General features: G+C 39.7%; 2 protein-coding genes across 8 annotated transcripts; one reads left to right on the forward strand and one right to left on the reverse strand.

The window, feature by feature from the left end:
- Positions 1-1,808: 1,808 nt before the first annotated feature.
- efcab7 (EF-hand calcium binding domain 7) lies at positions 1,809-65,986 on the reverse strand. 6 transcript variants are annotated; one of them, XM_072273898.1, is made up of 16 exons: positions 65,191-65,986; positions 63,969-64,144; positions 62,794-63,005; positions 58,312-58,398; positions 52,266-52,455; positions 51,471-51,595; positions 39,271-39,412; positions 35,532-35,641; positions 32,583-32,737; positions 31,686-31,819; positions 21,176-21,324; positions 19,145-19,354; positions 17,757-17,864; positions 16,607-16,703; positions 10,817-10,880; positions 6,156-6,242 (listed from the first exon to the last, which is right to left on the reverse strand). In XM_072273898.1, the coding sequence occupies exons 2-15, from the start codon at positions 64,141-64,143 to the stop codon at positions 10,828-10,830; spliced, it is 1,947 nt and encodes a 648-aa protein (XP_072129999.1). In that variant the 5' UTR covers position 64,144; positions 65,191-65,986; the 3' UTR covers positions 6,156-6,242; positions 10,817-10,827. The 6 variants fall into 6 exon arrangements, with proteins under 6 accessions (XP_072130003.1, XP_072130002.1, XP_072129999.1 ...); XM_072273902.1 differs by lacking the exons at positions 10,817-10,880; positions 16,607-16,703 and adding an exon at positions 1,809-4,196 and having other exon boundaries at positions 6,160-6,242; positions 65,191-65,983; XM_072273903.1 differs by lacking the exon at positions 16,607-16,703 and having other exon boundaries at positions 10,817-10,883; positions 65,191-65,984.
- Positions 65,848-82,322, forward strand: itgb3bp (integrin subunit beta 3 binding protein). Of its 2 annotated transcripts, XM_072273908.1 has the most exons (8): positions 65,848-65,893; positions 69,292-69,322; positions 69,418-69,541; positions 73,868-73,937; positions 74,391-74,469; positions 75,521-75,614; positions 77,042-77,095; positions 77,369-82,322. In XM_072273908.1, the coding sequence occupies exons 1-7, from the start codon at positions 65,850-65,852 to the stop codon at positions 77,089-77,091; spliced, it is 492 nt and encodes a 163-aa protein (XP_072130009.1). In that variant the 5' UTR covers positions 65,848-65,849; the 3' UTR covers positions 77,092-77,095; positions 77,369-82,322. The 2 variants fall into 2 exon arrangements, with proteins under 2 accessions (XP_072130009.1, XP_072130007.1); XM_072273906.1 differs by lacking the exon at positions 77,369-82,322 and having other exon boundaries at positions 77,042-77,245.
- The last annotated feature ends 48,273 nt before the right edge of the window (positions 82,323-130,595 follow it).

Raw genomic sequence — 130,595 nt, forward strand, 5'->3', positions numbered from 1 at the left:
GGCTGGGGGAAGCCCAAAAGGATGTTTTGGGAGACAAAATGACAAATTAAAGAATTTCAAAGGGAATTGGATGTTGGAATGGAAGTAGTAGTTGAAAGGATAACAAAATCTTTTTTGAAGATAGGAAAGTGCGTGTACGCTGCTCATCAACTAATTTTACTATAGTATCACTGATGGTGTAACCATAGCACCCTCTTGTGATCTGAACCTGTTACGTCTGCCAGAACATTTCTTCATTCTTTTTCTAGGGTGGAATGAAACACTACAGAATGAGGCCAAGCTCAAATCATTTAAATTGTTGTATCTCAGAGGAAACATTATCTTTCATTAACTAATATGCACATTTGTAATTAGTTCTCACCTTGATTCACCTCAGTATGAACAAGGAAACAACTGCAATTATGTTAACGTAGCCATCCTTTTAGATTCTCCCACTAGTGAAAGTGCAGAATTAAGCAGATCATATTCAGTTATTTCTGAAAATAGGGGCAAAATTGTAACAGACATTAGATAAGACAAATAACTCACTGCAGTTTGTAAGTGCGAGATTTAATTATCCTAGTAATTTGGATTTAACACAAATCTTCAAAACTTAGTGCAGTAGTAATGAAATTATGTTCGTGTTTAATCCTTTTTTAAGTGCCCATGGGCCTCAACTTTTGCAGCAAAAAAAATACCAAGCTCACATACATGTATTCACTTGCTGAGATGTCTGGGATCTTAAGGTCACAGTAACAAACTAAAGGATCATCCATTCAGAATTCACTACCTCAAATGGCAGTGAATCTTTCGAATCCTATATCCAAAAGGGCTATGGAGATGAACAGATTGAGAGATTTTTGAATATTTAAGTACTTGAGTAATGTAAGATTAGTGAATGAAAGTGGGACTGAAACACAAGATCGGCCTTGATCTGATTGAGTGCAGCACAAGCACAAAGGCCAGACTTTTACTATTTCTTAGGCATTGTTCACAATTCCTTTTCCTTCAGACAAAAAAAAAGTCAAAACTCAAATAGTGATTAAAATAAAAATATAATGTAGTCAGAGGATGAAACGACATATAATAGACAATAGACAATAGGTCCAGGAGTAGGCTATTCGGCCCTTCAAGCCAGCACCGCCATTCACTGTGATCATGGCTGATCATCCACAATCAGTACCCCGTTCCTGCGTTCTCCCCATATCCCTTGACTCCACTATCTTTAAGAGCTCTATCTAATGACAGCACGCGCAGCCTCTCCGGTGATGAATATCTGTTATCTGTCAAGTAGGGAATCGTGCACAATCCTGATTTGATGGAGACGGACGTGAATGCATAGGGGAACATCTGGAAAACTTCTGAAATGTCTGCTTTGCTACCGCTGCTACTGTGTGGTAACCGGAATCTCTGGAGCTGAAGGCCTCAAAATCCTCGGCTTTGTGTGTTTCAGCAGCCAGGGAGAGGTCAAAGGCGGTCGGCAGAGGATGGTGCTCAGGACGCTGTTTCGGAGAGGCTGCTCGGAAGCTCAGAGTTTTCAGATGGATGGACTCAGAATCCGCTGCTTCCAAGGTATCGGCAAGTTGATGGTGCCTGGAGGTTTATGGCAGGGAGTTTCTCCCTTTTGCCGCCGCTATCGGGGACTCAGGAGCCGATCGACTCGGGACTTTGAGACTATTTTTTTTACTATGCTTATGGACTGTTCTTCATCAAATTATGGCATTACTTTGCACTGCTGTAACTATATGGTATAATTATGTGGTTTTGTCAGTGTTAGTCTTTGGTCTGTCTTGTTTTCTGTGATATCACGCCGGAGAAACATTGTATCATTTCTTAATGCACGTATGCATTTCTAAATGACAATAAAAGAGGACTGAGCGTTCTCATAATCTAATCCAACTCTTCCTTGAAAGCATCCAGAGAATTGGCCTCCACTGCCTTCTGAGGCAGAGTATTCCACAGATCCACAACTCTCTGGGTGAAAAAGTTTTTCCTCAGCTCCATTCTAAAAGGCCTACCACTTATGCTTCAACTGTGGCCTCTGGTTCTGGACTCCCCCAACATCGGGAACATGTTTCCTACTTTTAGCGTGTCCAAACCCTTAATAATCTTATATGTTTCAATCAGATCCCCTCTCATCCTTCTAAATTCCAGTGTATGCAAGCCCAGTCGCTCCAATCTTTCAACATATGACAGTCCCACCATCCCGGGAATTAACCTCGTGAATCTACACTGCACTCCCTCAATAGCAAGAATGTCCTTCCTCAAATTTGGAGACCAAAACTGCACACAGTACTTCAGGTGTGGTCTCAGCAGGGCCCTGTACAACTGCAGAAGGACCTCTTTGCTCCTATACTCAACTCCCCTTGTTATGAAGGCCAACATGCCATTAGCTATCTCCACTGCCTGCTGTACCTGCATGCTTACTTTCAGTGACTGATGAACAAGGACACCTAGATCTCATTTTACTTCACCTTTTCCTAACTTGACACCATTCAGATAGTAATCTGCCTTCCTGTTCTTGCCACCAAAGTGGATAACCTCACATTTATCCACATTAAACTGCATCTGCCCACTCACCCAACCTGTCCAAGTTACCCTGCATTCTCATAACATCCTCCTCATATTTCACACTGCCACCCAGCTTTGTGTCATCTGCAAATTTGCTAATGTTACTTTTAATCCCTTCATCTAAATCATTAATGTATATTGCAAATAGCTGCAGTCCCAGCACCAAGCCTTGCAGTACCCCACTAGTCACTGCCTGCCATTCTGAAGGGGACCCGTTAATCCCTACTCTTTGGTTCCTGTCTGCCAACCAATTTTCTATCCGTGTCAGTACCCTACCCCCAATACCATGTGCTCTAATTTTGCCCACTAATCTCCTATGTGGGACCTTATCAAAGGCTTTCAGAAAGTCCAGGTACACTACATCCACTGGCTCTCCCTTGTCCATCTTCATAGTTACATCCTCAAAAAAATTCCAGAAGATTATTCAAGCATGATCTCCCCTTCATAAATCCATGCCGACTCGGACCAATCCTGTTACTGCTATCCAATTGTGCTGCTATTTCATCTTTTATAATTGACTCCAGCATCTTCCCCACCACTGATTCCAGGCTAATGCAGAGATGGGTGGGCAGATAATGAATTTGAGCAGGGATACAGATTGCAGAATTTACAGAATGGGTGATTTTGAGGTAGAATAGTAGCTGGTGAAGTCAAAGATTACAGGGAGCTGAGGTGTAGTATGAAGTCACACAGAATACAGAGATTGGGGCAAGAAATATGATGGAATACCAGTAATAAACTAGATATGGTGCATAAATAGGTTGGCAAGTTTTTAAAAGATTGCTCCAAGTAGCAGAAAAGATTGGAAAGTGCCAGAGAATTATTTGAGAGGCCGAAATGCAATTCATAAGAAACATGCCAACTTCATGTTATTTTCAACAGTACAATTAGCAGACACAGAAAGTAGTCAGTAAACAGAGAAGTCTCTGCCAAAACACACCAAAACCTCAATGAATCACAGATTTTGGAAAAGCTTTATTCATGAATTACAATATGTTCACAGATGGTATACAACATCGATCCTCCAGAGCAACAGAAAAAGTGAATGAAATGGGTAAAAAGTTGGGTGAGAGTACCTTGAGTATTTAGTGTTGAGTGTAAATTGATTTTTTCCACTGATATAAAAAATACCAAAACCAATGTTATTTTTGAAAATAGAATAAAAATTGCCACAATATCCAATAGCTAAATTTCTGGTATGTTAAAAATAAAGCATGTGATGTAGAATTTGTCTGATATGTGTACTTTTGTTTAGCAAGATGAAGGACATTATGATGATTATGAAGACACGTAGTCCTCTCTTATTGTCATTTAGTAATGCATGCATTAAGAAATGATACATTATTTCCTCCGGTGTGATATCACAAAACACAGGACAAACCAAGACTGAAAAAACTGACAAAACCACATAATTTCCGAAAACGTCGCGCTCTGATCAGCTCTCCGACACTCGAATCTGTCCAAACAATTCGACCTCCTTCTCGGTTGCCAAAAGCAGGCAAGGCCAGGGATTTTGAGGCCTACCCTCTGAAAGATTCCCGACAACACAGTAACGACAGCAGTGAACGGGCATTTCAGAAATTTCTCCAGATGTTCCTCTGTGCTTTCACTTCTATTCTCTATCAAATCAGAATTGTCCACGGCCCCTATTTAACAGATACAATATCATTTTTCACCAGAGGGCTGTGCACACGCAGGCGCGCCACCATCTTCTCCTCCCGCTCCATTAGAATTAGGCATTGGGAGCAGATTCTGTCTTAAAGGACGTGTCTCAGTATCGCATACACTAGACTTAAGTATGACAAGATTAGGTGTTTTCATGCAGCCTTGCAAAGGTGTCTGTTACTTGGTCAGTCTGATACTTTTGCACCACTCATACCAGCCAGGTGGTCTCTTAGACAGACACAGCCAATTTACATATGGTAAGTTGCAGTTAGCCAATGTCTGAGGAAATTTTCTAAATTTTTTATCCTTGTTACACAAACTGTCTAATAATCAGGAGGCTGCCTGGGGAGCAAGACTCTGGCAGTTAAACCAAATTGTACTTGTAAATGAAATCCTTCTGAGAAAGCCCAATTGCAATGATGTAAAACTCTAACAATCCAACACCCATTGGACTTTGCTGCTGGCAATTCAATAAAGGGAACATGGAAACCTAGCCCTAGTGAGTTTAAGAGGAACGTGGGAACCAGGACTTTATGTTATAAAGGGAGATAGTAACCAGAGCCTGTTATGTTGAAGAGAAAGCGAGAAGTCATTTATACTACTCCAAAAAAGATATTTCCATAAATGTTTTTTGCACTGGTCAGTCGATATTATGTCACATCTAAAATTACATCAGTTCTTTTGTACAGATTAAGAACCAGAATTCTGTGTCATTAATTTAGTAATGTAAGATGGTGCTGATTTTATCATATGCACACTTTAGTTCCAGTTTCTTTAATCTCTCCACATTACTGTTCATTGTGCCTTTTAAAGTCCAACATCTATTACACTGTTACTTGCACCTTCAGCTCTTTTTCCTCTCAGATTAAAAAGCACACTAGCTAGGTGTTATAGCCAGGGTCATTGAACGGTACCGTATGGAAACTGGTCCTTTGGCCCACCAAGTTGACACTGACCATCAACCATCCACTTATATTAATCCCATTTTAATCTTCCAACATTCCTATCGACTCTCTCAGATTTTACCATTCACCTACATTTTAGGGGCAATTTATACCCATGTAGTCACAGGGAGAAAGGGTAAACTCCACATAGAAGTCAGGATTGGGCCTGGATCTCATGTTGGGAAGCAGCAGCTCTACTAGCTGAGGTATTGTAACATTCCAATAGTCTCAGAATTTCATACCATAACTATTTAAGTCATTGAGTCATACAGCACTGATAAAGGCCTTTCAGCTCTACTCATCCATGTTGACCAAGATGCCAAGTCCCATTTGCCTGTGTTTGGTCCATATCCCTCTAAACTTTTCCTATCCATACACTTGTTTAAATGGTTTTATTTAAAACGCTGTTTGCCTTGACCACTTGCATCTTCAAGGGAACCATGTCATGTGGCATAATGGAATATCAGCTTCAGTTTTGGTATGGCAAGTGCCACTCAAACACAAGATACTGCATCTGGTAGCCTGGCCAAAAGCCCTATAAAACACATTTTAGTAGAAGCAGATGGACTGGATTGATGGATGGCCAGCAGACCATCTGCTTGCGAGATATGCTCCAATATCTATGCTTTTAGGCTACTAAGCACTGATTTTTTAAAAATCTTGTGCTGTTGTAATTAAAGTAGTGCTTACAAACACATATAATGAAAATAATGTATCATATGAAATTATTCCCCATCCACTCTCAAAAGAAGTTTTCTTGCATAGCGTGACTTCACAAATCAACATCAATAATTTCCCTTGACTAGTAAATGGATATTCCATAGAACCATGATTATACAAAACATTTAGCCAGCGAATAAATTAGATCAATTAAAAATACATTAGAAGGCACAAAGTAGTGTCAATTTAACGTGCACAATTTGCACAAAGGAACATTGTCACCCAGATGCGTTATAATGCAGCTTAATAATGGAGCTCAATAATACAGCTCCTTTCCTACATTGCATTTCAAGTCACAATGCTTTCTGTGCAGCAGTAAATCCATTCTCGCCTCTCATCTACAGGCATCACATGTTGGCAGACCTACAAACAAGAGAAATATTAAAATTAATATTTTTATGTTATACTTTTGTGGCAAATTTGAGGCTGACATAGAAGGGATAATAATTTCTACATAATCCTTTTTCCAATTTTAATCATTCCATGCTCCATGGCATATTGGCTGATTTCAGCTAGGATATCATTTTAAAAAATTGAAATTACTCTCTTCATTGTATATGAGCAAGGGAGAGGAAAATTATATCAGTTTCTTACTGATCAATATGCAATAATCTGTTTGAAATGTTCTTTTAGAGATACTTACATGGCAAAATTTGAAATGACTGAGAAGGGATTATTTATACATATAGATCCTTGGTTTCATCCAAAACAGTTTACAACCAATGCTCCTCATGAATAATAGCTCACCAAAGCTCAGTTTCAGCCCACAGCAAATACAGCGCAATAATTCTGACCAGATGCAAAGATTTAGGAGTAGGTCAGGGATTCTTTGCTGAAAAACATGACCTACTTTGATGGGGCAAGTTCAAAGATCAAAGTAAATTTATTATCAAAGTACATATATGTCATCATATACAACGCTGAGATTCATTTTCTTGAGGGAAACACCACAGAATCAATGAAAAACTGAACACAGGATGGACAAACAACCAATGTGCAAAAGACAACTGTGCAAAAAGAAAAGAGCAATAACTATCATGAATATGAGATGAAGAATGTGTCAAAGTGAGTCTATAGGGTATGGAAACAGATCAGTAGTGGGATAAGTGAAGTTGAGTGAAGTTATCCCCTCTGGTTCAAGAACCTAATGGTTGAGGGGTAATAACTATTCCTGAAGCTGTTGGTGTGGGTCCTGAGGCTTCTGTATCTCCTTCATTATGGCTGCAGCGAGAACAGAGCATGGGCTGATTGGTGGGAGTCCTTGATGATGATCTGCTTTCCAGCGACAATGCTTCTTGTAGAGGTGCTCAATGGCTGGGAGGGCTTTACCACTGGTGGACTAGGATATACCCACTACTTTTCCATTCAACGGCATTGGTGCTTCCATACCAGGATACTCTCCACCGCACATCTATAGAAGTTTGTCAAAGCTTTAGATGACATACCAAATATTCGCAAACTTCTATGAAAGAAGGCACGTTAACATAATGGTTAGCACAACGCTTTACAGTACCAGCAACCCAGGTTCAAATCCCACTGCTGCCTGTAAGGAGTTTGTATGTTCTCCCCATGACCAAGTGGGTTTCCTCCGGGTGCTCCAGTTTCTTTCCACAGTCCAAAGACATGCCAGTTAGTAGGTTAATTCGTCATTCTAAGTTATCCCATGATTAGACTAGGGTTAAATCAAGGGTTGCTGGGTGGCGTGCCTATTCCATGCTGTATCTCAATAAAAAGTAAAATAAAATAAAAGTAGAGGCACTGCCGTGCTTCCTTCATTATTGCACTTATGTGTTGGACCCAGGACAGATACTCTGGAATGAGAACACTAAGGAATTTAAAGTTGCTGACCTTCTCCACCTCTGATCCCCCAATGAGACTGGCTCACGGAGCTCTGGTTTCCTCCTCATGAAGTCAATAATCAATCCTTTGTCTTGCTGACAGTGAGCGAAAGTTCTTGTTGTGGCATCACTCAGTCAAATTTTCATTCACCCTCCTTTATGCTGATTCATCACCACCTTTGATTGGACCAACAACAGTGGTGTCATCAGCAAACTTAGCAGGCATTGGAGCTGTGCTAAGCCTCACAAACGTAAGTATAAAGCGAGTAGAGCAGGGGCTAAACACACAGTCTTATGATGCACCTGTGCTGATGGTGATTATGGAGGAGATGTTGTTGCAATCTGAATTGACTGGGGTCTGCAAGTGAGGAAATCGAGGACCCAGTTGCACAAGGAGGTACTGAGGCCAAGCTACTGGAGCTTATTGGTTAGTTTTGAGGGGATGACAGTATTGAATGTAGGGCTGTTGTCAATGAAGAACATCCTGACGGATGCATCTTTACTATCCAGATTTCCAGGGTTCAGTAAAGAGCCAATGAAATGGCATCTAGTGTTGACCTGTTGTGACAGTAGACAAACTAGAAGAGATCCAAGTTGATCCTCAGGCAGGAGTTGATATGTTTCATCACAAACCTCTCAAAGCACTTAATTACAGTGGTTGTAAGTGCTACTGGATGATAGAAGGCAGGTTACCACATTCTTCTTAGGCACTGGTATAACTGAAGCTTGAATGAAGCAGGCGAGTACTTCAGACTACCAAAATGAGAGGTTAAAGATCTCAGTGAATACTCTAGCCAGTTGATCAGCACAGGTTTTCAGTACTCGGCCAGGTACCCCGTCTGGGCCAGATGCTTTCCATGGGTTCACCATCCTAAAGGATGCTCTCATGTTGGCATCAAAGACTGAAGGTCTGTGGAAAATTGTGAAGGCGCTTCCAGGTTTTGTCAGTCAAAGCAAGCATAAAAGGCACTGATCTCATCTTGGAGCAAAGCTTTGTTCCACATATGTCGCTTGGTTTTACTTTGTAGGAGGTGAGACCATTCAAGTCCTGCTACAGCCGTCAAACATTCTTCTGAGATTCCAGTTTGGACTGGAATTACCACTTTGCATTTGAAACAGCTTTCCAGTGATTGAACCCAGATCTCCTGTACTTTACAGACCTGAATTCCATTGATCTGACCCTCAGAAGATTGCAAATCGTTTGGTTCAACCAGGGCTTCTGGCTGGGGAAGACTCTAAGTGATTTTGTGGGGACACACTCGTCCATGACAACTGTGGCATATTTGTTCTTAGGATACTGTAAAATCGTTAGTTCGTTAAGACGGTTTAATAGTACGCCACTCAAAGGGGAAAAATCAGACTGCGGATTGCAGTGATAGTAGTTGAGAAGCAGTATATTTAGAAGTTTTGTGTGCAGTCTGCAACGCATCACCGTTGGTCATCAGTGCTATTTTGATCAATAGCAAGATAGATGAGCAGCAACACCACTAATTAAAAAATATACTCCAATTGTCTCTTCACTGTTAGAAAGAAATCTTTTTATTAATGTACCAGTAACTATAGCTATCAGCGATGGTTTATAAGGATGATTCAAAATCACAGATAGATAAAAGGATAAATGATAACTAGAATACCAACAAGACTTCTGTTTATTGAAGATTAATCCTTACTTCCTGGGGTAATTCATACCACTTATTCTCAATTTTATATCCACGATGTGCATGGAATTTGCAACTTGGTGGTAGTTTTGTATTAGAGCTAGCTGCTTGGAAATAATCATCATTTATTTGTAATCTGGACATCTATGGTATAGGAGCATAACACTTGCCACATAACCTGTATATTACAACAGCTGTGAATTTGATTTGACTAACACAAGTATTCGTTTGCCCAGCCATCTGTAGAGCATTCTGTAAATACAAAAACACTGGCATAAATATCTTGTTAAAATTTAAATTATGTAATCACCATCACCAATAATTTTCAGAGAAAACGTGAAATAATACGCTTATGGTGAGCTGGGAAATTAATCAGCTTGTCACATGCACTCTTATTTATGCAAAATCAATAAATAAAAAATGTCACCTGAAAAGTAGAATATTGGAGGAATAATAACCCATTGGAACTGACATGCTGTGTGTGTGGGATTTGAAATATTTTGCCTGTGACCACTAGGGTTTCTTTCAGATGCCCCAGTTTTTCCCACAGCTCAAAGATGTGCAGGATCGTAGGTTAATTGGACATTGTAAATTGTTCCCACAGTAAGCAGTTGATTTGTGGGGTGGGAGTTGACAGAAATGTGGAAAAAATAAAAATGGGATTAATATTGGATCAATGTAAAATTAGTGCTGATGGGCAGCACAGACTTCATGGATTGAAGGGCCTGTTTCCATGTAGCACCTCTCTAAAACTAATTTCCACCTTCAATTCCTTCAACAACCCAAGATATATTCCAAACACACCTAGTGACTAATCTACATCAAGTTACCCAATCTTTCCTACATCTCCTCAAGTCAATACTTAGACTACCAAGCTATCAACTACTTTGAGACTTTGCAGCTATTCTAACAGATCGATGTAGTCCCCAACATATCGATGTAGTCATAAAGAAGGCAAGACAGCGGCTATACTCTATTAGGAGTTTGAAGAGATTTGGCATGTCAACAAATACACTCAAAAACTTCTACAGTTGTACTGTGGACAGCAGTCTGACAGGCTGCATCACTGTCTGGTATGGAGGGACTACTGCACAGGACCGAAAGAAGCTGCAGAAGGTTGTAAATCTAGTCAGCGCCATCTTGGGCACTAGCCTACAAAGTACCCAGGACATCTTTAGGGAGCGGTGTCTCAGGAAGGCAGCGTCCATTATTAAAGACCTCCAGCTCCCAAGGAATGCCCTTTTTTCACTGTTACCATCAGGTAGGAGATACAGAAGCCTGAAGGCACATACTCAGCGATTCAGGAACAGCTTCTTCCCCTCTGCCATCTGATTCCTAAATGGACATTGAAGCTTTGGACACTACCTCACTTTTTTTAATATACAGTATTTCTGATTTTGCACATTAAAATCTATTCAATATATGTAATTGATTTACTTACTTATTATTGTTTTATTTTACTCCTCTCTCTCTGTCTCCCTCCCTCTCTCTCCTAGATTGAACTGCTGCTGCAAAGTTAACAAATATCACGTCACATGCCGGTGATAATAAACCTAATTCTGATTCTTTGGTAATCACAAATATGTACACATTCAGAATCATTACTACCTGCATCCATATTTAATATCTATTTGGTTACTAATTAATGATGCACTCTTGTCCACCACCTCTTAATACCCATTTATCTACCTCTGAAAGAGTCAGCCATACAGCTGAAAACCAGGGCCTTCTTCCCACCATATCTATATACTAACTAGTAGTATCAATCCATTCTCATCCAATTTTCAGGCCTGTGATGCTGCTGTAAACATGTTTTTCATTGTACTTGTACCCCACCCTACTTTGTACATTTAACAATAAACCCAGGCTTAGATTTTCTCTTGTTTTTGACAAATTCTCTCTGCCATTGCCCTGCCCAACCTACTAACTGATGACATCATTCTGTGGCAAAACTTACCCTTCTCATCATCAGTCCTTCACATTTTCAACAAACACCTCTGATCCCAGAATTAAGCCCCGCGGTACACCACTGGTCACAGATTTCCAATCACAAAGGTAACCCTCCAGATTCACCCAGTCTCCTATTATCAAACCAATTTTGGATCCAATTTACCAATCTGCCTTGGTCACATGAGCTCTAAGTTTTGGACCTGCCTTCTATGTGAGACCTTCTCACAGGCTTTACAGAAGTCTACATACATAAACTACCACATTGCCTTCATCAATATCTTTATTTACTTCTTTAAAAAACTCAGTCTGACAGGATCTCACATCAACAAAACCATGGTCACTACGTCTGATCAATTCTTACCTTTCTTATTGTAAGACAGGAAAGAAAAGGAGGTGGGGTAACATTGCTGGTTAGAGAGGAGATTAACGCAATAGAAAGGAAGGACATTAGCCTGGAGGATGTGGAATCGATATGGGTAGAGCTGCATAACACTAAGTGGCAGAAAACGCTGGTGGGAGTTGTGTACAGGCCACCTGTAGTAGTGAGGTTGGGGATGGCATTAAACAGGAAATTAGAAATGCGTGCAATAAAGGAACAGCAGCTATAATGGGTGACTTCAATCTACATATAGATTGAGTGAACCAAATTGGTAAGGGTGCTGAGGAAGAGGATTTCTTGGAATGTATGCGGGATGGTTTTCTGAACCAACATGTCGAGGAACCAACTAGAGAGCAGGCCATTCTAGACTGGGTATTGAGCAATGAGGAAGGGTTAGTTAGCAATCTTGTCACTAAGGAGGACATAAAAAATCTTCTGGAAATACGAACGTAGTAGGGGATCGAGGGTCTAGTGAGATGGAGAAACTGAGGGAAATACATGTTAGTAGGGAAGTGGTGTTAGGTAAATTGAAGGAATTAAAGGCAGATAAATCCCCAGGGCCAGATGGTCTGCATCCCAGAGTGCTTAAGGAAGTAGTCCAAGAAAATAGTGGATGTATTAGTGATAATTTTTCAAAACCCTTTAGATTCTGGATTAGTTCCTGAGGATTGGAGGGTGGCTAATGTAACCCCGCTTTTTAAAAAAGGAGGGAGAGAGAAACCGGGGAATTATAGACCGGTTAGCCTGACATCGGTGGTGGGGAAAATGCTAGAGTCAGTTATCAAAGATGTGATAACAGCACATTTGGAAAGCGGTCAAATCATTGGACAAAGTCAACATGGATTTGTGAAAGGAAAATCATGTCTGACGAATCTTATAGAATTTTTTGAGGATGTAACTAGTAGAGTGGATAGGGGAGAACCAGTGGATGTGGTATATTTGGATTTTCAAAAGGCTTTTGACAAGGTCCCATACAGGAGATTAGTGTGCAAACTTAAAGCACATGGTATTGGGGCTATGGTATTGATGTGGATAGAGAATTGGTTGGCAGACAGGAAGAGTGGGAATAAACGGGACCTTTTCAGAATGGCAGGCAGTGACTAGTGGGATACCGCAAGGCTCAGTGCTGGGACCCCAGTTGTTTACAATATATATTAATGACTTAGATGAGGGAATTAAATGCAGCATCTCCAAGTTTGCAGATGACACGAAGCTGGGTGGCAGTGTTAGCTGTGAGGAAGATGCTAAGAGGATGCAGGATGACTTGGATAGGTTAGGTGAGTGGGCGAATTCATGGCAGATGCAATTTAATGTGGATAAATGTGAGGTTATCCACTTTGGTGGCAAGAACAGGAAAACAGATTGTTATCTGAATGGTGGCCGATTAGGAAAAGGGGAGGTGCAACGAGACTTGGGTGTCATTGTACACCAGTCATTGAAAGTGGGCATGCAGGTACAACAGGCGGTGAAAAAGGCGAATGGTATGTTGGCATACATAGCAAGAGGATTCGAGTACAGGAGCAGGGAGGTACTACTGCAGTTGTACAAGGCCTTGGTCAGATCACACCTGGAGTATTGTGTGCAGTTTTGGTCCCCTAATCTGAGGAAGGACATTCTTGCCATAGAGGGAGTACAAAGAAGGTTCACCAGATTGATTCCTGGGATGGCAGGACTTTCATATGAAGAAAGACTGGATCGACTAGGCTTATACTCGCTGGAATTTGGAAGACTGAGGGGGATCTTACTGAAACATATAAAATTCTAAAGGGATTGGACAGGCTAGATGCAGGAAGATTATTCCCGATGTTGGGGAAGTCCAGAACGAGGGGTCACAGTTTAAAGATAAAGGGGAAGCCTTTCAGGATCGAGATGAGGAAAAACTTCTTCACACAGGGAGTGGTAAATCTGTGGAATTCTCTGCCACAGGAAACAGTTGAGGCCAGTTCATTGGCTATATTTAAGAGTGAGTTAGATATGGCCCTTGTGACTAAAGGGATCAGGGGGTATGGAGAGAAAGCAGGTACAGGGTTCTGAGTTGGATGATCAGCCATGATCATACTGAATGGTGGTGCAGGCTCCAAGGGCCGAATGGCCTACTCCTGCACCTATTTTCTATGTTTCTATGATAATCCAGTAGATTGAGACTTTAGAGTTCCCTTTTACATTAGCTGCTAATCTGCCATCAGACAATGTCTCTGCTCCTCTTATTTCCTTTTTCAATTTCCTCCAGATATTTCTAATTTTGACCTGGTTCTCCTTTGCCCAATACATATTTTACTCACATTCTCTTAATATCATTCTCTAATTTTATCTTACTTTCTCTCACAGGCAGCTGTAAGGGGAGGGAGGATGGGACGGTAGTGGCATTCCAATTTTCAACATCAATTAGCAGCTTAAGATGCATAAATGCAAAAATAGATTTGTTTAAAATTTCCTTCCAGGGCCGGCTAGTGGCGCAATGACATCGGTGCCGGACCCAGGAGCAGAGGTTCCCGGGTTCGAAACTAGTCGGGCCCACCCCCAAGTATACTTTCCATCCGTACCGGGTTGAATGTCGAGATCTCAACTCAACCTTGTAAAACAAAAAAGGGAAAATACTGCGAAAATGTCTGTGTGAGGAGTGGCGCGCCACACAGTCTCTCTCTTGCTCAGTGCCTTGTAAAAGCCATGAAAAAGACATCATCACGGACGCACACACGGACACGCACAGACACGCACGCACACGCAGACGCACAGACTCGCAAGCCCGCAGGCACACGCCAAAAAAATAAAATAAAATAAAATTTCCTTCCAAAAGTCATTACAATCACGTTCTATACATGCCCCTTCTGTCTTTCTCTCACACCATCCAGGGAGTACTGCATTTGTTGCCCTCCCTTTCACATCGTAATAATGTATCTGAACATTACTCAAGCTCTTTTTTCTTTAAATGTCTGATCTTTCAATAAACATTGTATTTGTCAATCTTTGATTCCAATTTCATACTGCTTGCAATTTTTTCCCCTGAATTTTGTATTGTTCCTTATGCTTTTCCTTAGCTACTGAAACCGTCCTTCTGAGATGTTCCACAGTGATATTTGTTCCATTTGATGCAGCATATTTTTAGAACAAAAACCAGCAATAATTTCCTTCTCATTGAACCAGTAATCTATTAACTAAGTATATTCTTCTGAATATTCCTGAAATGTTGTTTCTTCTCTTTTGTCCTTTGCAGTTTTACTACCAAGTTTATAATAGGAAATTTGGAGTTCCTCATTATCACTTCTCCATAGTTCTTAGTCCTCCCTTTAATTTCTCCCAAAATATACTGTTCTGTTGGTTAACAACCAATAACAAAAATGCAGTAGTATTGACACTTCTATTGTTTCTTAGTTCAAACGCCGTGAATTCAGTACTTGACTCCTCAGGGAATTTGTTTGGGGGTACTGAAATATTCTTTCTGATCAATTTACCAGACATTAATCTTTCTTTTCTTCCTTACCTTGCAAATCTCAAATATAAGACTGCCTTTTATTGATGAAATAAATTAGATATGACCATAATTAATTTGACAATATCAATCTTGCATAAATTAATAACAGACATACAGTGTTATTTGAAGTATAATGTAATATTAAACTCACAATATAAGTGTATGATTAACCGACCCATTCAAAGAAAGGACTGATATGGGAAACAAATAAATGAAATTAATAAAGTGCCTCAAGATGGTCTAAAGTTTAGAGGAACCAATTTGTAGAGAGATTGCAGACACTTGCAAGAAACAAAGTTGTAACAGTAGGTGACTTTAACATTACACATATTGACTAAGACTTCCACATGCAATGGCTGGATAGGATGGAGTTTGTCAAATATGTTCAGGAAAACTTCTTTAATCAATATAAAGAGGTCCCAATTAGAGAGAGTGCGATGCTCGGTCCCCTATTAGTAAATTGGTTTTGACATTGGCTTTATGGGAGAAACGTTCCCTCTTACCGAACACAGGGATTGCCCCTCTGACTGGAAGCTTGTGACTAGTGGTGTGCCATCGGAATTGGTGCTGGGTCCATAATAACAAAGATCATGATGATAATGTGGTAAACTAGATCAGCAAATTTGCGAATGACACCAAGATTGCAGGCATAGTGGACAGCAAGGAAGGCTATCAATGCTTGCAGTGGGATCTGGACCAGCTGGAAGAATGGGCTGAAAATGGCAGATTGAATTTAATGCAGACAAGTGGGACATGTTGCACTTTGGGAGGACAAACCAAGGTAGGTCTTACACAGTGAATGGTAAGGCATTAAGGAGTGCAGTAGAACAGAGGGATCTGGGAATACAGATCCATAATTTCTTAAAAGTAGTGTCACAGATAGGCAGGGCTTTAAAGAGAGCTTTCGGTACATTGGCCTTCATAAATCAAAATATTGAGTACAGGAGTTGGGATGTTATGTTGAAGTGGTACAAGACATTGGTGAGGCCTAATTTGGAGTATTATGTACAATTCTTATCAACTACCATACCTACAGGAACGATAAAAGTAAGATTGAAAGAGTAGAGAAAATTTACAACAATGTTGCTGGGACCTGAGTTCCAGGGAAAGGTTGAATAGGCTTGGACTTTATTCCCTGGAGTGTAGGAGAATGAGGGGAGATATGATAGAGAAATACAAAATTATAATGGTATAGATAGGGGAAATGCAGGTAGGCTTTGTCAACTGAGGTTGGGTGAGACTAGAACTGGAGAACATAAGTTAAAGTGAAAGGTAAAATGTTTAATTAAATTGACTTTATTTCTTATATCCTTCACAAACATGAGAAGTAAAAATCTTTGTTACGTCTCCATCTAAATGTGCCATGTGCAATCATAGTAATTTATAATAAATAGAACAGTCAATGTAATATAGAGTACACTCAAATCAACCTGAGTTCATCAGTCTGATGGGCTGGTGGAAGAAGTTGTCCCAGAGCCTGTTGATCCTGGCTTTTATGCTGTGGTACCGTTTCCCGGATGGTAGCAGCTGGAATAGATTGTGGTTGGGATGACTCGGGTCCCCATTGACCCTTCAGGCCCTCTTTACACACCTGCCCTTGTAAATGTCCTGAATCATGGGAAGTTCACAACTACTGATGCGCTGGGCTGTCCGCACCACTCTCTGCAGAGTCCTGCAATTAAGGGAGGTACAGTTCCCATACCAGGCAGTGATGCAGCCAGTCAGGATGCTCTCAATTATGCCCCTGTAGAAAGTTCTTAAGATTTGGGGGCCCATACCAAACTTCCTCAACCGTCTGAGGTGAAAGAGGCGCTGTTGTGCCTTTTTCACCACACAGCTGGTGTGAAGTCCTCGGTGATGTGGAAGCCGAGGAACTTGAAGCTGTTTACTCTCTCAACCCCAGATCCATTGATGTCAATAGGGGTTAGCCCGTCTCCATTCCTCCTGTAATCCACAATCAGCTCCTTTGTTTTTGCGACATTGAGGAAGAGTTTGTTTTCTTGACACCACTGTCAAGGGGACATGAGGGGGAATTTCACTCAGCTGGAGGTGACAGTGTGGGACAAAAGCTGTGGATATGAGTACTTTCAACATTTGAGAAGTCTGGATAAGTACATGGATGAAAGGGGTATTTACGGCTGTGGTCCAGGGGCAGGTTAAAGGGACTAGGCAGAATATTTCAGCATGGACCGAATGGGCAGAAGGGCCTGTTTCTGTGCTGTAATTGTCTATAACTATAACAGTTCATATCAAATAAATAACTTTCAAAAGCAATCAATATCATTGCGTAGACAACATACCCAACAACATTCACACGAATATCAATTGAAACAATTGATCCTTCTGCATATATTGGTGTTTTCCCAGGTAGAATATTGGTCAGTACTTCCAGAAAAGAACAAGGTGGGTCTCTCTTGTTGGGCCAATTAAAAAACCAAATAATACATAAAACATTATCCCTCATTTTCTATAGTGGTACTAGGAATCAGAGCATCAGACAGTGTTTCATTTGATGGTGCATTACAAAGGATTTGCAAACTTGTATAGTCTCTGCTTCTAAATTCTGCATATTCAACTCACCATAGTTGTCTTTGGTGATACTTCCATTGCAAAAGTATTAAGACCCCGACTACTGACACAGTTCCTACTTTTCTCGTTGTCCACATGAATGATCACTTTGCTTTCAGACTGCAAAAAGGGAACATAGAATCAAAATGTTACCAAAAAAAAAAAAAAATTGTGCAGCAATAAATTCCGTGGATTTATGAAATAAAATGAGAAAATGCTTACTCAACAATCCAATTAACTAGAGCTGATAGAGTAAGGGTGAAAGCTGAAATATTTAAAGGTGGTGCAAGTGTGGAACAAGCTGCTAGCAGAAGTGATGGCTATGAAATAAACAGAGAAAGTGCTTAAAGTACAAAACAATCCAAGTAACTAGAGGTCATAGGTTAAGGGTGAAAGATGAAATATTTAAAGGAAACCCGGGGTGGGGGGGCCTTCTTCAGTCAGAGGGTGGTGCAACTGCGGAATGTGCTACCAGGGGAAGTGGTGTGTGAGTTTGTCTGTAACATTTTAGACAAGTTTGGATATGTACATAAATGGGAGGGGTATGGCAAGCTATGGTCCAGGTGTGGGTCAACCAGACTAGGCAAAATAACAGTTCGAACAAACCAGATGGGTTGAAGAAATTGGATCTATGCTGTAATCCTCTATTACTCTAATGCTAAGGAGGAAGAAGCACCTTCCAATAGTCTGTTGATGACTTGGCATCCACTTATGGGAGGGTAATTGAAAAGATTTGGTTTATGGGAATTAGACAAATAGCTTCTTAAATTGGCCACATCCTTAGTATTTTGACGTGATTACCAAACCAAACAAATCTCCAAAACTTCACTTTGCCTTTTAGCAAAAACCGCATGACTGGTATCTCTGACTTTTCTTCCCAGAACTGCAACTACACCACCATACTCATCCCACACCTCACACCCCTGCACTTCGACAAATTTTCCAATTTGTTGGGATAGCATCATTACTACATCTGTACTTGAGCGGTCTGGTCAAAGCACAGCTAATTCTGAACCACAAGCTTTGAGTGGTATGTTGAGAAGACATTAAACAAAGCCACTGCCTTTACTGGATTCAATGCCTTCTATTGTTTTACAATACTAAGAGTAGATAAGTTTGGAAAATGAGGTGATATAATGCAGCATTCTTCAACCAAAACGTTAAGAGCATACGCTGCAGTCCAGCAAGCTACAAATGATGGTGGATGATTATGCTCCATTAGCCTGTAATTTGGAATTAAGGAGTACCCAGAATTTTACCTTAAACAAACGGGATTTATTCAAAAGCCAACACAGATTTAAAATTCCTATAATTTTAATTTGCATTAAAGATTGCCAAAATGTGCAGGTGCTACAAGTATTACAAAAATCAAATTAAACTAATAAAAAGTTAATACATACTTTATTTTCAATTACTGAAGTGATTATTGTATCAGTCTTGTAAGTGTAAATCACCAATGCATTGTAACCCTTCATGGCTTTTGCTTCTCCTTTACTTATGACATTTTTGCAGATAACTAAATTCAGGAGCCTTCCATCTGCTTCCAGACTGATTGGTGTCAGCTTAATTTTGCTATCTTCTGCATAGATATCAACAACAAATGGACAAGCCTATATGAAAAAAATTCTTTAATGAGAAATTAATAAATAAAAACATCAATGCTCTGAAGTAAATATATAATTTGCATTTATATATTATCTTTTATCTCAGAAACCATCAGAAAGTCTCTACACAGAAGCTTAATTATAGTAATTGAAAGCTTGAAAGAGTAATCAAAAGCTTGGTTAGATCTAGAATTTGAGGAACAACGGAGGGGGAAAGAATGAGTCTTGATGAAGGGAATTAAGGAACCCAGGCCTAACAGACTGAAGGCATAGCTACCAAAAGTTAGAAGAACTTGATGGAATGTAATCTAAAGATACGCAGTGCAATTGCGAATTATTTCTGACGAGGGGCAATGATACTAGTTACAAGCTACGATTATGAAACTTAATTTATTGAATTTCTTAATAACCTAACAAAACAATTATGCAATATGCCTTTCCAGTAGCAGTTGACTCACAATTGGGAGCTCAACATACAGTAAATGTGTCTGCTATTGGTTAATGTTCTAAATTTAAATGCTTAATTAAAAAAGGTACACTAGCACTGTTGCAAAAGCAAAATACTACCAAAAGAAAATTACCTACAAATACTCGGCAGGTCAGGTAGCATTTAGGGACAAACAGGAAGTATCAATGATCATTCAGTACAAGCAAATCTTAACCTGATACACATTATAAACACAAGTTTTCTTCTTATATGTTAAATAAACCTAGCAATAACAATGTTCCAGAATAAATCATAAAATGTATACACCTGAAAGCATGAAAAATTTTAGAATTACATTTCTCTTTTATTGTAAACACAAAATAATCTGCAGATGCTGGGGTCAAAGCAACACTCACAACACGCTGGAGGAACGCAGCAGGTCGGGCAGCATCCGTGGAAACGATGAGTCGACGTTTCAGGCTGGAACCCTTCGTCGGGACTTTCCAATCCCTATACACCTCCATTCCCCATGAAGAAGGCCTCAAAGCCCTCCGCTACTTTCTGGATAATAGACCTCACCAGTTCCTCACCACCACTACCCTCCTCCGGTTGGTGGAACTGGTTCTCACACTCAATAACTTCCCTTTTGGCTCTTCCCACTTTCTTCAGACCAAGGGTGTAGCTATGGGAACTCGCATGGGCCCTAGCTATGCCTGCCTCTTTGTTGGTTTTGTGGAACAGTCTGTGCTCCAAACCTATTCTGGTACTGCTCCCCAACTTTTCCTTCGGTACATTGACGACTACATTGGTGCTGCTTCCTGCCCCCATGCTGAGCTCGTCAATTTCATCAACTTTACTTCTAACTTCCACCCAGCCCTCAAATTCACTTGGTCTATCTCGGACACTTCTCTCCCCTTTCTTGATCTCTCGGTCTCCATCTCTGGAGACAGACTGTCCATTGACATCTTCTACAAGCCCACTGACCCTCATAACTACCTCAACTAAACCTCTTCCCACCCCGCCACATGCAAAAATGCCATTCCCTATTCCCAGTTCCTCCGTCTCCACCGCATCTGCTCCGAGGATGAGGTTTTCTGTTCCAGGACATCTCAAATGTCCTCTTTCTTTAAGGATCGTAGTTTCCCTTCTGCTGTCATCAATGATGCCCTCACCCGCATCTCCTCTATTTCCCGCACTTCAGCCCTCACCCCATCCTCCCGCCACCACAACAGGGACAGAGTTCCCCTTGTCCTCACCTACCACCCCACCAACCTCCGGATCCAACACATTATCCTCCGCAACTTCCGCCACCTTCAACAGGACCCCACCACTAAGCACATCCTTCTCTCTTATTGTAAATTGTCGACAACTTATTGCTTTAAGGCTAAAGGAACACATACCTTTTGTATTTCCAGCGCTCTGTTGTAACCCATTGATTCAAGTGTAATCCAGAGATCTCTTGGATCACCTTCCCGATCATTGGCTTCCATCAGGTTCAATTCCATGAAACCCTGTCGTGTCAGTTGATTTTTCTTTGTGTCAAAGTTTTCTGTGCAGAATGTGGAAGTATGATGTGAAGTGAATATATAATTAAACCCCCTGTACAGATTTGCAAACCACATTCATCTGAGGTTGCTGTAACACAAATTCCAGCAAACAGTTCAAGCAGATATTACCAAAGACACTGGGAACATGTGACCCACCAAACCACTTAAATACAGCTCATATAACCCAGTGTCACTTGCATGTGATCTGGATAGAGGTAGTTATAGAGGAAAAAAAACTTAAAACAAAATCAACATTAAAAATTGTCTTAGCCTTCTCTGGTTCCATTGAAATTGTTTCAGCAATTTCATTTTCTCCTCATAACTTGTTTTCTACCTTGGTACTTTGCGAGTGAATCTGTGAAATGTATGCTATAAGCTCAGGATGGCTTTAATGGTATTCTAATGGTATTTACAAAACAGACAAACTACTTCAGTTGCAATTTAACTGGCGTTCTGTGACTCTATTCTATATTTCCATATTTTTATTTTTAAAACTCAGATTTTATTTCTTAAAATAGCTCTCATTGAAAATGATGGAACACATCAAATATTTTCATTTTAGTCTGCTACAACTGAGAACCATAAATGCATCTATGATGTGTACAGTCAGTGATGAAGTTCTAATGCAATTGAACAATCCATCACTGCTTAAAACCAACGGAAATAGACTGGACTGTGGCCAGCACACCGCCTCTTTAAAAAGCTGCCAGTGAAAGAGGAGTCGATGTGCTGGTCTGAAAGTGAGTTGAAAACCTCATTTTTTTAGACTCCCAATACCAACTATCTTGCTGGCAAACATGCAGTCTCTGGTAAATAAAACTGATGTTCTCAGAGTTAGGCTGCTGTATCAGAGGGACATTAGGAACACGTGCGTCCTTTGTTTTACGGAATCATGGTTAACCCCTTCCGTGCCAGATGCAGCGATTCGGATAGACAGCTTCACAATACATCATCAAGACAGGTTGGTTGAGTCTCTCAAAAGCAGAGTTAGAGGTATATGCCTCATGATCAATTCCTTGTGGTGTACTATCGTGTCAGTAACATCCCAATATTGCTCACCAGACCTGGAATACCTCGCAATTAAGTGCCGGCTATTTTACCTGCAGCAAGAGTTTTCAATGATCTTTTTGGTAGCGGTGTATATTCCACTTCAGGCTAATGTCAGACAGACTCTAGATGAACTGAGTAATGTAATCAACAGGCATGAAACAACACATCCTGATACCTTCTCCATTATCTTGGGGGATTTTAACCAGGCCAGCTTGCGAAAGTCACTAAATAATTATTATCAACAAATCACCTGTATCACCAGAGGAAATACACACTGGACCACTCTTACACTAAGTTCAAGAGTGCCTACCACGCTATTCCACACCCTGCTCACACTTTGGTAAGTCTGATCACCTGGCTGTACTTCTACTCCCCGAGTGTAGGCAGAGACTTAAGACTGCAGTACTAGTAGTGAGGACCAAGAAGGTATGGACCAGGGAAGCACAGAAGCACACGCAAGACTGCTTTGAATCAATTTTCAGGGCATCATCTTCGAGCCTGGATGAAAATGTCACAATTGTTACCGACTACATTAAAACCTATGTGGATGAGCGTGTGCCAACAAAATCTTACTGTACATTCCCAAACCGAAAGCTGTGGGTGATATAGGAGGTTCATAAGTCTGCTCAGGGCTAGATCTGTGGCACTTAAGTCCGGTGATCTAGGTCTGTATAAGAAAACCAGGTATGACTTGTGGAGAGCTATTTCAAGTGCCAAGAAACAATTCAGGGAGAGGTTGGAGGCGACATCAGATGCATGTCAATTCTGGCAGGGTTTGCAGGCCATTACTTCCTACTAAGCAAAACCCAATGGCAGTGATACTTCACTACCAGACGAGCTCAACATCTTTTATGCTTGCTTTAAAAGGGAGAATAAACCCACATTTATGAGGATCCCTGCAACACCTAGTGACCCTCTGATCTCTGTCTCAGAAGCTGATGTCAGGCTGTCTTGCAAGGCAGCAGGGCCTAATGGAGTACCAGGTAAGGCTCTGAAAACCTGTACCAACCAACTGGCGGGAGTATTCAAAGATATTTTAATCTCTCACTGCTACAGTTGGAAATTCCCACCTGCTGCAAAAGAGCAGCAATTATATTAGTGCTCAAGAAGAGCAGTGTGAGCTGCCTCAATGACTATCATCCAGAAGCACTCACATCTAAGGTGATGAAATGCTTTGAGAGGTTGGTCATGGCTAGAATCAACACCTGTCTCAAGGAGGACCTGGACCCACAGCAATTTGACTATTGCTACAATAGGTTACGGCAGACGTGATCTCAAATGGCTCTCCATGTAGCCTTGGATCACCTGGCCAATGCAAATACCTATGTCAGGATGCTGTTTATTGACTATGGCTCAGCATTTATCACCATTATTCCTACAGTCCTGATCAAAAAGCTACAGAACCTAGGCCCTTGTACCTCCTTTGTAACTGGATCCTTGACTTCCTAATCAGAAGACCACAATCAGTCCGGACTGGAAATAACATCTTCACTTTGCTGACAATTAACACTGGCACTCCACAGGGAAGGAGGTACAGAAGCCTGAAGGCACATACTCAGCTTCTTTCCTTCTGCCAAACGATTTCTAAATGGACATTGAACCCATGAACACTACCTTAATACTTTTTTATTTTTGTTATTTTACACTACTTATTTTAACTTAACTGTTTAATAGAGATATATACTTAATGTAACTCAGTTTTTTCTCTATATTTATCATCTATTTCATTGCATTGCTGCTGTAAAGTTAACAAATTTCACGACATATGCCAGTGATATTAAAACTGATTCTGAAAACTCAGGCAACACACATAAAAGTTGCTGGTGAACGCAGCAGGCCAGGCAGCATCTCTAGGAAGAGGTGCAGTCGACGTTTCAGGCCAAGACCCTTCGTCCTGACGAAGGGTCTCGGCCTGAAACGTCAACTGTTCCTCTTCCTAGAGATGCTGCCTGGCCTGCTGCATTCACTAGCAACTTTTAAGTGTGTTGCTTGAATTTCCAGCATCTGCAGAATTCCTGTTGTTTGCGTTTCTGAAAACTCAGATCATTTTTATGTATTTAGACATCTAGAAATGTACTTTTGGGGAAATGCATGTTTCAACAAATAGCTTTGAATGAGTTTCCACTGAGTGTATGCTCATATCCCTTGCTTTCTTTGTCAAAGTGCATCACCTCATAATTAGACCCATAAAACTACACCATTTGTTCTTTCTACTAACTCTGAAAGTCCTACTCACTGTCTCCCTTTGAAGCCATGCCTAGATATGCAGAAAATAAAGGAGCACCGAAACGTGAATGCAGTTCATTTTCTGCTCTCAGCAGCACTCATTTACCATACTTTGTCAACGTGCTCCATTTCTCTCATCTCTAAGAATTTGTACCCTGTAATGTATGCCTGTTGCTAAATTGGGTTTTACTGATTTATTTAATTGGCTTATTCATGATTAAGTGGAGAGGTGCACCACTGTTGACAGGTGGAGGGCAAAGGGGGCAATAGAGACAGGAATCCTACAAATGAACCAAGAAATGTAGACAGATAGATAGATATACTTTATTGATCCCGAGGGAAATTGGGTTTCGTTACAGCTGCACCAACCAAGAATAGAGCATAAATATAGCAATACAAAAACCACAAACAATCAAACAACAATATGCAAACTATGCCAGATGGAAATAAGTCCAGGACCAGCCTATTGGCTCAGGGTGTCTGACCCTCCACGGGAGGAGCTGCAAAGTTCGATGGCCATGTGCATGTGTATGTTGCCACTTCAAAGGCGGTCAGATTTAAATCTTTGCACATGCCCATGTGTCAGATTTGTAGCTGAGCAGTCAATATCCAAGTATGTTTTTTTAATGTTTTATAGTTTTATACTCTACATATGTATATATATATATATATATATATATATATATATACACACAAACATATACATATATATACATATACACATACAGATATTCACATATACACACACACACACACATATATATATATATATATATATATAAAAAAACCCACAGTCATGACACAATAAAGAAACACTGAAGATGTGCTTGAGTACAATAGATTAGCTGGGAATTTGGATTAGCATTCAGAGACAAATAGCTCAGTTTTGCTTGCATGATAACATTCACTTCAAAATATCTCCCTCTGGATTTTTTTAACTAAACATATTATCGAACTGCGCTCATTCTTCTGCATCACTTAAAATCTATTTTCTTTTCCACCTAATCTCTCCAAGATTGTATTTTGGACCCTATGATTATTGGTTCTGTTCAATGTTGTGCATCCACAACTAAGCTATAATTATCCTTTCATATTAATGCTGATATCACTTATGGCTGTGCAATCCAGTTATTTTCAAGATCTCACAAATTCTCCCTTAACTACAAAATTTTCTTGGTTTAATTGATTGTTTTGAAGGTTTAATATACTGCAAATGCAAATATTGTTCATGCTGAATTACTTCTCACACCAGTGGATTCAATAATTTTAAGATATTGACATTGCTGATAAGGCCAACACTTATTTCCCATCCTTAATTTCACTTCAGAAGCTGGCAAACAAGCACTTCCTTTGGCCATCTGATTAAGGAGCTCCCATCATACACAGTCCCAAGATTAGAGTCAGAAACTATGAAGCACCACTGATATTCTTTCAAATTAGAATGATGACCTGGAGGTGCAAGAACTGTCAGAGCAATCTGGGTGAATCATTGGGTTTCACTTCCAATGGGTTACATTTGTTACAATTGCACCATCACCCCAGCTGTTTTCTATATGAAAAAACCCTGAGCCTTTATGCTAAGTTTCAAAATCTTCACGGAACAATTACAACGTAATAAGAAATCCAAAGGCATTGATCTTTCAGACTTTTTTTTTCCTCTGTTTCACACTTAACATCTTAAACTCGTTTTGCTCGACATCACCTACCTTTGTTCATGTAATTTGTTCTAAAAGCACTGCATACTTCTCCAAAGATTTTCAACATTCATTCAACCCTTTATTCTAACACCAGAACATCAACATGACATTTTGGAATTATGATTACAATTGCAAAACAAAATAATGTCAGCAATAGTTTACTTATTTCTACCAACCTCTATACTTTAGCCTCCACTACATCAAAAGACCAAATGTAGATTCACAGGGTACCTGCACCCTGCCCGAGCTCCAGTTGCGTGCCATTTCAACTCACCTCCCCATTTCCATACCAGCCTGACTGTTCTCAGTCTTTTCCACTTAACTGCTAAGATGAGGATTTAACAAAACAACATCTAATATTCCATCTGTGTATTGTATAGCCCAATGGTATTAATACAGAATTTTCCAATTTCATGTAACCCTCATTTCCTGTACTCCATTATCTCCACTCCTTCCAGTTCATCTCTGGTCCTCATATCTTTGTTCCCTTTCCTGAACTCCCCCATTCACCATCATACATTTGCATCTGCCTCCCCTTCCTGGTTCAATCCACCCACTACATACACATTTCACCCACCAGATCCTTTTCCCCATCTGGTTCAACCTGTACTTCGTCCCTCCCCTAATAGTCCCATTTCCACTTTCTATACATCATTCTCCAGCAACTGTCTCCATCTTACCCCTCCCTCTCCCCCACCTGGTTCCTTCTGCCCATCCATTTGCCTGCAGGCTGGTACCATTTGCCAGCATTGCCAAACATAGAATGTTCTGCATTTCAATCTCTGAGCCTAAAAGTTGAAAATCAGCCTAATTGCTCACACTGTCAAACCTACGTAAATATCTGGATTTGCTGATTCACCAAGGATTAGTAATTAATGAAGCTGGAGAGAAAATTATTCTCCTAAATTCAGTATGAGAAAGAAAATTTAGATATTTAAAACAAATGAATGGTGATGATAAAAGTAGCAGCAGACCAATAATGAACTGGAAAACAGATCCCTTGATGCCTGCACCTTAAAGGTTCTTGCACAAATTATTCTACCACTAAATAAGTTTCCATCCAACAACGTAAACACGAGGAATTCTGCAGATGCTGGAAATTCAAGCAACACACATCAAAGTTGCTGGTGAACGCAGCAGGCCAGGCAGCATCTCTAGGAAGAGGTACAGTCGACGTTTCAGGCCGAGACCCTTCGTCAGGACTAACTGAAGAAAGAGCTGGTAAGAGATTTAAAAGTGGGAGGGGGAGGGGGAGATCCAAAATGATAGGAGAAGACAGGAGGGGGAGGAATGGAGCCAAGAGCTGGACAGGTGATTGGCAAAAGGGATATGAGAGGATCATGGGACAGGAGGCCCAGGGAGAAGGAAAAGTGGGGGGGGGGGGAACCCAGAGGATGGGCAAGGGGTATTGACTGAGGGACAGAGGGAGAAAAAGGAGAGTGAGAGAAAGAATGTGTGTATATAAATAACGGATGGGGTACGAGGGGGAGGTGGGGCATTAGCAGAAGTTAGAGAAGTCAATGTTCATGCCATCAAGTTGGAGGCTACCCAGATGGAATATAAGGTGTTGTTCCTCCAACCTGAGTGTGGCTTCATCTTTACAGTAGAGGAGGCCGTGGATAGACATGTCAGAATGGGAATGGGATGTGGAATTAATCCCAGTGGCCACACATTTTGCCCATCCTCTGGGTCCCCCCCACCCCCGCCACCTTGTCTTTCTTCCCGGACCTCCTGTCCCATGATCCTCTCGTCTCCCTTTTGCCAATCACCTGTCTACCTCTTGGCTCTATCCCTCCCCCTCCTGTCTTCTCCTATCATTTTGGATCTCCCCCTCCCCCTCTTAAATCTCTTACTAGCTCTTTCTTCAGTTAGTCCTGACGAAGGGTCTCGGCCCGAAACGTCGACTGTATCTCTTCCTATAGATGCTGCCTGGCCTGCTGTGTTCACCAGCAACTTTGATGTGTGCTGCTTCCATCCAACAACATCATTTTGGGTTTATGTTATTGGCTCTGGATTAGCTTTGTTGTTGCAGGGTTAGGGAAGGGAACCCTTTTGGTATAGTTCTAAACTTATTTAGCCTTGACTTGTTCTATCAACTTCAGGTTTAGCCTTGATTTGTACTATCAACCTCTTGAGTAACCTTGCTCTCTGAAATGATGTGAAAAAACTATACAGCTGCAAATATCCACAAAATCTTGCACAAATACAAGTTATCACTTTGAGAAATTAGAGAGAAAAATTTAAAAAGATTAAATATTTTTTTTTCTTATTTGGATATGCTAAAATGATTTACAATGGGTTTTAAGCCTATTTGTCCTGCTGACAAACAAAAGCCAACTTAAATGATCCTACACTGTATATCCAGCTAGCTCTGGAATGCAGAGCAAACATTCAGACCAGCATCTTAAAATAAAATGCTATGCAATACTGAGTATAGCGCTTTTGACTTCTTGACCCTGTGTGTCTCTTTCAGATGATAAATACTGTCTTCCCCATTTCAAATATTCTGTCTTCCTTTCATTATACAGGCCATGTTTATCTCCTATTTTAAAATACCCATATGTAAGCATTAGAAATATGTTTCTCAAAACAAAGATATTAAAATATTTAGATTAAAAAAAGTTTAAGCTTAAGAAAGGTAAAATGAAAACAGATTCCACCAAATTCAGGACAAATGTCCAAAAAATTGTACTTTACAGAAAAAATGATCACTATATATGAAACAATTTTCCAAGTAGTTAGATGAAAACCTCTTGGGTAGAAATTTGCTCTCTGTTGTATGTACTAACACATGAGCAGAAATGCATACATGTTGAACTTTGCTTCCAAAAGTTAGATCTAGTTACTGAATTTCGGAACCAGACTTCAATGTGTTTACATCACCGCTGTATACATTTAGTGCTTACAACAAAAGAGGAATTTATTTCCCCATAACATTTTAAAACTAATTAACTGCTAAAATACAGAAGAATGACTGAAGGTGGGCTGAATAACCTTCCTCATCGTAACTGTCTTGATTAGCAGATTCCTAGCTCAATACTTAAATCCCTGGTTTTCAATTACTCGTGCTGTTTTAGGTAGTTAACGTCTTTGCTATTCCCTCTGGACTGTGCAATGTGTATTCAATAATATCTTGCATCAATAGATTATGGGAATTGATTTGTTACTACGATGATGCTTGCATATTCACTGCAGTCAAGATTTTTAAACAAAAAATACTCACTAATCAAATCACTCCACCATTAGCTACTCTTCACTGTAAGTGTAAAAATCTCACATGATTTGTCTATGAATGTCATGCCACATTGCCCTAAATATAGACCATAGCATTTGTTCATGAAAGAAAATCTCTTCTACATAGCAGCAGATCTGCCACTTACCTTTGATTAGATCATTTAAAGATATACACTTATTAACAATGGAGATACAAAAGCTGCAAATGCTAGAACCTGAAGTAAAAAAAAATGCTACACAAGCTCAGCAGGTTGAGCATCATCTGTGGGGTTGGGGGGGGAGAAAAGAATTGCTGATGTGCTAATGCAGGGTCCTCATCCAAAGTGCTGACAATTTCTTTGCTCCCATAGATGCGACTTGATGCATTGAGTTTCTCCAGTTGTTTGGTTTTTGTTACTAATTAACCCAACTTATTTGTTGAATTAAACAAAGTAACATTTATCAAAACCACCCACAGCATTTGTAAAATATTCAAAGCAGAAAAATATGTAATGATGATCAATATTTTTCAAACTTTTAGCATATCATTGGCAGAGATAGTTCTGGAATTCATTCAAGGGAGCCTATGATGTACACAAATAAAACTGGGAAGCCTTCCATACTACATTATATTTAAGACCTAAATATACTAAGGGTTTACTATTGTATCCTTAGCAGAGCATCATAAATTTCAATGCAGAATTTGACAACTAAAATCTGGTAAATATGGCAAACATTACTGGCAACTGAGTTTGCTTTTGCAATAACAAGCCTGATTAATATAACTTGAGTATGAAGGAACATTGATTAAATTTTGGCAAATCTGGATTGCTTCATGGAGATATTTTCACACTGTTCTATTGTCACACTCATTCATTTATAATCGTAACTGTTGCAGAGTAGTTAAACACTTTTCCAAGCATGGATCCATTATGTTTTTCCAAAGTTAATGAAAATGTAACTCCCATCCAAATGCCTGAATTTCCATTTTTTCTTGATGAGCAGCAACATGAATCCACTATTACTGCAAGACTCTGGCAATCTCCTATTAGTCTGAGATACATTCAACTTCAACTTATATCTGTTGTGTAATTAAAGATACATTTGCTAGTCATAGCTAATGTATGAGGAAATTATAAGAAATGGAAGTACTCAAAGAAAAATACAGAATATATCACTGCAAGGAAATCTTCACATGGTACTTCATACACCAACAATAACTTCTGAAAAAACAATTTTAAAAATATGTGCTAAGGCCTAAATTTTTGCGTGACCTCAGGCTTGTTCCTTATTCTTTGAATAAATCAATTCCCTAGTTTCTATTTAAATACAAAAATATCACTGTGTACGTATAATAAAATGTATCCTTCTAACTTTTGGTAGCAAGATGAGTGAATACAGAAAAAATATTCCAACTCCCAATCTGAAAATAACTATCTTGTGCTTGACCCAATAAATGGGAGATGTTTGCTTATTTACTGATGTCCCTAAGATACTGAAAATATGCAGCAATTCTTACTGTCCCATTTCTTTCCCAGAAATTTACGCAGGCCATCTACAGGGGTGGGCAAAGGGTCTCAAGTATCTTTAGATGATGCCCTAAAACCACCCATTACAAGGTACAAAAGAATTCCCATTTTAACTCTTCGTAACATCCAAGATATTCATTGCTCCTTTAATGCTTTTGACTGACAGATAGAATGTTGTCCAAAATACACTCATAAGTTTTATAATCTGAGCAGCTGGAAATGAGAACTTAGACCAAACAAGCCATCTTCTTTTCTCACTCTTCCTTCAGTTAGTCCTGACGAAGGGTCTCGGCCTGAAACGTCAACTGTACCACTTCCTAGAGATGCTGCCTGGCCTGCTGCGTTCACCAGCAACTTTGATGTGTGCTGCATCTTCTTTTCTCATTTGTTTTCCTATTTCTTTCAATAACTTCTAATTACATCTTGAATTGCCAGATAAAATACTTCCCTGTAACAATGTATTGTTACTCTCAAAATGAAAATTTCCAGCATTACTTCTATTGTAATTTTACGCTTCCTTTTTTAAAAAAAAACAGGATTTGGTATTTAAACATAACAACAATGAAAAATTGTCCAGATTAAAAATACTTCTGTTTAAAACAGAAAACATGGGAATTACCAAACTGCAAATAATATTGTTCACCTCACCTTGACACAAAACCCAGGCCTCACTGTCACATTTCTCTCCACTGGTTCTCAACTCAAAGAAGTTATATTCGTCAAAGCTTAAAAGCCCATTGCCATCTAAATCGATAACTTCAAAGATGTCTGATAGTGCAGCCCTAAGCAAAGGAAAAGAATCAAATTGGAGAGATTGTATCATCAAAATACAGAATAATCCTTAGGTACTATGGTAATTGCATCTTCGAAAACTCAATAGCATTTTTCTCCTCACGTGCATAATTTTACAATGTTTTTTAAGCCCTTTGTTACTGCATCCCTAAAGGATTGGAATTATCAAAATAATATGAAAGCAGAAAACACTGCAAAAATAAGCACTAAGATAATATTCTAAAGACAAATTTTCTCCCTACTAGTCAGAAGCAACATAACTTGCATCTTATTTTTGTCTAAAACTGGTTAAAAGAATTACAGTATCAACATTTATTTGGAGATACAGCATGGTAACAGGCCCTTCCAGGCCAACATGCCCATGCCACCCATTTGAACAATTAACCTATTAGCCTATTCGTCTAATATGAAATAGTAAAGATTACCAAAAAAATTTACAACATTATCCAATTATTTCAATGTATACAAATAACTAGTTATCAGTTCATCAGAGAAGTATATTTGAACTTCTCCCATTTTCGGTAATACTAATGGGCTTATCTAGCATGAGTGTGGTGTTCTGATAAAGAGGGGTTAAACTGATTTGTTAACTTATTATTTTCTCTTCGATAAGCTGAGAGTCTGCTGTGCATTTCCAAAAATTCTTTTTTTTTTTTTTACCTCTAACACTGATGATTTGTTTATATTCTGCAAATAACATCTTTTTAAAAGTACCTATTATGCACAACATTTATTTAAAATAAACTCTCATACCTGAATTCCTTGGTGAGCATTAAGTCACCATTTTCCCTGTGGACCAGTTTGGCCTCTCGGATCATTGATTTATTCCTCTTCCTTAATCTGCAGCCAGTAGTGAATGGGATTAGATGATAAACTCCTGAATGAAGCTCTCCCTTCCATCCAAATCTCTGTTATAGGAAATTATAATTTAAACAAGCTATCACTGTAAATCAAGAATCAAACATTTTACTTCAATTTGTTAAACAGGTTTTGTTTAAGTGCACAAAAATTGGTGCCACAAACTTTTCTTACACCGATGGGAGTCAAATTCAAATCTAAACTAGTTTGACAGGTTTCCCTGTAACTAGCATAAAGCTTCAAGATAAAAGAATAAGATTTATTCCAATTTTGAATCCAAATCAAGAAAATTGCTCATTTTAACACTCCTGGACAACACAATTGGAAAGAGCTGATGGTATATTGCATTGTTCAGGTGAATTGCTCGAATAGCACAAAGTTACCAAATGCTTATTCTAGGTTTCATACTTAAGGAAATATGAATTTCTACCAAAGCTTGTGTCAGAGTCCTTCCTTGCTAAAACAATTTTCTCTGGCACTTTAGATCATAGGAGCTAAAGACAAAGACAGAATGAATCCATTGTCCTGCTTATCCACAGGAGGCCTTAAGGCTTTGACAGTACAACTGTAAGGAGCATCAACAGGTTGTGATAGACATGATGTGGGACTTAAAAAGTCAATATTTGCTGATACCCACCTCTGCTTTTTGCTTAGGTGGAGCAAAATAGACAACTGTGTAACACTACTGTTGGCATGCAAGAGAAAAGGAGATGAAAAATCCATCTAAGACATTGTTTTCCTTATGTTTCAAACAAATGACCAATGTCTGACACTGCAGGTGATTCTTATGAAGAAATGAGGAAAACAAAGATGGATACTGCAGTTGATCCATGCAGTTTCAAATAGCAAAACTGGGGAAACTTGCCTTCTCCATGACAGGTCCTTTTTTTTTTTTAAAAAGAGAATAGTTGGTTATTGTTGTTCATGCATCAGACTATTGTTGGTTCTCAACTGACACAGACCAAGACTTTTGTTTGATTGACATCGATGTGATAAGATGACAGATATTAAAGCAAAATCTGGTTCTAGAGGGGGCAGATAATCCATTCATCCCTTTCATTATACAAAACACCCATCTGACTGCCATTTGAAGATAAAGCTTCACTCACTCAGTTCATGTAAAAAAAAAAGGATAGTTTCATTGGAAATAAAACTGATTTTGATTCTTAATTTGCTGTTAAACTTCATGTGGGACAATAATTACAAAATTTCACCCTTTAAAGTGTCTAGAGAACTCTATTATGGGTTTGAAGGATGCTCAACTTCCCCTTATACTTAAGTTTACCTGAAATTTTATTAAACCTCTGTGTAACATATCTTTTAATTTTTTTAATACAAGTGTGCTGGAGTAATAAACATAACATTCAATAGTCTGAAAACAAGAATCATACAGAGAAACTGCGCCAAACAAGGCACAGCAAGTCCATGCCTATAAAGCATTCATTTTTACACTAATCCTATACAAACCTAATTTATTCTCCCCAAATTCCAATCTACTTACATGCCAAACCACTGACCCAGCCCAAAGCCATCACTCATCTACATGCAACACACATCAAAGTTGCTGGTGAACGCAGCAGGCCAGGCAGCATCTCTAGGAAGAGGTACAGTCGACGTTTCAGGCCGAGACCCTTCGAAGGCAACCCTTCACCAGCAACATTGATGTGTGTTGCTTGAATTCCCAGCATCTGCAGAATTCCTCGAGTTTGCACTCATCTACATACTAGATACCACTTTCAGTAGCCTATTAGCTAACTAACCTGCAAATATTTGGTATGTAGGAAGAAACCAGAGCATCTGGAGGAAACCCCTGTGGTCATGATCTACCAGGCCAGCACCAGAGTTCCAGGATGCTGTTTTAAAAACTGGGTAGTAGGGACAGAAGGTAAAATAAAACAGGTTCCAACAATGTGGCCTAATCATATTTAAAGTTAAAGTCCGTCCTGAGCCTTGTGGCTCATCAGGCCGGTGCTTATGCCGGTTTCTGTGGCGTGAAGCGACTGAGAGTACGAGACTCCCCCCAGATAGGACGCCAGTCTATCGCGAGGTTAACCCCAGCATTTGCCGGTACCCATTCTCCGCTGGGTGGACCGGGGCAATGTGTGGTTAGGTGCTTTGCCCAAAGACACAACATGCTGCCTTGGCCAAGACTCAAACCCATGACCTTCAGATCGTGAGCCCAACGCCCTAACCACCACACACCTAATCATATTAGCACTAAGAAAAAAAGATCATCTGAAAATGTTAACTTTAATATTAAGTCCTGACAGCTGTAGCATGCCCTGATGAAAGATGAAATACCATTTGAGAGCTTACACCGGGCTCCATTGAATCATTATAAGTGAAAAAGAACAGAGGTGAGAATAGGATACTGGTTGCTATATGGAACATGCTTTCAGAAGTAGTGGTGGAACAAGATACAATTACTACACTTAAGAGTTATTCAGACAGACACTTAAATTGCAGGGCACAGAAGAAAATGGTTCTAATGTGGGGAAATGAGATTAGATAGATGTGCGAAAAGGATGGCCCATAGTGGGCTGAACAGCTCATTTCTGAGTTGTACAGATCAATGACCCGATGACAGAAAATTAAAGTGACAGAAGACTGGAAACTCAGGTTCACTCTTGCAAGTTGAATGGGTGTGTAAAGCAGAGGCAGAGATTGCCCAGAAAGAGATCAATTTGTGAATTAGCTATTGTGCGTTAAGTGATGATACCATATAGATGAATAACAAATTTAGACCATATGCACACTAATCATCAATACTTCATCTCTCCATGTGTCAATTCAATAATCAACAAATCCATATTCAAAGACTTTATTTTTGTTAATAATTCTGACCTCCTTTTCGCGTAATTCTGTCACACACACAACTTCCAGAGCTTCAGGATCACCAACATTCCTCAAAACATATAATCCTGTATCCACATTCATCCAGGGCGATAATTTTTCTGAGCAGTAGAAACAAATGTAAAATTACTGAGACTTAAAGACTAATCCATAGGCAACAAAAAAATGTAGAGTGTATTAAAATGTCTTTATTATTCTGCTGAAGTTTGTGTTGGAAGTATGTCATTTTACAATTGTTAAACGGATAAAGATATATTGTATCGGGGAGAAGTTGTTCAGAATTCAAGTAATACAAGATTACAGCACATTGAATAAAACATTTAAAAATCAATAAGGTGTTCAAAATGGTTGGGGAATCATTTAAACATACTTTACAAGGGAATTATGAGGCAAAATTAGTTTGCTTCCATTTCAGATCATAAATAGTCCTGTCTGAAATTCTGCAATCACACCAGGCTAAATTCATAAAAACCTGATGAAACTACAGAACACACATTTCTCATATTGTGAATGATTGAACTGGCTGATTGATGTGCTGCCATTACCAAGATTTGTGATGTTGCATCTGTCAAACAGGAGGGAACTTCCTTAGGATTAGTAAAATATGTATTAAAAACTCTACATTTTTTAAGGTAACAAAATGTATTGCTCTGCACTTTTTTATGCTATTAAATAATACATACACATTCATTTCATCCATTTTCCAAGTAGAACAGTAAAATGCAAAAAATAAGATAAAATACATATTAGTCAGTGTAACATTGTGCAGGCAATGAACCTAGAGTTAGAAACCTTTTGAAAAAAATAGTTGCAAGTTAGTAATTTGATTTCCTTTTGGCTAGAGCTTGGCATCCATGTCCAACCTCACTTAAACAGCCATTCTTCAAGTTTGATACCTGGACATGAATCGTTTGACTATTTGTGGCATCAAAACCCAGTCTAATCATTGTGTGAAAAGGCATGATTCGTTCTGTGTGCAATATATAGGGAAATCATAACATGAACACATTTATATTTTTACCAGACTCGGTACATTATATCTTTGTGTTCACTGAAGTACATCTGGCATTAGAAGACTGGATAGAAGTTAGAAACATCAATTAAGCTGGTATTTTCCGTCATTAAAGTCAGAGTTATGAGTTTAAAGAAAATGGTGATTACTGTGGAATAAAGTAGCTTTTCTGAATTCTGAACACAGATATAACATATGAAGTAAACAGCACAGGAAATGAGATCTCATTCTTGCATTATGTTCTTTAGAAGGAAGAAGCAAACAGGGAATAAAAGAAATGATAAAAGGTAAGAGAAACACAAATCTTTGAGATACATATATCATCGACGAACTCTCAGAATTTGTATTTTCTTGCAAATAGGGAGACTAACAGAAACACAAAGATCAGTCATGTATTCTTGGCTGATACATAATTACAAGATAATTATAAATTATGAAAACTATCAGTCCACAGGTATTCATCTATCGATCCATACAAACCCAAGTTCATTCTCATTGTTGCATTCAGCATTCATGCAATTCTAGAGATCTTACCCCCATTGCTCTGAATTATGTTTTACTCATTTGAAGCAATTTCCATAAATATTATACCCACAATTAAGCACAGAGAGAAATACTGTCTAATGTTGAGTATTTTGGTTTGTTTTTGCTTGAGGTGTTATCATGAAGACAGCATACAAGACATACTTCCTCTTGTGAATAGTTGTAGAAACTAGCCAAACAGAATATTTAAACTCGTGCTTGCTCACATTTTCAGGTTGATCGTTTTTGTTTCATATCCTTAAATGCATCCTTATTGTTCCACTTCTGAAAGACATTTTACTGTTGTTTAGACAACTGCTATTCTCTCATTATAGTAATCTGAGTATCTCTCTAACTGTGTTCTCCAAGTGTTTATCTTCTGTTTCCTTTTTACTGGATTTGAATAAATTGCATTGGCTGATTAGGGAAACAGGCTAAATAAGTAAGTGGAACTAGCTTAGGTAGACAAATTAGTCAACAAAGATAAGTTGGACCATAGGGCCAGTTTTTGTGCTGTACAACTCCCTAATATTTTACTTCTAATGGGCAGGATTTTGCAGTACAATGCCAGTAGCTACATGTAGAATTGACATAATTTTCTTGTACAAGTGCCAGCTAATTTGGACTTTCCATGTACGTGTCAAGTCCCGAAATGACTGGCAGCTGACATTAGCAATTTCCCACAGCTCCAATGGCATAATTTTCATTTGCGAAGAAGGGGAGTCTATTTGAAGTTGTTTCAAATATTTTCCTCTTTGATTTCAATGGAGGAGAACAGTTTCAAGGTATTAAAGTGCTCATATTTTTAGATTTCATAAATTGAGTTCATTTAAATTGCTTTAAGTAAGTTTAAAAACTCATCAGACATTTACTGTAGAATGTTAATCTACTGTCAGAAACATTATTCTTTCTTGGAGGTGAGACTTCAAGAAAATGTCAGATACGTTTCAGCAATTCTGCATTTGTTTTTGTTATTTGAGTAAGTTTCCATAACTATTATGCCCACAATAAAATACAGGAAGAAATACTATAACTAGTAATAAAAAACTTTATATCAGGACTACTTCTGTCTCACCCAATATAGGATAGACCACAGAGTTGAACATTGTCACTGGGCTTACAGTTGAGACCTTGCAGCAGGTTCTCAATGGAAAATGATACACAAAGTGTTCATAGATAAGCAGTATGTTGGGCAGTTCACTGGTAAAGGGACTGTTAATCTGATTAATACAAAATGCTGGAAGAACTCAGTAGGTCAGGCAGCATCAATGAGTCCCTTTACCAGGAAGTCTGATTTGCATTTTTCTTGTTTAAAAAATACCCACATTTCACTGAACGTGATACTTTTAAGGATATATTCCTAGGTATTTCAAATTCAAGGGTGATTATTTTGCTTCAGGTGCATTTCCTGGGAAAATTACAGATACCTCATCAAGATTCAATATACCTCCATGTTAAGAAGGGGCATAAAAAACTATCTCTATTGCGATTTCTGGAATGCAAAATCCTTTTTTCCCCATTGAATCCCATGTTATAAACAGAGATGCATTCTCAAGGGAAGTTTTTCTCGCGACATTAATGCCACTGTAGATGTACAGTGTACTGACAAAAGATTTCTGATTTTATTGTGGGGGGAGGTCATTGTTTCAAATAACTAGAGAATGGATTTTTATTGGTACTTCATCCAGCAATAGAACAGATTGAATTGTCAGTTTCCAAAGCAAATCCCTGAAGAGGCCCCCCTGCTGTGAACTGGCAGCTTGAGATATTCGTCCTTGATAAACTAATTTAATTATTAAGTATATATTATGCTTTTTATTTTTTCCCCATAAAAACTCTGTAATAATGAACTAACATTACTCCTTCAAATCTTTTGGTGGTGACTTGTGATAAAAGAGTGAATTTTTATTACTGAAATGATTACTGATGAATGTATACCTGCAGGGACACTGTAATCATTGTGGCCTCTTAGTCACTTTGAGCCAAGAAACAATCACACATTATATCTTTGTTTGCAAATCTCATATTAATTTAAAATACCTTTCCTCATCTTACTTACACGAAGCAAATTGTCTTCCTTTTCCAGCAGACCAACTAATCTCGGGGAAATATATTTTTTTTGTTTAAACTGTTTTCAGTATTTAAAATATCAACCCACTGTAGTTTAGTTGCTGCAGAATTCTTGACAAATTATACCTTCAGTTTGGCCAAGGTTTAATGGTCCGATGGTAAGAAAAACATTAGTAGTTTGATGTAATTCCAGTCTATAACGATGACTAACAATTCCATCATTATCTTCAAGGAAAAAGCATCCCTTTGACCAAGCATGTTGCCAATTCTATAATAAAAAGGTATAAATATGAAACATCAAAAGTTGCCTTGTATAAGAAGTGCATGACATGATTTTTATTAATGTTCATTAATGCAGGCAGACATCAAAATAGCATTTCAATTTGAAAAAATAATTAAATATATTAAAAGTGAAATTTTGCACACTTTAGTTATTTGCGAGCTTGGAAATTTGATTAACTTTAAAAAAATCATGTAAGATTCTGGACGTAGAGTGGCCTACAATTTTATGTTAAGGTAGTAGCTTCTAACTCTAGAGTCACAATGTTTTTTTTAAATGGGATCACAAAGACCCTTCACAGTGCAATTGACTCACTTCCAATGCCTTGCATGGTTGCTTTTGGGATAGCCAAGAACTTTGATCATACTAAGGATAAAATTGAGAGATGCTATATTAAAAATTTCTGGGTCAATTTCAAAACAGAGATTTAAAGACTGTAAACTCACATGTAATTTGCACATAAAATCCTTAAAATTAGCCATTAAAATAATTTTATATATTCTTAGGAAATCAATATCTTCTTTATCTTCTAAAAGTTATTGTACACAATTTTAAATTAATTATTCGAGTGTTATCTAGCAATACTCAACACCTTCTCAAGGTAACCTGAGTGAGAATGAGGAATACACAAGACATGAATGCAAAATACTTGGGACATAGAATTGTGGTTTTAAAATTAATAGAAGGGACATTTTGGAAAAAGGCATTTTTTATTTTCTAATATTCCATGACAAATAAATATGTGCTCAAATAAACATATAACCATGCAGCAAGCTTTTTACTGGTAGAGACACTTCCAACTTCCTAGAGTACACTAATAAAAAACCATCTAACCTTCACGGAATCTTATTAATCTACGTCTAATTACACATTAAGAAAAAAAAAACACGAATAACATGGATTATTCCAGGCAACTTAAAAGACTCAATAAAGAGAAACATCTTCAGAAGCATTAATAATAAATTCACTTTGGGAACAGGTTGCATCGAGTGAAGAAAATAATTTCATAGTCCCTTGGTCACAGAATGAGCAGTACTAAACTGGAGCCCAAAATAATAATTTACTCAGAATGAAAGCTCACCTAAATGCTGGACAGTAATCATTTCAATATGCTGTATTCTCTAACCTGCCATCACACTTCTGTTTGCTCTCTTTATATAATGTTGCTAAAATGGTTGCCCCCAACTACTTAATAGCATTCCACTGACTCTTTCAAAATTTTTTTTCAGATTATTTTCTTTGCCACACAAAATATAACAGCTCTGTTAAGGCATGAATCTTGAAAGCCTTGCCTACTTCTTTTCATGTGAGACAGTACTGAACAAGTCTGAGGTGTTCATACCTATGATTACCTGGTTTATTTCCTGCTAAGGCATTTTCAACAGTCATAATTAATCCATCACTCAGTACCATCCATGCAAGTAACACCTTATCAATGCATGTGTGGCCCCCTTATAAAACAAAAATGAACAAAGAACAGTGGAAGTTCTAAGTAAACTGGCAGAACTTGGCTTAGAAGCTTATACTAGGTTTGTTCTGTGATTTTTTTCCTACGAGATAACAATATGCAAAATGTTTAAAAAAGCAATCTGTTTTGTTTGGCTGAACTCATTTAAAATAATTTGTTGTGCTTCATAGTACGCAGTGATATTTTTCATTTTGTTGTCCATTCCAGATTGAGGAAAGAGTGTCAGTATCTTCCAATCCCCAGTCCTGGAAGATCAATAATTCTTCAAATGGATAAGTGGACAGCACCGTAATCTGCAGGTGACCCCCCGCCCCCCCAACCCCAGATTGCAAGGGTTGGGAGGAGGGGTTTGTATCGCAGTTTTCCATTTTGTTAAGCTATGACTTCTATGCATGCATCAAGAAATGTGAGTTGAAAAAATTGTTGTATTTATTTACTTTCACTTAAAATTTCACAAAGCATTCCACTGACATTCTGTTTCTCATAATGCACCAGGTGGCGCTCTAGCCACTTAGATTTTCAGACACACATTCTTCTGACTGGAGTCATGACCTGGGGATGTTTAAATCTCTAAGTTTCAGAATCCCACACGAATACAACTGAATAATTAAGTTTGAGACTTATCCCACTCACTTTCCAGCAACTGAATAGGTCTTGCTAGGGAACACTCCTGTCCAATCATATGCCTGTGTAAGGCTAGAGTTCATATTCAAATGCAGGTGCCCAGTCATGAAATTAGGAGAATTTTTTCTTTAGTTATTTTAATATTTTAATTACTTCTTTGTATTTTAATTAATTTTATTTTAAAATTTTCCTTTGGTAAACTTTTATATTACAGTTCTGGCTTTGACCAGAGATGAATCTACATCAAGTTATCATGGTATTCCAGGGATAGGATCAAAAGACTACACTCCTTAAACCCTCTTGCCTAAAGCTTCATTTATTGCTAAACTAATGTGCAGAGTGTTCATGAGGTCAGCCTATAATAATTCGAACCGGCCAACATGAATAAACAGGAAGCTTGGTCAAGTCAAATGAAATCCAGCTCCGGGTTCTTTCCACTGAAAGATAATGATTTTAATGCAATGTCCTGAAAAAGCTGCTCTGACCTTGTAGGTCTCATGGGTCATTTTACAGGTAACATCAACAATGCACTATCAGGGTAGTAGTGGAAGCAGATTCAACTGCAACATTCAAAAGTGAGTTCAGAATCAGAATTAGATTTATTATCACTGACATACATCAAGAAATTTGTTGTTTTGTGGCAGCCATATAGTGCAAGATATAAAAAGTTACAATATTGGTAAAGCAACTCTACCATTTCATTGTTGATTTCAATCTTATTGCTTGACTTGTTAATCACATCCTTTAACTCTTGACTTCTAGAAACACATAGAATCTTTCACAGGTTTAATAGACGTTCTAGGAAGGTAGTACTTCCTTGATGAATGACATTTCATCTTAAAGCTTCTAACAATTACTTTTTAAACTTGGTCTCTTTAAAATTTGCATACCAACCTGGAGAAGAATTTGCCAGATAATTAAAGTCAACATTTGCAATTTAGTTCATTAATATCATGGCAAAACAAATACGTTCTTAATCTGTTTTCTTTCATTTCACATGTGCATAGCGAAAATTTACGTGGACTCTTACCTTTCTTTTAAACTAAGCATTCAAATCAAAAGATTATAATATCATAAAATCCAGTGGAGTGATTTAAAATATCTGTTTATCTGTGGGCTTGACTCTTATTTTTTAATACAGAGATATACCAGATACCATGGACCCTGAGATACCTCATTTAACACCAAAATAGAGAATACTTCCAGCTTGTTCAAAGGTGAAAGACTTCACAGTATGTGCAGATACTTCTTCCAGCAGGGGTCACTGGAAAACCAATGAACTTTTGGACACTGGATTTTATTTTACTTCTCTAGCCCAGAAATTCTGGATTACATATAGGGTTATTACTGATGAGACTCGTTCATTCAGCATCAACTGGAATTGAATCCATAGTCCCTAGTCTAAATGGCCAGGAAATGCATTAAGCCTTGAACTACTTAGAACCCAAATTAATTTGAAGATAAACAAACCACTTGGGACAACAATATAACCAAGTAATAGAAAAATCTGATTAGTATCAGGATACCCAAGCCAAAATCTTTCTTTCTGATCACCTGTGTAAGAATTCCTGCAACAGTGCATCAGCCATGTGAAATTCTCCACACAGTTAACAGCAATGAGGTGTGATTGATGAAGTCACCACACAACTTTCATCATAATTTACAAGTAAAATGTAATCTGTTTTAACTCTGCTGAACAGATAATATCTTGTAAGATCGATATATTATGAACGTCTTTTGTATTTTAAAAATTTCTGTATCAGGGACAAAAGATTAAAAACAAGACAGACCTACTGATCACAAAGAGCAGACAGAGGCTGGGCTGTAATACATTATAACATCCCTATGCCCCAGGCGTAATATTCAGCTCAGTTTGAAAATGAGAAAAGGATGCACAGATTTTAAATGTAGTTGCAGCTATTTTTAAAAAAAATATATCTCACTTTGCTATTGTGCTAAGATGTTCATTTTTAAAGGAGTTTGTCACCCCCAGCTAGAAGCATCTACAAATGCTGTGTCATTTTAACTAATCTTTGCTTAACAAGGGTAAATGGGAATAGGATTGCATAAACTCAAGAAAGGAATATTCCTGCTTCTGTGGTGCATAACTATTTCTGTTCTTCCCAAAAATGTTTAACTGACCAGGTAATTCATAAGAAATTAACATGCAATCCTTTTAACAAACTCCAATGTATTCTGCAATAAATTTACAACATTCTACCATATTGTTAAACAAAACATGATTTCAAAATAAAATAACACCAGGGCCTTTCTTGCATCAGATGTCTTTTTTTTGGTGGAAGCTATTAATGGGGTGGAATTATCTTCAAAAGAGCCTAAGGGGTATAATTACTTGGAGGGAGTATGTGACATACGGTCCCATTGAGACCCTGCATTCAGACATCTAATATAGAAAGGCATGACGTCTTTTCTATTTCATCATATATTTATGCTGCCTTTGTGTTTTGGGGTTGATAGGTATGGGGGAAAAGGTGTCAAGTGGGATGTGGCTCTGTTGTTTCTCCACACTGCAGCACAAAAATCATCAATGCACAATTTTTACAGAAGGTCTCCAGGCTCTCATTCACAACCAGAGCAGCAGCATTTTCCAATTTTCTCTCCAAGCATTTACAACTGTTATTGTATTGGATGTTGAAAGGAAGATATAACCAAAGTTAAGAGATGAAAGGAGGAAAGAAAACAAAAAAAAATCAACATTAACACTACACAAATATTGACTTTACAAAGTCAATATCATGTTATCTTTACCCCTTAGGAACGGAAATTGAAAGAGGTTGCTTCTAGTTTTGAAGCAAACAACAGTCAGTATTTCTTCTCTATATTTTTTGTTCACATAGTGTAACATAAGGCAAAATTCAAAATTATTAAACCTACAAAATCGGACACTGCTATAATTGGCAGATGCTCAAATTAGATATAAAAATTCAAACTGAACAAACAGATGCAGAACAGTTTAAATAAATACTTCATCAATTGACCCGCAGAAGTCACTTACCTCAATAATAAGTAAATGCTTTGAGAGGCTGGTCAAGAACTACATCTGCAGCTTGCTGCCACCCACACTGGACCCCCTACAATTCGCTTACTGACTCAACTGATCAACAGACAACACAATAGCCACAGCTCCACACACCATTCTTACACATCTGGAGAAGAGGGATGCATATGTGAGAATGCTGCTCTTGGACTTCAGTTCAGCATTCAACGCCATAATTCCCTCCAGGCTTGACAAGAAGCTCAGAGACCTCAGCCTTCACCCTGCCTTGTGTAGCTGGATCCTGGACTTCCTGTCCGATCGCCAGCAGGTGGTAAGAGTGGGCTCCCTCACCTCTGCCCCTCAGCACAGGTGCTCCTCAGGGCTGTATACTAAGCCCTCTCCTTTACTCTCTATGTACCCATGACTTTGTCGACACCCACAGCATCAATCTGCTAATTAAATGTGCTGACAACACTACACTGTTTGACCTAATCTCAAGTAATAATGAGGCAGCCTACAGAGAGGAAGTCATCACCCTGACACAGTGGTGTCAAGAAAACAACCTCTCCCTCAACGTCACGAAAACAAAGGAGCTGGTTGTGGACTACAGGAGGAATGGAGACAGGCTAACCCCTATAGACATCAATGGATCTGGGGCTGAGAAAGTGAACAGTTTTAAGTTCCTCAGCTACATCACTGAGGATCTCAGGTGGTCTGTACATACCAGCTATGTGGTGATAAAGGCACACAGCGCCTCTTTCACCTCAGATAGTTGAAGGAGTTTGGTATGGCCCCGCAGATTCTCAGAACTTTCTATAGGGGCACGATTGAGAGCATCCTGACAGGCTGCATCACTGCCTATTATGGGAACTGCACTTCCCTCAATCGCAGGGTTCTGCTGAGAGTGGTGTGGTCAGCCCAGTGCATCTGTAGATGTGAACTTTCCACTAGTCAGGACATTTACAAAGACAGGTGTGTAAAAAGGTTCCAAAAGATCATTGGAGACCCAAGACATCCCAACCACGACCTGTTCCAGCTGCTACCATCCACGAAACGGTACTGCAGCATAACAGCCAGGACCAACAGGCTCCAGGACAGCTGCTTCCACCAGGCCATCAAACTGCTTAATTCATACTGATGCAATTGTATTTCTATGTTATATTGACTATCCTGTTGTACATAATATTTTTATTACTATAATTGCACATTTGAACAGAGACATAACATAAAGATTTTTACTCCTCATGTATATGAAGGATATAAGTAACAAAGTCAATTCAATATTCCCAAAAACTTACAAAATTACTTTCTCATCCCTTTATTCTGATCACACTTTTGTATTCTATCACATGCCCATCAGTCGATAAATAAGATTTAACTGTATAAAACAGATTAAGTTTTTATTTACATTTGGATATTCTGATTTTTGTCCTCAAAAGATGACATGATAGCATGCAGTTTTAAACATAGGAACCCTTTGCAGAGATCGCTGATGTAATCAGTGAACTGATAAAAAGTCACAGTAAATTCTGTAGATGCTAGAAATCTTGAGGAACACACAAAACACTGGAGTAACTCAGTGGTCAGGTAGCACCTATGAAGGGATATAAATAGTCGATGCTTCGGGCCAAGTCCCTTTATCAGGAGGGAAATAAATATTGACTATTTATTTCCCTTCACAAATTCTACCTGACCTGCTGAGCTCCTAAAGCATTTTGTCTGTGTGTTACAACTGATAAGAAGTGAGATATTTAAGAATCACCCTCACTGTTAAAACAAAATGGAAAATGCTACACCTTATTAAATGTGTATCAAGCTATTTAATAAACACAGGGAAATCCGCAGATGCTGGAAATCCAAGCCACACACAAAATGCTGGGGGATCTCAGCAAGGCCAGGCAGCATCTATGGAAAAGAGTATAGTTGATGTGTTGGGCTAGAGAAAAAAAGACAAGGAGTAGAGTTAAAAGGTGGGGAGATGGGAGGAAGAAGCACAAGATGATAGGAGAAACTGGGACAGGGAAGGGTGAAGTAAAGAACTAAAGAATAGCTGCTATTACATTTAAAATCTCTGCACCCTTTTCTCATTTTCAAACTGAACTAATAGGAGAGGACAGAAAGCCATCGGAGAAAAAAAAAGGGTGGAAGGATATCAGAGGGAGGCGATGGGCAGGCAAGGAGAGAAGGTAAGAAATGGAGGAGATGAGGAATGGTGAAAAGGAGAGGCATTACCGCAAGTTCAAGAAATCGATGTTCATGCCATCAAGTTAGAGGCTACCCAGATGAAATATAAAGGTGTTGTTCCTCCAACCTGAATGTGGCCTCATCGCGACAGTAGAGGAGGGCATGGATAGACATATCGGAATGGGAATGAGAAGTATGAATTAAAATGGGTAGCCACTGGGAGATCCCTTTTTTCCTGCTGGACGGAGCGTAGGTGCTTGGTGAAGTAGTCTCCCAATCTACCTCGAGTCTCACCGATATACAGAAGGCCACACTGGAAGCACCAGAACACAGTATACGACCCCAACAGACTCACAGGTGAAGTGTCGCCTCGTCTGGAAGGACGGTTTGGAGCCCTGAATGGTAGTGACGGAGGAGATGTAGAGGCAAGTGTAGCACTTGTTCCGCTTGCAAGGCTAAGTGTCAGGAAGGGAGGTCAGTGGGGAGGGACGAATGGACAAGGAAGTCGCATAAGGAGCGATCCCTGCAGAAACAGAAAGTGCCAAGTGAGGGAAAGATGTGCTTGGTGGTGGGGTTCCGTTGAAGATGGTGCAAGTTGTGCAGAATTATGTGCTGGACGCAGAGGCTGGTGGGGTGGAAGGTGAGGGTGTGAGGAACTCTTTCCCTGGTAGGGTGGCAGGAAGATGGGGTGAGAGCAGATGTACAATCTTCATGGCCCTTCAAAAGTAAACAACAGTCATTCATTCAGATAATCAAATCAAAATTAAAATTAACTCAATGTGTTAAGTTTATATTTGAGCCTCACACACAAAATGCTGGTGAACCTCAACAGGCCAGGCAGTATTTATGGAAAAAAGTACAATCAAAGTTTCGGGCCGAAATCCTTCTGCAGGACTGCAACGTCGACTGTCATTTTTTTCTATAGATACTACATGGCCTGCCTCTAGCATTTTGTATGTGTTGCTCAGATTTCCAGCATCTGCAGATTTTCATTGTTTATATTGTAGCCTTTTACCTTAATATCACATATGTCCCAGTCTTTTATCTTTGCAACAACAGTATTTACATCTTGATTTGTCCAAGAATCTTTTGCACATAATTGGCTGTTGTTCTTGCTTGATAATGGCATTATTTTTAGACAATAAAGATCCCAAAAGAACATTAAAAAACTTCCATAAAATCATGCTGACCAGATTTAATTATCTTCAGCTTTCTTAAAAGGTTATTTCCTGTTTGATTATTGAGTCAGCCATCTTGTAAAATTAACTGGCCCATAATCTCTTACTAGCTCTTCTTTCAATTAGTCCTGACGAAGGGTCTCGGCCCAAAACGTCGACTGTACCTCTTCCTAGAGATGCTGCCTGGTCTGCTGTGCTCACCAGCAACTTTTATGTGTGCTGCGTGTTGCTTGAAATTCCAGCATCTGCAGATTCCCTCGTGTTGGCCCATAATTCTCTGCTTTTTGTTTTGCTCCCTACTGCAATGGAGTTACAATGGTTATTATCCAATGTAATCACCTAGAATTTAGTGAATTTTCAACTGATAGGTCCACTATCAATGAACCCACCTCTTTAGAATGCTTGGGAGCAGGCCATTGGGTTCCGGTGATTTTTCTGCCTTTATCCCTTGGGATTGGGATTTCTATCAGTTCTTCTGTATTTGAAATTAACCTATGTACTATCTTGGGAGGATGGAAGTTGTCTTCCATGGTGTTGACACATGCAAGACATTGATTTAACTTTGCTGCCTCTTCCTTTTTCCTGTTATTAATCCATTAGCCTTTGGAATGGCCCCAGTAATCCTCAATAGTTTTTATAGATGCACCACAGAAAGTATCCTATCTGGATGCAACCCGTTTTAGTATGGAAACTGCGCTGCCTAAGACCATAGGAAACTAAAGAAAGACTGGGATGCATTCACAACTATTACAATAACTAGCTTTCCCTCCATTAACTCTGTCTATACAATTCTTGCTGCCTCAGGAAAACAGGCAACATAATCAAGGAGCCCTCCCACTCCGGTCAGTCTCTCTCTTCCCCTTCCCATCAAGCAGAAGGTACAGAAGCTTAAGAACATGCACCACCAGGTTCAAAGGCAGTTTCCATTTCACTGTTATGACTACTAATCAGATCTCTCAACAAAATAAATTCTTGATCTCTCAATCTACATTGTCATGGCTCTTGCACTTTATTTATCTAACCTCAGTATACTTTCCCTGAAACAGTAATACTATATTCTGCAAGCAACACACACAAAATGCTGAAGGATCTCAGCAGGCTAGGCAGCATCTAAGGAAAAGAGTACAGTTGACATTTCAGGCTGAGACCCTTCATCAGGATTGGACAAAAAAGAGATGAGGAGTCAGAGTAAGAAAGTGGGGGAGGGAAGGAAGAACCACAGGGTGATAGGTGAAACCAGGAAGGAGGGAGAAAGGAGAAGTAAAGAGCTGGGGAAGTTGATTGGACCCCACCCCCTTTTTTACACTGACTCATCTTTTTTTCCCAATCCTGATGAAGAGTCTCAGCCCGAAACGTCAGCTGTACTCTTTTCCATAGATGCTGCCTAGCCTGCTGATAGCAGAGGACAGAAGGCCACGGAAGAAAGGGGGAGAAGCACCAGAGGAAGGTGATAGGCAGGTAAGGAGATAAGGTGAGAAGTAAATGGAAATGAGGAATAGTGGTGCGGGGAGGGGGAGGGAAATTACCGGAAGTTCGAGAAATCGATGTTCATGCCATTAGGTTGGAGGCTACCCAGACGGAATATAAGGTGTTACTCCTCCAACCTGAGTGTGGCCTCATTGCAATAGTAGAGGTGGTCAAGGACTGACATGTCAAAACGGGAATGGAAAGTGGAATTAAAATGGGCAGCCACTGGGAGCTCCCGCGTTTTCTAGCAGACAGAGTGTAGATGCTTGGTGAAGCGGTCTCCCAAACTCTATCGTGTCTCACTGGTATATAGGAGGCCACACCTGTTTCTATATTCAGTAATCTTTTATGCTACCTTGACCTACTTATGTATGGAATGAACTGTCAGACGGCATGCAAATATCAGCTTTTCATTGTATTTTGATTTATGACACAATAATAAGATAAATTACCAGAGATACACAACTACTTTAGCCACCTTCTTCCTGTTTATATATTCATAGAAACTGTTTGTTTTGATATTACACAAAAAAATCTCTTCTTAGGAGCTTTTTAAATCTTCCATTGTTGATGCTTGACAAAGGCATTAGGAAAAAAATCTTCTGAAAATTTCAAGGTTGCTTTTTATAAGGTCAATGTCAAGCAGTGCCACTTGGCTACTGACCACAAAACCCAAACCAGCTTCTCCTCACCCAGAAGAAAAAAAATCAATCTAACATCATCTTCGATTAAATCTCTGACACAGCACAGATCTGGGACAGAATCTGGGCCTGCAAGTTAAAATAGGTCATAATCACATCACTTAGTGAAATGAACAAGTTCTTAAACCTTTTTTCCTAAACATTTCTTCATTCATTTAACTCCATAGGTTAATAAGCACTGCCTAATCCCACTTGGCTTTGGTGGAAAGCTAATTTTTTTTTCCATGTTTAGATTTGTAAAATTCTAAGACCGTAGCACCACACCAGGAAGTTAAAATGATCACCAGAATAAATGTTGAGTATATCATAAAGTGAACCAAGATGGTTTACTGCACTGGGGCATTCTCAAATCTATGAATCTTTACAGACAAATAACTTTTATATTCTTTTATCAGCTTTGTGATTTTGTCAACTGGAGGTGCAATATCAACTCTTTCAATACTGACATGCAAAGAATAGCAACAGCTTCACACAAGAGTGAAGTGATTCATGACATTGAAAATTAACTCCAGAAAATAAGGCTCAGCTACACCACCTGTTAAAGTCAGTCAGACAGCATATCACCACACACTATCTGGGCTTATTTTGAAGAATGGCACTTAGGTAAGGTACCCAAGGTCAGCCAGCACTGTAGCATTGAGTGAGCTTGATGTATTGAGGGGAAAAAGTAGGGAAATGTTAGCAAATAAATACCATTTCATGACTGCCTCACTACATACTTCCAGGATTTTGCCTTTTTTTATTTCAGATTTTCAACATTTGTAGATTTTTGCTTTACTTTGCAATTAAATGTGATTTATTTTTTCAGAGTATTTTCAAAATTCACAGAATTCCCACAATAGGAGAAAATTATGTCCATTCCATTTTGATATAAGAAATGCACAAAATTCCATGTCAGAGTAACCAGTAATCAATAATGTCACCACAGTAGCTTGAGAAATATAGGATATAATGTCCTGAGGGATATCATGTCATTTCTGTGCTTCTTTCAATAGAGCCAATGGTGTAAATAACATTAATTATGTTGAGCTATTATTTTTAGTATGGACTGACAAACCTGTAGATAGGTAACATTTATATAATCATACTATATTTTGCTGAGAATTACATGAAGTAATAATGCAATATTTTCAGAATAGTTTAAATAGTGAAAATTTTCATTCCCTTTATTCAACACAATTTTATCTATAGAAATTTTTCTGAAGCTCTATTATCACCTTACTAGACCTTATACATATAGCTAAAGATACAAATAATATGTGCAATGCTGAATTTGGATCTCAAACAAAACATTACTATTTGTTTCACAAACATACAAACTGAGTATGTATTTCTGAGGCATTATTTTTATTTACACACAATTACCATTATCTGCAATTTTTACTTTTAACTATAAAAGAACAGATTTCACAGATATGAAAATTACCTTTATTGTTTTGGGCTCTGCTAATTTAAGACTCTTTGTAGTAATAGCTCCCATGTTAAATGTAGAAGAAACAGATGTCCTTCGACTTCGGGCAGTTGAGGGTCTTGATGAAAGTCTAGCATCACCTGTAATAGAATTGTGAATACAATGAGAATCTATATTTACATTTATATTTTAAGAATCACAGAACTTGGAACAACATAAAAGGCATAGCTACGTATATTACAAATACAATCTTTTAACCAACTATTGTAATTCCACTCAAAGGTACATTTCCTATATCTCTGATCAGAAAAAAAAATGTTCATTTTGGATATACTTGCATCCATTCTCAAAACACCAAAATAACTTCAAGAGTTAACTGCCATTTTTCCTTTCATATCTGTACCTCCTACCAAATAATTAACATAAATGTCAGAACCTTTGTTTTAACTTGGATATCAATATAATTGCAATATTTTGGAAGTGACATTTTAAGAAACCTATAATTAAACTATGAATCGCCATTTCACAACCACAAAGGTTATCCAATTAAACCTATTCAACAAAATATTTCCCTATCATAGGATTCAATATTTTAATGAAACTGCAGTATATTGCAGTTTAGTTTAAGTTTAATACAGGTGCATTCTGGTATTTATTGCAGTTCTGTGGGTTATATTATTTATCGTGGCATTATCAAAACTTGTAATATAAAGTAACAAATTTTTAAAGTACCGATTCTATTTTTTAAAAATACAGCCGTCTATTCAAAATGTGGCATATTATATAAAATAAATGTTGTGGCTATATTACCTTTTCTGGGAATTGTTTCAGTTTCTTGATCTTGAGAAGCTCCCTGCAGTGATTTTGTTGAAGGTAAGGATGAAAATTCAAGTGACGTCAAGTTTCCAAATTGCTGTTGTTTCATCTTTGCATTAGCATCTAACCTTGCTACTGCATTCTTTTGACTTGTTTCAATTGTTGTCAGAAATAATCTACAAAACTGTAGAGGTGCAATATAAATCAGTACTGTGTTTGCACAATCAGCATTATGAACATTTTCCAGTAAATTAAAAATGGAAAAGAATATCTACTCCTTCATATACTTGCAGGAGTTAAAATTACAAAATCTTTTTCTTTTCAGGTGTTTTAGATACTGAGTTTTCTATTGATATGAAAACTTGCTATTCTGAATTCATAATACAGGTTCAGGCTCCCTAATTAAATGTAAATTGCTAAATTTTATAGAAGTTAGTCAAGGTCACAAGAGGAAAAGATTAACAAGATTAAACATAAGAGGTTAGAGAGAAAGAAAATCATTTGTAAGTGAAGTGACAGCAAATGAGCATTTGAAAGTGCATAGATTGCAGCACAAACTGAATGTTTATAACTTTTAAAATTATAAGGAGAGTAAGAATCAAATATTTCAATGGCTATCAATAAAAGCTGGAAGATGCAGCTATACATGTGCAAGTGATGTAATTTCTTGTCTGGGACCAAAAATAACAGATTATGTCCAAATCGTACCTTCAAAGCACATCCCAGAATGGTCAATCTCCTTTAGACAATTCAGAGGATTGCAATGTTATTATGAAAAAGGTAATTAAAACTTGACCTTAAACTTAACTTTTGAGATTTTATCACGTGTTTTTGCAACAATTTACATTTCATGGCATATTTAACAAAGCAATATTTCTTAAGTCATTTGATGTGAACCACTCATAATGTTATTTGGCAGGTGAAAAGTTCAGTCAAAGTGGTAGATTGTATGGGATGTCCTTAAGAAAGAAAGAGAGATAGAGAGGCCAAGACGTTTTGGCAGTGAATTCCAGAGCTTAGGACCATGGCAGCTGAAGGCACAGCTGCCAATGGCAAGTTATGAAATTTGGGGATAAACAAGAGGTTGTAATTAAAGGAGCACAGATAGCTTGAAGGGTTACAAGTCTAGATGAAATTACAGAAATAGAGCAGGATGAGCACAGGGAGATTTGAAAATGAACGAGTATTTCAAAATTGTGACTTTGTTTAACAAGGAACTAAAAATGATTAACAAGCACATGACTGAAGTACAATTTATCACAGCTGAACAGCAATTACTACAAATATGTCTTCAAATGCTAGATCTGTTTAAATCCCATTTAATAAATGCCAGTAATAACACATTTAAGTTCAAATTTGTGTATACAGCTGAAGGAAGAGGAAAAATACACAGGGGCATGACAAGTACTTTAGAGTGGGACTATCAATCTTAACCAATTGGCCAAAAAAGATGGCTTCTAAGCCTCAAATTAAACTTACCCTATTACTAGACTAGTTGCATAATAACTTTCTCTAATGTACAATTGTAAATGACACTGAGAGGTGCCAGCAATTCAGGTCACTTGTTTTCTCTCTATCTCTCAGCAAAGACCAAATATAATCAAAATCTATATTAAAATAAAACCACAGACAAATCCACTTGGCTTATACAAGTCAATTTTGAATCATCAGTACATTAATTTCAATAAAAGTAGACATTAAGGTACCTGAATATAATACTTCAGATTTGCAGTCAAAGGCAAAGTAAAGAGAATCAGCTGTTTTTTTAATCCTTGTTCAGACTTTCTAGAGGTATTGGCAAGGGATCTAGTATCTCTACATCATGGTAAGTAATGGTATCTCTTTAACAAATCAGAACATATGCTATGTGGCCACTTTATTGGGTACATCTGCTCATTAATGTAAATATCTAATCAGCCAATCATGTGGCAGCAACTCCGTGCATAGAAGCATGCAGACATGGCCAACTTGTTCATTTGTTGTTTGGACCAAACATCAGAAGGAAGAATAAATGAAACCTAAATGACTTTGGTGTGAATGATTGTTGGTGCCAGATGGGGTGGTTTGAGTATTTCATAAACTACTAATCTCCTGGGATTTCATGCAAACAATCTCTAGAGATTACAGAAAATGGTGCAAAATACAAAAAAAATCCATTAAGTGGCAGTTCTATACACAAAAACAGTCCATTAATTAAAGAGGTCAGAGGAGAATGGTCATACTGTTTCAAACTTACAGAAAGGCAACAGTAACTCAAATAATCACTTGTTACAACAGAGGTGTGCAGGACAGCATCTCTGAATGCACATGTTAAACTTCAAAGTGGATGGGCTACAGCAGCATAAGACCACATACAGCATAGGCCGCTCCTGCATCTAACAAAATGACCACCCAGTGTAGAATTGACAAATCATAAACAGCATGACTGAAGGCAAATTGGAATAGTTAATTCAATGACAAATCATATTCAAAGCAAAATAAGAAAGAGGAAAATCAAATTATAATTTGATCATAATTATGTTTTATAATCTATTACAAAATATTTAAAAGAAAAAGTCAATAAATATTTAACTTCCCTAGCATGTCTAGTGGGTAACCAAATACTGCAATTTCATGAACATACTATGTAGTTGAATCACCAATATAGAATGAGAAATGCCAACACAATGTACTGCTGCCACAAAACAAATTTCACAACATATGCCAGTAATATTAAACCTGATTCTGATTCATTTCTTGTGTGTTTTCAAATCATTTGGGAAAAAAAGTTGTATTATGTTGAGAAATGTTTTCTCCTTATGAAGATACTGCATTTTTTAAAACAAAGGATTGTTTAGGAATTGGTGCACGAGGGATTTGGAGTTTTCCCTGCTTTGCTTATGATTCCCCACCTTGGACTTAGCCGTTCAGGCAAACTGTTAGGACTTCCCCAGCAACTATTCTTTCAAGTTTCTGGGTTTCTACATCTCTGAAGATCTATCCTGAGTCCAGCATATTGATACAATTACAAAGAAGGCACGACAGCAGCCATATTTCATTGTTAATTTTGAGAAGATTTGGTATGTCACCAAAGGCTCTCACAAATTTCTACAGGTGTACCATTTTAACTGGCTGCATCACTGTCTGGTTTGGAGGGCCCACTACACAAGACGGGAAGAAACTGCAGAAATTTGTGAGCTACAGCCAGCTCCATCATGGGCACTAGCCTCCCCAGCATCAAGGACATCTTCAAAAGGCAGTATCTCAAAAAAGTGGTATCCATCATGAAGGACCCCCATCACTCAGGACATGCCCTCTTCTCATTGTTGCCATCGGGGAGGTGGTAAAGGAGCCTGAAGACACACACTCAGTGTGTCACCTTTTGAACTACTTAATATGGTTTAATAAACGCATATATTTCTTATTGTAATTTATAGTTTATTATGTATTGTAATGTACTGTTGCCTCAAAACAACAGATTTCATGACATACACCAGTGGTATTAAACCTAATTCCGATTCGTCTAATTCTGATTCATAGATCCTACAAGGAAACCAATAACTTCTTGATTTCCACAATTATCTGTATGCATGCAGACACAGGAAGCTGGTCCTGCTTTAATAATGGTGAACACAGATAGCCACACTACTATTTTAAAATCATAAAATCCAGTTCAATGCTAATATCCCATTATGTTCCAACATAGCTTCGGGTAGTAGTAATCCTATAACATGCTGTTCTGTAGATTTTACACTACATATACTGTACAGGAAAGTGGATTCTACAGCATCAGTAACTGAACAATTCTAATTCAATTCTGGTCATTATTGATTAATCATCCTGATACCTTTTACAGACCTAGTTAAACGAGTTTCCCATAGCTGTTATTTACAACACTGCTCTCTCTGGAGAAACATTACCTTGAGGTGTTTCTATCTTAACCAGGAGAAATTCGATCATATTTATATTACAACAACTATGGCACTATTTTCTATACTAAATTAAAGGAAGGGTAACTTCTCATACTAAAGTGCTTTGGTATAAAGGGATAATGTGATTTTGAATTCCTGGCAGGTAATACTGTTTGTTGGGGGGGGGGGGGGAAATCAGGAATTATCTGAGTATTTTACCTTCTAATTATTTGGATATATATTCTATCTGCATGTGCAAAATGTGTACCCTACATTTAATTTCAATCATTTAACAAATGATATAAACATTACAAAACAAACTTAGCCATTAGTTAATAAATTTCTAATTTATGGAACTTTGAAAGAAAAAAGAAATAACGCCACAGCCTTACAGGTAACAGAAAAAAATTACAACCAATTAACTACTTTTTCATATCAAAACGCTGAATAATAATCATCTACATTCCACTATATGTTCAGCAAGAATTCTTAAGATTTTATTGATTTCTTAGTTGGCCATTTGGTCCTTCCACGTCTGCTCCACGATCTGACATGAGCATTATTCTTAGGTTTTGCTGAGAAATGTGCTTTCATATGTGTATTTGGTAAATTATTATTTTATTACTTACTATTGAGAAAGAGCGTGGAATAGCCCCTTCTAGCCATTTGAACCGCACCACCCAGCAACCCCAGATATAGCACTAATGTAATCACAGGACAATTTACAATGACCAATTAACTTACTGACCAGTATGTCTTTGTACTGTGGGAGGAAACAGGAGCACCTGAAGGAAACCCATGCAGTCACAGGGAGAACATACAAACTCCTTACAGACAGCAGCAGGATTTTCAGTTTATAAAAACTTCAGGTAAATGCACTTTTTTCATAGTTCTATAATGAACTATGAGTAAATTGGTAATGACGATATACAATTCCTGCACATTCAAAGTCATCCACTGATTCTTATGATTTAATTAATCCAGGTTTTTCTCCTAGCACCCAATATTGATGAACATGCACAAATAAATAGTCTAGTAGTCTCTCTGCATTTTAGAACCTGTACTCTTGAGGTAAAATACATGACTGTGATAAAATTGGCAACAAAGATTTTTACTAGTGCGTAAATAAAAATTAATGCAGAACTACAGTGGCCGTTTATTATAATTGGCAAAAAAAATAAATTCAAGCTTGAAATTTCAATAAATATCCTTTTAGGTGTCTCTCAGGATCAATATGCCTTGCTTCCAGTTCCGAGAAACAGGAGATGCCCCTGAGTGATTTCTTTTAACATTCAATGGCTGCTGCACACTAGCTATCATATCTCAACAAAGCGAAGTCTTGGTCCAATGGCAGGAAGGTCCAAAATGATTATGGAGAAGACTCTACCATATGGACTAGACAATGCACACGTGCAAATACATCACTCTCCCATAACTTTTCTCCTTTGGCATTTCTATTCCCTGCACAGCATTAATTATGCGCTGTTTTCCTCAGTTTCTGTCCCATCAGAGCAGACAATAGGCTTTCCCACATCATAATGCAATTCTGGCAAAAGGATTTGTGTGTTCCTGCAAATTTTCTTTAAGCAAAATATCATGGCAAATACCATAAACATTGAAGAAACAGAAGGAGCTGGCCCTCCATGTCTGCTCCACGATCTGATAGGAGCACGCTTGGCCTTTTACCTTGTCAGCACCTTCTGTGGTATTTAAGGAATGTGAGATGATATGGATAAAAGATTATCCATGAATATGGTTAAAAAGTAGACACAGGGGCTGATACCCAAAACGGTTGGATAGCAGACAAATTAGAGGAGAATGGAAAAACTGAATTCAAAAGGAAAGAGTTGTGAAAAAGTGGAATTATTAGATTCAGAGTCTGTAGAAGGAAAGCAGGAAAATCATAATCTCAACAGGTAAGTGGACATGTTCAGTTGAGAAAGACAATTAAAAGAAGAGGTAAGTGTGGTAGTATAAATTCAGAAGCTTCAAGGAGACAAAATTGGAGAAAAGGTGAAGCTATATTTTACAATTGTTCCAGGACACTAAAATTGATCAAATACCTTCCAGAAATGTAGAGCACACTTCTCCTGGATTTTCCATAAGAAGCATGATAAATGTAAGAACAGCTTAATGTTACATTTCAATACCTCATTATAATCCAATTTTCCATCATTATTAACATCAGTTTCATCCATAATCATTTTAACTTCTTCATGTGTCATCTTCTCGCCTTTCTGCAGAAAAATAATAGCACAAATATTTGTGAGACTAGAATGTTATGTAAAAATTACTCATCCACTAGTAACATTTCACAATGAAGAAGTGATGCAATGTGAAATGAAATGCTGAAATTATGTCATTTAATTTTTATAAGAAAGGACTCAGTTATTAGGGAATATAGATATTAAATATAGGACATCAGAATTATAAAGAAAGCCAATGGTGACTTTTCCCAAACAAATGAAATTAATCACCAAGAAAAACAAGTGTATTGAATCCTAAAGAAAAAGGGTTACACAAAAGAAAACCAATATGGCAGTTTGGTGACATTGGGATCTACAATATATACAGTCATATTGTGCCTAATACTCCTTTCTTGCTCTTAAAATTCCTAACACAAATGAGACAGGAAAGTTAAACAGAGAAAGAGCCGAGTAGGGCATCTTTAAGACTTAAGACAAATGCACTGCTTCTATGCTCCATATGAAATACCAATGTCCATAAATAGAAACTCCTCCAAAAAGTAGTGGATACAGCCCAGTCCTTCACAGTAAAGCCCATCCCACCTTTGTGCATTGTTGCAGGAAAGCAGCATCCATCATCAGGTACCCCAACAGCCCAGCTTTTTTCTCACTCCTACCATCAGGAAGAAGGTACAGGAGCCTCAGGTCTCAGGTCTTCAAAAACCTGATGGCAGAGCAGAAGAAACTATTCCTAGAATGCTGAGTGAACATCTTCAAGCTCCTGCATCTCGTCCTTGACCATAGTAATCAAAGAAGGCATGTCTTTCATCATGGATGCCACCTTCTTCAGTCACCACCTTTTGAAGATTTTCTTGAATATGGGGAGGCCAGTGCGCTCACACCGCCAGGTTTAAGAACAGGCATTACCCCTCAAGCATCAGCGTCCTGAATCAGAGGGAATAACTTCATTCAACTTCACCTTCCCCCATCACTGAACTGTTCCCACAATCTAAGGGCTCACTTTCATGGACTCTTCATCTCATGTTCTTGATATTTATTCTTTATTTACTTATTTTTCTTTTTGTATTTGCAGTTTGTTGCCTTTTGGCACACTGGTTGGCCATCCTGTTGGTGTGGTCTTTTATTGAATCTATTATGGTTATTCAATTTATTGAGTATGCTCACGAGAAAATGAATATCAGGGTTGTATATGGTGACATATATATACTTTGAACTTTGCTATGCTCAAAGGAACAAAACATCACTTACAATTACATGGCATCTTACAAGACCCTCAGAACGTCCCAAAGTAATCATTGTTGCTCAGTTATAAATACAACAACTAATGCAATAATAACATCAATGTTGCTAGCACACTAGGAAGATTATCTTTCTTGTAAAAACACCATGGGAAGATTCATCTAAAGGGGAAGCTAGAACTTTGGCTTAACATCTTTTCTGATAGTATGGTGCTTCTTCAGCAATACAGTGGGTTGTCATGTTTAATTCTCTGATTAAATCTCAATAAGATAATGTGCAGCATTGAATCATATGGCTCATATGCAATTTTTGACCTGGAGTTTTAATCTCCTAACAATATACTGTGGAGTAGCATTCAACAGACATAATTCATAATGAGCAAGCTTAATTTTCAGTTTGATCAATAGACTTTGAGGCTTCAGAAAAAAAACCCTTCTGTAATTTCTTAGACCTCAATTCCTCGACAGCAAAAAAGCAAACTGCTGGAGGAATTCAGCAGATCAGGCAGCATAAATGAAGGCAGAGGTATGGCCGAGATCCTGTATGGAGCACCTTCATTTTCTTGTATTCTACCTTGCTTTTATTTTCACACTGTTGACTCATGAGAAGAAAATTTAGGAAGTTCAAAAAAGGTATACACTAAGCCTAGAGATCAACCTTATGTGTGATTTGAAAACTCATACCAATTGGACAGATTATTGGTTCATCATCATCCTATAATGATGAACTGCAACCAGAACTACCAATGTTATGACAGCCTCAAATAAAAGATGGGGCAAAATAAAAGCACCAGGACTATTTTTGTTGATAACTCTTCAGTCACCCTTTGTCGTAAATTGCATTGATGTGTATACAGGATCAGATTTACGTGCTGCATTGAGGTAGACTTACTTAATGTATAAAAACATAGCCAGAGACATTGCAATTCTTAAATGGTGTGCATATGACTTGGATTTTGCGCCGAATAAACTGGATGCTAGATTTAAGGACTGGACAGCTAAGAATGACAACTATTTGCAATATAATGAAAGAAGGAACACTGTTCAGTTTTGAAATGCTCAAAGAGAAACACTTATTAGAAAAACAAGGCTTTTACCAGTATTTACAGGTGCGACAGTATGTTAATAGGACGGTTAAGAATGTAATCAAGGCAAGTACATGTCTGATAGAGTTACTGTATTTAGAAAAGCATATAATTCAGACAACGGTAGTAGAATCATTTCAAGCGTGTATAAGGGTTTGTCAAATCTTAAAACACATTCAACTATATACATTAAAACAAAATGGGAGAAGAAAGGAGAGATAATAATATCTGAGGAAGACTGGACAATATTATGGAGGTATCAATGGAAGTGTACCAGTTCACAGAAATGGAGGGAATTTGGGTGGAAAAACTTGATATTTTATTACACCCTCTCAGAAATCCCATTATGATAGTAACCTCCTTGTTTGCTGGAGAAATTGTGGAAATCAAAATGCAAACCATTATCATATTTTCTGGGAATGCCCCATTATCAAAGACTATTGGAGTGGGATACATAATGCCCTACAAGACATCTTTAAATGTGAAATACTCTTAGAGAGTAAGACCATATATTTTGGGTATATACCTCAAGAATGGTTGAAAAGAGATAAATATTTAGTGAATATACTGCTGGTGACTGGTAAAAAGGCCCTTACCAGGAAATGATTATCACAGGAAAGCCCATCTTTAAATGTATGGATGGAAATTACAATGGACATTTACAAAATAGAGAAGATAACAGCATCTGTTAATCATAAGTTGGAACAATTTGATTCATACTGGGAAAAATGGTTTAACTCCATAACACCTCATCGGCCTGATTTTATACTCACAAGTCAATGAATATGTTGTAAAAAAAAAAATCACTCCCTACTTTGTACATAGTTTTCTTCTTTCGATTGTTCTTTCTTTCCTCTCCTTTCTATAAGAGTATACCTCAGACAAATATTATGTGGAGATTTGTGACAAATATTAGATATATATGTACAGTATCTGAAGTACATCATATGGAAATGTTTGTTTGATGAACTTCAATTAAAAAAATTACAAAAAAAAAACATAAGCCAGTTACTCTGAAATTTTCCAGCTCTTGAATTGTTGTCATCTTCATGCTGTGCCCTGGTTCACATCTTTACTGTTATGCTGTAGGTATTTCATTTAGCAGCTTTGTAAGAGCTGTTTGTTCTACTTTCAGCCTGTTTGTGTTATTGTTGAAGATAAGGGATGATGTGGAGTGTGTGCCATCCAATTAGCAGGAGGTTTTTCTTAGTGAGGGACAATAAGATTGGTCTTGGGCTTTTGCTTGAGAGGAGATAAAGAGAGAAGACACTGGGGAGAACCGGTCATAGCATACGATCCGGTGGGAAACCCATTTTATCAAGATGAACTGCGAGTGAAGTTTGGAAGGTAGCGTGTGCTTTCACGTTGACCAAGGGCCCAGCGGGTGGGTGACAGAGAAATTCAAGATGAGCTCCAACTTGTGCACATTTGACTGTTTAATTAGAATGGGCCCTTTACTTTTTGTTATTCTTTACTAACCCTTTAGTTAAGATTCATAAATACAATTCCTTTAATCGTACGCAGTGTACTGTCTGTTACTTTGTGGCATTAATTTGTAACAGCATCCACACAAATAGAGGCTGGGGCTTGTGCCTCAATCTCACATGTTTGGCAGGGCCAGAGATGGTCTTCCCTGGATGTATGCAGCCCAGGAAACCAGAGTGAAAAATTCCTTTTTCATTGAGAAAAAAGAATTCGAAACATGTTTTAAAAAGATTGCATTTGGGAGACAGAGAGGAGACTTTCTTCTGTATATTACTTAAAATCAAATATCCCTTTTGAGGTCAGAGCACATGATGTTGCAATTTTGGCGTTTGGGAGCAAGGATGCAAAGCTTCATTACGTTCAGTCAATCCACCTGCCATCAAGTAACAAGTCCACAAATCGACCTAGCCATGTTTAGAATTACATGGAAAACAGGTCCATGTATTCAGTTAAAATAATATTCAAGTATTTGTCCCATACATTGTGACCTTGCATTCTAATATATTGGACTGGTACATTGGCTTCTGATAACACTACTGAAAGATTCAATTTCTAACTTTGGTGCATTTTGAAATGACCAATATTTATTCTGAACAAAGGCTGAAAAAAGCACTTACAGTGGTGAGTATTTTATAAAGTTCTTCCTGCACAATATAACCATCATTATTTAAATCAATCTTTTTGAAAGCTTTCATCAATTCATTCTTATCTGTTAGTTCTTCTTTTTTCAAGATCTCACAAAAGTCATCAAAATTTAACGTCTTCGTAAATTGTGTCCAGTACTTTCCAAGTGTCTTTCTGGAAGGATTCCTTCCAGCTTGCTGGAGAGCTATAATTTAAGCACATTAACAATTAACAAAAAAAAGGGAAGACAGAGATACAGACTTGCATTTATAAATAGCCTTTCACAACCATTACAGATGTAAGATCAGTCTTCCAAAGAATGATCCATGGAAATCAACTGGCTGAGACATTGTCCTTGGCCATATCCTTAGGTCCTGCACAGATCAGCTGAGGAGGGTATTTGCAGACTTTGTTTCCTCTCCCTTCTTCAACCTGAAGTTTCCACCTGCTTTAAGACGACCATTATCATCTTGGTAGCTAAGAATAATGAAGTAATATGCCTTAATGACTACAGCCCACTTATTCTGCTCTAACTCTGTCAACAAGTTTTCGGATGACAATAGATGTAGGAGTAGGCCATTCGGCCCTTCGAGCCAGCACCATCATTCACTGTGATCATGACTGATCATCCACAATCAGTACCCCGTTCCTGCCTTCTCCCCATATCCCTTGACACCACTGTAGGAAGTTGTATCTCAATAACAACTAGTTGGAGTACAGAAAGGAGATAGTGAGCCTAGTGACACAGCGTCATGACAACAACCTTTCCCCCCAATGTCAACAAAAGACCTGGTCACTAACTTAATGGAATTCTAATCAGTGTAAACATGCTCATGTTTACACCAGTTATTTCTCAATTAATTTGACTCATCTCAGAATATCTAGGAACTGCTATTATTTTAAACTTCCCACATCCACAATGTTTTTCTCTGGTACTGTCAAGTATTCAGAAGAAAGAGGTTGCCCAATTATTTTTTCTAATCATACCATTTATTTATTGCTGGCAATTTCTGTGGCAAAGAAATAAAACAACTGAATTTAAAGTTACCTCCCTTTCATTCATCTATCATCATCCCATACTACTCTGCAAGGGTGTTTATATATTTTCTGTTTGACTGCAAAACACTAATTTATAAACAGTGTATGAACTTGATTAAATAAAATTTACCCAGGCAGAGTTGATCCTTGGAAGTTATATTCTCCAAAGTGGTACCAAACACCGTCAGGTAAGCTGCTCTGCAATTTCTATAAAACGTCTCTTCTTCAATGCACTGAGATCTGCCAGCTTCAGATTGTGCTGATCTTTTTGTAGCAGGTGTGATCCATCCTTGCCGATTCGACATTCTGGAAAATTCACAAAGAGTTGTGTCATTTTAAAATTTTCAGTCAGTAGTTTTGCAGTGAGTTAAGGTTGTTATGGAATACAGACCATTGCCAAAACTATCAGCCAGCCAGTAAAGATGAATAACAATGGCAAAATTACTTTTGTATCATATACTTAATATTTATAATGCCTGTTGTAAGATATGTCATATATTAATAAGTAGAATTTCAATAAAGGCAGAGCTTGTTGTAACTTTAGAAAGTCCTGGTTTCAAATGATGATCCACTAATTTAACTAATCTTAACCAAGATGGGAGTTGGGACACATTGTTTTTATTAACATTTAGATTAAATACACATTACCAGTTATACAAAGACCCCCTCTAAGAAAGCAAGCAAATGTCCATTGAGAAGCCAGGTTTAAGGCTTTGTTAGATTGCTTACTATGAACGAACAAATTAATCACACTTGATATATAGAAGAGGCACAATCTTGGAAATTCATAACTCTCATTTAAGAGATCTACCTGCATAAAACATTAGGATTCTTTTCATCCTTGTTTATTTATTAATAGTTCTGAACTGGCAATATCTGAGCTGAAACTTATAATCAGATATTTTAATTGAACATATTCTAATTAAAAGATCTGAGGTTTATTGCATGCCTATTCACACGGATAGAATTCTACTTTAATATCAGTGAAGACTCACTTGTGGAATTTCCACTGTTTCAAATATTTATCCAACTTCCCTCTAAACTGGAATGGCTTCCATTTCATTCACATCTCGTGGAAATACACTCTAAACCCATGACCAAAATGATCTCCAAAACCTGTTCTCCAAAGCTTTCATATTCACCTTGCCATAACGTTATTGATATTCTGAAAACCTGTTAAGTGTCCTCCTTTTCTCCGTTCCAGTACCTCACAACTTTTAACTTCACTTCCTCCAGTTATTAAATGGTAAACAAAACGCGTGCTGTTAAACCACCTCTATTTACGAAAAACATTTGCTACTTATTAAAAATTTGATCTCGCTAAGACGTTGTCGTTTATGACTATATAATACCTAAATAAGTGTTGGTGAGCCGAGTCACTCACTTAACCACTTGCTCCCAGTCCAGGCCGTTCCGCAACCATAGCAACAACTGCAACCAATCGGAAGCTCGCGGTCCCACTGCGAAAAGGACTCGGCTCAAAACAGTGGTTCCGCTTTTCAGAATCAGATTCAGGGTTAATATCACGAGTTTATATCGTGAAATTTGTTGTTTGCAGCAGCAGTGTATTGCAATACAAAATAATAAAAAATATAAATAACTATTATGTATATAAAAAAGTATTACAGTAAATAAACGCAAAAAGAGAGGAAAATACTGAGGGTCTATTGTCCATTCAGAAATCTGATGGCGGAAGGAAATAAACTGTTCCTGAAACGTTGTCTATGGAACCACCTGGATTTGATTATTTCTTTTCCAGTTCCAATCAAGGCAAATACAAAATGATTTTATGCAGCACACTGATAAATAGTTAATTATTGACCAATCGTAAACAACGGCCCGTAACTATTTGCATGTTATCGAAAATTCCTTCAAGCGTTGTTCTATCTGCCAGTTTAAACTGTCAAATTATCTCTTCTTTAAAATTCGAAATTAAGATAATGGGAATTAGGATGCGGTTTCCCCAAGCACGGACCGTTTTACTAACTAATGTTACTCCGGGCACATAAAAATGCAACACGTGGCGCAAAATCTAAGAATGGGACCGAAACGCTCGTAAGTGGGTGCGAGGTAGTGAAGCGGGAAAGAGGGAGTAAAAGCGGAATTAAAAGGGGAGGGATGAAAAGGCGGGAAGAGAGGAGAAAGTGGGATTTGAAACTGGGAAATGGTGGCAGGGCAGGCGGAGTGGGGTTAATGGCGGGAGTAGAGTGGGAGGGGAGAGGAGGGAAGAGTAGGATGGATGGAGAAAGGAATGCTGGATAAAGGGGTGGGCTCACGGGGGTGGTTCGCAGAGAGTTAGGGAGGGATTGTGGGGCAGGGGTAATTGGATAAAGCGAGAGTGAAGTAGAGAAAGTGGTGTGTGGGGAAGAGGTGCAGCACTATGTTCACAATGTACATTCCCTTCTCTGCCTCCCACACCCGCTTTTCCTATTAATATCTCCGCGCTGACATTCAACACTGGTGCACCTCAAGGATGGATGCATGCATGGCCCGCTGTTCTACGGTTTGCACTCATGACTGCGTAGAGCTCAAATGGTATCTATAAATTCGCTAAGAACACAACTGTTATAGGCAGAATTTCAGATAATGATGAGCAGGTGTGCATGAGTGAGATAGATCAGCTGATTGAGTGGTGTCAAACCACAACCTTGCACTCAATATCAGTAAGACTGGAATTGATTATGGACTTGAGGAAGGGGAAGATTGGGAGAACACACATCAGTCCTCTTGAGGGGTTGGCAGTGAAAAGGGTGAGCAGCTTCAAGTTGCTGGGTATCAATGTCTCTGAAGATCTATCCTGGACCCAACATACTGATGCAATTATCAGGAAAGTACACCAGCAACTATATTTCATTAGGAGTTTGAGGAGAATTGTTAGGTCACTGAAGACTAGTAAATTAATACAGATGTACCCTGGAGAACATCCTGACTGGTTGCATTGCCACCTTTGGGAGTGCCAATGTGCAGAATTGGAAGAAGCTGTAGAGGGTTGTAAACTCAGCCTCCTCAATCATGTGCACTAGCCTCCCCAGCTTTGAGGACATCTTCAAAATATGATGCCTTAAGAAGGCAACATCCATCATTAAGGACTCTCACCACCTGGAGCATCCCTCTTCTCATTTCTACCATCGGGGTAGGCAAAGGAGGCTGAAGAGCAACAATCAACTCTTGAACAATATCTTCTCTGCCGATCTGAATGATTCATGAATGCTACCTCGCTGTTTTGCTCTCATTTTGCACTACATATTTAATTTTTAATCTTTATCTTACAGTATGTTTTTGTATTGCACTGTACTACTGCTAAAAAACAAATTTCACAACATATGTCAGTGAATAAAGCTGATTCTGATTCCCCTCCTATTGAAAATGATTGCGATTACACTATATACATTTGCTCATCCCATTGGCTTAGGTTTCAGCTTTGCAGTATATTCATATCAGGCTGATGGTACCAACTACAAACTGCTTTGCTTTTTTTTAATCCTTTCACTACCTCTATGGTATTTGGCTAATTATCTAAAAGCTATTGCTTCTATTTATATGACATCGTTAATAAAGTAAATTTCTCAAGATGCTTCCCAAGGTATATTACAAAATTAGTACTGATGTGTCTGAGTCAAAGAGATAGGAAAGGCTCATTCTTGGATGAGTTATGAAACCTTTATCAATTTTTTTTCTTATTTCCAATGATTCCCTGCTCTCCTAGCACATTTGGTTAAAATCTTAGAGCCCCAACAGAGCAAATCACATTGGTTCCCAATTTCTAAAAAATTCACTTTAACTCATTTGTGCAAATTCAAACAAAAGAGATTCTGTATCTCTAACCTTTTTTTGCTGAAACATCCTCTTCTGTCCTTTTCTACATTTCTTCCTTGCTATTAGCAGACCTAGCTTTAGCCAAATAATTTGGAATTTCTCTGTCTTTGCTATTTAACACACTTCTAAAATCCCACTTCTCTGACCATGCAGTTCCAGCCAGCCTTTCCAAATTTTTACTTTATTTTGCGGTATTATGGAGTACCTGGGAATGTCCATCTTTATTAAAGATGCTGCATGAATATGAATCAGAATCAGGTTTATTATCACTGACACATGCAAAATACAGTGCAGGAATAAAAATTACTATATCTCATTTGATCCTGCATATTGGAGTCTCTATATCATGCAGTGATGTAACCAGTCGGAACGCTCTTCACCGTAGAGATTTGCACGAGTCTTTAATTACATGCCAGATCCCCATAAACTAATGAAGTATAGCTGCTAGTGTGCTTTCTTCATGATTTGCATCAATGTGTTGGGCTCATGATAGATCCTTCAAGATGTCTGATGCCCTGGAACTTCAAGCTGCTCACCGTTTCCACTGTTGATGCCTCAGTGAGGGCTGGTAAGGGTTCACAATAAGTTCCTTGGATTTGCTGACATTGGGTGTGAGGTTTTTGTTGCGACAGCGATCAACCAGCCGATGTGTCTCACTCCTGTATTCCTCTTCATCACCGTCTGAGATTCTGCCAACAACAACAACAAAATCAGCAAATTTATAGATGTTGTGTGTGCTGTGCGTAGCCGCACAGTCATGTGTAGAGAGTGCAGGTTTTGAAGCTTCTTAATTAGTACTGATTGGATGATGATTTGAACATACACTGGAACACGCAGATTTATACTCGGCTACTCAGTCTCTCAAGCTTGCACAGCAATAATAAGATCATGGCTAATCTGATTGTTGTATTGATTCTTCATTCCCAAACCTGCAAAAAATTGTTTTGTTATTGCAACAATGTTGTTGATGTGATGTGAAACAGGATCATTAAATGACAAAGCCAGATTTCATGTCAGTGGATCAATGAAAGGTCAATCATTAATTTTAAGCATAAAAATATTTCAATTAATCAGCTGCAATTGATTGTTCTTGGAGTCCTATTAGGTCATTTAATCAATAATTAAACTCAATTATTCATCTGTCAAACCAACCTCATCTTTTTGCAAGGGGAAATGAAGAATCCATGTACTACAGTGTTAATCATGAACTTGTGTTGAGAAGCAGAGATGGAACTGATGTTTTGCCTCGGTGTTTGTTCTGTATACATGAATGGACATCAGAAGAACTAGGTCATTGGTCTGTAAGCTTTAACTACCAAACAGTGTATTGATACATTGCCTGATTTTGTACTCATTTAGAAACTGTATTTTGGATAATATCACATATGAGAATATTTTTCAATGGATATTGGGTGAACTTAAGGTATATTGTGGGATGGAATTGAAAAGCAACCAATGCCGCTGAACATGAAAAAAACATCTCATATACTGTAGATAATATAGTACAGTAATGTACTATACATTACTGAATGTACAATGTAGAGAACATTGGAATGAGAAATTATATTAGATTTGGAGTTTAGAAGTTATTTATTTGTTTCCTTTTTTAACAAATCCTATTTATTTTAATATTTTAGAGTTAAACGGTCTCTCCAGTTAGAAAAAAAGGTAAGTGTTATGGAAGTGAAAATTTGTAAATACTTTTGTTAATGAAACAAAAGGAATTATTGTGTCTAGAGGAGAGTTTTTTTTTTATTTTGCAGGAAGCAGAGAAAACACCATGTAAGAAGAAACCCATGATTTCCAAGGAAATGTTTTCGCCAGTCACTGGAACACAGCGTCTTAGTCCTTATACTCCCAAGGATTCTCATTTTAGGACATACTCTGGTACACTAATAATGTATTTGGACACTAGTTTTGCTTAATCTCTTATTCAGTTACATTGTTCAGTGTTTACTCATTTTCGTTACTTTCTAATAGGTATAATTGGTGTTCCAGTTTTGCTGAGTTATTGTTGTACAAACAGATTACTTTACAAAACTAGCTGTAATCCACATAGTCGACAATAATTTCAGAAATATTCATAATGGAAAATGCATACAAAATTATGGTAATTTAATAGTCTCAATAAATGTAAGGAAGGCTGCAGAAGGAAAACAATGTTGATTAAACATAAATATGCAAACTTATTGCAACACACATAAAAATTACCGGTGAACACAGCAGGCCAGGCAGCATCTATAGGAAGAGGTACAGTCGACGTTTCGGGCCGGGGCCTTTTGTCAGGACTCACTGAAAGAAGAGATAGTAAGAGATTTGAAAGGGAGAGGGGGAGATCCGAAATGATAGGAGAAGACAGGAGGGGGAGGGATGGAGCCAAGAGCTGGACAGTTGATTGGCACAAGGGATACGAGAGGATCATGGGACAGGAGGCCCAGGAAGAAAGAAAGGGGGAGGGGGGGAAGCCCAGAGGATGGGCAAGTAGTATAGTGAGAGGGACAGAGGGAGAAAAAGGAGAGAGAGAAAATATATATATATAAAATAATAAATAACGGATGGGGTACGAAGGGGAGGTGGGGCATTAACGGAAGTTTCCTCATGTATGCAAATTTATTCTTTCTTAGTGATGGGTGTAAAAATATGATTCAATGTGAAAATGCTATGCTGAAGAGAATACGTTTATACTTTAATTTTCTACACTTTCAATATCTGAATTACTAAGGTTTATATGCAAGCTTCTGATCTTATCTGTTTCAACTATGAGACATAGAGCATAAGAATAGGCCATTCAGCTCACCACATCCATAGCAACCAGTGGCCACCAATCCATTTTAATCCCATCTTCCAGCACTTGGCCCATAGCCTTCTATGTGTAAGTCATCAAGTACTCTTCCAGTTACTTCTTAAATTCTGTCAGTGACTCTTCTTTCATTCACTCTCTCAGACAGTGTATTCCATATCCTCACCAGTCTCTGGGTTAAAAAAAAATCAGATCCCCTGTAACTCTTCAGGCCTAAATCTATGTCTTCTAATTTTAATCACCTCTGTTGAGGGGAGATGTTTCTTGCAGTCTGCCCTGTCTTAACCCCTCAATTTTATATTCCTCAGTCATGTCCTTTCTTAGTCTGCTGTCCATGGAAAGCAGACTTAATATCTGTTCATAACTAAACCATTCTACCCTTGGCAACATCCAACTTCTGGTAAAATGGCACCGTTAAGTTGCGACTTTTGTGTGCAGCTCAGATGGGAATCATCATGTATTCCTGTTTAGGACTACTACAGCTAAAATACACAGACACAGCCATGGATACTTCAGTAAGCAGCATCATTTTAAGATACTTTAAAAAAAAAATCTATCCATACTCAAAGTTGACAAACTTCGTATGACAGACTTGGGTCTTGAGTAAGTTCCCATTAAGAAAACGGAAGTGAGGATGTTGCACTGGTCCACAGGTACAGTTGAAATGCAGTGGCTTTAGACTTCCACTCCCGACTATCCTACTGATAAATCTACAGTCTCTGGAAAATAAAACTGGAGATTGCTATACCACAGGGACTTCAGAGATTGCTGTGTCCTCTGCTTTCCAGAAATCTGGCTCACACCCACAATTTTGGATGCAGTGCTGCAGCCCAATGTCTTCATCATTCTCCACAAAGACAGGACAGCTCTGTCTTTTAAAGATAGAGGAGGTGGAGTTTGCTTTTTGATTAACTCATTGTGGTGCACAAACGTGCTAATTTTTGTCTCAGTTCTGCTCACCCAACCTGAAATATCTAGTGGTCAAATGTTGTCTGTTTTATCTGGTAGTGGTGTACATTCCACCTCAGGTCAATTTCAGGCAGGCACTGGAGGAGCTGAGCAACATAATCAGCAGCCACGAAATAACGGACCCTGATGCCTTCCCTAACATCGTGGGGGGATTTCAGCCAGGCCAGCTTGAAGAAGTCTGTGAAAAACCACCACCAACATAACACCCGTGGAACCAGAGGAGTCAATACATGACCACTGTGATATCACGATCAAGAACGGTTACTGTACCATCCGATGCCTGCACTTTGAAAAGTCTGATCACTTGACTGTACTTCTACTCCCAGTGTGTAGGGAGACACTAAAGCCCACAGCACTAGTAGTGAGGACCAAGAAGGTATGGTCAAAGGAGATGGAGGAGTGCTTACAGGACTGCTTTAATTTGGTGAACTGGGCAATATTCATAGATTCATTTTCGAGTCTGAATTAATACGCCACAGTTGTCACTGACTTCATTAAGACCTGTGTGGGTGAATGTGTGCCTTCAAGAATATACCACACATACCTAAAAGCCGTGGATGAACCAGGAGATTGGTAGTCTGCTGAGGGCAACATCTGTGGAATTCAAGATCAGTGATCCAGAACTATACATTAAATCCAGGTACGACCTACAGAGAGCTATTTTAAGGGCAAAAAAAACATTCTGATTGAGGTTAGAGACAGAACCGGATGCACATCAGCTCTGGCAAGGTTTGCATCCCATTACTTCTTACGAAGTGAAATCTAACATCATGAATGGCTGTAATGCTTCACTCTTCAATGAGCTCAATGCATTTTATACCTGCTTTGAAAGGGAGAATAAAACTGCTTCTGTGTGAGTCCCTGCAGCATCTAGTAACCCTGAGATCTGTATCACAGAGGCTGACATAAGAACGTCTTTCAAGAGGGTGAACCTTTGCAAGGCGTCAGGGCTCTGAAAACTTGTGCCATCCAACTGGTGGGAGTGTTCAAGGACATCGTCAGTCTCTCAGTGCTGCAGTTGGAGGTTCCCACCTGCTTTAAGAGGGCAATAAATAGACCTATGTCCGAGAAGAACTGCCTCAACAACTTGCCTAGTAGCACTCACATCTACTGTAATGAAGTGCTTTGAGACATTGGCTAGAATCAACTCCTGCCTAAGCAAGGACCTTGACATATCGCCACAATAGGTTTACAGCAGATGCATTCACGCTAGTTCTCCACTCAGCCTTGGATCACCTCAGTCTATGAGGAGGGTGGAGCAAAATCAAGATGGCACTAAACGGCGACTCCTTTGCATCTTCGGAAACAGCTCTATTTCTGTCTTTGATATCTCTTATTTTTTCTTTTCAAGGTTCTTTTGAATACGCTGACCTGAAGTTACACTCTGACAGGTGCGGTGAGGTGCACAGGAGCGAGATAAATCATCTGGTTGAGGGTGTTGCAACAGCAACCTTGCACCCAATGTCAGTAAGACCAAGGAATTGACTGCAGACTTTAGGAAGGGGAAGTCAAGGCATCACACACCAGTCCTCATCGAGGGATTAGCAGTGGAAAGGCTGAGCAGTTTCAGGTTCCTGGCCCTAACATATTGATGGAACTACAAAGAAGGCAAGGCAGCGGTCGTGTTTCATTAGTTTGAAGAAAATTGGTATGTCACCAAAGATACTTGCAAATTTCTGCAGATGTACTGTGGAGAGCATTCTAACTGGTTTTATCATCATTTGATATGGAGGGGCCATTTTACAGAATTGGAAAAAGCTGCAGAAAGTTGTAAACTTAGCCAGCTCCATTATGGGCTCTAATCTCTCCAGCATCCAGGAAACTTTTGAAAGGTGATGCTTCAGAAAGGTGGCAATCCATCATTAAGGACCCCCATCACCAAGGACATGCCCTCTTCCCACTGCTACCGTCAAGGAGGAGATACAGGAGCCTGAAGACACACACTCAACAGTTTCTTCCCCTCCGCCATCAGATTTCTCAATGGACAGTGAACCCATGAACACTTCTCTTTTTGCACTTTAATTTATATATATATATATATATATATATAGATTATAGCGTGTAGTTTTTATTATTATGTTTCGTAATGTTCTGCTGCCTCAAAAAAAATTTTATGACATATGTCAGTGATATTAAACCTGATTTTGACTCTGATTATACTCTGCACTATTTCCAGCACAAACAGGCAAACTGATTTTAAACCAAATGTTCAATTGTTTGGGTGCAGAAAAAACTGGATACTAATCGTGTCTTGAGCATTTACCAAAGGCAATTTCAGAGGAGCATTGGCCAGATCGTAGGGTCATGTCATTTACTCATTCTTCCTTTTCACAAAAGATGTGTCAATCAAACAAGAAGAACATTTGGGAAATTGGATTATTGTGTATTCAACAGTACTTTCCAAAGATCAATTTGAAATTTTTGCATTTTCTGTTGTCCTGTAGGAGCTCCAGAGTTGCAGACAGAGAAGACAACGGTATCCACAAGAGGGCAGCTGAATTCAGACCAGAAAGAGTGAGTCACTGAATCAACAGGAAGCCTCCTGTTGCTAAGTGGAAGAAGGGCTATGCTTAGCAATCCGACACTCTGGGGAAAATTAATTTACCACCTAAATATACTTATAAAATGATATGTAATAGGAATGTGTTTATGTTATCACTCAGAGCATTAGAATACACTGAAAAGAACAGCCAAAGTGTAACAAACTAAAAGTGGTGATTACATGTACAAGATTTCAAATCCGCTATTTATAAAAATTACAGATGATACAGTTTACGGACATGATGTCAAGTGATAACTAGAGCTGTTCACTATAATCCCTTTCATATCCTTCCCTGCACATTTGTATATTCTTCCTTTTCAAAAATTTTTCCAAGTCTTTCCTCAAAAAGGATTATAAATATACATCATTTGCTAGGTACTGATGTCTTATACATGTTCTAATTGGGATAGTTTCCTTTAATATAGATTAAATATATTAAGGTCAAAGGTGGAGAAGTCTGTCTTGGTTATCCAGTCAATCAGAGAGAAACTGAGTGCTTTGAAGGTTAGTATGGATTATATGATTAAAAATAATGAATAGCACGTTTAAAATGTTGCTGTATTTCTCTGCATGTTTCTTCACTACTTGCTCTTGGAGCAGAATTGACAATCATTCATAATCAAATTAGCTGTTATAGCCAATGAATTCTACAATACACAACTTGATTGGCAGTACTTTTGTCTCTCAGAGACCTTTACCTGTCGGAAATTTCACAGGTCTTATAAAAATATCAGAAGTGAAAAAACAACTTTTTTGGAGCAACAAACACACTGTAAACAATCTCAATTTCTCACCTTCAATTTTTGCCAGAATTGCACAACCCATTTCTTATGTATATGCAGATACAGTCAGATTGATTCTTAGTTCCGTTTTGACAAAAACCTTTAATCTCTTAGAATTATTTAGTGGCACAGCTGAAGATAAGAGCAATTGTATGGTTCCTGAAATGCAACTTTTGGATATGCCTATTGCTACTATAAGCTGATTTTGTTCCCTGTGTGTGAATTATGTCTCCTGATAGTTTATTATTGATTTAAGAAGTAAACCAGAACCATAAAATATACAACAATACAGCACAGGAATAATTCTTCAACCCATGAAATCTGTTTTGACCATCATGCTAAATTAAACTAATCCCATCTGTGTGCACATGATACATATCCCTCCAATCCCTGCACATTCATGTGCCTGTCTAAATTCTTCCATTCTGCCTGCTTCCACCACCACCTCTAGGCACCCACAACTTTTTACCCCGCCCATAACTTATCCTGCCCATTTCCTTTAAACATCCCTCCCCCAACACATACAGGAATCCTCTAAGTAAATTCAGAATACTGCACTTTATGATTCAAGGTCAGTATCTGTGTGCAGTCTTTTGAGGAGTGACAAATCCCTATGTCAACTCGTGTAGAGTTATAAACCAAGCAAGAGCAATAATAGACATTGCTGAAGGAGTTTGTTGATACAAAGTTATGTCGTTTTTTAAAATATGTCCCCATGTTATTTATAGGTTTTGTTTATTATGCAACAAGCTTGTCACTTGCTATTATTTCAGGCTTTAGAGAACACTAAAGAGTTTGGGTATATCATTGGTGCCTGGAACAAGTCAGGTGACTTAGCCACTGAGCTCCGCAGAAACAGGGAACTTAGTAAGTATCAGAGTTTTGTTTTCCAATCTTCAGAATCCTGTGTTAACTGTAGGATAACTTGTACTACTTGTATTTGTTGACAAATATTTAATGTCAGGGAATGGGAATGATGTAGCTTGCAACTGAATTGGGGACAGATGAGAAAAAAAAACGTAGCCATTGTGTACACAGATATTGCCTTATACATAATACAATTAAAGTCTCTTTCTTCAGATTATTTTTGAAAATAAGTTACTAATTGCACTAGATATTGTAATAGTAGTAAGTCAGAGTGTAGATTGGTGCAGTGGCACAGGACTGACCATTTCTGCATATAATCTTGTTTTATTAATTTCACTAACACTCGTGGTTAGGCTTCAAATCACAATGTAAGGGTTATAGTGGGAGTAAAGATGAGAGAGTATCTTCGTACTATTTTCTAAATAAGTATGGACAAGTGGTTCAAAATATCAAGCCTAGGGAAATGATTCCTAAACTAGAGAGGTATGGATGGATAGCAAAAAAAAACAGAATTAGTGGAATTGAATTTAGGAGCCAAGAGGTAATGTTGCAGCTATATAGGACCCTGGTCAGACTCCCCTTGGAGTACTGTGCTCAGTTCTGATCGCCTCACTACAGGAAGGGTATGGAAACCATAGAAAGTGTGCAGAGGAGATTTACAAGAATGTTGCCTGGATTGGGGAGCGTGCCTTATGAAAATAGGTTGAGTGAACTCGGCCTTTTCTCCTTGAAGCGACAGAGGATGAGAGGTGACCTGATAGAGGTGTATAAGATGATGAGAGGCATTGATGATGTGGATAGTCAGAGGCTTTTTCCCAGGGCTGAAGTGGCTGCCACAAGAGGGCACAGGTTTAAGGTGCTTGGGAGTAGGTACAGAGGAGATGTCAGGGGTAAGATTTTTATGCAGAGAGTGGTGAGTGCGTGGAATGGGCTGCCGGCAACGGGGGTGGAGGCAGATACGATAGGGTCTTTTAAGAGACTTTTGGGTAGGGATATGTTCGGCACAACTTTGTGGGCTGAAGGGCCTGTATTGTGCTGTAGGTTTTCTATGTTTCTAGAATGATTCAATGATATATACACTTGCTCCAAATGAATTAATTTGGAGCAAAGAATTGTTAAAATAATACATTTCATTTTGCATATTCTGGATAAAGGAGAAAAATAAGATACTGCTGACCTTGACTGATCTAGAGAGATTATCCATAAAGGTTAAGTGAAGATTAAATTGGGATTGGTACCAATGGGCACCTATAGATTGGATTTTTTTTCCGCTTACCATGATTGAAATATCTGGAGTTCCATTGCTCACTTGAGGCATGATTTCATAGGCATCGGCTAAATCATCCCTGTATTCAATGCTAATTCTCACTGAAAATGTGTGACGTTCCAGTGCAGATTATGATGGTACATTATTGTTTTTGTTGCAGTGGCACAAGTTGAAAGAAGCAAAAGAACTGCTAAAGTTCAGGAGAGATGAAAGTGTAAATCTTTGAATTTACTTTTTAATACATTTTTTCACTGTATCTTTCAAAGCTGCATAGCTGTTCTTTGTGATGCATTAATAATCTTTTTTCTTAAAATTGTCGTTTGTTAAAGTGCTGTACATTAAAATGAATTTCATGTGTACTGTCTCCAAAGGGATACTCCTGAAGTAACCTTATACTCAATAGTTAAGTTAAAATATCAATGTTATTTGTTAAAAGAGGTGTCAATTGGGATCAACATTTGAAACATCTTCTCTAACTATCATTCAGATTGAAGTGAAACATTCTTCAGAAATCAAGACTGCAGATGCTGGAAATCTAATAAAGAGAAAACAAAACTGAGTTAACGTTTCAAAACTGACAAAGGGTTTTCAACCTGAAATGTTAACATTCTCTTTTCACAGATGCTATGAGATCTAGCTGAACCATTTTCCCTTTCCTGATGATCTCACATACATTGTATGCTGAGAACCCCCTGACTGTTCAGGTTTAGTACACCCATCTGTTACAAAATAAGGTTCTTTTACTCTGAGGTGCACTCAATCCAAGTATCCCTGTCTTTGATGGTATCTGAATCTATAGTGTATTTCAAAAGTATTGATTCCATAGTCACCTAGAATAGGATTGCTTCATTTTGTGCTTTCCACAAGTCCAGTCTAGTACTCCCCTGACAACTGGGATTCTGCTTATCTTATGTTAAAACAATAATTTTTATCATCTACTTGCACAAGTATCTACTAGAATCATAGAAACTAATTGCACAAAAGAAGATCATTTTGCTCATTTCTATGCAGGCCAAACATAAACTTTAGCTTTATCTCAGTTCCAAGTTCTTTGTCTATAGCCTTGTCCACACCCTCATGGTTTTCTCATATTCATCCATGCATCAAATACAAGAATGGGAGGCCGTGCTCAAACTTAACAAAAGTTATTTACGCCATAGCTAGGATGCTATGCACGGTTATGTTTATCACATTAAGGGAAGGATGTAATGGCACTACACAAGGTGCAGGGGAGATTTATGAGGATGTTTCCAGGGCTAGAAATGATTTCTGCTTCCACCACCTGTTCAGATATGATATCCAGTTCCCCAAAATTTACTGTGTGATACAGTTTTTTTCCTTAGCCCTCTACTAATTTGCATCTTAATCCTTGAGTTACTAAGTACTCTACTGATGGGAAATAGGTCCTTTCTGTTTTACACTCCTTAATTACATTTCCCCTTACTCTTTGTTCCAAAGGAAAAATATTCATTCTCTTATTACTATAACGTTCTAGACCTGGCAAAGTCAAAGTTGCCCCTGCTCAACAGTCCAACTTTTTCGTATTCTACCTTACTTTATGAAGGTAAATCTTTTATTGGCACCTTGAAGCATCATTTGCATCCACACTTGAACTGCAGTTGTGGTATACTGTAAAAAAAATAACATATTCTTTCCCTTCATGTATGTAGAGAACGTATCAGGGTATGCCTTGATTCTTTCTACCATTATTTTTTCATTCACCTCTTTATATTCCTAACTTTTCAGTTTCACCCCTGTACTTTCAAATGTACTGCAGCACTGTGCTCATTGTCTGTCTTATACTTTACCCTGTCTCTTAATACACATGGGCAGCTAGAACTGGAAATTCTTTTCATGGTTACTTGTATGTTGTGAGTCTCAACATCTTCTCATTGAAAGCCTCCCACAGCCCTGACAATGATTAGCCTTCCAGCAGCTGTTTTAGTCTGTTTTTTTCTAAACCAATTTAGTAAAATTGCCTTTACCAACTTAGAACCTTTAGTCAATCTATCTGTGCCCATTTTTTTAATAACTGCTAAATCTAGCCAGCCATCTTTTTCTCTTGTCTGGATTCATTCCCTCTTTTCTTCATTTTAGTGCTTAAGTTGAACTTATAAGGTCCCATTTGTTGATCATTGCAGGATAATCACCCCTTCTTCTGGTTTGGAAGATGCAATCAAAAATTGGAATTTTTTCTTATGATCCCAAATCATTTGTTTATTTAGGATTCAAACTGGCTGATTTCTTGAGTTTATTGGTAAAACTGGTTCCTTTGATTGGTGAAACAACCAGGAACCTGAATCTTAATTCATGCAACATTTAAAGTCATAGCCATCAAGCACAGTAAATATGCCCTTCAGCCCACCAAATCCACACCATCCTTGTACCTATCTAGACCAATCCCATTTGCCAATGTTGGGGCTGTAATCTTATCTCCCTTGGTGGTAATTCAAGTGTTTTCCCTAATCTGATTTAGGGTTAATAGAACACACTTCCTCTATACAAACTTAGGAGTTGTTACATGCAATGCAGGAGGCTGTGGTGCTCAGCAGCTTTTTCCTGCTAGAGTCTTTTGCCAGCTAATGAATTTCTTTGCATTTGAAACATCTCCCAGAGAAAAACAACCCAAATAAATGACTGTCTTTCACATCTATTCTCTTTTGGGGTCAGAATGTCTTGGCACTGTCACTGGGAAAGCCACCAGATCAATATGGACTTTGGAGTTCTTCATAAGACCATAAGACACAGGAGCAGAATTAGGCCATTCAGCCCATCAAGTGCTCTGCCATTCCATCATGGCTGATCCCAAATCCCACTCAAATCCATACACCTGCCTTCTTGCCATATCCTTTGATGCTCTGACCGATTAGGAAATGATCAACTTCTGATATAACGGACTACTCCTCTACTGCAGTCTGTGGCAGAGCATTCCACAGATTCACTACTCTCTGGCTAAAAAAAAATTCTTCCTTACCTCTGTTCTAAAAGATCACCCTTCAATTTTGAGGCTGTGTCTCACACCATAGGAAACATCCTCTCCACATTCACCCTATTTAGTCCTTTCAACATTCTGTAGGTTTCAATGAGATCCCCACTTATTCTTCTAAATTCCAGTGGTCTCAATACTGACCCCTGAGGAACACCACTGGTCACCTGCAGCCAAACAGAAAAGGCCCCTTTTATTCCCACGCTGCCTCCTGCCTATCAGCCATTCCTCTATCCATACCAGTATCTTTCCTGTAATGCCATAGGATTTTATCTTGTTAAACAGCCTCATGTGTGGCATCTTATCAAGTGCCTTCTGAAAATCCAAGTAAATGACATCCACTGCCTCTCCTTTGTCCACCCTGCTTGTTACTTCCTCAAAGAATACTAACAGTTTGTCAGGCAAGATTTCCCTTCACAGAAACCATGTCGGCTTTGACTTATTTTATCATTAGTCTCCAAGTATCCTGGCCTATAATTACCTTTCTTTTGCCTTCCTCCCTTCTTAAACAGTGGAGTGATATTTGCAATTTTCCAGTCCTCTGGGACCATGCCAGAATCAAGTGGTTCTTGAAAGTTCATAACCAATGCATCTGCTATCTCTTCAGCAATCTCTGTCAGGATTCTGGGATGTAGTCCATCTGGTCCAGGTGACTTATCCACCGTAAGACCTTTGAGTTTTCCTAGTACTTTTTCCTTTGTAATAGCAATAGCACTCACTCCTGGTCCCTGCCACTCAAGGGCCTCTGGCACACTGCTAGTGTCTTCCATGGTGAAGGCAAATGCAAAGTACCTGTTAAGTTCATCTGCCATTTCTTTATCCCCCATCACTACCTTACCAGCATCATTTTCTAGTGGTCCAATATCAACTCTCACCACGATGTAACTCAATAAACTTTTGGTATCCTTATTTATATTATTGGCTGGTTTGCCCTCATATTGCACCTTTTTCCTTCTTATAGCTTCTTTAGTTGCCTTTTGCTGGATTTTAAAAGCTGCTGTGGGACATATCTGTCCTGCGCCTTGTGAACTATTCCCAGAAACTTCAGCCACCTCTGCTCTGCCATCATCCCCGCCAATATCCTCCCCCAGTCCACCTGGGCAAGCTCCTCTCTCAAGCCTCTGTAATTCCTTTTATTCCATTGCGAAACTGATACATGTGACTTATGCTTCTTCCTTTCTAATTGCAATATGAATTCAATCATATTATGATCACTGCCTCCTAAGAGTTCTTTTACATTAAATTCCCTAATAAAATCTGGATTAGTACACAACACTCATTCTAAAGTAGCCCTTCCCCGAGTATGCTCAAGCACAAGCTGCTCTAAAAAGCCATCTCATAGGCATTCAACAATTTCCCTCTATTGCGATCTGACACCAACCTGATTCTCCTAATCCCTTTGCATATTGAAGTCCTCCATTACAATTGTGTCATCATCTTTGTTACATGCCTTTTCCAGCACCCTTTGCAATCTCAACCCCACATCTCGGCTACTATTTGGAGGCCTATATATGATTCCCATAATTTTTTTTCTACCCTTGCAGTTTCGTAACTCCACTCACAAAGATTCAACATTCTCTGACCTCGTGTCACCTCTTTCTAAAGATGTAATTCCATCTCTTACCAATAGAGCCACACCACCACCATCTATGCCTTCCTGCCTGTCATTTTGATACAAAGTGTATCCTTTGATGTTAAACTCCCAACTATGGCCTTCTTTCAACCACAAGAAAGAGATGCCCACAACGTCCATACCGACCAATCTTTAATTACACCATGAGTTTGTCGGCCTTATTATGAATGCTACACACATTTAAATACAGCACCTTCAGTCCTGCATTCTTTGTCCTTTTGAATTTTGCCTCTGTGGTACAATTTAACTCATTGCTGTGTCTGCATTTGTACCCAAACATTGGCTTGACTTTCATTACATTCATGTTACAGCCATCATCTACTCCCTCTTCTCCCTCCTGCCGTCTGGCAAAAGGTACCAAAGCATTTGGGCTCTCACGACCAGACTGTGTAACAGTTTTTTCCCCCAAGCCATTAGACTGCTCAATTCTCAGAGTCCAGAGTCTAGTCTGACACCAACCTACACACACACACACACACACACACACACACACACACACACACACACACAATTGAACATCACTCCAATCCCTAAGCAATTTTTGCTCATTTCTTTCTTAATTCCTGCTAAAACATTGTTTACATTTACATTATTTATTATTATATTGTAATTTGTCCTTTACTGTGTCTAATGTCTTGTTTATTAATTATTGTATTGTCTTGCACTGTTTTGTGCACTTTTATGTAGTCCTGTGCAGGCCTGAAGTCTCATGTAGTTTTGTGTTGTTTCACGTAGTTTAGTGTAGTTTTGTGTTGTTTCATGTAGCACCATGGTCCTGGAGGATCATTGTTGCGTTTTTACTGTGTACTGTACCAGCAGTTATGGTTGAAATGACAATAAAAGCGACTTGACTTTATTTGACTACTTGTAAACCTGCTGGTGCATCCTCAGCTCTATCCTACTGGTTCCCATCCTTCTGCCGTATTAGTTTAAACCACTTCCAAAGCTCTAGTAAACCTGCCTGCAACAATATTGGTCCCCCTTGGATTCAAGTGCAACCAGTCCCTTTTGTACAGGCCCCACCTGCCTCAGAAGAGTCCCAAAGATCCAGAAATCTGAATCCCTGGCCCCTGCTCCAATTCTTCAGCCATGTATTTATGTGCCACCTCATTCTATTTCTATCCTCACTGTCGTGTGGCATAGGCAGCAATCCTGAGATTCCTACATTTGATGTCCTGTTTCTCAGCTTCCTTCCTAACTCCCTGTATTCTTCTTTCAGGACCTCCTCCCTTTTTCTATCTATATCATTGGTACCAATATGTACCACGACTTCTGGCTGCTCACCCTCCCTTTACAGGATGTTGTGGATGTGTCCAGAAAACTGGGAAGCAAACCACCATGCATGTTTTCTTTTCGCATCCACAGAATCGCCTATCTGTCCCCCTGACTATAGAGCCCCTATTACTGCTGCCATACTCTTCAGTTCCTTATCCTTCTAAGCTACAGAGCCAGACTCAGTGCCAGAAGCGCAGCCACTGTTGCTTTCCACAGGTAGGTCATCCCCACCCCGATCAACAGTACTCAAGATTGAGTACTTATTGTTGAGGAGGACGGCCCTTGGAGTGCTCTCCACTATCTGAAGTTCTCCCTTTCCTCTCCTGACAGTCACTGATTTATCAGTCTCCTGTAGTCATGGGGTGACTACCTCCCTGTAGCTCCTGTCTATCACTGCTTCACTTTCCTGCACAAGCTGAAGGTCATCGAGCTGTAGTTCCAGTTCCCAAACATGGTCTCTAAGGAGCTGCATCTCAATACACCCAGTACAGTTGTGGACATCGGGGAGGCTGGAAGTCTTCTAAAAATCCCACGTCTGACATCCAGAACAGAACACTGGCTCAGTAGATATATCCCCTATTCTCTCAAGATTTAAATAAATGAGAAATGAACTTACCTACTTACCTTGCCTCCACCTGTTCTCGCTGAAGCCTTGTTGAGCCAAAGTCTTACTACTCTGACGATGACTGCTCCGCCAGGTGGTACCCCTCTTTTATAGAGACTGGGTTTTTAAAGATCTTTGCCAGACCTGCACGGAAATGCTTCTGTGCATCTACGCAGAATTCCAATCAACGTCCACCATTATTGAGTAAAATAGTTTGTGATATTGTCAGTTGTTAAAACAGATTGCTTATTATAAACTGAGCTGCTGGCAGCAAGCCTCGTCCATTGCTTCATAAGAAACTTAGGCATCTGTTAGTCTCATGAGATCATGGATTTGTGCCTTGGAAGGTCTCCAGGGTGCAGGCCTGGGCAAGGTTGTATAGAAGACCAGCAGTTGCCCATGCTGCAAGTCTCCCCTCTCCATGCCATGATGTTGTCCAAGGGAAGGGCATTAGGACCCATACAGCTTGGCACCGGTGTTGTTGCAGAGCAAGATTCAAGATTCAAAAAACTTTATTATCATTCTAACCGTACATCAGCTCTGCAGGGCAGAATGAGACAGCGTTTCTCAGGAGCAGTGCAATCATAACATAACAAACACAACACTAAATAATAAACATAACAATAAATAGTAAAACACAACAGCCACATGTCAGTTAAAATCAAGTTATAAGTGTCCAGTGCAAGTTAAAAGTGACCAAAGCAGAGTCAGGTAGAGCAGCTATTTAGCAGTCTGACTGCCTGTGGGAGGAAGCTGTTTAGTAGCCTTGTGGTTTTAGTTTTGATGCTCCTGTAACGTTTGCCTGATGGCAGAAGAACAAATAGTTCATGGAGAGGGTGTGAGGGGTCTTTAATGATGTACCGTGTCTTCTGGAGGCATCGACTCTGAAAGAGGTCTTGAACAGAAGGTAGGGAGATTCCAATAACCTTCTCTGCTCCCCTAACCACCCTCTGCAAGGCTTTTTTGTCGACAGCACTGTAGCTGGAGTACCAGGTTGTGATGCAAAAGGTCAGCACACTCTCAACCACACCTCTGTTGAATGTAGTTAAGATGTTAGTGGGGAGTGATGCTTGTTTAAGCTTCCTCAGAAAGTGCAATCTCTGCTGGGCCCGTTTCACAATTCCAGTGGTGTTCCTGGACCAGGTGAGATTGTCCGAGATCTGCACCCCGAGGAACTTTACGTTATCCACTCTCTCCACTGTGGAGCCGCTGACGCTGGGGTGTGTGTGCTCAGGCTGAGACCGTCTGAAATCAACGATCATCTCCTTGGTTTTGGTGACATTAAGCATTAAGTTGTTATCCCTGCACCAGCTCTCTAGGTGTTTGACCTCCTTCCTGTACATTGTTTCATCATTTTTGCTGATGAGCCCCACCACTGTGGTATCATCTGCAAATTTAATGATCAGGTTCTCCTTGAATCTGGCTGCACAGTCATGTGTTAGCAGTGTAAACAGCAATGGGCTAAGCACACAGCCTTGTGGGGATCCAGTGCTCAGTGTGATGGAGTCAGAGATGTTCCTGCCAACACTGACTGACTGTGGTCTCTCTGTCAAGAAATCCAATGTGTGGTTAAGTGCCTTGCTCAGGGACACACACGCTGCCTCAGCCAAAGCTTGAACTAGCAACCTTCAAATCACCAGACAAACGCCTTAACCTTTTGGCCACGCACCAACACTCATAAGATACTAATATGTATTAATTTGCTTGACTGCTTCAAACAATTGCTAGGACTTCGAAGGAAATTCAGATTTCTTAATCTTGAGCTTTCAAGCATTTTTCAGCTTTTTGTTCATCTTTGCCATTCGCTATAGGTATTGTATAGCACTTCATAAACAGTGGTTCTTTCCCATCCAGTAGTGCCTGATAAAACTTGCCTACTGCGGTAAAAAAAAACAAACCAGTCTCCTTCCTGCTTCAGTGGATTATCTAAAATTGTGAATAAATCTGATCTTCAGTAGATAGTATAATGAGTGTAAACAAACAATCTCATTCTCTGTTGTCTGATTTGGCAAAAAAAATAACATGTGCACTGTACTATTCTTGACAAGCAATCTCTCACAATTAAAATAAGAATCGGCCTGGGATAACTGAAAATAAGCTTTGAAAACTTTAGCCAAGTTTTTATTTCAGAAAAAAGTTGAAGGTACTAATTTATATCCCTCAGAGAATAGCTTACTACCAGTACCAAAAATTATTTCCATTGTGTGATTCTTGAAATAATAAATCCTTTCCTGCTGCCTGTATCACACTTGCCATAAGTGAGTGCAAATATTTTGTTTGGAAAGGTTTCATTTGAGTGTTAAGTTTATGTTTGCTCAATACTTGCCTTCATATCGTAGCTTCTTAATAGGAATAATTTTAGTCACAGTCATAGAGTCTAGTATCTTACCAAACCAATTAATTTCCATAAGACTGTGAATCAGTTTGTACACATGATTTAGTCTCAACATTTGAGAGCTTACTCTCTACATTTTCAGATCATTTTTAAAACATTGCAGGTTTATAGATACAGCAGCTTGATAAGATATTAATTTGCATTTTGTTATTCATTGTGAGAGGAATTTTAACCACAACACCAGAAGAATTTTCTGCTCCTGCAATTGTAAGAAATTATAGACCAATGAGTCTGACTTCAGTTGTTGGAGAAGATCCTGAGAGGCAGGATTTGTGAGCATTTGGAGCAACATAATCTGATTAGGGATAGTCAGCATAGCTTTGTCAAGGGCAGGTCATGCCTTACAAGCCTGACTGAATTGTTTTGAAAACACATTGATGTAGGTAGAGCAGTGGATGTAGTGTATATGGATTTCAGTAAGGCATTTACTAAGGGTCCCCATGTAAGACTTCTTCAGAAAGTAAGGAGGCATGGGATCCAAGGAGACTTTGCTTTGTGGATCCAGAGTTGGCTTGCCCACAGAAGGCAAAGGGTGGTTGTAGATGGGTCATATTCTGCATGGAGGTCGGTGACCAGTGGTGTTCCATAGGGTTCTGTTCTGGTGCCACTCCTCTTTGTGATTTTCATAAATGACCTGGATGAAGAAGTAGAAGGGATGGTTTAGTAAGTTTGCTGATGACACAAGGTTGGGGGTGTTGTGAATAATCTGGAGGGTTGTCAGAGGTTACAGCGGGGCATCGATAGGATGCAGAACTGGGCTGAGAAGTGGCAGATGGACTTCAACCCAGGTAAGTGTGAAGTGGTTCATTTTTGCAGGTTCATTTTGAAGATAGAATATAATACAAATGGTAAGACTCTTGGCAGTGTGGAAGATCTGAGAGATCTTGGGGTCCATGTTGATTGGACACTCAAAGCTGCTGTGCAGGTTGACAGTGTTGTTAAGAAGGCGTATAGTGTGTTGGCATTCATCAACTGTGGGATTGAGATCAGGAGGCGTGAGGTAATGTTACAGCTATATAAGACTTTGGTCAGACCGCACTTGGAGTGCTGTGTTTAGTTCTGGTCACTTCATTACAGGAAGAATGTGGAAACTATAGAGAGAGTGCAGAGGAGATTTACAAAGATGTTGCCTGGTTTGGAAGGTGTACCTTATGAGAATAGGTTGAGAGTACTTGGCCTTTTCTCTTTGGAGCGACAGAGGATGAGAGGTGACCTGATAGAGGTGTATAAGATGATGAGGGGCATTGATCATGTGGATAGCCAGAGGCTAACATGAGGGGGCATAGTTTTAAGATGCTCGGAAATAGGTACCAAGGGCATGTCAGGGTAAGTTTTTCCCACAGTGAGTGGTGGGTGCATGGCCGGCAACAGTGGTGGAGGTGGATACAATAGGGTCTTTTAAGAGCCTCTTAGATAGGTACCATAGAGCTGAGGAAAATAGAGGGCTATGCGCTAAGGAAATTCTAGGCAGTTTCTAGAGTAGGTTACATGGTCACCACAACATTGTGGGATGAAAGGCCTGTAATGTGCTGTAAATTTCTATGTCCTGTATTCTGTGTACACTGGGTCTTGGTTGTAACATCCATGAAAATACAACAATGTGTATTGTGCTGAAACAGCAACCTAGATGTTATGAACAACACACACAAAATGCTGGAAGAACTCAGAAGGTCAGGTAGCATTTGTAGAAGGTAATTTTTCCAGTAGCCCTATTGAATTGGAGTGAGAGAGGCTACTCACAGGTCCATGAGTATGATTTTAAAAAGTACTGGGCTTTCAGCATTCTCCGGTGGCCCAATCAAATTATAATTCTTTAGCAAGGCCAAATAGAAATAAGGCAGGAACAGGCAGAGCAGCCATTGTGTGAGTGGATCAGTGTTGGAGTGGGGAGGCTTTGGCTCATCAGGCTTGGGCGAGATAAGTATCTGGTAAGTTTCTTCTTCATTCTTTCTCTGTTAGTACATATGTTTGTAGTTAGTGCAATGACAATAGTTCCAGGGGGTGTTTTGTGTTTGTGTGAGATGTGAGAATTCTGGGAGATCTCCAGCCTTCCAGATAACCACATTGCATCAAGTGCACCAAGAGCATACTAAAGAACTGGAACTTCAGCTTGATGACCTTCAGCTCAAACTGGAAACTGAGGAGATGATATGTAGGAGCTACAGGGAGGCGGTCACACCTAAGCTGCAGAAAGCAGATACCTGGATGAATGTCAGGTGAGGGAAAGGAAATGGGCAGCCAGTGCAGAGTATCCCTGTGGCAGCTCCCCTCAGTAACAGGTATACCACTTTGGATACTGTTGTGGGGGGTGACTGGGAAAAGCTGCAGCAATCGGGTCTCTGGCACTGAGTCTGGTGCTGTGGCTCAGAAGGAAAGCGGAGAGAAGAGGGCAGCAATAGTGATAGGGGATTCCATAGTTAGAGGAGAAGACAGAAGTAGACATTAGTAGACAGAAGTGAACACAATAGAGACATCCGAATGTATGTTGCCTCCCAAGTTAGGGACATCTTGAATTTAGTCCACGGCATTCTAAAGTAGAAGGGTTAGTAGCCAGATGTCTTGATACATATTGGCACCAATTATATACGTAGGTGTTGGCGCGTGGCCAAGTGGTTAAGGTGTCAGTCTGGTGATCTGAAGGTCACTAGTTCGAGCCTCAGCTGAGTTGGCGTGTTGTGTTCTTGAGCAAGGAACTTAACCACACATTGCTCTGCGACGACACCGGTGCCAAGCTGTATCGGCCCTAGTGCCCTTCCCTTGGACAACATCGGTGGCATGGAGAGGGGAGACTTGCAGCATGGGCAACTGCCGGTCTTCCATACAACCTTGCCCAGGCGTGCGCCCTGGAAACCTTCCAAAGCGCAAATCCATGGTCTCATAAGACTAATGGATGCCTATATACGTAGGAAAAGGGAGGAGGTCCGAAAGAAAGAATTCAGGGAACTAGGTAGAAAGCTGAGAAACAGGACCTCCAGGATAGTAATCTCTGGATCGCTACCTGTGCCATGTGCCAGTAAGGGTAAGAATGGGATGATTTGGTAGATAAATGCATGGCTGAGGAGCTGGTGCACGGGGCAGGGTTTCAGGTTTCTGGGTTGGATTTTCTTCTGGGAACTATATGAACTGTACAAAAGGTATAGATTACACCTGAACCTGAGGAGGACCAATTTATCTTTACGAGCAGATTTGCTAGAATTGTTGGGGAGGCTTTAAATGATTTGGCAGAGGGATGGGAAACTGAGTGATAAGGCTGAGTGTGGGGAAGTTGGTATACAAAGAGAGGCAGTGTGTTGCAAAACTGTCAGGAAGGACAGGCAGACAATAGGGCAAATTTGTGGTCAATGGAAGGAGTTACTATGTAATGGGAACAATATGGAAAAGGGTGATGAATACAGGACTGAAGGTGTTACATCTATATACACACAGTTTACGAAATAAGGTAGATCTTGTAAGCACAGTTTTTTTTTTATTTCAAAATATACTTTATTCAAAAATAAATATATACAATAAACCATTCAATAACTTTTCATCCTTTACATACGTTTCCATTATACTCAGTAAAATACCCGTGTTTATAGCCACCCACGTGGCACTCCAGTAGTTCAGCTTAGCATCTCATTGTTGAGGGGTATACTCCCCACCCACCGACCCCTCCCACTCCCACGGGTGGAGAAACCTATACTGTGGTCCTTCCCCACCGGGCCCTTGCGGTGGCTGCACCGAGTTTCAGTGCGTCCCTCAGCACGTACTCCTGCAGCCGAGAGTGTGCCAGTCGGCAGCATTCTCCCACGGACATCTCCATGTGCTGGTAGATCATCAAGTTTCGGGCTGACCAAAGAGCGTCTTTCACCGAGTTGATGATCTGCCAGCAGCACCGGATGTTGGTCTCCGTGTGCGTCCCCGGGAACAGCCCGTAGATCAGAGAGTCCTCTGTCACGCAGCTGCTGGGGATGAAACGTGACACTAGCCCGTCCATCCTCCTCCACACCCTCTTTGCGAACTGGCAGTGTGCAAAGAGGTGGGTCACAGACTCCTCCTCACTGCAGTCCTCCCGTGGGCAGTGGGGTGCGGAGACGACGTTCCGGGCGTACAGGAGGGCTCTGACTGGGAGGGCCCCTCTCACCGCCAGCCAGGCGAGGTCTTGGTGCCTGTTGGTGAGATCTGGCGATGAGGCATTTTGCCAGATGAACTGGACAGTCTGCTCAGGGAACCACCCCACTGTGTCCATCACGTCCTTCTCCTGCAGTGCCTGCAGGACACTTCGTGCCGACCACTGCCTGATGGCCCTGTGGTCAAAGGCGTTCTCCTGGAAGAACTTTGCTACGTGGGATAGGTATGCCGGCAACGACCAGCTGACTGGGGCGTTGCGCGGGAGTGGGGCCAGACCCATCCTTCGCAGCCAGGGCGACAAGTAGAACCTGGGCACATAGTGGTACTTGGTGCCCACATACCTGGGCTCTACACACAACCTGATGCAGCCACATACGAAGCTGGCCATCAGGGTGAGGGCGACATTGGGGACGTTCTTGCCCCCGTTGTCCAGGGACTTGTGCATGGCGGTCCGTCTCACCCGCTCCATCTTGGATCCCCAGACGAATCTGAAGACAGCCCGGGTGATTTCCGAGCTGTAGGAGCGGGGGACGGGCCAGACCTGCGCCAAGTACAGCAGCCCTGAGAGCACCTCATACCTGATGACCAGGTTCTTGCCCGTTATCGACAGGGAGCGCCCTCCCCACAGTCCCAGTTTCTGTTTCACCTTGGCAGTCCGCTCCTGCCAGTTCTTGTTGCACGCCTCAGCCCCTCCGAACCAGATCCCCAACACCTTCACGTGGTCGGACCTGATGGTGAAGGGGACGCTGGATAGGTCGGGCCAGTTGCCAAAGAGCATGGCTTCGCTCTTTGTGCGGTTGACCCTGGCCCCCGACGCTAGCTCGAACTGTTCGCAGGTGCCAATCAACCTGCGAACTGACCTCGGATCAGAGCAGAAGACGGTGACGTCGTCCATGTACAGGGAGGTTTTCACTTGGGTCCCTCCACTGCCTGGCAGCGTCACCCCTCTTATGCCCTCATCCCTCCTGATGGCTTCCACAAAGGGTTCTATGCAGCAAACAAGACAGGGGAGAGGGGGCAGCCCTGCCTGACTCCAGACCTGATGGGGAAGCTGTCTGTTTCCCACCCGTTGACCTGGACTGCACTACGGATGTCTGTGTAGAGCAGTCTGATCCAATTCCGGATTCCCTCCCCAAATCCCATTTTGGAGAGCACGTCCGCCATGTACGTGTGCGATATCCTGTCGAAGGCTTTCTCCTGGTCCAAGCTGACCAGGCAGGCGTCCACCCCCCTGTCCTGCACGTAGGCGATGGTGTCCCTCAGCAGCGCGAGGCTGTCTGAGATCTTCCTGCCCGGTACAGCACAGGTTTGGTCCGGGTGGATCACCTGTCCCAGAGCAGACTTGACCCTGTTGGCGATAGCCTTGGACAGGATCTTGTAGTCCACATTCAGGAGAGAGATGGGTCTCCAATTCCTAATGTCCTCCCTTTCCCCCTTCTGCTTGTAGATGAGGGTGATGATGCCCCTCCTCATGGACTCAGACATACTGCCGGCCAGAAGCATAGCGTTGTACACTTCCAGCAGGTCTGGGCCCATCCAGTTCCACAGAGCCGAGTACAACTCAGCCGGTAAGCCGTCGCTTCCGGGAGTCTTACCCGACCCGAAGGAACGGATGGAGCCTGTCAGCTCGTCCAGGGTCAGTTGGCAGGTATGAAATGGGCATCACTGAATCGTGGCTGAAAGAAGATTATAGTTGGGAGCTTAACATCCAAGGATACACATTGTATTGGATATTATGTAATAATTTGTTTAGGGAGCTTCAGCTAAAAGGAACTCTTCAGAAGCAGTGATCATAATATGACAATTCACCCTGCAGTTAAATTGGATATACGGTCGGCCGTCCGTATCCGTGAGTTCTGCATGCGCGAATTCAACCAACTGCGAATCGAGAAAACCCGGAAGTGCTCTTCCAGCACTTGTTGTTCGAACATGTACAGACTTCTTTTTCTTGTCATTATTCCCTAAACAATGCAGTATAACAACTATTTACATAGCATTTACATTGTATGAGGTATTATAAGTAACCTAGAGATGATTTAAAGTGTACGGGAGGATGTGCGTAGGTTATCCTGGATCGGGATCGAAAAAAAACTGGAAGATCTCTTACTTAGTAAGTCGGAACAAGTACATCCGGTATTATTTAGTGTCAGTTAGTCAAACATTTGTCTTAGCATATAGTATATATTTTACCTTTCTGTGCGTATAAAACAACTAAGAAACGTATGCTGCGGCGCTGGACTCGATCCAGTGACAGACCGCTCCCAAGCGCGCTTTTCATCCGTGCCAGGTTGATGTAAGGATCAAAAACCCAAAACCCCAAAGCTCAATAATTAAACCACTGCGTTGCTTAGTAATAATTGTAGCTTTAATCGGGCAGGGCCTTTCTCACTTTATCCTTTAAAATTGTTCCGATCGTTGACCGACTGTAGCCTAACGCTTTTCCAATGACCGATGGCATTTCACCTCTTTCCGATCACTGTATTATTTCCACTTTATTTTCAATCGTGATTGTGATTATTTTCATGAACAGAAACACTGCGGATTCAGAGCTCCGCCACCGGGTCCTAATATCCACCACACTGGGACAGGTTAAATAAGGTCCGGGGTTCCGCTGGGTTCTCAGGTCCACTGCATTGAGACAGGTTGAATAAGGGACTTGAGTATCTGCATTTTTTGGTATCCACAAGGGGTCCCGGAACCAATCCCTCGCGGATAAGGAGGGCCAACTGCATCAGTAATAGTGTGGAGTAAAGGTCATTTCGCTGGCTGGTGGCGTAGTGGCATCAGCACCGGACTTCGGAGTGAAGTCTCCTGAGTTCGAATCCAGCTGGCTCCTTTGCACGCTTTCCATGCATGCTGAGTTGAGCGTCAAGCTAGCAACTCGGCCTCGTAAAAATAAGAAAGCCTGCTAAAAAAAACCGCTGTTATGATGACGTCCCGATGACTCCACTCGAAGTTAAGAGATTTCTTCTTCTTCTTCTCAAGGTAATTACAGAGGCATGAGACAGGAGCTGGCCAAAGTTGATTGGAAGGAGATGTCGCAGCCAATTCTAACCATACCAAATTGCTGTTGCTGATGACCCCCATGGATTTGTTATACTTGTGTGATGCACCCTCAGCTCCAATAATGATTGTTCCAAAAGTCTAAGATATGTATTTGATCCTTTATTAGCAATTAGCAAACATACAATTTTGAAGTGATGAAACATAAGTGTACTTAAGCGAAATTAAGTGTAATAGAGTGGTCAACAAAAGATATGACTTCTGTTGGCCCCAGCTATAAACTGCCCCAAACAGAGCACGAATAAGTAACTTATTCCCTTCGCTTTTAACACAAACCCACACACGTGACTAGTTACCATAATAAACACGTGACATAGATTATAATGCAAATAGAAAACATATGCATTGCTCCTACGTTGCAGATCCAAATTATTATACTATAATAATTACAGCTACATGCTACCAAGATGCAGGAGACATGAAACCTCAATATTCATATGGATATCTTTCTGGTAAGCTGATTATCTTGGATCATGATCTCCTGACAAAACCAGGTTGCTCCTCTTGACTGCATCTAGGAAAAAAACGTTCACCAGCAACTTTTATGTGTGTTGTTTAGGAAAATCTGTCTTGATAGGCTGCTGCCAAAGTTCATTCAAGTTCAAAACTCAAATCCTGTTAACTGTCAGCTTTGGCTGAGCATAGTCTCTTCTACCACCATGGTCTCCTTTCAATGGTCCATTAACAGACCAAATCAGTATTGTTCTGATTGCATAGGCTCCATCATTAACACTGAATCGCTTGCAATGGCTTTGAAGCCTGAGGTGCACTCACCCCTATTAACAACTCAATTTCTGACTCAATTTTTGTCAAATGAATATGCTTAAGATGAGACCATTCCTGAAGTTTTCTGTGATGAGGAATGTTCCCTTTGTAGACAGCCATACTTTCCTGCATATAGATGTTAGGCAGTTCACAATAGTTTTCACTATCTAAGCCAGTCACTTCAAATCCTGAAATGACGTAGCTTCTCACAATCTTCTTCTGACCCATGGTGCATAAGACAATGCGCGTGCTTTTTCCTGTCAGGTTCAGCTTCTTAATGGTACAGGCTCAGGCTCACTGTACAGAACATTGTTGTACTTACTTGGATCTAGGAAAGCACTGTCTTGTTACTCTTCTTAACTTCACCGGAACTGGAATTACAGGAAGTTTACAGTCATGATCACCAGCCCCCAGAAGACCATTGGATACAGGGTGTTATTTGCTACCATGTTTGATTCATTTAATGGCTTTTTTCAAATCTGCACCCTTTTTCATCAGTTCCAGGCTCAATTTTAGCTTCAGTTTTCACCATAGCCACAGATGTGGCAAAGCTGCTTCCTTTAGCCTTAGAATGAATTTGTAATCCAGTTTTGTTCACACCTTTGCTTATTGCTGGTAGTGTGGTGTCGTATACATTCCCAGACACTAGGTGTACAGCAATCTTGCCTTTCAATAAAATCAACAATGTTAGTGAAAGCAACCTTACAGTTGTGCTCTTCTTGCAGTTTAGAAACCACCAATCTCCATTTTCCCCTAAGTTTAGCAGCCAATTTATTTATGACAATTGTCATATCAGCAGGCCTGTTCAACTCATGCATGGCCTGCATGTCTTCCACAGCATTTCAATAGCTCCTAAGAAAAAGACTAGTCTTAAAGAGCTTTCACATCTTCCGATTTAATATGCAGCCAAGAAAGGGCCTTTTCCATAAAGGCCACAGTAATTTTCTACTCATCTCCAAAATGTCCCATAGTAAAGCTTGAGCTTTTAGCTACCCTTCCTCAGGGCTGGCTCGCTGGCAACTTTTGACAAGCTCTCTAGGGTAACCTACAGTGAACTATTCAAGAAAATAGAGACAGTTGCCATAATCATCCGTCTTGTCTAAAGTGCTATTCTTGAAAGCTCTCATAAATGAATGATACTACAATGGACCACCATTGAAGATTTGAATTTCTTTTAGGCAGAGATGCAATATTGCATCAATACGCTTGTTATTTCCTTTTGTGTACTTATAGCATCCAGCTCAGCATTTAGACTTCTATTGTCTGAAATATGAGTGTCACCATTATGTAAATTAATGTCCTCAGAAGCACTTTGTGCTATTAGATATCCTGAAGTGGGAGGGTGAGGAGCCAGAGGTCGTGATACATATAGGTACCAATGACATAGGTAGGAAAAGGGAAGAGGTCCTGAAAGGAGAATATAGGGAGTTAGGGAGGGAGTTGAGAAGAAGGACCACAAAGGTAGTAATCTCGGGATTACTGCCTGTGCCACGCGACAGTGAGAGTAGGAGTGGAATAAGGTGGTGGATAAATGTGTGGCTGAAGGATTGGAGCAGGGTGCAGGGATTCAAGTTTCTGAATCATTGGGACCTCTTTTGGGGCAGGTGTGACCTGTACAAAAAGGACAGGTTGCACTTGAATCCTAGGGGGACCAATATCCTGGCGGGGAGATTTGCGAAGGCTACTGGGGAGACTTTAAACTAGAATGGTTGGGGGGTGGGAATCAAATTGAAGAGACTAGGAGAAAGGAGAGTTCACAAATAGAGAAAGCTAGTAGACAATCTGAGGGAGGATAGGCAGGTGACAGAGAAGTGGAGTGCTCAGACGGAAGATGTAGGGGAGAAGGATAGAAAAAGAAAATAAAATTGTTTGCACCATTAAGGAAAAACAGAGAATAAGAGGTGGAGAGTTTCTTAAATGCATCTAATTTAATGCTAGGAGCATTGTAAGAAAGGTGGATGAGCTTAGAGCATGGATTGATACCTGGAAATATGATGTTGTAGCTATAAGTGAAACATGGTTGCAGGAGGGGTGTGATTGGCAACTAAATATTCCTGGATTTTGTTGTTTCACGAGTGATAGAATCGGAGGGGCAAGAGGGGGAGGTGTTGCATTGCTTGTCAGAGAAAATATTACAGCGGTGCTTTGGCAGGATAGATTAGATGGCTTGTCTAGGGAGGCTATTTGGGTGGAATTGAGGAATGGGAAAGGTGTAGTAATGCTTATAGGGGTGTATTATAGACCACCTAATGGGGAGTGAGAATTGGAGGAGCAAATTTGTAAGGAGATAGCAAATATTTGTAGTAAGCACAAGGTTGTGATTGTGGGAGATTTTAATTTTCCACACATTGACTGGGAAGCCTATCCTGTAAAAGGGCTGGATAGTTTGGAGTTTGTAAAATGTGTGCAGGATAGTTTTTTGGAGCAATACATAGAGGTACCAACTAGGGAAGGGGCAGTGTTGGATCTCCTTTTAGGGAATGAGATAGGTCAGGTGACGGAGGTATGTGTTGGGGAGCACTTCGGGTCCAGTGATCACAATGCCATTAGTTTCAATATAATTATGGAGAAGGATAGGACGGGACCCAGGGTTGAGATTTTTGATTGGAGAAAGGCTAACTTTGAGGAAATGTGAAGGGATTTAGAAGGAGTGGATTGGGACAATTTGTTTTATGGGAAGGATGTAATAGAGAAATGGAGGTCATTTAAAGGTGAAATTTTGAGGATACAGAATCTTTATGTTCCTGTTAGGTTGAAAGGAAAGGTTAAAAGTTTGAGAGAGCCATGGTTTTCAAGGGATATTGGAAACGGTTCGGAAAAAGAGACATATCTACAATAAATATAGGCAGCGTGGAGTAAATGAGGTGCTTGAGGAATATAAAGACTGTAAAAAGAATCTTAAGAAAGGAACTAGAAAAACTAAAAGAAGATATGAGGTTGCTTTGGCAAGTAAGGTGAAAATAAATCCAAAGGGTTTCTACAGTTATATTAATACCAAAAGGATAGTGAAGGATAAAATTGGTCCCTTAGAGAATCAGAGTGGACAGCTATGTGCAGAGCCAAAAGAGATGGGGCAGATTTTGAACAATTTCCTTTCTTCGGTATTCACTAAGGAGAAGGATATTGAATTGTGTAAGATAAGGGAAACAGGTAGGGAAGTTATGGAAACTATAATGATTAAAGAAGAGGAAGTACTGGCACTTTTAAGGAATATAAAAGTGGATAAGTCTCCGGGTCCTGACAGGATATTCCTCAGCACCTTGAGGGTAGTTAGTGTGGAAATAGCAGGGGCTCTGACAGAAATATTTCAAATGTCATTAGAAACGGGGATGGTGCTGGAGGATTGGCATATTGCTCATGTTGTTCCGTTGTTTAAAAAGGGGTCTAAGAGTAAACTAAGCAATTATCGGCCTGTGAGTTTAACGTCAGTGGTGGGTAAATTGATGGAAAGTATTCTTAGAGATGGTATATATAATTATCTGGATAGACAGGGTCTGATTAGGAACAGTCAACGTGGATCTGTGCGTGGAAGGTTATGTTCGACAAATCTTACTGAATTTTTTGAAGAGGTTACTAGGAAAGTTGTCGAGGGTAAAGCGGTGGATGTTGTCTATATGGACTTCAGTAAGGCCTTTGACAAGGTTCCACACGGAAAGTTAGTTAGGAAGGTTCAATCATTAGGTATTGATATTGAAGTAGTAAAATGGATTTAGCAGTGGCTGGATGGGAGATGTCAGAGAGTGCTGGTGGATAACTGTTTGTCAGAGTGGAGGCTGGTGACTAGTGGTGTGCCTCAGGGATCTGTACTGGGTCCAATGTTGTTTGTCATATACATTAATGATCTGGATGATGGGTGGTAAATTGGATTAGTAAGTATGCAGATGATACTAAGATAGGTGGAGCTGTGGATAATGAAGTAGGTTTTCAAAGCTTGCAGAGAGATTTAGGCCAGTTAGAAGAGTGGGCTGAAAGTTGGCAGATGGAGTTGAATGCTGATAAGTGTGAGGTGCTATATTTTGGTAGGACTAATTAAAATAGGACATACATGGTAAATGGTAGGGCATTGAGGAATGCAGTAGAACAGAGGGATCTAGGAATAATAGGACATAGAATAGTACAGCACAGTACAGGCCCTTTGGCCCACAATGTTGTGCCGACCCTCAAACACTGCCTCCCATATAAGCCACCACCTTAAATTCCTGCATATACCTGTCTAGTAGTCTCTTAAATTTCACTAGTGTATCTGCCTCCACCACTGACTCAGGCAGTGCATTCCACGCACCAACCACTCTCTGAGTAAAAAACCTTCCTCTAATATCCATAGTTCCCTAAAGGTGGAATCTCATGTGGATAGGGCGGTGAAGAAAGCTTTTGGTATGCTGGCCTTTATAAATCAGAGCATTGAGTATAGGAGTTGGGATGTAATGTTTAAATTGTACAAGGATTTGGTACGGCCAAATTTGGAGTATTGCTTACAGTTCTGGTCACTGAATTATAGGAAAGATGTCAACAAAATAGAGAGAGTACAGAGAAGATTTACTAGAATGTTACCTGGGTTTCAGCACCTAAGTTACAGAGAAAGGTTGAACAAGTTAGGTGTTTATTCTTTGGAGCGTAGAAAGTTGAGGGGGGACTTGATAGAGGTATTTAAAATTATGAGGGGGATAGATAGAGTTGACATGGATAGGCTTTTTCCATTGAGAGTAGGAGAGATTCAAACAAGAGGACATGAGTTGAGAGTAAAGGGACAAAAGTTTAGGGGTAACACGAGGGGAACTTCTTTACTCAGAGAGTGGTAGCTGTGTGGAATGAGCTTCCAGTAGAAGTAGTGGAGGCAGTTGGATTTTGTCATTTTAAAAAAATTGGACAGGTATATGGACAGGAAAGGAATGGAGGGTTATGGGCTGAGTGCAGGTTGGTGGGACAAGGTGAGAGTAAGCGTTCGGCACAGACTAGAAGGGCCGAGATGGCCTGTTTCATTGTTCATCCCAGTTTGGCAAAAGAATAAACCAGGGAAGGTAGTGCACCCGTAGCTGACAAGGGAAATTAGGGATAGTATCAATTCCAATGAAGAAACATACAAATTAGCCAGAAAAAGTGGTACACCTGAGGACTGGGAGAAATTCAGAGTCCAGCAGAGGAGGACAAAGGGCTTAATTAGGAAAGGGAGAAAAGATTATGAGAGAAAGCTGGCAGGGAACATAAAAACTGACTGTAAAAGCTTTTATGGATATGTGAAAAGAAAAAGATTGGTTAAGACAAATGTAGGTCCTTTACAGTCAGAAACAGGTGAATTGATCATGGGGAACAAGGATATGGCAGACCTTTGGTTCTGTCTTCACTAAGGGGGACATAAGTAATTTTCCGGAAATAGTAGGATACCGAGGGTCTAGTGAGATGGAGGAACTGAGGGAAATACATGTTAGTAGGGAGGTGGTGTTAGGTAAATTGAAGGGATTAAAGGCAGATAAATCCCCAGGGCCAGATGGTCTGCATCCCAGAGTGCTTAAAGAAGTGGCCTAAGAAATAGTGGATGCATTAGTGATAATTTTTCAAAACACTTTAGATTCTGGATTTGTTCCTGAGGATTGGAGGGTGGCTAATGTAACCCAGCTTTTTAAAAAAGGAGGGAGAGAGAAACCGGGGAATTATAGACCAGTTAGCCTAACGTCGGTGGTGGGGAAAATGCTAGCGTCAGTTATCAAAGATGTGATAACAGCACATTTAGAAAGCGGTGAAATCATCGGACAAACTCAGCATGGATTTGTGAAAGGAAAATCATGTCTGACGAATCTCATAGAATTTTTTGAGGATGTAACTAGTAGAGTGGATAGGGGAGAAGCAGTGGATGTGGTATATTTGGATTTTCAAAGGGCTTTTGAGAAGGTCCCACACAAGAGATTAGTGTGCAAACTTGAAGCACATGGTATTGGGGGTATGGTATTGATGTGGATAGAGAATTGGCAGACAGGAAGCAAAGAGTAGGAATAAACGGGATCTTTTCAGAATGGCAGGCAATGACTAGTGGGGTACCGCAAGGCTCAGTGCTGGGACCCCAGTTGTTTACAATATATATTAATGACTTGGATGAGGGAATTAAATGCAGCATCTCCAAGTTTGCGGATGACACGAAGCTGGGTGGCAGTGTTAGCTGTGAGGAGGATGCTAGGTGACTTGGATAGGTTAGGTGAGTGGGCAAATTCATGGCAGATGCAATTTAATGTGGATAAATGTGAGGTTATCCACTTTGGTGGCAAGAACAGGAAAACAGATTATTATCTGAATGGTGGCCGATTAGGAAAAGGGGAGGTGCAATGAGACCTGGGTGTCATTGTACACCAGTCATTGAAAGTGGGCATGCAGGTACAGCAGGCGGTGAAAAAGACAAATGGTATGCTGGCATTCATAGCAAGAGGATTCGAGTACAGGAGCAGGGAGGTACTACTGCAGTTGTACAAGGCCTTGGTGAGACCACACCTGGAGTATTGTGTGCAGTTTTGGTCCCCTAATCTGAGGAAAGACATTCTTGCCATAGAGGGAGTACAAAGGAGGTTCACCAGATTGATTCCTGGGATGGCAGGACTTTCATATGATGAAAGACTGGATCGCCTAGGCTTATACTCTCTGGAATTTAGAAGATTGAGGGGGGATCTTATTGAAACGTATAAAATCCTAAAGGAATTGGACAGGCTAGATGCAGGAAGATTGTTTCCGATGTTGGGGAAGTCCAGAATGAGGAGTCACAGTTTGAGGATAAAGGGGAAGCCTTTTAGGACCGAGATGAGGAAAAACATCTTCACACAGAGAGTGGTGAATCTGTGGAATTCTCTGCCACAGGAAACAGTTGAGGCCAGTTCATTGGCTATATTTAAGAGGGAATTAGATATGGCCCTTGTGGCGAAAGGCATCAGGGGGTATGGAGAGAAGGCAGGTACAGGGTTCTGAGTTGGATGATCAGCCATGATTGTACTGAATGGCGGTGCAGGCTCGAAGGGCTGAATGGCCTACTCCTGCACCTATTTTCTATGTTTCTATGTTTCCGTGCTGTAATTGTTATATGGTTATATGGCATAGGTTCAGGGTGCCTCCTAGGTGCAGGCTGAGAGTGAACACTCAGAACTACCCCTTGGGGTTGAAACTCATAGCTCATGGACATTTGAGGAACAAAGGTATCCATATTGACATTGAGTCTGTTAGATTTTCTCTGTGTCATGTCAACATCGGAACTCCCACTGTAAACTGTCCTGCAGGAGCATGTTTAGCACCCACAGCATTTGAAGTCTTCAGTGCTTTCCCTTTGGCCATCTTGGCTGCAATTTCTTCCTGCAAATTAAGCTGCTCCATCTTTCTTTGTAAGTGCTCCTGGTTTCTCTGAAGCTGGTCTTCCATCTGCCCTGCTTGTTCCTCCAATATATGTGTATCCTTCAAAATTTGTTGAACTCAGTTAAATCAGCCTCCTTTCTAATGCGTGCCAATGAGGTATCAGATACACTGGATGCTCTGCTAGCAATAGAACCTATGGCATGCATGTTAGGCACGCTGTCTTTAGAATCTACGTTATCCTTAAAGTCATGTTTTATATATGGCCACAGTATGCTCGGTGGCTTTATAAATATTTTCATTTCCTCCAGCAATTTGAACTTGAACATTACATGTTTGTTTCAACCCTTGTTCAGCCTCTGCTGTGACTGTATTAATAACTGTATCAAAGTTCACATAGTTTTCAATTTACCTTGCTCAGAGATAGGCATTAAAGACAATAGAAAGTTATGTTGCTTAGTAACACCTTCGCAAAGATTTTTAGAATCATCCAAATGAGACTGCACTTGTTCTACATGTAAAAGGTTTCTAATTATCAATATTAAATGTTTAATCTTTTTAACAGTTTTATTATAGTTCTTTTGAATGTTGCTAATTCTAGTTGCCAAAGTTTTCCCAATAAGTTTAATTTCTCTCTCAGTCAAGACTTCAAGCTTCCAACTTGACTCACGTTGTTTTCCAAGTGTGCGAACCAGACAAAACAACGGCAATTCAGTTCCGATGTCAACAGTCGAAGAGGTTCAGCACTTCAACGGAACCAAGCGCCGAACCCTTCAGCAAACACCACCCTATAGAGCTTACGGTCGCTAATTGGACAGGCAGCACTGACCATTCCAAACTGTGTTCCAAACTCAAACACACAGCACGAATCAACAAAAGGCAGTGCAGAAGGGAGGGGGGAAAAGAGGAGAGCGGTAGTGATAGGGGACTCAATAGTTAGAGGTGCAGATAGGAGGTTCTGTGGTCGTGACAGAGAATCCAGGATGGTTTGTTGCCTCCCGGGTGCCAGGGTCAAGAATGTCTCTGATCGATTGCATGACATTCTGAAGTGGGAGGGTGATCAGCCAGATGTTGTGGTGCACATCGGTACCAATGACATAGCAAGGAAGAGTGAGGAGGTCCTGGACAGAGAATATAGAGAGCTTGGTAGGAAGTTGAAAAGCAGGACCTCGAGGGTGGTAATCTCAGGATTGCAACCTGCGCTACGTGCCAATGAGGGTAAGAATAGGATGCTCTGGAGGATGAACAAGTGGCTGAGGAACTGGTGTAGGGGGCAGGGTTTCAGATTTCAGGATCATTGGGACCTCTTCTGGGGCAGGTAGGACCTGTACAAGATAGATGGGTTACACTTGAACTACAAAGGGACCAATATCCTTTCGGGGAGGTTTGTTAGTGCTATTGGGGAGGCTTTAAACTAGATTTGCAGGGGAATGGGAACCAGAGTGCCAGAGCTGACAGTGTGGCTTGGGTGAAAATAAATGATGTTAAAAGTTCAAGCAAAGCTGCAAATAGAAAGGTTGTGAGTGGTGGTAAAAACCTTCTGAGGTGTATATATTTCAATGCTAGGAGTATTGCGGGGAAGGCAGACGAGTTGAGGACGTGGATTGACACGTGGAATTATGACGTTATAGCAATTAGTGAAACTTGGCTACAGGAGGGGCAGGACTGGCAGCTTAATATTCCAGGGTTCCGATGTTTCAGATATGATAGAGGCAGAGGAATGAAAGGTGGGGGGGTTGCATTGCTTGTCGGGGAAAATGTTACAGCAGTGCTCAGGCAGGACAGATTAGAGGGCTTGTCTACTGAGTCCTTATGGGTGGAGCTGAGAAACAGGAAAGGTATGGCCACATTAGTGGGGTTGTATTATAGACCACCCAATAGTCAGCGAGAATTGGAGGAGCAAATCTGCAGAGAGATAGCAGGCAACTGCAGGAAACATAAAGTTGTGGTGGTAGGGGATTTTAATTTTCCACATATTGATTGGGACTCCCATACTGTTAGGGGTCTAGATGGTTTAGAGTTTGTAAAATGTGTTCAGGAAAGTTTTCTAAATCAATATATAGAGGGACCAACTGGAGGGGATGCAATATTGGATCTCCTGTTAGGAAATGAGTTAGGACAAGTGATGGAAGTGTGTGTAGGGGAGCACTTTGGTTCCAGTGAGCATAACACCATTAGTTTCAACTTGATCATGGACAAGGATAGATCTGGTCCTAGGGTTGAGATTCTGAACTGGAAAAAGGCCAAATTTGAAGAAATGAGAAAGGATCTAAAAAGTGTGGGTTGGGACAGGTTGTTCTCTGGCAAGGATGTGATCGGTAAGTGGGAAGCCTTCAAAGGAGAAATTTTGAGAGTGCAGAGCTTGTATGTTCCTGTCAGGATTAAAGGCAGAGTGAATAGGAATAAGGAACCTTGGTTCTCAAGGGATATTGCAACTCTAATAAAGAAGAAGAGAGAGTTGTATGACATGTATAGGCATCAGGGAGTAAATCAGGTGCTTGAGGAGTATAAAAAGTGCAAGAAAATACTTAAAAAGGAAATCAGGAGGGCTAAAAGAAGACATGAGGTTGCCATGGCAGTCAAAGTTAAGGATAACCCAAAGAGCTTTTACAGGTATATTAAGAGTAAAAGGATTGTAAGGGATAAACTTGGTCCTCTTGAAGATCAGAATGGTCGGCTATGTGTGGAACCAAAAGAAATGGGGGAGATCTTAAATGGGTTTTTTGCATCTGTATTTACTAAGGAAACTGGCATGAAGTCTATGGAATTAAGGGAAACAAGTAGTGAGATCATGGAAACTGTACAGATTGAAAAGGAGGAGGTGCTTGCTATCTTGAGGCAAATTAAAGTGGATAAATCCCCAGGACCAGACAGGGTATTCCCTCGGACCTTGAAGGAGACTAGTGTTGAAATTGCAGGGGCCCTGGCAGATATATTTAAAATGTCGGTGTCTATGGGTGAAGTGCCGGAGGATTGGAGAATGGCTCATGTTGTTCCGTTGTTTAAAAAAGGATTGAAAAGTAATCCGGGAAATTATAGGCCGGTATGTTTGACGTTGGTAGTGCATGAGTTATTGGAGGGGGTACTAAGAGACAGAATCTACAAGCATTTGGATAGACAGGGACTTATTAGGGAGAATCAACATGGCTTTGTGCGTGGTAGGTCATGTTTGACCAATCTATTGGAGTTTTTCGAGGAGGTTACCAGGAAAGTGGATGAAGGGAAGGCAGTGGATGTTGTCTACGTGGACTTCAGTAAGGCCTTTGACAAGGTCCTGCATGGGAGGTTAGTTAGGAAAATTCAGTCGCTAGGTATACATGGAGAGGTGGTAAATTGGATTAGACGTTGGCTCAATGGAAGAAGCCAAAGAGTGGTAGTAGAGAATTGCTTCTCAGAGTGGAGGCCTGTGACAAGTGGTGTGCCACAGGGATCAGTGCTGGGTCCATTGTTATTTGTCATCTATATCAATGATCTGTATGATAATGTGGTAAATTGGATCAGCAAATTTGCTGATGATACAAAGATTGGAGGTGTAGTGGACAGTGAGAAAGGTTTTCAAAGCTTGCAGAGAGACTTGGACCAGCTGGAAAAATGGGCTGAAAAATGGCAGATGGAGTTTAATACAGTGTGAGGTATTGCACTTTGGAAGGACAAACCAAGGTAGAACATACAGGGTAAATGGTAAGGCACTGAGGAACGCAGTAGAACAGAGGGATCTGGGAATACAAATACAAAATTCCCTAAAAGTGGCGTCACAGGTAGATAGGGTCGTAAATAGAGCTTTTGGTACATTGGCCTTTATTAATCAAAGTACTGAGTATAAGAGCTGGAATGTTATGATGACGTTGTATAAGGCATTGGTGAGGCCAAATCTGGAGTATTGTGTTCAGTTTTGGTCACCAAATTACAGGAAGGATATTAATAAGGTTGAAAGAGTGCAGAGAAGGTTTACAAGGATGTTGCCAGGACTTGAGAAACTCAGTTACAGAGAAAGGTTGAATAGGTTAGGACTTTATTCCCTGGAGCGTAGAAGAATGAGGGGAAATTTGATAGAGGTATATAAAATTATGATGGGTATAGATAGAGTGAATGCAAGCAGGCTTTTTCCACTGAGACAAGGGGAGAAAAAAACCAGAGGACATGGGTTAAGGGTGAGGGGGGAAAAGTTTAAAGGGAACATTAGGGGGTGTTTCTTCACACAGAGAGTGGTGGGAGTGTGGAATGAGCTGCCAGACGGGGTGGTAAGTGCTGGTTCTTTTTTAATATTTAAGAATAAATTGGACAGATACATGGATGGGAGGTGTATGGAGGGATATGGTCCGTGTGCAGGTCAGTGGGACTAGGCAGAAAATGGGTCGGCACAGCCAAGAAGGGCCAAAAGGCCTGTTTCTGTGCTGTAGTTTTTCTAAGGTTTCTAAAAGGTCATTACTTGCTACAAGCTGCTCTTGGCTGTGTGGCTTCTAATTTCTGAGACATGTCTGAATGCTGATGTACGTTTGGTATAATTGTTGATATCTTTTGTGACAAGAATGTAGTGTCCAATTCTAACCAAACCAAATTGCCGCTGCTGGTGACCCCCATAGGTTTGTTATATTTGTAAGACACCCTCAGATCCAGTAATGATTATTCCAAAAGTCGAATGTATGTATTTGTTCCTTTATTATCAATTAGCAAACATATAATCTTGAAGCGATGAAACTTAAACATACTTAAGTGAAATTAAGTGTAATTGAGCGGCCAACAAAGGATACGACATCCATCGACCCCCAGCTGCAAACAGCCCCGAACAAAGCACAAGTACATGTCTTATTCCCTTTACTTTTACCATGACCCCACTCGTGACTAATTGCCATAATAAATGTGCAGTATGGAATACAATGCAGATAGAGAACAACAGGGGACACTAGCAGGTTTGATGGCAGATCAGCAATGGCTGGAGTTTCTGGGAGAAATTCAGAAGGTACAGGATAGATGCATCCCAAAGAAGTATTTTAAAAGCAGGATGACACAACTGTGGCTGACAAGAGAAGTCAACGCCAACATAAAGGCAAAGGAGAGGGCATATAATAGATCAAAAACTGGTGGGAAGTTAGAGCATTGGGAAGCTTTTAAAAACCAACAAAGGCAACTAAAAAAGCCATAAAGAGTGAAAAGATGAAATATGAAGTAAGCCAGACTAATCTCAAAGAGGATACCAGAAGTTTTTTCAGATATACGAAGAGTAAAAAAAGAGGCAAGAGTGGATATCAGACTGCTGGAAAGGTGGTAATGGGGGACAAGGAGATGTCAGAAAAACTGCATCAATCTTCACTGTGGAAGACACTCGTAGTCAGTGGGCAGAAGTGAGTGTAGGTACTATTACTAGGAAGAAGGTGTTTGAGAAACTGAAAGGTCTGAAGGTAGATAAATCACCTGGACCAGATGGACTACACGCAAGAGGTAGCCGAAGAGGTTGTGGAGACATTAGTAATGATCTTTCAAAAATCTCAAGATTCTGATATGGTTCCGGAGGACTGGAAAATTGCAAATATCACTCCACTCTTTAAGAAGGGAGGGAGGCGGAAGAAAGATAATTATAGGCCAGTTAGCATGACCTCAGTGGTTGGAAAGATGTTGGAGTTGATTGTTAGGATGAGGTTTTGAGATACTTAAATGGACATGATAAAATGGGCCAAAGTCAGTTCCCTTTATGGGAAAATCTTGCCTGATAAATTTGTCTGAGGAAATAATGAGCAGGATAGACAAAGGAGAATTGTTTGATGTTGTGTACTTGGATTTTCAAAAGACCTTTGACAAGGTGCCACACATGAGGCTGCTTTAAGATAAAAGCCCATGGTATTACAGTAAACATAGAAACATAGAAAATAGATGCAGGAGTACGCCATTTGGCCCTTCGAGCCTGCACCGCCATTAGGTATGATCATGGCTGATCATCCAACTCAGAACCCTGTACCAGCCTTCCCTCCATACCCCCTGATCCCTTTAGCCACAAGGACCATATCTAACTCCCTCTTAAATATAGCCAATGAACTGGCCTCAACTGTTTCCTGTGGCAGAAAATTCCACAGATTCACCACTCTCTGTGTGAAGAAGTTTTTCCTCATCTCGGTCCTAAAAGGCTTCCCCTTTATCCTCAAACTGTGACCCCTCGTTCTGGACTTCCCCAACATCGGGAACAATCTTCCTGCATCTAGCCTGTCCAATCCCTTTAGGATTTTATACGTTTCAATAAGATCATCCCTCAATCTTCTAAATTCCAGAGAGTATGAGCCTAGTCGATCCAGTCTTTCATCATATGAAAGTCCTGCCATCCCCGGAGTCAATCTGGTTAACCTTCTTTGTACTCCCTCTATGGCAAGAATGTCTTTCCTCAGATTAGGGGACCAAAACTGCACACAATACTCCAGGTGTGGTCTCACCAAGGCCTTGTACAACTGCAGTAGTACCTCCCTGCTCCTGTACTCGAATCCTCTTGTTATGAATTACACCATACCATTTGCCTTTTTCACTGCCTGCTGTACCCTCATGCCCACTTTCAATGACTGGTGTATAATGACACCCAGGTCTCGTTGCACCTCCCCTTTTCCTAATTGGCCACCATTCAGATAATAATCTGTTTTCCTGTTCTTGCCACCAAAGTGGATAACTTCACATTTATCCACATTAAATTGCATCTGCCATGAATTTGCCCACTCACCTAATCTATCCAAGTCACCCTGCATCCTTTTAGCATCCTCCTCACAGCTAACACTGCCGCCCAGCTTCGTGTCATCCGCAAATGATGCTGCATTTAATTCCCTCATCTAGCTCATTAATATATATTGTAAACAACTGGGGTCCCAGCACTGAGCCTTGCAGTACCCCACTCGTCATTGCCTGCCATTCTGAAGAGGTCCCATTTATTCCCACTCTTTGCTTCCTGTCTGCCAACCAATTCTCTATCCACATCAATACCTTACCCCCAATACTGTGTGCTTTGAGTTTGCACACTAATCTCCTGTGTGGGACCTTGTCAAAAGCCCTTTGAAAATCCAAATATACCACATCCACTGGCTCTCTCCTATCCACTCTACTAGTTACATCCTCAGAAAATTCTATGAGATTCGTCAGACATGATTTTCCTTTCACAAATCCATGCTGACTTTGTCCGATGATTTCACCGCTTTCCAAATATGCTGTTATCACATCTTTGATAACTGACTCTAGCATTTTCCCCACCACCTGTCTATAATTCCCCCGTTTCTCTCTCCCTCCTTTTTTAAAAAGCGGGGTTACATTAGCCACCAGGAACTAATCCAGAATCTAAAGAGTTTTGAAGAATTATCACTAATGCATCCATTATTTCTTGGGCTACTTCCTTAAGCACTCTGGGATGCAGACCATCTGGCCCTGGGGATTTATTTGCCTTTAATCCCTTCAATTTACCTAACAACACTTCCCTACTAACATGTATTCCCCTCAGTTCCTCCATCTCACTAGACCCTCTGTCCCCTACTATTTCCGGAAGATTATTTATATCCTCCTTAGTGAAGACAGAACCAAAGTAGTTATTCAATTTGTCTGCCATGTCCTTGTTCTCCATAATCAATTCACCTGTTTCTGTCTGTAAGGGACCTACATTTGTCTTACCCAATCTTAACCAAAGGTTCTAGCATGGATAGAATATTGGTTGATTGGCAAGAAGCAAAGACTGGTATTAAAGGGGGCCTTTTTTGATTGGCTACCAGTGACGAGTTGTGTTCTGCAGGGGTCGGTATTGGGATAGCTTCATTTTATTTGTATGTCAATGGAACTGATGGCTTTGTGGTTAAGATTGCAAATGGAGGGATGGGTAGTGTTGATGAAACAGGGAGGCTGCAGAAGGACTTAGACAGATTAGGAGAATGGTCAAAGAAGTGGCAGATGGAATATAGTGTTGGGAAGTGTATGGGCATGTACTTTGGTAGAAGGAATAAAAGTGTAGGCTATTTTTTTTTTGACGTGCATGTCTCTGCGTGTGCGATGTTGGTGGGACAATGTATTTTTTCAAGGCGTGGAGCAAGAGAGAGACTGTGTGGCGCGCCACTCCTCACACAGACATTTTGCAGTATTTTTCCCTTTATTTTATGAGGTCAAGTTGCGATCTCGACAATCAACCTGGCATGGATGGAAAGCGTACTCAGGAGCGGCCCCGACTGGATTTGAACCCGGGAACCTTTGTTCCAGAGTCCAGCACTGATGTCATTGCACCACCAGCCAGCCCATCGTAGGCTATTTTCTAAATAGGAAGGAAATTCAAAAACTAAGGTGCAAAGGGACTTGGGAGTCTTTGTGCAGGGTTCCCTAAAGGTTAACTTGCAAGTTAAGTCGATGGTGAGGAAGGCAAATGCAATGTTAGCATTCATTTTGAGAGGACTGGTGTTTAGAAACAAGGATGTAATGCTGAGGCTTTATAAGGCATTGGTGAAGCCTCACCTGAAGTACTGTGAGCAGTTTTGGGCTCTTTTGCTAAGAAAGAATGTGCTGACATTGGAGAGGGTTCAAAGGAGGTTCACTGAAATCATTCCAGGGTTGAAAGGCTTGTCTTATGATTGTTTTGGATGGTTCTGAGCCTGTACTTGCTGGAATTTAGAAGAATGAAGGGGGATCTCATTGAAATCTATCAGAGTTTAAAAGGCCTAGATAGACTGGATGTGGAAAGGATGTTTTCTATAGTAGGGGAGTCTAGGATCAGAGGGCACAACCTCAGAATAGAGGGACATTCATTTAGAACAAAGATGAGGTAGAATTCTTCTGGTCAGATGGTAGTGAATTTGTGGAACAACACACATCAAAGTTGCTGGTGAATGCAGCAGGCCAGACAGCATCTCTAGGAAGAGGTACAGTCGACGTTTCGGGCCGAGGTTGCCACAGGTGGCTGTGGAGGCCAAATTATTGAGTGTATTTAAAGTGGGGGTTAATAGATTCTTGATAAGTCAGGGTGTGAAAGGTTACAGGAAGAAGGCAGGAGAATGGGGTTGAGACAGAAATGGATTAGCCATGATGAAATAGCGGAGCAGATTTAATGGGCCAAATAATCTAATTCTGCTTCAGTATCTTATAGTGTAATACAGGGGTTCCCAACCTGAGGTCCAGAGCTGTCTCGGTTAATGATAGGGGTCCATGGCATAAAAAAGGTTGGAAACTCCTGGTGAAATAAACGGTTGATGTTTTGGGCTGAGACCTTTCATTGGGACCTGAATTTCCAGCATCTACAGAATCTCCTATGAAAATGTAAAATCTGTTCAGTCCATGAAACCGTACCCTTGCCTGGATTATTTATTCTCCTGAGGATTCAGTGTTAATATTTCAAATGGCTCTGAAAATATTTAATTGTCATATCACTACAGAGCTTCGGCATGCTATCCTTGAACCTATTTTATCATTGGAACCAGAAGATTTTATATTCAAACAACGTTGTCTTTTCTCTAATCATAATAAGTTAATTTTCTCAACCAGATTAGAATACAAAATAAATTATAAAATTACATTTTCGTAAACTACCTGTTCTAAGCTGTCGTTAAATTTAAGGAAATATTTATATTTTGAGACCTTGATGGAAGCAGAATTACTGATTGTATTTTAGAAGTGACCAGTCGATCACTTGAAACATGAAGGTATAGTAGGCTATGGGCCAGGTGCTGGAAGATGAGTGATAATTTTTCAAAACTCGTTAGATTCTGGACTAGTTCCTGAGGATTGGAGGGTGGCTAATGTAACCCCACTTTTTAAAAAAGGAGGGAGAGAGAAACCGGGGAATTATAGACCGGTTAGCCTAACGTCGGTGGTGGGGAAACTGCTGGAGTCAGTTATCAAAGATGTGATAACAGCACATTTGGAAAGCGGTGAAATCATCGGACAAACTCAGCATGGATTTGTGAAAGGAAAATCATGTCTGACGAGCCTCATAGAATTTTTTGAGGATGTAACTAGTAGAGTGGATAGGGGAGAACCAGTGGATGTGGTATATTTGGATTTTCAAAAGGCTTTTGACAAGGTCCCACACAGGAGATTAGTGTGCAAACTTAAAGCACACGGTATTGGAGGTAAGGTATTGATGTGGATGGAGAATTGGTTAGCAGACAGGAAGCAAAGAGTGGGAATAAACGGGACCTTTTCAGAATGGCAGGCGGTGACTAGTGGGGTACTGCAAGGCTTAGTGCTGGGACCCCAGTTGTTTACAATATATATTAATGACTTGGATGAGGGAATTAAATGCAGCATCTCCAAGTTTGCGGATGACACGAAGCTGGGTGGCAGTGTTAGCTGTGAGGAGGATGCTGAGAGGATGCAGAGTGACTTGGATAGGTTGGGTGAGTGGGCAAATTCATGGCAGATGCAATTTAATGTGGATAAATGTGAAGGTATCCACTTTGGTGGCAAAAATAGGAAAACAGATTATTATCTGAATGGTGGCCAATTAGGAAAAGGGGAGGTGCAACGAGACCTGGGTGTCATTATACGCCAGTCATTGAAAGTGGGCATGCAGGTACAGCAGGCGGTGAAAAAGGCGAATGGTATGCTGGCATTTATAGCGAGAGGATTCAAGTACAGGAGCAGGGAGGTACTACTGCAGTTGTACAAGGCCTTGGTGAGACCACACCTGGAGTATTGTGTGCAGTTTTGGTCCCCTAATCTGAGGAAAGACATCCTTGCCATAGAGGGAGTACAAAGAAGGTTCACCAGATTGATTCCTGGGATGGCAGGACTTTCATATGAGGAAAGACTGGATGAACTGGGCTTGTACTCGTTGGAATTTAGAAGATTGAGGGGGGATCTGATTGAAACGTATAAAATCCTAAAGGGATTGGACAGGCTAGATGCAGGAAGATTGTTCCCGATGTTGGGGAAGTCCAGAACGAGGGGTCACAGTTTGAGGATAAAGGGGAAGCCTTTTAGGACCGAGATGAGGAAAAACTTCTTCACACAGAGAGTGGTGAATCTGTGGAATTTTCTGCCACAGGAAACAGTTGAGGCCAGTTCATTGGCTATATTTAAGAGAGAGTTAGATATGGCCCTTGTGGCTACGGGGATCAGGGGGTATGGAGGGAAGGCTGGGGCAGGGTTCTGAGTTGGATGATCAGCCATGATCATAATAAATGGCGGTGCAGGCTCGAAGGGCCGAATAGCCTACTCCTGCACCTATTTTCTATGTTTCTATGTTTCTATGAGTTAATAATAAAGGGTGCCTCTAGTCAGTGTGTAAATGGTGGGCCAGATGGTGTGTTTCCATGCTGTACAATTCTATGACTGTGACTATCTATATTTTATATTATTTAGCATTTGTAAATCATTTGTCTGGCATCAGTTTTACTCATTTGTGGATGAAATTAATTATTATAGTATAAATAATTTCACATTGAGCAGGTTACCATGATTATAAAAAACATTAATTACTTGTGGTATATTGTCCATAATAAACACTGGACCTTAATATTTTATCTGTATGAACTAAGTATCATTATTGCAAGAACTTCCATTTGTTAGATATGGATTTTGTTTTTTTTATGTGGTGTGTGCACTTTTTGAAATCAGTATCTATCAACCAACCTTAAATTCACCTTCTATCATAATCATTTTACTTAATTCAATTTCTAAGATATTCACATGGCCTCTGTGTGGGATTAAATGAAGGACAATAATGAGACACATAATGAGGTGTACTTGTAGCCAACAGTATCCAATTCTAAGAATGAATAGAAGATTATCTGGCCAAACATTGACAGGATTGAAGAAATTCAAACATGCTCCAAAAGTAATTTCAATTTTCCATGTGATAAATCAGTTTTGAGAAAATTTCATGGGGAAAAATCAAAGGAAATTTTAAAAATCTAAAGTAAGGAACACAGCTGCCAATCAAACTGCACATACATAACAGTTATTAAATAAATTATAGCCCATTTTCTCTATCTCAAAGATATCCAAAGGAAATCCATGAACCATGTCTGGCTTAAGGATGATCTTGAAATAAATGAGTCAGTTTAATTTATCTTGTTTTTATTTCTCATTTTGTATTTTCCCTGGTTTTACTTGCCAGACTACAGATTTGAAAAGACTGTGCTTTTTACAGTTCACAAGGTATGAAAATTATTGGGAATTTAGAATTATGAAATCTTTCTAGATGCCAATGCAAAGTTATTAAATGGTAAGTCAAGCCTGAGGTGCTGAACCCGCTCCTAGTTCATCTGTGTAACAGATCATTTCTTCATTGTCCAATTATGACTCTTACAAAGAGCCCACCTAATTTTCCTCCTGTTTCACCATAATCTGGAAAAAACCTTGCTACATAGATATGCATATATATATTGGATAAGCTTATTACAGATCATCATTACCTCAAATTTCTTAGAAATCCTAGAAAACATAGATCCTGGAGAAAATTAATAATAATAATAATAATAATAATAAATACATTATTGATCCCAAGTGGGAAATCCTTTCATTACTGCAGCGACATTTAAAAACACATTTAGCAGTGTTCAAACTTAACTAATAATAAAGTACAGAATAATAATATACACAATAATAATTTACCAATGTGCAATAATAATGTACGAAATAATAAAATAGAGACCATTGTACTATGATGTGTGTTCTCCCGTCGCACAGTGATAAACTGTTGTATATGTTTATTGCATTTCGTAGCAAAGATTTTCTGTAACAATCCTTGTGACAGCAGAGCTGAATGAGTCTGTTGGAAAGGATGCTCCGCTGCTTATTCAGTAGGTCATGGAGAGGATGTGCCAGATTGTCCATAATGGATAACAGATTGTTTTGTGACCTCCTGTCCACCACTAAGTCAAGAGAGTCTGGGCTGTAGCCAAGAATGGATCCAGCCTTTTTAAAACTTCCTCAATCTGTTATGGAGTAGGAACTAGAAAGCTACCCCAGTTAAACCTGTGAGGAAACATGAGACCATGAGACTGGATGGTTCTAAAGGAATTAAAGGAACGGTTCTAGATAAATATATACAAAATAATTATAATTAATGTAAATACTTGCTTTTCTATATGGTGATCCTTACAGCTTTTAATTCTTTTTCTGAGATTTTCTTTTAAAAATCCACAATGGTAGGGAATATGTATGGAGACCTCCTCCGTCTTAATTCTAATCTGAATTTCTTTTTCCTGTAGATTTTACAGAGATGAATATGCTGAGTGGTTCTATAGTCAGTATAGGAAGGTGGTGGTAAACCAAAAAGCGAAAGGGACCAGCAAACTATCTAATGCTGAGTTTGACTGGTTGCACTTAGAAAACATCAGCAATAGAGATGTATCACGCATATTCTCTCATTTGTGCTAAGTTAATTGATCTCAGTCAGTGAAGCATACAATGATTAGAGTCAGCTTTAGTACCTTTTTAATGTAATGTAATTGGTGGAAACATACATAATTCACAACCACCAGCATTGTGTTGGGGTTCACTTTAAGAATCTGGTCTAATGTGATGATGTAATTATGTTAAGTTCTGGTACTGCGCTTCATGCTCAGTTTTTGGAGTACAATAAGTGAGTTGTTATGGTCTTTCTTAAACATAAAGTGCCTCGTCATCTTATTTGTAAAAACTTACGCCTTCAAGTTAGTGAAAAGATTTAAAAAACATCAATATTTTGGCTCCTGATTGCTACCCAGTGAAGTGCAGGAAAGAACATTTATGGAGAACAAGTGAACACAGTATTTAGCTTTGTTAATGTTAGATATCATTCTTAAATATTACTTTACTATTAGTACCAGCCTCTAATATTCACTTAGTGTTATTATGATGGTACACAATAATTTGGGTTGCAGAATCATTAAGTGTGTAAGGTACAGACTTCAAAGTACACCTGGCTTACAATGTTGTGATTGTAACTTGGCAAAGTTTGCCAGAATATTCCGTTAAATAAAGACTTTAAGGAACCTGAGTTATTACTTCAGTGCTGGCTGTTCAAGATGTACAAGTCAGCATTTGCGGGATTAATTGCTACAATACTTTGGGGTGAAGGAATCTCAGGCCTGGGAAGATCTGCACTGCTTCACAAAGAGAGGGAAGGCAGCAGCTTCCATCCACATCTAATAGAAAGTGATTCAAGAGCCTGCAGGATACAGGCCATTTATCTAAACAGAGAACAACTTCTGCTAGTCTCCAGCAACAGCACACACGTTCACTGTGCTGCCACCATTAGCATTCAGCCACTGAGCAATTCATTGCTGCAAAAACACAAGAGGACAGGGATTCATGTCAGGTTTCCTACAGAGCAACAAACTGAGCAGGATTTGCACTAGATTGCTGGCACCCATATTGCTATTGCAGCAGCATGCCATGCAAACAGATCTCTTTTTTAAAAATACAGGGAGTAGAAACTTGTTGGTGTTCAGACTGAAGGACTGAGAGTATTTCAACAAATCAATGCTTTGTAGGAGAGCACTAACCTGCTTACGATTGTATGGACATGTCACACTCTTGTCAAAACATTGTCTATGTCTCAAATGTGTGTTCAAACATCCCGAGAGACTCTTTTGCCAGGGATTCTCAATTGTACATTCATGTCAACTAAATAAGGATTTGTTATAGTTACTTCCTGGATCCAAGTGGTGATTGTATTGCATTTCCTCTTACATTTAAAAAGAGTGCCTATGTTCAGTTCATGTCAATCAGTTGCATAGAGAATCTCCCTCTGCATTTAAATCAGCAAAATCAATACACTGAAGAGAGACAGGAGAATAATTGTGAAAAATTAAATACCAATATCATGCCCCTTAAAATTTTAAACCAGACATCACAATGTCTAAGCAACACACATAAAAGTTGCTGGTGAACGCAGCAGGCCAGGCAGCATCTCTAGGAAGATGCGCAGTTGACGTTTCAGGCCGAGCCCTTCGTCAGGACTAACTGAAGGAAGAGTGAGTAAGGGATTTGAAAGTTGGAGGGGGAGGGGGAGATCCAAAATGATAGGAGAAGACAGGAGGGGGTGGGATGGAGCCAAGAGCTGGACAGGTGATAGGCAAAAGGGATACGAGAGCCTCCTCTACTGTAAAGATGAAGCCACACTCAGGTTGGAGGAACAACACCTTATATTCCATCTGGGTAGCCTCCAACCTGATGGCATGAACATCGACTTCTCTAACTTCCACTAATGCCCCACCTCCCCCTTGTACCCCATCTGTTACTTATTTTTATACACACATTCTTTCTCTCACTCTCCTTTTTCTCCCTCTGTCCCTCTGAATATACCCCTTACCCATCCTCTGGGTCCCCCCCCCCACCCCCTTGTCTTTCTTCCCGGACCTCCTGTCCCATGATCCTCTCATATCCCTTTTGCCTATCACATGTCCAGCTCTTGGCTCCATCCCTCCCTCTCCTGTCTTCTCCTATCATTTTTGATCTCCCCCTCCCCCTCCAACTTTCAAATCCCTTACTCACTCTTCCTTCAGTTAGTCCTGACGAAGAGTCTCGGCCTGAAACATCGACTGCACCTCTTCCTAGAGATGCTGCCTGGCCTGCTGCGTTCACCAGCAACTTTTATGTGCGTTGCTTGAATTTCCAGCATCTGCAGAATTCTTGTTGATCACAATGTCTAACTACTGTATTGAATTCAAAGTCATGAAAGTGCACACTTGGGGATGAATATAAAGGGGCCTTACATAGATTAAGTGAATTGTATAAATATTTCTCAACCTATACGCCAAAATTTAACTGAAACAAATTTTGGATAGTGCCAAAGTTCTTAACATTTCTTGCTTTAAAAACGTTCCTATGTATAATTACATACCATGAGTAAACATTTTTTTGCTTGCTTAATATAGACAATGAGCTCTCTTTTCACTTCAAATAACATAAAGGAATATTTGTAGTGCTGGAATAATACACCCATTAACTAAGGGAATCTATTTGTGCTATTCTTTAAGTAAAGGTTATTTTTCTTAAGTACACGTTTTAGAGCTTGGACGATGTGATAATGATGTCACTCCTCATCAGCAAGGCAACACAAACCAGTCATGATTCCATGCAGATCAGCCAATATGACTCATATTCAAAAGGATGACCATAACTGAACTACTGAGACAATGAACAACAATACTTATATCATCATTCTGATTAGCTTGTTTGCACAGTGGAAGGAGTATGTGATTGAATTACAAGAGCAAAATGACAGTGTTTGTATAGCATTGCATAATTTCAGAAGAGCTGTAATACAAACATAAAAGATTATGCTTTTTAAATCCATTTACTGGAAATATGAGTATTACAGCATGAAAGAAACCATTTCCCACAAAGATTACTTCAGGACAGATAAGAATTAAGTAAAAAAAACTTGTGATTATTCTATTTGAGAACTGATACCCCAGTTTTCTTTCCTCTTGATCACCTCCTCCAATGTCTTTCCTTCCCCCTCCCCTAATTCATCTTCAACATGTAAGTTGCCAAATGACATTTAAGCAGAGCAATACCTACGAAGTGAATGGTGGTGTTTTATAAGATTAATGACGGTAGTGCAGCTGACAGTATCACAGCATCATGCCATCTAACATGGAACTTCAAATGGGATTAAGGAGCAGAAACACTGAGAACTCTTATCAACCGGACAATAGTTGCTAAAATCAACTGTATTTTTCCATCTACTATACTAGATAATAATTGGGGTCCACTGAACCGCTATAGAATCTGAGGCTTTGCTAGTCTGTGTAACTTTGCTCTCAAAGCTGTAGTAAGAGTTTTGTTTTAAAACCTTCTTTGCATCTTCCAGAAAGATCCCAGGTTGCTTAATGTTAACTGATCTTAACAGGACAATATTAGGCAGTTCAGGCTGTTGGATATTTGGGTGAAGTAGTATTATTCCACTTCTATCTGCTGCTACTAATCCGATTAACTAGAGATTAGATTTAATTCTCATTTCACAATCAAATAGCCTATCAACTCTAATTATCTTGGCACATTCATGAAGAACAACCACCGCTTTGATGTGCAATAACTGAACAAACAGTGATACAAATTTTGGCTTGGGATAAGATTCTAGTTGTAATTGACTGAAAGTTTATGGCTGAATGTTCCTTCCCATTGGGTTACAATATTGCCGAGATTCAACTCTCATAGCTCCCAGTGATCCTATTATGAATCTATCAGGATTTCCTTCACAAAATCTTTTAAACAATTAGGAAAACTTCTTAATAATTTCTTTATCCCCTTTACTTGATAGATAGCCTCTGAATGGGAATGATGTCCAATACAGTCACAGCAGAAGAAAGAAAAAAGATGATTTTTTACCAACTCCATCCACAGGATAGAAGGCTTTGAATCAGAATTAGGTTTACTGGCACTGATAAATGTCACAAAATTTGTTGTTTTGTGGCAGCAGTAAAGTGCAAGACATTAGTTAATATGTGTTACAAAAATAAAGAAATAGTGCAAAAGAGAAGTGAGGCAGTACTGATGGACTGATCAGAAGTGTAATGGCAGAGGGAAAGAAATGGTTCCTAATATGTTGAGTGTGGGTCTTAGGCTTGTGTAAGTCCTCTCATTTGAAGATATCCTTGATGGTGGAGAGGGTTGTACCTGTAATGGAGCTAGCTGAGCTGGCTCCAAAGACGACACACAGAAATGGTGGTAATATTGAGTAGCTGGATGTTCCTTTCACACCCAGAATGGAAAACCAGATCCATAGTAAGGTCCTGTGGTGGGACAGCTTTCACTTATCCATTTGTGGGATATTGTCATTGTTGATAAGGGCAAAATTATCCCTCACTAGTAATGCCTTGATAAGAAAATGGTGAGCATATTCTAGAACTGCTATAAACCAACTGCTGAAAATGCTCTGACAATGTTGTTGGATAGCCAATAGCCGTAAATAGAGCCAGCAATGATAAAGAAAATTTAATTGAGTTGCAAGTTATGATTGTGTGCAAATTAAATGGTGAATTGCAAGTGTAGTTTCCTGCTGCTCTTGTTTCTAGTGGTATATGCTGAGAGGATCTGTTGAAGATATCAGGATCCTACTAATGTCAAATTAATGTCAAATTGATCATAATTCTAACATTCATAATTTTCTATATTTGCTAAATGTGTGAAAATAAGCAACATTCATCGCTCAAAGTTTGTATCATATCATTCCTAAAATTTTCCTTCTTATTCTCTCCCTTTATTTTCAATTGTCACTTAACTCCCTCCCCTACAGGAGTAAATATTGTGGAAATGTCTAAAATAGAACTGTCGGTAGTTAGTCCATTTAGTTATATAACACACAATTAATCAATGTTACCTGAAAACAATCTACATTGTAGATCTTTATCCGCTCAGGGGATCTCCCATCCACTGCTACCAACCTTATAGTTCCCACACCTCGCACTTCCCATTTCTACCTCCTACCCAAGATCCACAAACCTGCCTGTCCTGGCCGACCTATTGTCTCAGCTTGCTCCTGCCCCACCGAACTCGTTTCTGCATACCTCAACACGGTTTTATCCCCCCTTGTTCAATCCCTTCCGACCTATGTTCGTGACACTTCTCACGCTCTTAAACTTCTCGATGATTTTAGGTTCCCTGGCCCCCACCGCTTTATTTTCACCATGGATGTCCAGTCCCTATATACTTCCATCCCCCATCAGGAAGGTCTCAAAGTTCTACGCTTCTTTTTGGACTCCAGACCTAATCAGTTCCCCTCTACCACCACTCTGCTCCGTCTAGCGGAATTAATCCTTACTCTTAATAATTTCTCCTTTGGCTCCTCCCACTTCCTCCAAACTAAAGGTGTAGCTATGGGCACCCGTATGGGTCCTAGCTATGCCTGCCTTTTTGTTGGCTTTGTGGAACAATCTATGTTCCGTGCCTATTCTAGTATCTGTCCCCCACTTTTCCTTTGCTACATCGGCGACTGCATTGGCGCTGCTTCCTGCACGCATGCTGAGCTTGTTGACTTTATTAACTTTGCCTCCAACTTTCACCCTGCCCTCAAGTTTACCTGGTCAATTTCCGACACCTCCCTCCCCTTTCTAGATCTTTCTGTCTCTGTCTCTGGAGACAGCTTATCCACTGATGTCTACTATAAGCCTACTGACTCTCACAGCTATCTGGACTATTCCTCTTCTCACCCTGTCTCTTGCAAAAGCGCCAGCCCCTTCTCGCAATTCCTCCGTCTCCGCCGTATCTGCTCTCAGGGTGAGGCTTTTCATTCTAGGACGAGGGAGATGTTTTCCTTTTTTAAAGAAAGGGGCTTCCCTTCCTCCGCTATCAACTCTGCTCTTAAACGCATCTCCCCCATTTCACGTACTTCTGCTCTCACTCCATCCTCCCGCCACCCCACTAGGAATAGGGTTCCCCTGGTCCTCACCTACCACCCCACCAGCCTCCGGGTCCAACATATTATTCTCCGTAACTTCCGCCACCTCCAACGGGATCCCACCACTAAGCACATCTTTCCCTCCCCCTCTCTGCATTCCGCAGGGATCGCTCCCTACACAACTCCCTTGTCCATTCGTCCCCCCCATCCCTCCCCACTGATCTCCCTCCTGGCACTTATCCGTGTAAGCCGAACAAGTGCTACACATGCCCTTACACTTCCTCCCTTACCACCATTCAGGGCCCCAAACAGTCCTTCCAGGTGAGGCAACACTTCACCTGTGAGTCGGCTGGGGTAATATACTGCGTCCAGTGCTCCCGGTGTGGCCTTTTATATATTGGCGAGACCCGATGCAGACTGGAAGACCGCTTTGCTGAACATCTACGCTCTGTCCGCCAGAGAAAGCAGGATCTCCCAGTGGCCACACATTTTAATTCCACATCCCATTCCCATTCTGACATGTCTATCCACGGCCTCCTCTACTGTAAAGATGAAGCCACACTCAGGTTGGAGGAACAACATCTTATATTCCGTCTGGGTAGCCTCCAACCTGATGGCATGAACATCGACTTCTCTAACTTCCGCTAATGCCCCACCTCCCCCTCGTACCCCATCTGTTACTTATTTTTATACACACATTCTTTCTCTCACTCTCCTTTTTCTCCCTCTGTCCCTCTGAATATACCTCTTGCCCATCCTCTGGGTTCCCCCCCCCCCGTCTTTCTTCCCGGACCTCCTGTCCCATGATCCTCTTGTATCCCCTTTTGCCTATCACCTGTCCAGCTCTTGGCTCCATCCCTCCCCCTCCTGTCTTCTCCTATCATTTTGGATCTCCCCCTCCCCCTCCAACTTTCAAATCCCTTACTCACTCTTCCTTCAGTTAGTCCTGACGAAGGGTCTCGGCCTGAAATGTCGACTGCACCTCTTCCTAGAGATGCTGCCTGGCCTGCTGCATTCACCAGCAACTTTTATGTGTGTTGCTTGAATTTCCAGCATCTGCAGAATTCCTGTTGTATATTGTAGATCTATAGTTTACCACTATCATTTTAACTGGCATACCTGAAGCTATGGAAAAATGGTGGCACAATTCTACACTCTTAAGAAAATGTAGGTTCATTGCCATCTTTACAAATTTATATATGAATGTATTGGCATTCTTGTGTGAAGCAAAAGGGATCTCCAGAATGGTACTATTTATTCTATGCCTATCTTTCTTTACAGAATTGGTATTATTCTGGGTTTCCTTCATTTCTTTATAAATCTCTTCCATTTCATAATACATGTACAGTGGGGTGTTTGGGGAGCAGGTTAGCATTACTGAATAAAGGTGTGGAGGATAAAGTTGTACCACAATAAATAATGCTGTGGAAAGCAAGAACCAAGTTCAGCAAACTTTGGCACCAAAAACTGATACAATAATTGGTTAAACTAAAGATACTTTAAAAACAGCATAAAAGTGGAATCATTTTGTTATTGCAGGGCAAAATTGGTATATTTGTGTTAGTGATAGTCATATTGCACTGTATTGAAATTGAGTCAGAATCAAGTTTATTATTGCTGCCCTAAGTTGTGAAATACGTTGTTTTGTGGCAGTACAGTGCAAGACACAAAAATTACTTTGTCACAAAAAATTAGTGCAAAAGAGGAATAGTAAGGTAGTGTTCATGCACATGTTCATGAACCATTTAGAAATCCGATGGCAGAGGGAAGAAGCTGTTATTAAAATGCTGACTATGGGTCTTCGGGCCTCTGTGCTCCTCCTGAATGGTAGTAATGAGAAGGGAGCATGTCCCAGATGGTGAGAGTTTTGATGGTTTTGTGTTATTTCCTGTGAACACTGAGAAAAGTCAAAAGCAGGAATGAAATGCCAAAAATTCCTTTCAAATCTAGTTATCTTTAGGACAAAGATTTGAACTTATTGGGTTAGGCATCAGTTAAGGTGGTTAATTCAGAAACAAGAACATCCAATCTATTGGCTCAATGTGGCTAATGACAACACTCAGATTGCCTCAGTGATGCCTTTGATTTCTGTTCAATTAAGGTACAGAGCACATGTGGTGGGATCATCTCTTTCTTGCCCCATCACCCACCATCGTACAGGTCATATCCAAGTCAGCAGAAGAGTCACAGCATGGGTGGTGGGGTTGGCAGGAAAGATGGTTTGTAACAGAGCAAATTAACAGAAGGACTGAGGAGAAGTTCTCAATAACAATGTTTTTCTAGCTGTTAAGATGAATACATCTATATATAAAAAATTCAGTGTGCACATGTTATTATCACTGAGCAAAACAATGCACTGCACATGATCTTTGTACACACTGGTCATTACAAATTAGAGGGAACATTGCTCTGCATGCACAATATAATTCTATTCTATGCCATTTGAGGTCACTATGCATGCTCTGCAGCCCCATACACAAGGGTCTCATAAACACAGAAATTCCATCAATAATTTGAGCTGTCTTCATTTCAACTTCAAAATGGCCATGCAAGCCCATCTGTTTGGTAACATAATTGGATCGTGAGGGAGTGTAATGGTTGGAGGTGGAAGCAAGAGTTGGTCATTTCTGAGGTTTTACAAATCAGCAGTGAATTGAGAGAGATTCGATTCAGATTAATTAAACATTGGTTCTTAAGAAATTAAATGAATGCAGAGAGACTGGAATAGAGACCATACAGTAGGCACTCTATTTAGCAGACTGAGTAGCCTGTCATTGACTTATCCTTTCTTAGTATGTTCGTTAACAGATCAAATTTTATTGAGAGTGTGGAGGAGACTATTGTTCACTGAATGTATTTTCCAGTACGATAGCTGCAACACTAACTGACAGTTTTTTCTTACCAAAATGTAAAATAAAACATTTACTGTAAATCTGGCTCTGGGATCTGCAAGCACACTGGGGAAGTCAGGGGCTTGATGTCTGCAAGTCCAATGGTGTCCTGTCCTGGGACTGGAGGACTGTCTGTCTGTGTGAGTGGGTGGATAAGACGGAGGAAAGGGGCTTGTTTTGCTGTTGTTGCTTTGTTGCTGTTAGTGTGGCATGCTTTAGCACAGGAATGTGTGGCAACACTTAGGGCTGCCCCCAGCACATCCTTAGATTGTGTTGGTTGTTAATGCAAACGACACATTTCATTGTACGTTTCAATGTACATGTGATAAATAAATGAATATGAATCTGAAATAAAAATGGAAAGTAACAGGAAATACTCAAGTGTTTCTTTCTCCACAGTGGTCCATGCGAAAGAATTTAGAAGGAGTGGATTGGGGCAATTTGTTTTATGGGAAGGATGTAATAGAGAAATGGAGGTCATCTAAAGGTGAAATTTGAGGGTACAGAATCTTTATGTTCCTGTTAGGTTGAAAGGAAAGGTTAAAAGTTTGAGAGAGCCATGGTTTTCAAGGGATATTGGAAACTTGGTTCGGAAAAAGAGAGATATCTACAATAAATATAGGCAGCATGGAGTAAATGAGGAATATAAAGAATCATAAGAAAAAAATTAGAAAAGCTAAAAGAAGATATGAGGTTGCTTTGGCAAGTAAGGTGAAAATAAATCCAAAGGATTTCTACAGTTACATTAATAGCAAAAGGATAGTGAGGGATAAAATTGGTTCCTTAGAGAATCAGAGTGGACAGCTATGTGTGGAGCCAAAAGAGATGGGGGAGATTCTGAACAATTTCTTTTCTTCGGTATTCACTAAGGAGAAGGATATTGAATTGCGTAAGATAAGGAAAACAGGTAGGGAAGTTATGGAAACTATGATGATTAAAGAGGAGGAAGTACTGGCGCTTTTAAGGAATATAAAAGTGGATAAGTCTCCAGGTCCTGACAGGATATTCCCTAGGACCTTGAGGGAAGTTAGTGTGGAAATAGCAGGGGCTCTGACAGAAATATTTCAAATGTCATTAGAAACGGGGATGGTGCCAGAGGATTGGCATATTGTTCATGTTGTTTCATTGTTTAAAAAGGGTTCTAAAAGTAAATCTAGCAATTATCGGCCTGTGAGTTTGACATCAGTGGTGGGTAAATTGATGGAAAGTATTCTTAGAGATGGTATATATAATTATCTGGATAGACAGGGTCTGATTAGGAACAGTCAACATGGATTTGTGCATGGAAGGTCATGTTTGACAAATCTTATTGAATTTTTTGAAGAGGTTACTAGGAAAGTTGACGAGGGTAAAGCGGTGGTTGTTGTCAATATGGACTTCAGTAAGGCCTTTGACAAGGTTCCACACAGAAGGTTAGTTAGGAAGGTTCAATCGTTAGATATTAATATTGAAGTAGTAAAATGGGTTCAGCAGTGGCTGGATGGGAGACGCCAGACAGTAGTGGTGGATAACTGTTTGTCAGATTGGAGGCCGGTGACTAGTGGTGTGCCTCGGAGATCTGTACTGGGTCCAATGTTGTTTGTCATATACATTAATGACCTGGATGATGGGGTGATAAATTGGATTAGTAAGTATGCAGATAATACTAAGATAGGTGGCGTTGTGGATAATGAAGTAGGTTTTCAAAGCTTGCAGAGAGATTTAGGCCAGTTAGAAGAGTGGGTTGAAAGATGGCAGATGGAGTTTAATGCTGATAAATGTGAGGTGCTACATTTTGGTAGGACCAATCAAAGTAGGCCATGCATGGTAAATGGTAGGGCATTGAAGAATGCAGTAGAACAGAGGGATCTAGGATTAATGGTGCATAGTTCCCTGAAGGTGGAATCTCATGTGGATAGGGTGGTGAAGAAAGCTTTTGATATGCTGGCCTTTATAAATCAGAGCATTGAGTATAGGAGTTGGGATGTAATGTTGAAATTGTACAAGGCATTGGTAAGGCCAAATTTGGAGTATTGTGTACAGTTCTGGTCACCAAATTATAGGAAAGATGTCAACAAAATAGAGAGAGTACAGAGAAGATTTACCAGAATGTTACCTGGGTTTCATCACCTAAATTACAGAGAAAGGTTGAACAAGTTGGGTCTTTATTCTTTGGAGCATAGAAGGTCGGTCGAGGGGGGACTTGATAGAGGTATTTAAAATTATGAGGGGGATAGATGGAGTTGATGTGGATAGGCTTTTTCCATTGAGAGTGGGGGAGATTCAAACAAGAGGACATGAGTTGAGAGTTAAAGAGCAAAAGTTTAGCGGTAACATGAGGGGGAACTTCTTTACTCAGAGAGTGGTAGCTGTGTGGATCAAGCTTCCAGCAGAAGTGGTTGAGGCAGGTTCGATGTTGTCATTTAAAGTTAAATTGGATAGCTATATGGACAGGAAAGGAATGGAGGGTTATGGGCTGAGTGCAGGTCGGTGGGACTAGGTGAGAGTAAGAGGTCGGTACGGACTAGAAGGGCCGAGATGGCCTGTTTCCATGCTGTAATTGTTACATGGTTATATAGTTGCTGCTTGACCTGTTGCCAACATTTTATATTCATGCAGACTGAGTAAACATTGAGAAATAAAGCAACAATAGAAGGACAATTTATTAACTTATCTGGTGCCACTCTTTCCACTACTTTAATTTACAGTAATTACATTGGCATAATTGAAGTCCAGTCATGAGGACGTGATCTCTAGGGGTCTCAGGAGACAAATGGCCATTATATGAACTACAAGGGTAAAGCAGATAGAGTGAATATTGTAGAGATGAACTTCCTATTCCCTGAAGAACACAAGGGTTTGCAATTGCTTTATATATAGTTTAAATTAATTCATGGTATTCAGCATGATTTATCAGGTGGACTGATTCATGGATATACGTAAGATTACATGGCTTTTATTCTAAGTGTTTTGCTCTGATGTGATGTTATACAGATTGCTGCTCTGTTTAGTCTCTAGCTCCTTGGTTACTGGACACTGACCAGCCAGTGATTCACTGCTGTCCCTATTTATCTCCTTCTTGTCTGCAGAAATACAAAAGGGTCAATATTTAAAGGCATAGTGATATAAGCTACCAAGCAAGTGGAAAGGGTCCATTAAAAAGTATCATCTAAATTGCCCAACTGGCATGAATGAAATGAAAATTTCACTGCAAACTAAAGCTCAAATCGCATTTGATCATGATGTATTATGTTGAACTCTTCCTGGCAATATTCCTTAGACAAGCAGTGGAAGATTTGAACGTCCCACCTCCTCAAGTTACACAACTTTAACTGCTTTTGAAGTGCATTGTGGATGTGGCAGCTTCTTTCTCCTACACCACTCTTTCCAGCTAATAAGCAGATTGAATTGTCATATCCCATTTTTCCGATGCAACATCTCTTGCATTCCTTAACAAAATATATAGTTGATTCTTCCCTCCTTGCTAGTCTCTAATGAGGTGAAAATTTTTGCACTTCAAAACTCAAGTCTGTATTTCTTCCTACCTACAATTATACAATTTCTGCATTCGTCCTTACTCCTTTATTTCAATATACATCTACCTGTCTCCCGCATATAGCCTCATTTCCTCACTTCCACACTGGAACACTCTCTAGAGTTTTTGCTTTATCCTACAAAGCTGCAGGATTTTAAAAATTGAATGTACTATTACTTAACCAGCACTTTCTTTTGTCTTCTCCCACTTATTTTAAATCTTAATGCACTTTTTTCCTAAACAATGGACCCATGCTGTAGATTTCAACCAAGTTTCTCAATGAAATAAAGAAAAATTGGATATTTAAGATCTGACACAGCTGCTGCTATGAAAAGTTATTTTTTCTTGATTTTTTGTGTCTCAATGTATCTCAAAGGAACAATAGTTTATGAGGTTAATACAAATTCTTCGTCAAGACATTACAGATATCCAAGTACTCTTCTATGTGCTGATGACAACAAAATTGGAAAGAAAGCCGGTCCTTTTCTTGACGCTGGGAGATATTGATTATTTGTGTGTGGTGAGAGATTTGGAAAATTCAATTAAAGCATTTGAGAAGAGGTTTCATAAATTTTTTTCCTCCTACAGCATTGTTGTGATTTAATCAATATTTTATTTTTCTATAGATTTTTTGTGAACATGAAAATAAATAACATTTAAACAGTTCTGCTTACTGCAGAAACAAATGTAACAATCTCTGAAGACCTTGATCAGATACTGTTACTAAACTGCACATACATTTGCTGACTGTAACTCACTTAATTACTAATTTTATTGGTATTTTGGTCAAGAAAATCTTATTTACTATGACTTTTAGAGGAAAAAAGAAAACCTCAGCATTAGAAAGAAATTGATAGGCAAGGTACAAATATAAATAAACCTGAGGGATGGGGTTGGAGGTGTCAGTCTTTGCACTGGCTTCAAATTTGGTTCAGAGAAAACCATTCAATTCTCTTTGGACTCTCAACAATTAGGGATCACTTTATCAATTGTAGCCTAGTTACAAAACGTTTGCAAAAAAGATGTTTCAACCTTTGCTTGGTGTTTTATTTGATGGTTGCAACTCTAATCAAATCTGAGGATATGCTGAAGTGGGAGGGTGAGGTTCTCAGCAATGCCCAACAGCAACTAAAATAGCAATTAATTAAACACTAATTTTCAAACATAAATTATGACTTTATCCATGTCAAAAGTAACATTTAATAAATTTATCACTGTTCATAAACACTTCAATGTATCTTTTTTTTAAAAATGGCTTAACCCTTCCTCTTCTAATCCATTGCTGGGTATGCTTCTGTACCTGATAGTGAGTAAATGATTAAAAGAATTAATCATTTGCTGACAACGTTTGAATAAAAATAGGAATTTATAAAAATTAAAGGACCATTTAGCATAATAGTCCTGTTCTCAGATTTTCTACCAATCTTCAATCTTTCTCTTTCAATAAGTACATTTAAATGGCCTCTTGAACCCATTATTTTTATCCTCCACAAAACCATCCCCAAGTATATTGCCTTTTAGATGAAGTTCTGACTTCTTTCCAATTTCACTATTTTTCCAGTCATTTTATTTCCAAAACTAATAAAATAATCCTTTTCTTGCATAAACTTCCATAATTCTCTTAATTTTTAAAAAAAATGACTTTCACTTCAACCAAGCAGCAGTATATCTTAGTTTTTCCTCATCATGAAAACTTAAGATGGATGTATTTCTTGGGCGGTACTGCATTGGTCATTGACACAGACAACACATTTCACTTTATGTTTGATGTACATGAGACAAATAAAGCTAATCTTTAACTTTGACTCTTGGTGTCATTATATAAAGCCTTCATTTTACCCTCTTGGTTACATTGGTGGGGCTATTAGATTACTATTGAAACTATTAGATTGCTATTGACGGGTAACAACTGGTTGCTTGTAACTCTGTGGGAACTAAAATTGAGCCTTGAATCCGTCAAAGCATTGCCCAGCCCATTTCTGAATAGTGCAACCTCACCAGCTGATTTTTCCACAGCCTCTTCCAAAACAGTGTCATTTATCAGAACATAAGACTTGTAACAGAATAAAGTCACTAGATCTTCATCAATGCCTCGCCTACCTCAAGATATTACAGTTGAGGCTCACGGCAAGAATTGATACTTGGCTGAGGTATTAGTCAGTGGGCAAAGATAAAACTCACTCCAGTCTGAGCCAATGTCAAGAGACAAAAAAAAAAGCAAAGAGAGCACAAAATATTGTTATTTTAATCCAGCATCTGACATTAACTGGGCACAATATAAAGAGCAGAACCAATTGGGCATGACCTGATAAAATAGACAAGAAAGTGTGTATTGTAATTATCAGCGTTTTAATTTTATAAGTTCTGTTCCCAAGGGAATGTCCCTTAGGAGTCTGGTGTGAATATGAAAGGGCAGATCATTGCAGCTGCCCACTCATATAAATATATGACAGAAATGTCACTAAGCAAATCAATCTGTCCACTAAAATGCCTGCAGGGAACTGCTCCCACAGGTGCACACCAAGATTCAGTTTCTAGCACCTAATTTAAATGTCATTTACCCTGGCAGAGAGCTCTCTCTCTCAGCAACCCTTCTCCTGCTAAAGAAAAATCAAAGAATATTTGCTAACTTGCTTAAATATTATGTGTAAAATAGTAAAATCTGTCTCTATAATATTTAATTTAGCATAATATTGTGAGAACAAGCTTACAATGTTGCCAGTGGTTTATGCTAACCAAAGCGAACCTCAGACCAACCAGATCACTGGGGGAAATAATTAATTGGGCTCAGTTGAATAAATTTAATCCAAACACAGGTCCATTCCCTTTGATCCAACCAAGATCGACCCAAGTTCCATGACAGCTCCATGTTCCCCCTGCATTGTTTTGTCCTCACCTTCCTCTTTTGACTTCACATTTGTTTTTGATTTTTTTGCTTCTCGACTCCCAAGACCAGGTTCTCAAGTTAAAGACAATTAAGAACATTCCAGTAAATGATCACTGCCAGTTTTTAATGTTGAGTAAAAGTTTAAGAACCAGCTGATACCAATCAGAAGACCTGTTATGTAACTTATTACAAATTGAGCACTAAAGCAATTTTATGACCTCCCCTTTCCACCTTCAAACACAAGATGCATCATTTCTCTTGCCATCATGTCTGACATAAGTTCCTAATTACATGAGTATTTGTCAAAATTATGACATCAAACTCATCAAGCCATCATTAGTCAGATCAAAGTCTAAGACTAAGAATATCCATGACTTCATGCAGACTTGTCTTAAGCATTCTCTGACACCATCTCGTTCCCCACCCCAAGGCTGAAAATACAGGATCAATTGAGGTTTTCAAAACTTAGTTATTTAAGGGCATCAAAGGAAATAGACACAAAATTAGGTTTATCATCACTGCCTCATATGATGCAAATTTTGTTGTATTGCAGCAGCAAGACACTGCAAAGACATTAAATTACTACAAATTAAAAAAAATAAACACCTACAAAAGAAAAGCAATAATTTGGTAGTGTTCATGGATTCATGAAGTGTTTATGGAAAAGTTTCAATTATAGATTAATCATGATTGAAAGAAACAGTAGAACTTGATTATGGGGTGATTGCCTTACAGTGTAGTACCCTCTTTCTGAGAATCATAAATCCAGGTATATTGGACTTCGGTTGACCATCTTAAAGGATTCGGAAATGCAGCTTCATAAATAAAATACAAATTGAGTAATACAAATTGGGAAAGGTAGATGCATCAGCAAATGGAGGAGGGAAGTATGGAAGGAAAGCCCAAGAGTGGGAAAAATCCTGCAGGAGATTTTCAAAAAGGAAATTAATTGGTGGTTGGCACCGGAAGCATGGTGACATTTGCAGGCTGCCCAGTGCAAT

The sequence above is a fragment of the Mobula birostris genome, chromosome 12 (assembly GCF_030028105.1).
Source record: "Mobula birostris isolate sMobBir1 chromosome 12, sMobBir1.hap1, whole genome shotgun sequence".
Taxonomy (NCBI): Eukaryota; Metazoa; Chordata; class Chondrichthyes; order Myliobatiformes; family Myliobatidae; genus Mobula; species Mobula birostris.

What these genes read in the sequence shown, in the direction of transcription:
- itgb3bp (XM_072273908.1), top strand. Translation starts at nt 65,850, where the DNA reads ATGCAACACGTGGCGCAAAATCTAAGAATGGGACCGAAACGCTC. An exon ending in AGAATGGGACCGAAACGCTC is followed by an intron (nt 65,894 to 69,291) that starts GTAAGTGGGTGC and finishes TTAATATTTTAG; the next exon opens with AGTTAAACGGTCTCTCCAGT. An exon ending in CTCTCCAGTTAGAAAAAAAG is followed by an intron (nt 69,323 to 69,417) that starts GTAAGTGTTATG and finishes TTTATTTTGCAG; the next exon opens with GAAGCAGAGAAAACACCATG.
- efcab7 (XM_072273898.1), bottom strand. Translation starts at nt 64,143, where the DNA reads ATGTCGAATCGGCAAGGATGGATCACACCTGCTACAAAAAGATCAGCA. An exon ending in GAAAATTGGATTATAATGAG is followed by an intron (nt 52,456 to 58,311) that starts GTATTGAAATGT and finishes GCACCTCTACAG; the next exon opens with TTTTGTAGATTATTTCTGAC. An exon ending in GGCCTGGGTTTTGTGTCAAG is followed by an intron (nt 21,325 to 31,685) that starts GTGAGGTGAACA and finishes CATTCTGCACAG; the next exon opens with AAAACTTTGACACAAAGAAA.